Source organism: Triturus cristatus, chromosome 8 (assembly GCF_964204655.1).
Source record: "Triturus cristatus chromosome 8, aTriCri1.1, whole genome shotgun sequence".
In the NCBI taxonomy this organism is placed as follows: Eukaryota; Metazoa; Chordata; class Amphibia; order Caudata; family Salamandridae; genus Triturus; species Triturus cristatus.
This window is the reverse complement of record NC_140591.1, coordinates 1130509344-1130653522: the sequence shown is the minus strand read 5'-3', so window position 1 is coordinate 1130653522 and position 144179 is coordinate 1130509344. Positions and strand designations below refer to the sequence as shown.

Sequence of the window (144179 nt, the reverse complement as noted above, 5' to 3'; positions counted from 1 at the left end):
CCACACCTCTCTCCTCTCAGCAGAACCAGTTAATGGCACAGTTTCCCTCTCTTTTTTCACACATATACATGTTAATTTTCAATCTCAGTACTTCCCACATTTTTTCAAATGAAATCACACATTTCTATTTGTTGAAAACTTCAACCCCTTTCCAAATGTACCCTTCCCCCAACTTAACTTCTGCCTGCTACCATAGCAACAGGTCATAGAACACAGGTGTGAGCAGAGAGGTCAGAAGTTCAACAGACAATGTTTCATTTCCAAAGAACAAGAGTGCTTGACTTTTCAAACCTAACAGCAAATCCAAACTAATGTTCTTTTTTCACACTTTTTTCTGAACCAATGCAATACATGCTTTTTAAAATTTAAACATACAGCCTAGTTTTTAGTGTAGAATGCTTTGTAATAGCCAATGAGTTCTTTTTAAAAAAAAATATGTGTGCCCCCTTTTTTCAACTGTCTTTCCTTTCTTTTTGCCTTTCTACTGAAAGACACCTCCTGAGTGCATCCAGATCTCCTTTGAAGATGTTCACAGTGTGGATTGTAGGTCACAGCTATGTCTTCTGGAGTGAAAAATTTGCAGAAAAAAGAGGTATGGTGATAGACCTTGCTTTGCCAAATGTAGACATCAAATGGATTGGTCAGAGAGGGTTAAAGTGGCACCAATTAATGCCTTTGGTGAAAACCTTTCTACATCTCCCACAGCCTAACCTTATTATTGTGCACTGTGGTGGAAATGACCTAGGCACTTTAACTGGGGTAGGTCTGGAAATGCTTATTAAGGACACCTTTGTGCAATTGATGTCGCTTTTTCCACAAACTGCCTTCGTATATTCTAACATATGCCAAAGGCAAAAGTGGAACTGGTCCAACCAATTTTGTCCGCAGATTGACAAAGCAAGGAAGCACGTCAACAAATCTATTTCTGCTTTCCTCAGAGACTATGGTATGGGTTCTATATACCACAACAACTTGCGTTACAACATGCAAGACATTTATAGAGGAGATGGTGTACACTTCACTGATGAAGGCAACAGAGTCTTCCTCTTGAACTTTAGACTCTGCATCGGTACTTACTTGTAGGTGCCAAAAAACAAACAATAAACACAAGGGCTCTTTTTAGAGCCACCTTATATCTAAACACTTAAATGCGATTTTTTTTTGATTTTTTTATTAAAGTTTTTTTTCGGGTGCGCGCTGGGTGCGCGCACTCGGCGATATTTTTTAACAAAATATAAATCTTTTTTTTTTGCCCTACAAGGTCCTACTGTGACCCCCTTACAATGCCTACTGGGTCAATTTCTCCCCACTCTGCTTCCTTTTCAAGTTCTCCCCCTTTGTTTATCACCCCCTCTTTATGCGATAGACAAAATGGCGGCCGCCGCTTCCTGACTTCCACCGATTCGAATGTTTACTAAGATCTAACAACCAATCAGAATTGCGCTCGCGCACGGCAGGGTGCGCGCACCCAGCGCGCACTCTGCGCGCTTACAGATATATATATTGATTTAAATACTATTTTCTCAGGAAATACTGAACAGATTTACACCAGACCTGCACAAGGCACTTCATGGACCTTATGGCTACCTCTCTGCCAAATTTCTAGTAATTCTGTTCAGCCGTTCGGGCGGTAGCCCTGTCTAAAGGTCCTATGGAAAAATGCATGGGAAAAACGTGTTTTGGGACCCCCCTTTTATCTCAGCCCCCGCTTGACGAATCCCCCCGAGACTTTCAGGGTAGGAGCGGAGCGTAGCGCCCCACCTATTTTGAAAAATTCGCGAGGATTCGTCGACCGGCGCCAAAGTTATTCAAAACAGAATGTTGCGGATTTCCTATGGAAACGTGGTCCTAACTATAACTACCTACTGGCGACCGCCAGTAGGTAATATATATATATATATATATATATATGTGCGTGCCTACATAAGTAAATTATTGATTAAAACTACTCATTTATAATGATTTATTGTCAACAGATTAAAATGTTTATGTAAATTACTTTACTTTCAATGTTTATTAAAAAAAACAATATTTTTGCCATTTTCATTTTAAAAATAAGAGCACAATATTCTGACAACACTACCCTTGAAACTATATTTGTGTCACGCAATATTTTTGTTCTTAATATTTTGTCATACAGCCATGTAGCTGACTGCAGTGACTATGTATCATTTGTCCTCTCTTTCATGCTTTACGATCCCTGAAGCTAAGTATCAGGTAAGGAGGCAGAACCTCTTGCATGCGCGCTCAGGTGATACCATGGATTTTGAGGGACACTTTGCTGTACATTAGGAACCCAGAGGTAAACCTGTCTCCGGTGCTTAGGGAGGTGGTTCGATATGGGGAACTTTCAGGTTTAAAAATAAACTGGACCAAGTCCATAATCTTCCCCCTGATGGCATCCACCACCCCTATTGAGCTAGACTTCCCTTTGACTTGGACCACTGACCCGGTCCGGTATCTGGGCATACAAATTCATACTGACCCGGAGATAGTGTTTAAGGAGAACTATGGGAGGGCAGTCATAAAACTAGAGGAGGATGTCGATCGATGGGTACGATTGCCTATCTCGCTTCTGGGGCAGATATCGTTGATGAAAATGGTGATACTCCCGAGGTTTCTATTTTTATTTTTAAATATCCCCATGGTCCTCCCTGTACACTTTTTTAAAACCATCACCTCCATACTGACTAAACTGGAGTGGGCGGGAAAGCAGTCGAGAGTGCAGTGGAAGGTGCTCACCCTACCATACTATCTCCGTGGACTGGGAGCCCCAGATATGGACTTGTACTACAGAGTAGCAGACGTAGAGTTAAATGGCTAGACTTTCAGATGTCGGATTCCAAGCTTGCTGCCTTATATAAGACTATTATCCCATTTGTTGAAGAAATGGGGAAATCTGGTCACTTAGGCAGGGCATCTGAAATTCATATCAACTTAGTAGCAGCAATTAAGGATATTCTTTGCCCTGAGAGAAGGGTTAACTGCCCACGGACCTCGTCCCCCCAGTGGTATAATGCCTTCTGTCGGGCTACTAGGAAGGCTCTTTATAGAGCTTTGAAAACTAATAACAAGGAAGCCATTAAGATACATCGCTCTGCTTATAAAAAGGTACTTAGTGATGCAAAAAAGGAATGGGAAGTGGCCAAGTGGGAAAATCTGGGCATAGCACTTGGTAATAATAATCCCAAATTATTTTGGTCTATAGTAGCATCTGGACTTAGTGGGCACAGTCCGGCCCTCGCCCCTAATATCGCCCCTTCTGTCTGGGAAAGTCATTTCTGTGCCCTCTATGGCACCCCTGAGTGTGGAGCTACGGTTCTTAACACTATTCAAACGCAGCAGTCTCATAGTGTTAGTGGAACCGAAGAGTTTGCTCGGTCTATTGCCGTCCGCCCACATTTCTCCACAGATGAATTAATTACTTTGCGTGAGGTAGAGATCGCACTAGGAAATTTGCTCCCAAATAAGGCCCCTGGCTTGGGTAAATTGCCCGGAGATCTGTTTGGGACGCAACCAAAAATCTGGGCCCCTTATCTAGTGACTCTATTTAATGGTATCCTGCAGGGGGACGATCTGCCGCCTACCTGGCTAGGAGCTGAAATAGTGCCGATTTTAAAAAAGGGCTGTCCTCTAACCCCCTCAAATTATAGACCCATTAGCCTAATCGATACTTCACAAAAGCTGATGGGGAGGGTGATTTTGGAAAGGATCCTTGGGTGGATCGAGGAAAAAGGGGTTTTATCTACACTCCAGGCAGGATTCAGGTCTGGTATTTCTACTCTAGACCAGATATTCCGCCAGCAGGTCCTGTACTGGAAAACGGCCAAGGTGGAGGGTGGCAGCCTCTACATTGTGTTTGTGGACCTGCGGGCTGCTTTCGATCTGGTCCCACGTGAGAAACTTTGGCGAGTCCTTGCGGATATGGGCCTTCCACCCTATCTGCTAGCCATTCTCTCGAGGCTACACTTCAATAATTTTGCGCAGGTTAGGTCGGGGAGGAATGGTGAACTCACCAATCAATTTCCTGTTCTGAAAGGAGTCCGCCAAGGATGCGTTTTGGCACCCACCCTTTTTAGCCTTTATATTAATGGCCTTATTGGACACCTTAATGGTGTAATCAATAATGATGCCCCAAGATTGGCTCCAGGTAGAGTGCCCGGTCTGATGTTCGCGGACGACACACTTTTGTTGTCCAGAACATCATCGGGCATTCAAAAAACCCTTGATGGCTTTGTAGAGTTTTGCCATCTCCGGGGGTTGGAAATCAACATAGGAAAAACAAAGTTCATGATTTTCAACCCCCCCTAAGCGAACACGTCCTAACCCAGTACTCTTTGGCAGCCCCCTGGAAAGGGTTAAAACATTCATTTATTTGGGTGTTACCCTTACTGAGAAATTTGACTGGCAAAAGCAGACTGCTAGATCCACGCTTAGGCTAACCCAGCTAGCGGGGGGACTAACCAAGGTTTTTAAGGAATCTACCTTTAGGCCGGTTTCTCCTGCACTTAATATATATAGTCATCAAGCGAGAATGGCAGCGACCTACGGGGCTGAACTTTGGGGGCACAAGCAAACTCTGGATCTTAAAAGGGTGAAACAGTCTTTTGTCAGAAATCTAATTGGCCTACCGCCTAGCACGCCGTCGATCCCTCTCAGATTTGATCTTGGGTTGATCCCAATAGAGGAGATCATAAGCGCTAGACCAATTATGTACTGGAAGAGGCTGTGGTCCGTCCCAGAATTGGCTGACTATAGAGCTGAATTTCTGAAGATTTGGCCTACACTTAGATCTAAAGTGATCCCATGGATTCAGCACATTAGTGCAGTTTGCATACGGCTTGGCCTCCCCGGATTATGGGATACGCCGGAGACTAACTGTACAGGGATATCTAAGAATACACTCCTTTCTCATATGTATATGCTAAACCATCAGATGTTAATGAGATCTACATCATTAGGTAGGCTGTCATCTGAGTTCCTCCTTATAAAAACTGAGCCTAAGGCCGAGGATTTCATGGACTTAATTGAACCCCCAGCTGCCCGTAAACTGTATATCCAGTTAAGATACGGCACCCTTCCTTTAAGATCTTTTACCTCCAAATGGATTAAATCGGACATTGTAGCTTGCCCCGCATGCACCCATAATATTGAGAATATCCCACATGTTCTGTTTTTTTGTCCCGCCTATTCTGTATATAGAAAACTTTGGTTGATCCCTATTTGCAGAAATATGGGATTCTTGCATTTTACACAGGCATGTAGGATATTGACTTACGATACTCATCCTCTCATTGTGTTTGCGGTTTCTCGCTACCTGTTGTATATGTGGCGCACTAGGCAGAACCTTTTAATTCAACTGTCCTAATTGTTTTACTTATTGTTTTCTTTTAATGTTTTTTGTACTTTTTATGGTCTTTTTGACCGAAATAAAGTTATTACAACAACAACATCTACAGAGTAGCACAAAGCTCGGAGCGTTTCATTGGCAACACCAGACCTCAGACCCTCCGCACTTACACATTGAAAAGGTGGCGGTCGCCCCTTCTGACCTCCCCACTAGCCTATTCAGACCCCCAGATCATCGCACGAGAATCCTAGACTCCATAAACTCTACGGTGCACGCATGGCATGACCTGGTGAAAAGACAGGCCTGCAACATATTATACTCTCCAATGGTTTAGCTGGAATGGTGCGCTTGGCTCCCTATGAGTAGAGATCGTGCAGCGCTGAAAGCATTGCAGACTATAAATATAACTACCACGGGCGACCTCTTTCTGGAAGGGAAAGCTCGTACGTGGGCTAATGTAGTAACAGAGGGACCTGCGGTCACCACATTAGTGAAGTTCCAGTACCATAGGATGAGGCACGTCATGCGTGTGTTACTAGGCGAAGACATGGCGGAGCCCTCTGAGGTGACTCCACTCACAATTATATTGAAATCAGAATCTCCCTGCAGACTAGTGTCCAATATTTATGGGGTTGCACAGGCCCATCGTAAGAACTAATACATAAAGTCCAGATTGGAGTGGCAGAAGGTTCTGGGTATGATTATAGATGATGACACTTGGAGATACAGTTGTGGGGCAACCCGCCGAGTCTCCTTAAATGGCCAACACTGGGTAATCCATTTTAAACATTTGCAAAGAGTCTACTACACTCCGGAACGGCTTTTCCGGTATGGGCTGTGTGAGACAGTCGAGTGCGAGAGGTGTGGGGCGTGTCTTGCGGACTTCCTATATGTAGCCTAGCTATGCCCAACAATCGCCAAATACTGGGAAAAGGTATTTCAGACACTGAGCGACATTACTGAGGTGCCAATGCCCCCTGATCCGTTAGTTGCCCTGCTGGGCTACACTAAGAAAATAAAGAAGGGAATTCGAAGATTGGTTGAAATGGGAGTGTTAATTGCAAAGCGTAGAATAGCAATGCGTTGGGCGCGAGGACCTCCACCCACCATGCAGGAGTGGTCACGTGATATGTTTTACTGTAACACACAGACCTAATTGTTACTTCCCCCCAAAGTCGTCCTAAGATCTTCTGGGGATTGTACCAAACATATCTAGCTGGAAAGGTTCTCCCGGCCACAGACTCACTCCCTGATACGGACAACTCCATGTGATTGTAAATGCTATTATCCAACATGTCACTGATATATGAGGTCAACCTGTGTAACTAACCTGGCAACTGTATTGCAGTATAAGAGATATGGAACTGTACCTGCTGTGTTTGCTTGATGACATCACTGTGGCTCATGTTTGTTAGTAATTGGATTACACTACTTCTTTTATTGTATATACTCATGTGAATGCTCCAAGTATGCATATTATGTAATGGTTTATCCATGTCACCCAACTGTAAAAGCAAGACATGTCTTTATTAAAATTTATAACTCAAAAAATACAACAATAATTTAAAAAAAGTATCAGGTAAGGAGTAGAAATGGTAAGACAATAGTTTACGATATACCAAGTTCTGACTCCTAGTAAGCCCTTGAATGTTGTTAGCAGATTGTCAGTCGCACATTAGTACAGGGTGTAACATGACTGATAATGAAGGTCTAAATATGGAAATGATAGTCTGAAATTAGGTAAAAGTGGCTGCCTGTACTGTAAATTTGGATTCAATATTGCTATGTCTTTCAAGATATTCTGGCACACGTTCGGCTTAGGAATAGTACATTACCTTTAAAAATGGCTTTAGAAGTCCAGCTGGTGGAGTCATTAGCAGCACCATCCACAGGAATCAACTAATTATGTAGTGTTAGCACATCATAGCTAGGGGAAGTACCCCTAAACATTCTCCACTTAGCAAGATGTTTGGATAATTTAGATGCCTTCTGTTTTCTGATTTTATCTGATCTCTATTGGGAATTGTGTAGGGGGTATTACAGGGGCCACTTGTTCCCTGCCTGTGCCTGTCATTTAACAAACTGGTCCATTTGGGAAGGTGCAATCCTGGTTCTTTCCAAGTAAGCCAGTTCAACTAAAAACATGACAGCAGTGGTTTGTACAAGGAATTACAAGGAACAAAAAATATGTGTTCTTGTGACATGAAATTAACTTATAGCCCTAGAACAGTAAAAAAGCAGGCATAAATATGGTATGAACTGGCTGTATTGTTCATATTTAGAGGATATATAAAAGGTAACCATGTAATATGGTACCATATTTCTATCAAAGGCTTCTGGTGAGGTGACATACCATGAGGCCAAATGCTGAGGGATTTGTAAATGTGATCAGAATCCCAAGATGGTAATATCAGATCATATTACACACGTTTCCACTTATGTCTTTTTTTACATTACATGTTTATTTAGTGCAATCCTCATGAAAATGTGTTTCTTCAAATAGGGAAAATGCCAAATTTTGTTGTCAAAAGAACATCTTTTAATGAGTTTTAATTTTGTAGGTCTCAGTTAGACAGTGCATGTGCTGTCTCGAAGAGACTCTTGTATTCAATATAAGGCTTCAGCCGGGCCATAGTTTACAATTTTTGAAGCACACGCATTCTAAATCCAATTCAAGTAAAGTACACTTAAATATTGAAAAGACCAATGAAAATATTAGAGGCTTCGTTTCTTCTTTGATGATGTTTATTGCTTCCACTCCCTTTAAACAACGTGTTTCGTCATTTTGTGGTAACAAACCACACGACTTCCTCAGGGCTGGAAGTGATACAAATACCCAGTATTATAATACACGTAACTGAACATAAATTTTCCAGAAATTAATGTGTGCCCGATTTTTCACCCTGTGCAAGGTGGTCTAGAAATTAAAAAAGAAAAAAGGGGGTGCACTCTTCGTGTATTCACTAGAAAGACACCTGGAGTTCACAGTCATATAGAATAAGAGACAAGTGTTGCATACCCAATGGTTTCTGTGACTAAATCAGCACATGCTCATATTCTATCCGAGTTACAGTATTCTTCAAAAGAGAGAAAACTAGTTGTCACCATTATCGTCGTGATGCCCCTTAACTATAAGTGAAATATATCCATCCTCCAAAGATATGTACCTTAGGGTATTGGAAATATTCTAGAGCATGATCTGAAAGGGTAAAAAAAAAAGACAAAGGCATATGTAAACAGGATCATGAGGCACAAGTTTCTCAATACGACACATCTGATCCCAAATTGCAAACTCAAAATATAGTCTTACCTGCTGACTTGAGATTGTTCAGGAGATCATGTGTCCATAGTCAAATATCCTGATATTAAATATTAGTAATCCAAAATATACAAAATTGTGCCGATTTCTGTAAAAATCAGAATCCTCATGTAAATGGTAGTCCTAATATGCATAAAGTTAGACCCAATAGATCAAAAGGCCAATCGAGGCTTACTGCTATGTTGTGTGTACCGCAATCATTCGGTAGAACAGAAACTCCCTGTGGTGAAAAATCAGGTCCCTGAAGTCTTAGGAACCTGCACACCAAGAGAGTAATATTTAAGAAATATTCAACGGTTGGAGTCCCGTAATCCTAAGAGTAAGTGGGTGATTAGGATGGCGGGTGGACTTAAGTCAGCTCGCCACCCTGGCGGTAACAGGACCGCCCGCCAGCCATGTGGTGAGCCCTCCACCTCAATCATAATGTGACCGCCACCGCGGCGGTCACATAAGGCATTTCAACATTGCGACGGGTGCTGCTGGCTGCAGCACCCGCCGCAATGGTGAAATGCCATGTTGTGCATTGCCATGCCCAACATGGCAGGCACCACGCGGTTAGGTACCCCCCAAGTGCAGCCCCCCACGCCCCCGTTGGCCCGCAATGGGCTCCCAAAGTAAATCCCGCCAGCCTTTCCATGGCGGCATCGCCGCCATGGAAAGGCATTGAATGCCACACATCCTAATATAGATGGCGATGCCTGCTAGGCACCACCACCTTATTGTGGCCCAAATCCGCCCGGCCGGCAATTGGAACGATTGCCAACCGGTGGAAAAGCGGCGGACGCACTTTGCGTCAGCCGCGATACCCCCGCCATTATAATATGATGGGGGTAAATCAGGTTGCGATGGCGGGAGGATCGCCACCGCCGGGCCGGTGGTGGTGATCCGCCTGCCATCCTAATCAACCCCTAAATGTCTGATTGCCCAATAAATTAAAAAGTACCTGGAAGTAACGTTGATCGTTACCAAACAGTCACCGGGAGGCAATACGCTCCCTCTGTGTATATCAGGTCCCTGAAGTACGGGGAAACCTAAGAACCAAAGAATTCAGATAAGTACCCAAATGTATTTGACCTATTAGTTCAAAATGCTATATCAAAAGAATCAAGGTTCTTACCTGGGAGTAAATGCAGCCATACCCGGATACAAGTAAGACGGTTGACTCTCGAGCGTATTTTGAGATTTAAGTTCAAACAAATAAATAGAAAGAGGACTTGGCATTTCCGTAGTAGACATGAGCGCCATTTTAGAAAAGTATATGTGTATATGAAAAAAGAAAAATGGATTCAGTTTCTTTTGAAATTACAGGCGCCATCTCATTAGTGTGAATTCTGCATGGCAGAAGTTCACCATAATTACTAAAAGAAACTATAGTGATCAAGTACATCTGCCGCCTAATCTCTTCATTATGCAGGTGCACCTTTAGCTTATGTACACCCTGTATCCCTAGATGAAGCAAATGCCTCAATGACTAAGTGCTAATATCACTTAGTATAATGTAAACTGCCAAACATGCATAAAGCCCGCACAAAGTCATGTGCCTCAAAATAAGGCCAGTAAAATATTATCAGGTCCTGTTTATATAAATGGTAACTATATATAGACCAAATTTGACATGAAATTAAATAAATAGAAAAGGAAAAATCTGTTCTTTATAAAACAGGCATCACAATCAAGAGATCGGTTGATATAGTAACTAATGATACTAAATAAATCTGTTTGAGGGTGTAACTCGTAGCCAAATAAAATAGAAGCAATCTAAGGGCAAACAGTAGGAGGTGGCCACAATTATTGATCGCGGTCAGTAAAGTCAGTTATGGAAGTCTAGTTACCCAAAAAATACTGCAATTCATGATCAAAATTAAGGCCGTCTTCCACGGCCGTAAGACGCATGATCCACCTTGCCTCATGTCTGTGCAATTTTAGTTCTCTGTTACCACCACGTGGATCCAGCTTTACATGTTCAATGCCATAAAAGACAAACGTGTTGTTGAGACCTTGGTTCGCACAATTATGTACATGTTCAGCGATAGGATACCTTGTATCATTCTGTTTTATCGCGTGCATATGTTCGCTAATGCGGTCTTTTAATTGCCTGATCGTGCTTCCTACGTAGATTTTACCACATTTTCATGCAATCCCATATATAATATATTTTGTACAAAAGTTAATATTAGTAAGAATGGTGTATACCTTATCCATATTGTCTTTGAACTGCTTAGTTTTGTCCTGTGCCCATCTGCACACCCTGCAGTGGCCACATTTGAAGAGCCCCTCCCTTGGAAAGCTCAGTCAGCCATGGTTCCCGTTGTGTTTTGATTGGGTAACTCGGGCTCAGTATTGAACTCAGTGTTCTGCCTCTACGGTAAGTGATTTCCGGCCTGTCTGTTATGACATCCTGTGGTGTTCTGTCTGCCTTCAAAATATGCCAGTGTCTGTTTAGACTCCTGCGCAAAGTGATGCATAGATGTGTATAGTGTGTGACCATTCTAATTGATGTGGGGGGCTATTTGTCAACCATAGTTGGTTTCACAGTAGAAATACGTTTAGTTTTCAATGCCCTCTCCTTGGCTCTGAGTATATCAAATTTCGAGTAGCCCCTTTGAGTAAATCGATTTCCATATCATTAATGCATGACAAAAAGTGAGATTCTTCACTGCAATTCCGTCTTGCTCCGACCATCTCCCCAAAGGGGATTGCCTTGATCTGATGCCGGGGATGAGCACTCTTGGCATGCAGGAGGGAATTGCAGGATGTCGGTTTGCGATACATTTTACTATGTATTTGATTGTCTTTAATATATAATTCCACATTAAGGAATACTACACTAGTTGTGCTTGAGTGGGTGGAAAATCTGATATTAATGTCATTATCATTCAGATAGGTAATAAAATCTTGTAGTGTTTGTTCTGTGCCCGTTAATATCATAAAGCAGTCATCGATGAACCACCGCCAGTAGAGGATGTGTTCATTCCACTTACTGCCTGCTGAGCCCCAGATCATCACCTCCTCCAGCCAACCCATGAAAAGGTTTGCATACGCAGGTGAAAATCAAGAGCCCATGGCAACTCCTTGTATCTGTTTGTACCAATCCTCTTTAAAGAGAAAGAAATTGTTGGTCAGAATAAGTTCAGTCATGGTGAGTAACATCTATGTATGTTCCTATAGGCTAGCTGTTCTTTTTGCTAAGAAATGATATATTGCCTTCATACCCAATTCATTGCGTATACTGGTGTACAGTGACACCACATCAAGTGTCACCATAATCATCCCTGGGTCCCATGTAATGTCCCCAAGTTTGTTCAATATATGCCTTGTATCCTTGATATTTGATGGTAAATTAAGTACTATAGGCTGGAGGAAGTTGCCAACAAAATGCGACAAACATTCTGTTATGCTCCTCATCCCTGATACAATTGGCCTGCCTGGTGGGAAAGGAAGATTCTTGAGGATCTTTGGTCATGTATAAAAACACGGATACCTTGGGCGATCCACCTTAAGCGACATGTACTCATCATTATCTAGAAGGCAGCTGTCATGCCATTTCTTAAGGAACCCTTTTATAGTAGTCACTGGTTTAAAGATCGGGTTGTGGGGGATCCTCTCATAACATTGTGTGTCATGTAGCTGTGAATAAATCTCTCATTCATATTCAAGTCTATTCATAACTACTATGCTCCCCCCCTCTTCGATTATTATATCTTTATTCATCTACAGAGATTTAAGAGCGTGACGTTCTTTCGGAGTCAGATTACCCTTCCTATATCCACACGTCTGACCATGCTTAATCAGATTTCCCATTTGCTGGCTCCATTATCACTCTCATATTCTTTCTACCCATTTGTCCATGTGTTTAGCTCTCGCCGAGAGCATAGACCAATTACAACAATCTATCCACTGCTTCCATTTTAGGAACTGTTTTAGGAACTACTTTTTTCCTTGTTCAAGAGCACTTCACACTGGCGCTTGTGTTTTTACTCGCTCCGATTTTGTGAATAGGCCTGTAAAACTTGTTCTTATCTTGAGACATTTGCTGTGCATTCAAACACCAAGGTCAAATGTCAGACATTGTTTTCCAAGGGTGTCTGTTTACTTTTCTTTCTCTAACTTCAAAGTGGGAGGATTTTCTTAAATGCTGCCTGTCTCTAAGACCTCTGTTTGTCAGGCTGCATGTATATTTGGCTGTGTATATCTGAAGTCTGCGTTTAGACTTCGGACAGACTTCCCTGGATTTAATAGGCTTGCTTGCCCCTACTGAATTCTTCCTTTTCTTTAGTTTGAAACCGTCTACTTGAATGGATTAACTAACTAGGTGTCCAAACGAAGAATTCACAAATGTATGATGGTTTGGTGCAAATGATGCCTCACCAGATTAATAAAAAAAAATATTTAATGGCACAGTTTGCACTTTATTCACGTTTGCACTTTATTAGATTGCATCATGCACGTTGTCACTTTTAAAAAATGCCGAATTACATGTACCAGCATGCAATGCAAATGGAAAGAGGAAATACCTGTAACTGTAGAAATAAATGATGTCTGAAAATAATCTGATAATCATCCGGCAATCAAGGTCAAAGTAACGGACCGAAATGCGTTGGGCATGGCAATGGACTCCTTGTACTAAATAAAAAGTAAATCAGGATCCCAAATGAGTGCGTCTTCATTCACCGCTGAAGCGGGATTTGTGGATAATTGTTACCGGCTTTGTCCTGCTGGAGAAGTACGCGCCAACCCAAAGAAGAAGAGAATGGAGAAATCTACACAAGCGAACACAGGTAGCAGACGCATCATTGGCTCAAACACGAGAGGCTGTGACCGGAGGGAAGCAGACTTCGCAAGTAACCACCTAGTAGGTAATCCAACAGCAGCAACTTGAAAACTGTTTTTTATCCATGTGTAGTTAATCCGAGCGGTCAAAGGGGCTCTTTGTCACTTCAAAACACCAGATTATGAAATGAATAACTGACATAAAGTATAGATTCAACTAATAATCTAGAACGGTCAGATAAAAGATAAACGCTCATTATAAGATGTAACAGAAACATTTTATTAAAAGGAAAAATAAATAAAGGACATCATTTATGAAATTAAAAACAAGCGTTTATTGCAGAACTTGGGATCCATACGAGAAAAAAAAGCAAACGCGAGGCAATTTGGAAACATTTGTCATGGAGAGAAGAGAGGCAAAACTAAATGCAGAGTTGTCGCAGATCTTTGATGATAATCAAACTCATTCAAAACCAAGAGGAAAAACATATACAAAAGCACAGAGTGATAACAAAGAGACTTTGAGACACTGGGAAATACTGTCCAAAAAAAGAAATTGACAAATGAGGGGGAACTAATAAATCTCAAAAAATAAGTGGAAGTTAAAAGAGTCCCGCGAGGCCTACGAATTACATTAATGCCTTGTCACCAGGACACAAGTGGGGAGCTGCTACAGGAGTGGGGAAAACATATTTTCGGATCCTCAATGGGCCTGAATTTAATCCTCATAAATCACACAAAAAATAAATAACAGATATTCAGACACAGTTAAAAGAACTTGAAAATGCACTGGATAAAATTGAACTCTCGGAGGAACTCAAAAAGTTGAAAGATTAAATATCAAGAAACTTGGAAAAAATGAGGAAAGAGTTGAACATAGAACACAGTTTACATTCCAGAGAGATAAAATAGATCATGAACATTTGCTAGAAACTTTGAAGTACAAAGAATCAAGGAACAACTGGAAACAAAAAGCAGAGAATTTTCAAGCTATGAATCTCTAACTGATACAGATGCAAGTAAAAATGAGGGAGTAAGCACAACATCAATGACTAGTAACAACAAGAAAATCACTTTTTTAACCAAGATGCGTATGGCCCTTCAACAACAAAATTGGGACAGGACAACACCAATGGGACAAGGAAGAGGACGTGGCAGAGGCGCAATAGAAAAACAAGGAGAGGCCAAAGGGGACAAGGAAGGAGGAAAGTCCGTAATGCTGACCAGAGGCAGATCCAAGCAGACCAGGAAATAAGCATTGATACAAGTCAAGAACTGAATGTCATAAATCTATCAGATAGAGCTATCACTGACATTGAAAGAAATCTATTAAAAAAAAGGTCTAAACTTCTGCCCTAATGCGCATTTGGACATCACTCAAACATGTATAGACTTATATAAATATGTTGGCAAAATCAAATTGGCCAAAACATTTGCAGAAAAAACTTCAACAACAAAAGAAATAACAACAATGGAAATAAGAAGTGTATTACTGGCAGAAGATAAGTCCACTTTGGAAACACTGATCACAATGGGGGATGAACAAGTGGAACCAGAACTGGAAATCCTGGATGAACTGTTGCCCTCCTTGGGTGCTGGAATCAGTGAAAAAAAAACGAAATCATATTTTTACCCAAATTTGCCACCGGGAAATAAAATAGATATGTTTTACGAAGCAATTATTCATGACTTATACAATTGAAAAACACAAACCAAAGAGACAATTTATCCTTAAAAGAGAGAAGTGTTTTAATGCTACTACAGCAAGATGATTCCATAGAAATAAAACCTGCGGACAAGGGCGGCAACATTATAATCCAGAATAAATGGGATTACATCCAAGAAGCAAATAGACAACTGAGAGACCCCTCATGTTATGAAATACTTGATGGCAACCCCTCAAAGTATAGAGGAAATACCTTACAAAAGCATTTGAAAACAGGGTTAAATCAAGGACTTATTGATGAAGAAGAACAGAATTATTAAGTGGTTGACCAACCAACAACAGCCAAGATATATTTTTTACCGAAAAGACACAAAAATCAAGAAAATCCTCCGGGAAGACCGATAGTGTCCACTAAAGGATCAATATTTGAACCAAATTTCTAATTATATCGATTTTTTCTCGCACCACTGGTAAAAGATCTGAGCTCCTACTCACGAGACACCACAGACCTGTTACAAAAATTAGAGGGAATATCCTGGCAAGCAGAATTTAAACTGATAACAATGGATGTTGTCTCCTTATATACCAGTATAGAGCACAGAATTGGAATACAAGCTTGCAGTTTTTTCCTTGGCAAAAGAAACATTCAATTCCAACAACATAATAAAATACTAATTGAAATGATTTCGCTCTGTTTAAATAACAACATTTTCTTATTTAACAAGGAGATTTTCAAACAAGTTAAAGGTGCTGCCATGGTCTTTTTCTTTTCCCCAAATTATGCAAATCTCGTAATGGGATGATTCGAACAAAAAATTGCCTGGATATCAGAAAATGATGAGTTTATGGATAAAATCATCTTGTGCCTCAGGTTTATGGACAACCTTTTTATTATCTGGGATGGCACAGAGGAAGAATTTTCAAAATACTGAACAACCAGGTATTTCAAAATGCTAAACAACAACAAGACAAATTTAAAATTCACGTATGACATAAGCTCAAAAGAAAAAACATTTTTAGACATTGGAATATATGTGGGGGAAAATATATTGCAAACAACACTCCACAGAAAGGCAACCGCCATGAATGCAATTCTTCGTGCAGACAGTTTTCATCAAAACACCCTGAAATGGAGCATTCCTTATGGCAAATTCTTAAGACTACGAAGGAATTGTTCATCAGATGTAGAATTTGAAAAACATAGCCAAGAAGCCCAAACACGGTTCAAAAAAAGAAAATATCCCTCAAAGGTCATTGAAAAGAGTCTCCAGAGAGTAAAAACAAAGAAACGTACAGATGTTTTGCAAGATTCAAAAAAGGACAGCAAGATCCCCAAAAAATCTGATTGATAACAGCAGAGGCAAGTAAATTAACTCACATTATCAAGAAACACTGGTGTATTTTACAACTAGACCCCACACTACCAGGGATTATTGGGAACCATCTAAATATAACCTATAGACCAGCCACAAACGTTGGAGATAGACTTAAGATAGTCACTTCAAGACTAAACAGTCATCAGCATGGACAAAAATAGAAGGCTTCTGGCCATGTAGACAATGCCAAGCCTGTAAAATAGCTGTACAGAAAAAAGGAGGTGGAAATTAAGAAGGGAATGAAATGGAAAATCAGGCAACACATAACGTGTCAAAGCAAATTTGTAATTTACATTGTTGAATGTCCTTGTAAACTAAAATATAACGGCAGTACAACCTGTGAAATTAAAAAAAGAATTTTAGAACATAGAGCAAAGAAAAGCAATGCTCATGCCAATGCTATAGCAAAACATATGGAGAAAGACCACAACAGTAAATGGGAAGATCTAAAATTCTATGCTATAGAACAAGTACCCATATCGGAAAGAGGAGGAAACCGGGAAAAACTATTACTGCAAAAGGAACCCTAACATATTGCATCATTCAGAACGCTTAAACCCAGGGGTTTGAATCAAGATGAAGAGTTATATGTACATCTTTGAAGAAATAACTGAATTATCACATTGTTTTAAAGAAAGAGAAATATGGACTCACCAGAGAGCTGGAACATGACAGCGAAAAATTTTAAATTTTAAATTATTCATTAAGTAAAAATCAAAAACATTTCCAACCTGACAGCAGTGTTAATCAAAAAAGAACATGTATGTTTTGTGATGTATTCAAAGAACTAAAACAGCTCACTAAAGATTAATAAACCATCAATGGAATATGACAGTGAAAATTTTATATATATTCATTAAGTAAAAATAATTAAAAAACATTTCCAATCTGACAACAATGTTAATCAAAAGAAGAATATATATGTATTGTGATGTATTAAAGAAATAAAATAGCTCACTAGAGAGCAATAAACCATCAATGGACTACGCAACAAAACGAACAATTCAAATGAAAAAGAAAGAAATATAAAAATGTGAAAATATAATAGAATTGATGACTCATTAGATTAATTTTAAATAATATTTAATGGCACAGTTTGCACTTCATTCACGTTTGCACTTTATTAGATTGCACCATGCACGTTGTCACTTTTAAAACAACATGCCGAATTACATGTGCCTTATTACAAAAAACAGTGGACCCTAGTAGTTGGGGGATTAAGATAAGGATAAACACAAACTAAATAGTATTTATGTCCTTTGTCCAGCCGGACAGGAATTTATTTGGCGATGCACACAATCAGAAAGTAATGTCAAGGGGGCACAGCCCGTGACCTACAGTGAACAAGACAAAACAACAAATATAGGCAACAGCGAGCAAATCGGTCTGTATACTTATAATCAGTGAACAGACTTGATTATAATTTGAGTGACCATTGTACATAGCATTCACAAGCATATTCAGTACATATGATCCTATTGTGTCGACGACGTTTCGATGCCGAAAAACAAAATAAGTGACTTCATCTTCAGCGCCAGAGACGCCGCGTCCTGCGATTCTGCAACCGGCACCACTTGAGCCGTGATCTGGACGGTTTCCTTGATAAATACGCGGGATATCCTGATATCGACGCACCACTGATGGTCTTAATCTTTCTCTACCTGAACGACCTTCCCCGCTTTATGGACCAGCCTTGCATGAAAGGCAAATTGTTTATAATTCCAAGACAAACATGATTTATATATTTGTCCTGAAGATGATGCCATTTATTTTGTTTTTCGGCATCGAAACGTCGTCGACACAATAGGATCATATGTACTGAATATGCTTGTGAATGCTATGTACAATGGTCACTCAAATTATAATCAAGTCTGTTCACTGATTATAAGTATACAGACCAATTTGCTCGCTGTTGCCTATATTTGTTGTTTTGTCTTGTTCACTGAAGGTCACGGGCTGTGCCCCCTTGACATTACTTTCTGATTTTGTGCATCGCCAAATAAATTCCTGTCCGGCAGAACAAAGGACATAAATACTATTTAGTTTGTGTCTATCCTTATCTTAATCCCCCAACTACTAGTGTCCACTGTTTTTTGTAATAAGTTAACGCCCAAGGTCCCTAGTGTATTACCTTCGGGTTCCCTTGTCTCTCATAACTGAATTACATGTACCAGCATGTAATGCAAACAAGAAACAGGAAATGCCTGTAACTGTAGAAATAAATTATGTCTGAAAAGAATCTGATAATCATCCCGTTATCAAGGTCCGAGTAACGGACCGAAACACGTTGGACATGGCAATGGCCTCCTTGCACTAAATAAAAAGTAAATCAGTATCCCGAGTTAATGCTTCTTCATTTAACGCAGAAGCGGGATTTGTGGATAATTGTTACCGGCTTCGTCCTGCTGGAGAAGTACGCACCAACCCAAAGATGAAGCGCCAGTGTTCAAAACAGGGCTGAGAATGGAGATAGCAGATAATAATAATAAAGTGAAACACAAGCAGATAATAATATGGAATGAAACACAAGCAGATAATACTCAATATCCTGCAAGAAAACAGAAAGATATATACACTAAATACATCAGATGATTAACTTGGATGTGCACACAGTCACTCACACACCACAATGTCAACAATGAAAAAATAAATCACCTCACCGGCTTCAAACACTGCATCTTAGCCCACTCCAGACTGGGGGATTCACAACAGGGGTTAAGAACCTCAACAAACCAGGGTTCTGCCGAAGTAGACACGTCCATCCCCATTTCGGATTCCAATCCCAGTTTCTAAGTCAACAAACCCCAGCTTTATAATCTTAAAACACACTAGAAGGTTCCGAGAGGCGTTCCTCTGTGCCTAGGAAACTTACTTCAATTGGCCACCTTCCATGCAAGCATTCTGTAAGGAATCATGGTTGGATGCCTTTACGCACCAATTCGCTACTGAAACCACAACGCTATTTAACGATCACCTTTAACAAATGTTTTAAGCCAATAGCTCTTGCATAGGCGAGACCTATTGGCTTTGTCAATTGCGGTTTATATTTTGGTGGCTCTGTTTGGAGTTTTGATTTTTTTCCAGAACTGTCTTATAACATTAGTGTCAAACTGCCACTTTGAACTGGGAACAAATTTGGGGCATATTATCAAGGACAGCGTTAAAATTATCGCCGGTTTAGCGGCAGAAAACTGCCGCTAAAGCCGCGATAATGGGCTAGATAATATGCCCTGGGGAATTCCAATAGAGGTCCATGTTCACACCAGAACATGGACTTCTATTGGAATTCTCAAAGGGCATATTATCAAGCCCATTATCGCCGCTTTAGCGGCAGTTTTCTGCAGCTAAACCGGCGATAATTTTTAACGCCGTCCTTGATAATATGCCCCCAATTTCTTATTAATTGGTGAAATTGGTGCAGCTCTATTTTCTCAATCCCAATCCTGAGAGTTTGCTTACCAACTCAAAAGTTGATTTTGCAGTACAAGCAAAGCAATCTAAGGTGAGGGTTGTTTTGCTCCCCTGTTTCCTTCATTATTTCTGCAGAGTGTTGCTGTGTCATGGGACTTTTACTATCACTGTTGCTGTAGGATTTTGTTGATTCTTTCTCATTCTTGGCCTTCAAGATGACTGGGCAGGGTAGAGGTGACAAAAGAGTGTAATCATATTTGCCCTCTACTGGGATTTCTGATGCACAGTTTGCAAATTAACCCATTAGCATTCCACTTTGCTTCAGGAACTCTTATCCTATGGAGTCTTTAATGGTCTTCTCTGCCCCCACACCTCCCTGTAAAGATGAATTCTTCATCTTCTTGTTGAGAAGCAGATGGTTCTGCAACCTCTTTGTCAGCAGAGCCAGATACGGTGATAAAATCCAAATCAGCTGTATCTGAGCAAAGCAACTGCTCTGCTCTCTGGAAATACCTTACTGCTTCCTGTTCTATCGGACAGGCAATTCTAATATGGTGGAGGGTTACCTGAATTTTTCGGCTTAGAATGCCTTTAAAATGTGAAATCGTCCACAGACTCTGCTACAGGTGTGTGGCCTGAAGAGGAAGTCATGCCCTTATTGCTACACATTCAGGGTCCACAGACTCAAGTTTGAGACAGCGTACCCAGCACATTTTGATTAAAGTTGAGTTCACTATGAACGCCCCCCGCCCCCCAAAAAAACAGAATTGGATGCCAGTGCCAGGCCACATCTAAATGGACCTTTTTATGAGGCCAAAGTTTAGCTTTTCACTGTAAATGGCTCCCAAATGTGTTGATAGTCTGTTGACCGTCCGTTGACTTTGTTTTGAGACCACAGGCATGAAACATCTAAACTGGCACCCATGGTCTGCTATCTCACTGCCAGGATTTCTCAATATCTATTAACTCAGCTAAGTGCTATTGCACCAATTGAACTGATTTAGATAGGCACTGATCTATGGGTAATATACAGAGGTGGTGACTATACATGCAAATTATAATTTACATTACAATAAATCAGTGATTAGTATTATTGTATGTTAAATCTGCTAACCACAATGCATATGTCCAATCCTTTGTATCTCAAACACTCTTTAACACATTGATTCAATCTCTCAGTCCGACCATCCATCTGAGGATAGTAACTATTGAACAGATGGACTTTCAATTCATGTTCTTTATCCAAGGGTGACATACACAATGTTAAGGTATGTCTTATAACCCACTTTGTGCGTAAGACTAAACTGTTCCTACTTAAACATCCAATCCCTCTCTAACTATGCTTTTGAAGTTAATCACTTGATTAAATGAAACAAACTTGATATACTTTTCCTATCTGAGACATGGCAGTCAGAAAATTCCACTCTCTACATTATAAAGGCAGTCCTTGAGCGCTATAGAATCCTCACCCCAAATAAGCAATCTAATAAAGCAGGCGGAGGGACGGCAGCCATTTTTACCACAATTTAACTATATCATGCCAACCAACTTTCAAACTAATGGACTCAGATAATGTTTCTTTTTCATTTGAGGACGATTGATCACAGCATGCCAATACAACTGACCTACCTATTTCCTGGGAATATGAGCACTTTCCCACAGGACTACTATGAGTTAATTAGCTCAGCACTCTCCACTTATTTCCATTTACATATTGCTAAAGAGTTTTACTGTTGGATCGATAATATAAAAGAGGATGTAAAGGCTGCTTATTTTTATCAGTTATTATCAACCCTCAAACATGTACAATACATACAGGCTCCCATTCATGCAAAAGGCCACATCTTGGATCTACTGTGGACCGCTGACCTAAATAGCTGAGATCTTCAAATCAGTCCTTGAATTTGCTCCAACCTTTTCATCATTCAATGGACGGTTCCAATTAGGCAACCTAAACCTGGATATTTTAAGCAACAGTTAATCACTCTGCTGTGAAATATTATTTATATGGAGGAAATAACCAGCACTTTGCACAACTTTTCATACATGTCTACTCAAATGGTGGAGGCGCATTATGTGTCCTTTAGTAACTGGTTTTGTGCTGTGGTGGACGGTCACGCCCTGTTAGTCAAGAAAATGATGCACACTCATTGAAAATTAGCTCCATTGTACTCGCTTGAATTAAGAAAGGACTAAAATAAACTAGACTGTTTTGAATGAAACTGGATGATAAATTACTCAGAAGAATTTAAAGGCTTATATGAAGTGGAAATTAACTATTATAAACAACTGATTTTTTAAGCTAAACTGACCAATCACTCATACTTCAGCTAATTATTTATCATGATTCTATTGAGGCCTCTATAATCTACACACAATGCCAGTTCAACCCCCTTTTTGGGAACAGTAAATAACTGAGGAAAAGCAGGAAGCTACTGGGGCCTATAAAACCATTCGTTAGATTCTCGCCAAAGTACTGTTCACGATATTTTATTTCTCATTCAGTGAGCAGATACACTTTACCTCAAGGTATCTGTGCACTTGGTACCACATTTATTTCAGAATTGTAGCTTCTGTTTTGGCAAAGGAAACAAATCAGGTTTTTTCTTAACAAATACATTGCTAAACCCTTCATAACAAGAGGGTAGGAAAATTGTGCAGCCAATACCAGGCGATAAACCAATTACTGCATGCAGTTTAGAAGGGAAAGTCTCTCTAGATTCACATATAGTCATACAATCACCCTGACAACATTCAGAACTAAATAGTACTGTGCCTGCAACCCAATTAATACAAGGGTGATGTGAAGTCAACCAAGACATCCCGTAGATTATTTTGAATTGGTGAGCATCTATCAAAGTGAATCTTTTCATGATGACTTTCCAACAGATCAAGAAAATATTGTGCTTATGAACCTACGCATGACCTGAGGACAGAATAGATCCATCCACTACCTTGAACTCTTCAGGAAACTTTTTCTCAAATACAGGAATTTGCAAACATTAAGCAAATTGGTGCCCACATTATTCACAGAAGCTCCTGAATCTAAAGTCCTGAAACTTCCTTCTCCTGGTCTACTGACAACATAATTATCATGGGGACTATCATTTTGTCTATGACTGACAGCATAATATTCACATAATATTGACCACTTTCTTCATTCAACAGATTTGCTCATTTTTTAAGGGAAGAATCTAGTTTTCCACCGGCTGCAGCTTCCAAGTGTACAATGTTACCAACACTTGATTCTTAAAGGGTCTTGGTTTACTAATACACTCTTTTACTGGTACAATTATTGACACATTTACACCACCGCCCTGCTATACACTAGAAGAGGACAGAAAGGATCTTTTTGTAAAATATATTGTCACATGCAAAAAAAGGCAAAAATTGCAAAATAATGTTAAGCAGGTTAAAAGAGGAGGCATTACAGTATTTAACACATTTACACACCAGCCTACAGGCTGTGGAAAGGGGAAGGCTTCAAAATAATAAGTTAAGTTTCAAACCATAACTTTCTCTCATTCAGTAATATAAACAAAGGCAGAGTTTGAATCACCCCACGGTGTCTGCAGAGCGCTATGAAAACAAAACTGATGAGTCATCTTCCAAGGAGATGTGATACTCACTTCTGCCACTTCCAGATATCTAAGCAGCTCAGAGACAAACATTTCTTGCTTCCGAAACACACACACATTACAGAATCCTGCTGCTGTTGTTCGGGAGGTTTTTTCATTTTTTTTTCAAGAAGGTAAAATCATTTTATTGTGTTTAATTGTTTTACTGCATTCCTCTTCTGATTTGGATTCCTTACTTTATCAACCATTAACTCTTTATTAACATTGACAGTTTTGTTTGCTCCTGCTGCCACCCCTTTTGTGCTAGGTTTGAATTTATTTTAACAGGTTAAAATTAATTTCTAAACTGAAAGTAATATGCATTCACACAGACTTTACATGTGTTATTTACCTTTTACAGCATTATTTAAAAGACATCAGATGTCATTTAGAAAGCTTACATTATTTTGTGTGTATGTGACAGCTTCCAAGGTGGTAGTAAGTGAAGTGGCCTGTATGAACCACCAATAAAAAATGCATCAGAAGCCTCTACACTGCCAGCATATATTTGTCTTCCCCCCTATCCCTTCCCCCTGGCTCTGGTAGAAGAGTGAGGGTATTTATGTTTTCCATAATACTCCTGTGGAGGTGAATCAGGTGAGAACTGTTGCATTTACAAAATAACCACATATTTTATAATATAAACTTGGTGAATGTCTTTTCTGTGACTCTATTCATTTCTAGCTTGGGCAGGATTACCAGTAATTTAGTTTATTCTGAACAGCATTCAGGTAATCTATGATCTAATTGAACACCTAGGGGCCCATTACAATGGTGGGCGGACACTGTAACGGTAAACGGGACCGACTGCCAGAGGTGCGGCGGTCCCACTGTGCCCATTAGGATGCAACCGCAAACCTGGCAGTCGCATCCCGCATATTCAACATTGTGGCGGGCGGTGCTGTAAGCAGCACCCGTCACAATGTTGAAAATGCATGTTGTGCATTGGCATGCACAACGTGACAGGCACCGCGTGGTGCCTGCCACCTTGTGAATGCCAATGTAACAGGGTACCATGGGTACCCCCCAAGTGCTATCCCCCACCCGCCCGGGGGCCTGCAACGGGCCCCCAAAGTAAACTCCGCATGCCTTTCAATGGGGGAGTCTCCGCCATGGAAAGGCATTCCACCGCACACATCATAATATGGGTGCACCGCCACCATATTATGAACATTTTCCACCCGGTCTTTCTGTCCGCTGCGGTACCCCCCACCCTGCTAATGTGGCGGGGGTAAATGGCCGTCCGGCAGGGTATTTTGGCGGGCAGATCCGCCCGCCATGATAATAGGCCCCTTAGTCTTAGAGTTCAGCACACTTTGGGGCCGATTACGAGTCTGGCGGTCCTCGGATCGCCGCTCATGGTGCGACGGCGGTGATGGTCTTGCAACCGCCACATTACAACCCTAATGTTCAAGCCACCCTGGGACCGCCAGAGAACCGCAGTTCCCTGGCAGTTGAGCGGTGGTCAGGAGGCATCAATATGCTTGGCGGGACCTCCGTGGTCCCGCCAAGCATATTACAACTTTACTCACCACCACTGATTTCTTGGAGGTCTTTCCTCCATCTAAACTATGGTGGTGAGGAAAGTAGTGCCTCCTTATGCCTTGTGGATGCACCCAGGGGAACACATGTGCCCCCTTGTGTTCATGCACCCCCAGTTCCAGCATGGCATGTACTTCACAGTCCATGCCGTGCTGGAACTTCCTTTGACGTTCCCATTAAATAGGCACCGCCGTGGGAACGGCAAAGGGAATGCTCGCCAATTACTAAAAAAGTAATTATACGGCAGGTGGTTCTCACGCGGGTTTGGCGGTGCAGTTGCGGGGCAGTCTGCCACTGCACATCAAACTTGTGATCAGTCCCTATGTATAATGATTTACCACGTGACCCAAGACAAACTTTAATACCCTTTGTAGCACTGGATAGAATAAGAATGCCCTTCTCTGCTCTGGCAAATCATTCTCAATTACCAACCAAATTAATGTGGTAATATAACTTAACAAATCACGATGGACATATTTCAAGGCTAATAGCTCATTATTTAAAGAAAGAGTGTATGATTTTCTACCAAGCAATTTCCTCATCTGATCACAGACGGCAGAAACATTACATGGCAATGGATAATTTTTCTCAACTATTATAATCCTCCAATAAGCAGCATTGTCACCTAAATATGACAAAACAAAGCCTAATTCGGCTGATCATTGAGGAACGTCATAGGTTTGCACAAGAAATGTAATTGATGGTGATTAAAAAATAACACAACCTTCTTTTGATTTCCAGAACATTTGCTGGAGGTGCTATGGGTATGTATGATTGGAGTCAGCACAGAACACAGATATGCAAAAAAAGCTTGTATCTTGTAAGGGAGGTGGCAATGCCCATGAATCAGAGTTCTTGGAATCTGCAGGCAAAGGCACTTGACTAGCATCTTTCATCTCTGTTTTAAACATACTACCAACTTTATTTTGCTGTAATTCTATCTGTAGACGCTTCGAACTACCGGCCATTGTTTGCTGCTGTTGGGGGCTTGGACTACACGCACCAGGAGCCCGTGCGAGGTCATTGTTGCTGCCGCCCCTCCCACCACGCTATTTAGCGTTTCGCGCCACCCGCTGCGCGGGTGACGCTTCGAACTACTGGCCATTGTTTGCTGCTGTTGGGGGCTTGGACTACACGCACAAGGAGCCCATGTGAGGTCATTGTTGCTGCTGGCCCTCCCACCACGATATTTAGCGCACGCGCGCGGGCGAAGCCCGGGCTAAGGGTGGGCCCGTTTGAGCCCGTTCGAGACTGTGAGAGACTGGGCTGGGCCATCCCTCTTAGTTTTTGTGTTCCAGTGTGTTGTTGGTTCATTAGTAAGTCGTCATTCTATCAGCACTGAGGCCTATTGCATATGTATTGAGGCTAGAATGTCCATTCGTGGGGGGAAGAGAGGAGCGGGCTCCGGATCCGTTGTGGGAACACTTGATAATTTCCTGACGAGGGCTACATCGGTCCTCGACCACGAAATAGCTATTGCCGAGCGCCGTCTCTCAATCGACCCTGTCCTTGCAAAGCAATCATCCTTGGGGGGCCTGGCAAATGCACGTACACCTGTGAGGTTACCTGTTTCTACGCCCAATCCCCAGACCCATACTGCATTGAACCCCAATGGAAATTTTTCATCTACTATTCCATTATCCAATATGCCATTAAGTTCTAATGGCACGTTAATTACGTGTTTGGCCGAGGTACACGAAGATTCTTGCCATTCGCCAGAATCCATACAAGGGCCTGCTCCAAAAAGGAAAAGAGGGGATGCTCATTTGAGGGGTTAGAAGGTGGAGCCTTCTAAAGCCATTAACATTCGGAAAACGCCTACTGAGGCAGCTACTACAGTTAAAGTAACAAAGGGAACATTGCCCTCTATACCTGATATGAGCACGGAAGATTCTGCTATCGTGCCCCCACAATTAGAGCAGTCCTTTTGGTTAAAAATAGAAACCCTTCTAATTTCAGCACTTGACCCCCTATTGAAAAGACTGACATTGATTGAGAATAGACTGGAGGGTTTCGAAGGGCAGGTGAACTCAAAATTGGGAGATATTGTGGGGAAAATAGTGAGCGGTGACTGTAATGCCGACTTGGAGAAGGAAAAAGGGTTAATCATAGAGGCTTTGAATAACCCAGATGGGGTTGCACTTGTAAGGGACCCAAGTGAGTTTAGGGGCGAAACAGGGAGTAGGGCTGATGAGGTGATCTTAGGCACCTAGGGCAATAGGTATATTACCTCTAGTGATCAAGAGGGCACCCCTAATAAAGATGATAAAGCTATTAGGGGTTTCCCCAATGGGAAGGATACAAATATTCAGCCCCACCATTTAGATCTACCCCCGATTGTTCCCCCTATGTTGTGGTTTTAACTGGAGTTCCCAAATTGAAACTTGGCACTGTTGAATTGTATGACCAATTGAAAAATAAGACGATTCATTGGTTAAACACCAATAGACCTCTTCCCAGAGAAATACACTCCCATATACTATTAGTTAGAAGAGTGAATTGGGTAGGATGCAGAGCTAAAAATTCCCCGGGTGATTGTATTGTTATCAACTTTCGAACCATATGCCTAACTATGGATACCACAAACAGCACAGTGGTTTCCCTGGTAAATCGATCCGGACTACCGGTTGGACAATGGGGGAAAGTAACGATCCCATGCAAGGATTCCAACTTGGTAACAGGTTCAGTGTTCTGGACCTGGTAGATTGACTACCTCCCATTTATCCTGACCAGGATGAAACCCCTGTGGAACAAACCAAGTTATGTGAAATAGCAGGAGGGGGACTCCACCAGTACTTTGGCCTAAGAGGGGAATCAGAGAGTGATAATGGGCCAAAGCCCCCCCTAGTTAAACTTGTGGGGGAATTAGAAAGGAATGCAGTTCCATCAATAACAGCCTTAATAGACTGTCCTGCAGTAGGGCGAGTGACAGAATTTGCTCCACCAACCACTGAAACTCTAACTATAGCTGTGGGTGAGGGAAATGCCAGTCGGAGTACCCAATTGGTCCCAGGTGGCCCAAAACTTCTATCCTGGAATATTGCAGGCCTTGTGTCCAAATTAGATGAACCAGATTGGGGGGACTATATTGATTCCCACGAAATCTGTTTATTCCAGGAGACATGGGCCGTAAATCCCCAATATAGGGTAGGGTTTGTGGCGTATTGTGAGGCGGCCGCAAAGGGACCAAAAGGGAGACCCTCGGGGGGACTATGCATATGGGTAGCTTCCCATTTAGGCTATCAGATCAAATGTGTGGATACACATTCTCCCGATATAACATGCATAATTTTGACACATTGTAAATTACCCCATCTAACGATTATAAATGTCTATTCCCGCCCTGTGAACTATGGTGGGACTTCCCGGACCCTAGACCTCTTGTTTAATCTTTTGAATTCATTAGCAGGAACCACAAATTTTTTCATCGGTGGAGATTTTAACTGCCACTACAAACCTTTTGAGGGTAATATCCAATCCATAACTAGCAAGGAAGACGACACTTGGTCGATACCGGTTCCTAGCATGTATTCGACAAAGCGTTGGACTCCTCTGGTTCTTCAGTTGACTTCCTTAACCCTGACTTTCTCATTAAGGGCCTGTAATGGTCGGTTTCCGGGAGATAATCCCGGCCGACCAACCTTCAAGAGGTCAGACCGGGTAATAGTGATTGATTATATCTTGATCAGTGTAGAACTTTGGCATAGTGTGTTGAATTTTGGTATTGAAACACGTAGTGAGAGTGACCATGACCCCCTTGTTCTAACATTAAAATTTCAGATGGGGGGGCCATGATCAAAATCCTGAAATGTTTAATCCAAATAAATTTGTGGTGGTTAATGGAGGGAGGCGAATCCGATGGACAAAAATTATTCACTCGAGGGATGCACTGTCAAAATTGTACGCAACTATTATACCCCTCCTAGAACAGCCAGCCTTGAAGCGCAACACCCTCTTATCCCAAATAGCGCTAGCAATGCCGGGAGAATCCATCAAGAGATGGTGCAGGCTCTGTCTGTTTTTTTTAGTGATGTTTCTACTAACAATACATTTAAACTTCTAAGGGATAGAAAATCATGGTTTAATAAGAGTTGTCGAGAAGCAAAACAACTTTTGTTGAACTCTCTAAAAGGGGCTGATAGCAAGAATATCCGGGATGCCAGGTTCTCCTTTAAGAAAATTACAGCAAGTGCAAAGGCAGAGTGGGAAACCGAGAGATGGTTAAATATTAAGATGGCTTTGGAGCTAAAAGACAGTAGAAGTTTCTGGAATTTGGTCCATCATGGCCAAGCAGAAGGTAGGACCGTCATTGATCCCAACATCGATGAGGATACATGGCACCAGCACTTTAAGGAACTCTATTCAAGTCCCCTTACTGATGTAAGTGCGGTGAAGCCATTGGCCTGCCTTCTCATTCCCGAGCTTGTTTGTGATATTCCGCTATGTACTATGAGCGAGGTTACCTCTGCCATCGCGAAACTCCAGCCAAATAAAGTCCCTGGATTGGACAGAATTCCCGGGGATTTATATAAAAGTGAACAGGCAGTTTGAGCCCCATATTTATTAGCACTTTTTAATGAAATTTTGTGTGGCCTACCTGCACCAGCAACATGGGCTGGTGCTGAGATTATTCCAATTTTTAAAAAGGGCTCGCCGATTGAACCAGCGAACTGTCGCATTTAATTCGAGGTGCGGGACCGCCGCATGTCTGGCGGCTGCTCCCAACACTGCGGGGATGGCGGGTGGACTCAGGTCCGCCCGCCATCCTATTAGGCCCCTTAGTTACTAAATCTAATATCTGAGAAAGAGTTGTGTCAGAATCTGTGACTGAGGTTGACTGATAATATGGACTAGGTAATCTGTAAAAAAGGACTAACCATGCACTCTTCTGAATCTCACGTCTTCCTCCAATGACCACTTGAAACAATAATATAGGAGCCAGTAATACAAACGAGGAAATAAGAATTAGATAAGAGAGAAAATGGGACACTGCCGCTCTGGCTTGTCACGTCTGCTGAGCACTGATGGTTGCAGCTCGAAGTTGGTATCCAAACAAATCCAGGAAATCTGTCAGTAACCAGTTGTGGAAGACCTGCATCTAACCAGAACAGTGAGAGGAAATATCTTAGCTGTATCTCTGTGTAACCAACTCTATGTGTCCTGCTATGAAGCTTGTTATCTATGAAAGTAAAGAGTGCAAGAGACAAGTCTCAGTGTTCACAAACCCAGGGGGAATGGGGGGCGGGGGATGGGGGCCTGTCAATTAGGGGACCAGGATGTTTCTGAACCTTAAAATGTTCACCACCACCATCAACGAGCCACACCAAGCATGAGCCGGGAGCTCTTATAGTAATTATATTTCTCCAGAATCTCAAAACACTGCACAGTGGCCACATTTGACTATAAAACAAATAAAGCAGCCAAGAAGAAAGCCAACACTGGGTTTAATTTAGAATGAGCCAATATGAAAAGAGTTGGCACAGAAACAGCAATGGCAGTTTATTAATATACTAAATAATACCCCCAAAAACTGTCAAAAAACTGTAACATTGTAAAATACATATTGAATAATTTTATGATAACAATAAAATTATCTAAAATATATTAAACTATGTATAAAAACAAATGTACACATTTATTTTTAAAAATAACTTGAAATATTCAAACATAAAAAGTATATGTATGTGTAGAAATGTTAAAAATATAACTGCATTTCTGTAAAATAAAAATATTACACAAACAATGTAAAAATATTTTTTTTAAATTCAAAACGTACAACTGTATCTTAAAAAAATTCTAACATTATAAGGATGTTAACAAAATATACTGGTTTAAATCTGTTATACGTTTTGAATTAATATGATCTTAAATTAAAAAACTATATACATAATTTTTTTGTTATTATTAATAATTTAAAAATAAAACTAGCCAAAAAATTTTAACCACATCTTCATGTCTAAATACAATATATTGTTAATAAAACCTATTGTATGAAAAAATGTATTTGTCAAATTTTTATACTTAATTTATAAATCAAATTCCTTAATAAAACTATTACATAACATTGTAAAAAATATACACAACTAGCAAAATATATTTAAATAAAAATATACACCCTCCAAAAATATTTTGAACCCTATAAACAATATTACACACTTAGAAATATTAAAATATTAAACTTTTAAAAATAAAACCTAATAAATTAAATAACCAAACCCGAAACCAATTAATAAAAAATAATATATTACACTAACCTATTAAAAAAGATTATGCAAATGGCAAACAAAAAACTCTAAAACAAATTATGGACACCAAAACATAAAAGATTACTATTCCAACTCCAAACTAACTAATTCAAAATAAAGCGCTGAACATTAAAGCACAAAAAGATTCCAATTCCAATTCCAAACTAACTAAATTCAGTGAGAGTGCTGGACAATAAAACATAAAAAATGACTTTCTAACTACAAACTAGCTAAATCCATGGAAAGAGCTGGATATTAAAACATAAAAAAATACTATTCCAGACCCAAACTAACCAAAGTCAGGGAAAGTGCTGGACAATAAAACATGACAAATTACTATTCCAACTCAAAACTAACTAAATTCAGGGAAAGTGCTGGACAATAAAACATAAAAAACTACTATTCCAACTTTCAAATTAACTAAATTCAATGAAAAGTGCTGGACATTATAACATAAAAAATTACTATTCCAACTCCAAACTAACTAAATCCAGGAAATGGGCTGGACAATAAAACATAACAAATTACCATTCCAACTTCGAACTAACAACAATCATAAAAAATAACACAACCTAATCAAAAAACCATATAACTAATCAATTTCAAAATATTAAAACTAAAATAAAAATAAACATTAAACAAAAAACAATAACTATTTCGAAAACAAATTAATTAAGTAAACACTAAATACATAATAAAGTAAAATATGTACTAATACTACTCCCACCCAAATAAATATATTAAATTATCATATAGTAACCTCAAATAGTTTTTTCTTAAATATGCCAAAAATGTTTCAATAAAATACACATATTAACTTTTAAATTACAAATGAACATAAAAATAAAAATGCAGATAAACTTAAAATGCACACATTTTTTTACATTCCCAAAAATAATATTTTACATTTTTTACAATTTTGTAAATTAAAAATATCCAACATTATATAAAATTATATTGAAAATAATTTACAAATCTTTGTATTCTTTCTTTTCCCCTAATTTTTTTCATGTTAACAAATGTTTTTTAATTTTATTTCAACAAATCCAAAAATTAAACATTTTCAAATGTTATAAATTATTTATTAAATTATGAAATACACCAATTTGTTGTTTAATAAAAAAATGTAACACTTTTAAAAACAACAATTACAACTACTAAACATATCTTCCATTTATTACACATATAATAAACAATAATAAACTAAAAAAAACAATGTTTTTAATTTTCTGTAATTTTAAATAATTCTTAAATCATATAACTTAAACAAAATTTAAAAACAGATAACAACCCCACATAACCAAACAAAATACAACTACATCCCACAAAAACAACATTTTTTAAATATTTTTTAAAAAGTATTTTATTAAAAATTACAATAGTAAATACAAATTGAATTTTCTTATTCGCTTCAAACAAATATATTTGAAATTACTCCCCACCATTATCCCCTATATACCCAACATCCCACTTCTAAAAAATATAAAACAAAATTTTTAAAAAACATTATTTCCTAAAAATAAATAAAACATTAAAAAATATAAATTACAATAATAAATACAATATATATGTTTTATAAATATTCATTTCAAACAAATATATTTTCAATTACTCCCCACCCTTATCTCCTATAAACCCAACATCCCGCTCCTAAAAAATATAAATCAAAAATTAACAAATATATATATTCCTACAAATAAATAAAAACATAAAATAACTATAAATATCATCAACAAAATATACTTATACATTACACTATAAAATAAAAAAATAAAAAGCGACATTATAACAACTATGGGACCGATTCAGATTCCGGCCGCAAAAGCTACCGACTGACCCGGACCCGGACCGGAGACTGACCGACACGGACCGGCGCCGTACGACCCGTGCAGTACGATGCAACACGTGTGAATTACAACCGACATGTACGACTGAGCCGTAGGGAAAATAGTGATCCAGCCGGAAAACCAATCGCGATTTTCACCGACCGACACAAACCCGGAATGAACCCGACCGACCCGTACCCGCGATTTCCGACCCGCGCACTACGATGCAATGCGTGTAAAACAAGACCGACTCGCACGGAGAACAAGCCGCACGACCGACACGCACAGAAAACCGCGCCCACAAGTAATAGAGATCTCCGCGACCGATGCGTATGAAACACAGAAGATAGGCACCGTGAACGAGGCAGAGAAGCCCGCACGAGACAACATCAGCGTCCGTTTCCGTCAGATGAACGTCTCCTTCATGCCTACAAAACCCAAAGGAAAAAAGACAAAAAAGGACCAAACAAGCAATGACAAAGCCAATAAATATCAAATAAAAAAAACCTGGGACAAAGACACACCCACAACTCCAACTATATAAAGGACTACAATCACTACCATGATCCCCAGGAGACACAGCCAGCAGCAAACACCATTACACAGCAACCACAGACACACTCACAACTCACCCATCACACAACTCACACACCATCAGCACCTCATCCAAAAGCACACACACATACAGCCAGCAGAACCAACACCAACCCACCCTCACTTGCACCCTCACACACACATCACTCACCACCACCACCCATCAACATGCCCCCAAAGAAGAATCCAAAGTTCACAGATAGTGAGTTAGAAGTGCTGGTAGACGAGATCATCGGAGTAGAGCCACATTTGTTTGGTACATTGGTCCAAAGGACCCCCATGTCACAGAAAACCAAGATGTGGGCGAGGATTGTGGACAAGGTGAACGCTCAAGCACCAGCAAGGCGCACAAGGGACGATATCCAGAACAGGTGGTATGACGTGCGCAGGAGGTTCAAGAAACTCATCAAAAAAGATCACGCCCTGAGTCAGTGCACCGGCGGTGGCCCTCTTGCCAAACCAGTCTACTTCAGGACCTGGGAGGAGAAGGTGCGGGACATCCTACCGCCAGAGAGCATCCATGGGCTAACAGACATACCAGAGCCTGGTGAGTACACAAACAACATACCCAATATTGTGTGGCAAGGGGACAGTGAAACCATGCACCGCAAGCAAAGCCACAGTAACCAATAGATAATCATCCCAAGATGTGTATGCCAGTCAGACAAACACAAAACCTGCCATCACATAGTGACTTGGAACTGTGTCATGCCATGCACCAACCTACAAACAAATAGAGCAAGGCAGTGGCACAAAGCTAAATCAACACTGCCAGACAGTTTGCCACCACAAACACACTACCTCACAGTGCAGCTGACTGACAGGAAGGAATAGTGGGTATGCAGGTGAAGTGAGTGTGTCCAAAAGCATGATGGGGTCTGTAGTCACAGATAATGCTCCCCCTCCTGATTGGCCCATCAAGACCTCTCTGAAACATGCCCACATCACAGGGAGTGGAAAATGACTGACAAGATGGCTGACACTGGGTCCTGCTGTGGGGAGCACAAAGCCCTGATAGGGCATGTGCGCAAATCAGAAGCAGGACACCACTGACTGACATCCTGAAAGAAAACTTGCACGCCCTCCAAAGGAAGCACGTTTCATGATGGGAAGTCTGTCCGGGTGGGAAGGAGGACTGACAGCTCTGACCATACTTACCAGCATGTGGAGACCCCCCCCCCTCAACACAAACTGCACACAACTCACTGGGTAGAATGCATTGACCCACACCTCAGTGAAATATCATCAAAAGATACCCCGTACTGGGTGCTGCTGTGTGAAGCACAGGTGCTCTCTTTGGACTTGTAGCCAAACAAACATCAGGATTTCAGAGTCAGCCATCTTGCCATTGCCGTCACACCCCCTCACAGGGAAGCAGAGTCAAGAGGGAGGAAGTATGGGCATACTGGGAAGGGGGATGTAGCCGAGAGTATGATGGGAGTCGCAGTCACTGACAATCTACACCCTCCCACATGGCCCAGCAAGCATACACTGAACCATGCTCGCCTCACAGGGAGTTGGAAGGGACTGACAAGATGTCTGACACTGGGATCTGTTGTGGGGAGCACAAGGCCCTGCTGGGAAATGGGCAACAACAATCTCAAACTCTGTCCGTTACAAGCTGGAAAAAAGCAGTGTACAGGCAGGCATCTGTTCGTACAGTAGAAAATGTCATGTTTGTGAACCGTTGATGCCTGTAGAAACATAACTCACATTGTGTGTCTCTTCCAAACACAGGTGGTGCTGGGGACCCAGCACCAAATGAAGAGGATTCCCAGGCCCAGACTCTGGTGGACACTGAGCTCTCTGGTTTGACTCCGTCTCTGTCCTCTTCGGATGACCACGACCAACCTGGCCCCTCCGGTGTGAGTCATCATGCAGCACCAGCAGCTTCAACATCTGCACCCCCTGTACCCACGCCCTCAGCATCTGGACACCGAGAGGGCACCCCCGCCAACATGGACAGACCAAGGCCACTGAACACCCACAGCACAGGGACACAGGACCCCCCGGAAGCTACAGCAAACACCACCAGCAACACCACCCAAGGGGTCCCGGTGTCACCTGTGCGTCCCACCGCTGAACCTACCGATGTGGATAGGGGTGCTGGGAGGGGTGGGAGGCAGAGGGCGCACCTTGCAGAGGGGTCTGGACTGCATGATGACCCCCAACTGGCACGCATCATAGATGCGTACCAGGATAGCACCGGAGGATTTGGCCAGGTAGTGGGGATGCTCAAGGACATGCAACAGGAGCAGGCTGCCCACCATGCCCACATGGAGGCCAAGTGGGATGCCCTTACTGCGGTGCATCGGGACATACTCCAATGCCTCCGCCAGATCAACACAAACCTGTCCACACCTCCCTGTGTGGCCACAACATCTGTTGCAACACCATCTGCCAGCGCCACAGGGAGGGAGGATGACTCTGGCGGAGAGTCCCCTGCACCGCAGAGGCCTGCACCTGAGGATCCTCCCCCAGGAAGAAGAGGAGTCGTCCGAAGAAGGACATGTGAGAGGCAGATGTCCCAGCACATCCCCCAGGGCCTCTAAACCTGTTCTGGACAATGTTCTTTGTGCGCAACTCGTTCACCTTGTCCAATCACACACAACCCGCCCACATGACATGGAGGGTTCATGTTGGGCCAATGTAGCAGATGACTGTGGACTTCACTCTGGACATTTCATCTACCAGCACTTCCAACTCTAATGTGAACTTTGGATTCCAAAACCAATGTACAGCACCCACCATCCTGTGCTCTTTCCTCACACAAGTTCGAAAATAAACTCACCAGTACACCATACTTGCCTCTGTTGTGATTCCAAATTGTCATGTGTCATGGAGATGTCGATCTGCTACACAACACAGTGCATGCCAAATACTGCAACAATGTGACCAACGTCAGGTGAGTCATGGTGACGTGACACATGTGAGGGAGACAGACCACTATGGCAACACAACACATACTAACCATGGCCATGTTACTCATCACACACAATGATGTTGACCTGAAACACATAGGTATGCACAACCACAACACCTATCCACAGTCAGTGGTAACAAGTCCACAGGTGAGGTAAGCAAATGTCACTCAGATGTGGGAAGACAGACAATGCACCTAACAAAGCATAGCACAGGTTCATTACACATCAGCAACATGTTTATTCAAAAATAGTTGCAAGGCAATTGCACGTTACGGTGGACACACGGTCACAGAGTTTCGGAGAATTGTAGTCCAGGGGTGTGTGGCACACCACTTGATGTTAATTGACTACTCCCACACTGGTGTCAGATTCTGGGTGTTGGGGGTCAGTGTTGAACAAACAACAGGCAAATTACCCTGTGAAGGACAGACACAAGACACAGTCAAAAGCACAGCAAAACAGGAGAGAAATGCAATACACATGCACCAAACATGTCACAATAAACCTACACAAAAACAAGTTAGCAGTACTACCCTATTGTGGAGTACACACCACCTGAATGTACACATCACTGCATGCATCCAGTCAAGTGGCACACAGACACACTCAGACAGCAACAGAGCAGCCACAACACATTCCAGGCTAACTCCATACATTGACATAACAACCCTGGAAACTCACATTCAGGTGGAGAAGTTGTTGATGAGCTGTGGCCGGACGTCACCCTCATCCTCATCATCACTGGCATCTTGGCCCAGGCCGGGATCCTCCACAGGTACCGGAGGTTGGTCATCGTCATCCTGGATGAGAGGCACCTTCTTCCGCACTGCCATGTTGTGTAGCATGCAGCATACAAGGATTATTTTGCACACCTTTGCAGGTTCATATGGGAGGGCCTCTCTGGTCTTGTCCAGGCAGCGAAAGCGGCTTTTCAGGAGGCCGAATGTCCGCTGAATCACGCTCCTGCTCCGACCATGTGCCTCATTGCAGCGCATCTTGGCTGGTGTCACAGGGTTCCGGAGGGGTGTCAGCAACTACGGTATGTTGGGGCATCCGGAGTCACCTACACACACAAAAATGAACAAGTAGCTGAGTTTGGTAGGAGTGCGGAATACAACATTGACAAACACACACAATGATAAACAGTCAGTACACACCGACAATCCAGGCATGCTGAGCTGGTATCTGTGACATCAGCATTGCAATGCGACTACTCCTCATTATGTAGGCATCGTGCGCAGAACCAGGGAACCGTGCACACACATGTGTGATAGACATGTCTGCAAGACATACCACCAGAGCATTGATCGAGTGGAAATGTTTCCTGCTCCGGTATGCCTGCTCATGTGCCTGTGGTAGTATCAGGGCCACATGTGTCCCATCAATATATCCGATGACGTACGGCATCCTCCCCAGTGTATAAAAGGCATCCTTTATTTCAGGGAGTTCAGCTGGGCTAGGGAACTTGATGTACAGGTCAAGGAAATGCAACATCCCCTCCAAGACATCGCGTAGCACCCGACTAAACATAGTTTGCGACATACCACCTGCTGTAGCCACAGTGTACTGGAAGGTACCAGTAGCAAAGAAGTGCAGGGCTGCCATCACCTTCACCTCTGGGGTCAGTGCTGTAGGGTATGTCCGGCCAGGTAGCAGATGTGGCGCCAACTGCTCCGCCAACTCCTCAATCAGTGGCCTGGTGAAGCAGTACCGTTGGATGCAGTCGCGTTCCTGCATGGTTGCAAGGTCTGGGAACGGTCGATGGACAGCTGGTGCCCTGCAGAACAGAGATGAACAAAGGAAGATTGTCGGTTCATCCACCCATGTGGCCATGACCAGGCTCAATATCACATGATAGATCATGACATTACACAATGTACAGAGGTGTGTGCTGTTGGGCATGGACACATATGTCACCTACATGACCATCACCTCACATCTCAATTCCACATGTCCACATGAGTCCCATGTAGTGCAATGGCCAATCATCTGGCTGTGTCACCCGACCTATGTACTGCTGTGACGTTACAAACACACCACAGTGACAAGTGAGGCCTGATGTCTCCCAGGCATCACAGATCTTTGCCATGCAGATACCCAGGGTCCCTGTATTGCCACATCGACAATGCCATGGACATGGCGTATCACGTACACCCTACAAGGCAAGCATGAGTCCCACAGGTAGTGGCCACTGTTGTCCCTGCAGGCCCTACATGTATGTCTCTAAGACACACACACACACCATCAAGGTAGATGCATATACCACTTGGATGTGGAGACTGTCTCCCATTGGGCACATTTGATCAGCCACGTCTGAGACACAACATGCACACAGACTGTGGGTGCACATCAGAATTGTGGCTACAGGTCTCACTGTGATGTACATGCCATCACCCCCAGGCATCAGGGTATATGTGACATGTCCTAAACAGATCCAACATGAAACTGTGTCCGTGACTCATGCCCATTACTGTACATTTGCACATCACAGTGGATTCTGCCCCCATGAACACGTGCACAGCCTGGGAGTGGCCGAACAAAAGTGCCACCCAACAAACCAAATGTGCCCCCCCAACACACAGGGAATGCAGCCTTACATGCCATGGGACACTGTGTGGGCAATGCTATAGTGTGGTAGGTGTGCACAGGTGTCCCTGGCAAGTAATTGTGTGTTGAATCTGTCAAATTGTCACACCAATGAGGTCCGACACGGGTGACAATGCGTACGCATTGCTCGGCTCATGACCGAGCCGTGCGTATGCTTTGCCATTGACTGCAATGAGGTCCGACGCGGGTGACAATGCATACGCATTACACGGTTCATGACCGAGCCGTGCGTACGCTTTGCCATTGACTGCAATGAGGTCTGACGCGGGTGACTATCATGCATACGCGTCGGGCAGGCATGGTCCGAGACAGGCGTACGCCTTGGCCATTGAATCGTATGGAGACAGGTGCATGTGTATTTTCAAAATACACGTTGTACTGTAAGTTGACCGAGCCGGGTGCACCCATTGGCTCTGGACTGTCATGGAGACGGATGCGGATTCAAAACTTGTACGAGTTGTGCGCTGGAAATTCAGTTGGATGCCTACAACAATGTTTCAATTACTATTGTGTTATGGAGGTGAAAATTTGAACGATGCGGAAGGCGTGTACGAGTCGTACATTTCCATGGATTGGCCAGATTCATAGAATGCAACTGTGTTGGACCTATCACTTGGGACACATGGCACAGATTCTGCCTCTGCAGCACAGATATAAGACTGGCTGCCCCCCAGGGAGCTCACTTGCCTGCACTACATGCTCCTGGACCACATCCCTGCTACCACTGCTGCTGTCTCTGCATCCTCTGGCTCCTGCTATGGCACGTACTCTGGAGAGGGCCCCAGCCTTCACTGAGGAGGAGAACCAGGCCCTGCTGGAAGTGGCTCCTTCCACAGTACAGCAAGCTGTATGGGAAATCAGGGGAGCAGGTGAGTGTGCAGTCCACTGCCTTCCTAATTGTGCATGTTGTCTGACTAGCAGTACTAGCAGTGTGTACACCAGTGGCAAGCATTCTTACTGACTACTTTCATCCCTCAAAGTGTGTAGGGACATGTAATGAACAGGTGTTCTGTTGCTAAAGTACATTAGTGTAAGCTTAAACTTCCCTGGCATTGTTAACATGTCAGGCATGCAGGTTATTTGTCCTTCCCCATGGTTGCACTACCTGTGTAACTAATTTCCCTTTGTGATGATGACATGTATATACAAATGTGTGCAGCACAAATATGGGGCATGTGTGTTAATGTACTTTTAACTTTGTCATCCTCACAGGTTGATGCCCACCAGAAGCAGGAGATATGGCTGACCATCGCCCGGCAGTTCGTTCGGTGGGGGTCTACAAGCGCCGGATCCGCAACTGCCAGAAGAGGTGGCAGGACCTTCGGGGCTGGACCCGGAGGATAGCTAGAGTCCAGCTGAATCTGTCACCTCCACGCAGGAGGGGCGGACACTGGACCCTGACCCCCCACATGCTCCGGATCCTGGCAGTGGTCTTCCCGGACCTGGATAGGCAGCTGAAGGCCAGACAGCAGCAAGAAGGGGGTAAGTCCATGCCTAATCTGTGTACTATGTCTGAAATGAGAATTGCAGTCTTTTGGCCTGGTCACACTTCCACATTACGTAGGTCTTGTAGTCCAATACTCAGGTCCCTCAATTGTGTGATGCACCCTCCTCATCTGTTCCACCGGTGTGGCCCCTACAGTCTGTTGCTTGTGTCACTAGGGCACTGTGTCCCTGCAGTCAGCTATGCTTCAGCTACCGGACAGCATCTGTTCCCGTGACTCTGTTGTGTGTTTCATGGGTGGTTCAATTGTTTGCCCAATGCCTGTTATCTGACATGTGATCTGTGTGTGCCCTTGATATGTGTTCCAATTGCTGGTCTGACTCGCCACATGTGGCTGGGGTATTTCAAATAGAACCATGCAGCAGGGGACTCCAATTTGTGGGCCTCAGAAGTATTTATATCAAGTATGTCACACTTGCTTAGCCACCTGACTACTGTCCAGGGCCAAACACTGTTTCACGTAGACCTGGGCAGTCATGCCCCCTCAAGGGCATTTAGAAACACTCTGTAATCCTACTCCTGTGTATCAACTTACAGGCTGTGCTTCATGACATGTGCCTTCAGGTGTCTGCCTCTGTGTCATTATGGTGTGGCTTCCTGTTACGTAGAACTGGGGTGTCCATGATTTTGAGGGTCAGCAGGACATCTGAGATGTGACTGTGTGAGACAAGACCTGTGTGACATATAGGTGTGTGATCATCTGACAGCGCACAATGGTGTATGCAACTGTGTACTTCAGGCAGGTGGGTTACATGCACGGAAGACTGTGATGTGCTAATGTACATGGCGTTGTGTTTGCAGGGACTCATATGTCTGATTTGCATGATGTGGGGTCTTCTGGGTCCTGGATATGTTGTTTGCAGGGGATGGGCAAGTGCACTTGTCAGCTGCAGTGTTTGCTTTACCCCTGAGCTATGATTGTGACACAGTGCATACTGTTGTTGTCTGGATGCTCTGCCCCTGTGACAGGAGACAGTGTTGACTGATTTTCCAGGCATGCCAGTGCCATGGCATTTAATTTGCTATGAGTAATCCTGCATTGTGTTCATGTGTGCACCATGCACCCCATTGTGGCATTGACTATCAGGACATGAGAACATCATAGTGTGTGTTGCTGGCATGCATCACAAGCATGTGAAATGAGTCTCTGACCATCCCTTCATCCGGACACCTGTACTGAGTCAGTGGCAAGAGATGTTCTGTGTGTATAGTGACATACTCCTACATGTTCACTTGCATGTCCAACTGATGTGTGGGTTGTGCATGTCGGGACATTGCGGTATTAGCATCCAACATGCAACAGACATATGGGTGCAAGTCAAGGAAGGATATGTGTGCCATGGTTGATGTTGAGAATGACAATTGGCTTATTCTAAACAGTGTTGGCACTTTGAGCAGTGTTCAGCTGATGATGCCAGGGCTTGCCCTGTGATGTGATGTACTCACTGTGGTGTGTGCAGTCAGTGCAGGTGACTTATGTTGTTCTCTTTCTTCCTATTCCTATCCAGATACATCCACGGCCACAGGAGGGGACAGCTCCTCGGACCAAGAGGAGCCACAGAGCCTGACAGGGACAGAAGGAGAGGAGTCGGGGGGACCCAGTGGCACGGAGAGCGAGTGGAGCCACACCGAGGAGTCGTCAGCACCATCCTCCCCAGCTGAGGGCCACAGCAGCTCTGAGGATGACTCCCTTGTGGAGGCGGGTGTCTGCAGCCACCAAACCCCAGCTAGTGAGGCTGCCCCGCCACCGCCCCCACCACCACTATCACCACCCTCCCATCGGCTCCCATCCCAGAGGTCTGTGGAGGCTCCCACGTTCGGGAGCATGTCTCCTTTGTGCCAGGCACGTCACCCCCTGCCCCTGTGTCCCCTGCTGCCCTGAGTGAGGAGTCTGTGGACTTACTTAGACAGATCCATGTAGGGCAGACATCGATGCTGAGTGTCCTCCATGCACACACCACTCTGTTGACGCAACTGGTGTCGTTCATGGAGGGCATTTCATCGGGCATGTCTGCCCTACAGAGGACCAATCAGTCCGTATCCTCCTCCCTGATGGCAGTAGTGTCCCTCCTCCAACAGTCCCGCACCCCTCCTACCCCTGCACCACCCACGATTCCTAGCAGCCTACCTATCCCAAGCACACACACACCTGCACATTCTCACAAGGCCACAGACACGGGCAGCACACAAACACCCAAACCAAGGGCTAGACGTGCACACAAGCAAGCGCAGAGGACTGATACCACACTCACAGGGTATGGTTTGCAGACACACACACAGTCATCCACAACCACTCCGCAGTCCTCCGAAACCTCTCCCTCCCAGCCCCCTTCCCTTGCCTCACCTGCAACCCCATCTCCCCAGAAGCTCTTTCTCTGTGACCTTGGCCTCTTCCCCACCGACCCAGCAGATCAAGATTACAAGGGGAAGAGGAAGTCCCCACACACAGAGGGGAGTGCCCCTCACACCCGGACACCCTCCCCTAAGCGCAGTCAGACTGAGACCCCCACCCGCAAGTCCCCCCGGAGCCGGAAGAGCAAGACCCCACCGCCGCCACGCAGCTCCAAGGCAAAGTCTCCGTCTTCCATCTCCCAGGCCACCACCTCAGAGGTTGCCCCGCCACACCCTGCCCCGGGTTCCCCCACCCACAGATACACCATCCCCAAAATGTTGAGGCCCTCCCCCCCTACCACTTGCTCATCCACACCCGGTCAGACGTTAGGGCCACTGATGTGGGGACCGTGTCCCCCCCTCTGTCCTACCGACTTCACCTGCACCCCATTCCACTCACATGGATTTAGGGACTGCAGTGGAGTCCACGACCACCCCGTCTGACTTGGGCACTGCAGTGGGGACCCAATCCACTCCATCTGACCTGCCCACTGAAGTTGTGCCAGCACCCACCCCATCTGACTTGTGCCCCACAGTTGTGACTACACCCACTACTTCAGTCCACTCCACTGCAGTTGTAAGTGACTCTCCTGCATCCACCACCCCTTCACTGCTTCCTTCTGCTGCGCCCTGATCCTGTCCCTGCGGTGCCTGGCCTGCGCCCATGTATTCCCCTCCGAGGTGATGTCCCCTGTCCTTCCAGTGCAGGCAAGCAACGTGTGACAGTTGTCATTCAAGTTCCCTCCTTGTAATTTGATGATGGACTGGCCATTGGCCTTTTGTTTTGTCTGCTGAATAAAGCTTTTTTCTTTATCCTTGTGAACTTGATTTAGCTGTACATTAGGTTGATGATGTTTAGCATGTCCTTGCACCTGTATTGCTTGGTTTCCAATGTTGAATACTGAGGTGTTGATGTGAGGTACTCCATGTGGTCCATGAGATATGTATCCTATTCTAGTCGGTATCCATGTCATCCGTTGCAGCTAACTGGGTGTGTCATGATTAACAATTTGAGAACATCTCTGTGAACATTTCATTTGCATGGTCACATCTGTGGCTTGCAACCATGCACATATGATGTGCTTCCCATTGTCCAATTTGTCTATTTCCCTGACTTTGTGCGCATCTCCACTGGACCTACAGGTGTGGGCATCATTGGTATAGGAGCAACTGGGTCCTCTGTGCAACTTGCTGTACATATGTGTTGAGTATGTGCAGATGACTTAGGGGAGACTCACGTACCCAGGCTGTTGTGACCAGAGCCTTCATTGTGTGGTAACTGATGGCTGACTGACCAAGTGTTCTGCTGACATAAGTGGGGCGTGCTGTGACTATGTTTGGCACAGCTGGACTTACACAGGAGTTGGGTCCCCTCAGGCAATGTCACGGATGTGTTGTCCCGTGACATAGCCTGGGTCCATGGTGTGTGTTGTATGAGCATGTGTGTGTGTGTCCACATCCCTTTTCATACACAGGCAGTGTTCCCTTGATATAGTTCTGTTGTTGATGCTTGCTGAGTGGTACTGTGTTCATCCCACAACTTTGCCATGGGCTACCAGATGTGTGGGTGCATGACACACTACTGTTAATTGGTGTTTCATCATTGGGATTTGTCTGTTCTGAGTGGTGATGATGTGGTCAGACGCAGATGGGACACAGTCAGGGTTCCCCAAGGCACTTGTTTGTTCGCAATATCATGTAGTTGTCCCTAGGTGGTACCTTTCAGTAATTGAGACATGTGTATGTGTGTGTGACTGCTCCCACTTGTCGGGTTCAGGGCTGTAATGTTTGCAGGTGTCAGCATGTGTGCTTTGTGGTTCTCCTTGGGTTCTGCATTGCCCTGGGACTGTGGCAGGTATTCGGAAGGTTACGTGAGCTTTGATGTCATGACCATGTACTGCATACTGTGCAGTGTGTCTGTCATTCACCAGGGTTGTAAACTGTCCTTGTGTGATGAGTCTGTGCACCTTAGTTCCTCCCAACATTCCTGTGTTTGTCATGGGTGCATGTGCAATGTCACCTGTCCATGTGGGCTTCACAGATGCACATTGTTGCAGTTCAGGGTGTGTGGTATTGAGGGTGGACTGATGTAAATGTTTGTATGGATGTGCCCCTAGCTCCCGTTTGTCCATGGAAGATGGGCCATGCTGAGTGATTTGTGTTTGTGTAGGTGTGATGTACGTTTGTGGCACAGGACACATGTCTGGGTTTCCCAGTTTGTACGACATCTACCTTTGTCATTACAGTGGAGGTGTCATGCATGCTTGTGTCACCCCAATGTCTGGTCCCTGGGGGTAGTGCTGTTGTGTGTCAGTCTCTTGCTGTGTTAGTTGGTGTTCATTCCAGCTTGTGTCACATGTGTCTGTTGTGCTCCCTCTCATCTCACAATGCCTGATTGCCCACTAAGGGTGTCCCAATGATGGTTTACTTTTGTATGGCACTGTGTCCACATCTGTGTCACTGTGGTTCAGCCCCCCTCATGTGTTGTGTATTTGCCTGGGGATACTGAGACACACACACACACACACACACACACACACACATGTTGTGTCAGATGTGCAGTGTGAGTTTGCCTGTTTGTGTTTGTGCATCTGCATCAGTGCATTGTTATTGCTGTGCATTGTTATTGTTATGGGCCATTGTCTGGATGCTGTTTCTGTGATTTTCTCTGCAGTCCCTGTGAGTCATATCACATCATTGTGCACATTCATCCTGGTTGTTAGGTGCCATTGCTGGCATGGAATGGGAGTTTGTGAGCTGACACCTACAGTCTACACAGGCTGTTTTGATTGGTGTGTCTATTTTCGAGATGTGTGTGTGCTTTGTGATGGTCACTTCTGCTTTTGTGTCATTGTACACTGTATGCATTGTCAGTCCCCATGTGTGGTGCTTGTCTGCACATGGCCGAGAGTATGTTTTGTTTTCACTGCACTGTTGGCCTCACCACATCTCTGTGGTATGGGACACAACCACTAGTTTGCCCCAGAAGTGTTTAATGTGTTGGGAGCAGGGATCATACATGCTGTTTGTTATTTGCAGCTTTGACCATGATGACACTTACCTTTTGGTCACTGTGATGAGGGGGGGTTTAGACCCCATCACCACAATGCTCAACATCTGCTGCAGTTTGGACCCCACACTTAACTTTTGTTCTACATAGTGAGGGGGTGTCAGTTTTACATTGACACAGTGCTATAGTGATGCCTGCCTTGTGTAGGGCACACTCATTTGTTGGTCACACATGTGCTGTTAGTTACATTGCATGTTCCAAGTTATAATCACTGTTGTGGGCATTTGTCACAGACTACACACTGTTATCATGATATTAGGGGGAATGCACTTTGCTGACATACATAATGTTCGGGTATGATTTATGTGTGGCGCATCACCCATCCTATGGGTGGGGGTGGCAGTAGTGCTGGGCAACAGGTCCCCTATGAGTGGGGGTGGCAGGGGTGATGGGCAACATAGGCCCTAGGGGTGGGGGTGGCAGTAGTGCTGGGCAACAGGTCCCCTATGAGTGGGGGTAGCAGGGGTGATGGGCAACATAAGCCCTAGCGGTGGGGGTGGCAGTAGTGCTGGGCAACAGGTCCCCTATGAGTGGGGGTGGCAGGGGTGATGGGCTACATAAGCCCTAGGGGTGGGGGTGGCAGTAGTGCTGGGCAACAGGTCTCCTATGAGTGGGGGTGGCAGGGGTGCTGGGCAACAGGTCCCCTAGGGGTGGGGGTGGCAGTAGTGATGGGCAACAGGTCCCCTATGGGTGGGGGTGGCAGTAGTGATGGGCAACAGGTCCCCTATGAGTGGGGGTGGCAGCAGTGATGGGCACCATAAGCCCTAGGGGTGGGGGTGGCAGTAGTGCTGGGCAACAGGTCCCCTATGAGTGGGGGTGGCAGGGGTGATAGGCAACATAAACCCTAGGGGTGGGGGTGGCAGTAGTGATGGGCAACAGGTCCCCTATGGGTGGGGGTGGCAGTAGTGCTGGGCAACAGGTCCCCTATGAGTGGGGGTGGCATGGGTGATGGGCAACATAAGCCCTGGGGGGGTGGCAGTTGTTCTGGGCAACAGGTCCCCTATGAGTGGGGGTGGCATGGGTGATGGGCAACATAAGCCCTGGGGGGGTGGCAGTTGTTCTGGGCAACAGGTCCCCTATGAGTGGGGGTGGCAGGGGTGATGGGCAACATAAAGCCTAGGGGTGGGGGTGGCAGTAGTGATGGGCAACAGGCCCCTAGGGGTGGGAGTGGCAGTAGTGCTGGGCAACAGGTCCCCTATGAGTGGGGGTGGCAGGGGCGATGGGCAACAGGACCCCTATGAGTGGGGGTGGTAGTGGTGCTGGCCATACAACCCCTATGGTGGCCTGTTGTTAGTGGCCAGGATGTGGATCCCCTGTGTGTGTGTGCCATTTTGCGGGTGCGTGTCATTTGTTTGTGTGGTAGGTGTCTGACTTACCGTCTGCGCCGTAGGCGTCGGTTCCTGATCCGGTCATAGATGTAGAGTACTGGTATGACCTGCGCGATGGGATTCATGATGTGTTTGTGTCGTACACGCTGCTTTTGCTCCGTCTCGTACCCGTTGCAAGCTGGTCCGTCTCGTAGCCGTGGATTGAGTTGTGGCGCGAATCGTAGCTGATATACTTGTTTTCCAGATGCTGTGACGTGCCATATGTGGCGACCCGTCCGGCGCGTAGGAAGTACGCATCGTACTTGTCAGGGCGGAAACTGCTATGGATACTGCTTCCGGGTGACTCGGTTCAGCGTTCAGGGTTACGGCTCGGACGGAGAATGAAGCTTGAATCACAGCCTACGTGTCGGTCGTGTTTTTGGCAGTTATGCGCATCGTACTTCATCTACAGGACGGACCGGCTACGGGTACGTGTCGGTCGCACGGTAAGGCTACGGACAGCTCTTGGAGAGCTGTCCGACCCGGATCGGAATCGACCCCTATATTTTTAACATCCATATTTTCAAAATCGATGTTTCATACTTACACAAATTTCAATATTTTCAACATCGATATTACTTACCTCGACATTCTTCTTCCACAATATTCTTGACTCAATATGTTTCTACATCGATATTGTGTCTCTACACTCCTCCAGTAGGGTTCAGAGACAAATGTCTAGATACCCATGATTTTCTACTTGTTTGATACAGGTTCCGGATCTTCCACATTCTCCCAGCTTATAAAAGAAATCCCATCAGGGGGCAGATACCCCTGGTCATGACCTGGTTACCTTTGGCCTTGTGTGTAAGCAAGCGGCTAGCTTTCTAAGCCATTAAATCAGGATCCGGGTCCAGAGTTTCAGGGTAATGCTGGAGGCATATTCTCTTCAAAGTCGGTCACCAGCTAGGTGGGAATTCTTCTAGAATAAATACTGTTAGCTCCTCTTCCCTCTTGAGCTCTCTCCCCTAAGTTGAGCTTGCCGCTTGGCATGTAAAACACTTCAGATTAAGGGGCCAATTATGACGTGCCCCATAAAGGCTCCGACCGTAGCCGCATGGGAATGGGCCATTCGGTTTCCTTTCAACTGCTTCATTATGATGGAGGCTGTTGGAAAGGAAACCGGCCGGTTGTTCTGGCTAGCTTCGGACGGGCTCAGAGAGCCCATCCACCAGTCAAAATCCGTCCTGTAATCTCAAGGGTGGACCTTTCTGCCCTTGAGATTACAATGACGGTTTCCAACAAGGTTTCCATGCCGGCCTGTCCGACATGGAAACCATGTCAAGAGCATTTAACTATGGGAGCATGGATAACGCCACAGGGCTTTGTGTTACAGTTCTCCAAAATGGTGGCTCTAATCCTTGCTTAGATGGCTCTCTCTTTTTGCCCAACTCTACTTAAGGCCACCCCCATTCCTCTCTTCATAGGATCAAAGTAAAACCCTACCCCCGTGGAAACATCCCCTATAACCCATTCAGACAATATCTCCTCAAAGTCTGCAGAGTTCGTTCTTTTGAAAGGAAGGATGTAGGCATAGAACCTACTGAGAGGCAAAGGTGGCCTGGGAGCTGGATGAAGTGGTGGGAAAGCCACTGTGCTAATAAGGCTTTGATGTCTGTATGGTGGCCACATCACCTTAAAGATAATGAGATGTAAAAGGCAGCAGTTAGCTCTGAGTGACAGGAGGCTCAGCTAGAGGAAGTGGTTAAGACACCAGCTCCAGTAAAATGACCATGTTTGTACTTTTGCCATAAACGTAGACCCATTTGTTTGATTGCAACTTCAAACACATCCAACCTGATTACTGACAAAATCCTAGGAGGGGACATTTTCTAACTCTTCTAATGCAGTTACTCCTAAACAATGTTTCAGTAGAGCAAGTTTGCATTGAGGTGTACTTTAAACAACGACATGTTGAATAATACTGTTGCCAGTATAAGTAAAAGAAATTAGAAAGAAGATGTAGAGAATGCTCATAAATTCCATAATTATTAACAAGTTAATGGCGTGGCCGCTTAAAAAATTGAAGACATGATGTAACAAGTCAGTACGTTTATATCTCCAATCCACACATATAAATAAACTTCAGTTATCAGGTGTACACATCACCAAATATGCATATACCTTTAACGTACAACATTCAACAAGAATTATAATTGCATATCACTGCATGACACACTGAGCTGTAAAGACAATTAAACTGTGTGCATGTCACCATAAAATATTGCACAAGAAAGGTGAAAGAAATGGTGTGTGTATATCACAGAGTGGCACACATAGTACAGTATTGGAATTGCAGATTTGTTAAAGGGTGTGCACATCATGACGAAAGATGCAAGTGATAGTCCTTTGTCCTAGGGACCATGGTGCGATGATGTGAGCGTTCGAGTGTCATGCACTACAAAGTTCACACTCATCTGCTTCATGCAATCTGCTAATCAAAGTCCCTCTCACTGTACTCCTGCACAGCAGCAACTTCACAAAGGCCTGAAATTGGAGAGCATGTCTTAGTGCTGCAGGCAGTTTTAGATGGCGACTTCTTCCTACTCCGCCACTTGTCACCACTTGTAAAAAGAGACTGCATCTGTGGTATATAAAGATGTCTAGTACACAAAATGATAATACTATAACAGGAAAGCACCAGCAGCTATTCCAAAACTCTCCTGTTCTCTCCCAACTGCCCATTAAACTTCCCACTGTTCTGCATTCAAATATACACAGAACACCCAATCATTCACTAAATTCAACATTCCATCCAATCAAACAGATATAGAGCACACCATCTAGCACTATTTTAAATCCACGAACTGCAACACTACCCACAAACTGCAAGTATTGCTGTTCTCTTTTGAGTGTGTGATTACCAGTTCTATATAAGAATATACACAGCGTCAAGTTGTCGTGCAGTTCCTACCAATCCGTAGGAGCTGCGCCATGTTTGGACAACATAAACTAAGGGCTTGGTGTCAAGACTGATTCCGGACACCCCGGCAGGATATGTTGGCCTATAGACCAGCTAGCTCACAGTGTCACCTAAGCCCCCCTAGCCTACCAGGGAGCTAATTGTTTTCTGGCAACCACTGAACATGACAACTCTGACCTCTCCGGGATCGTGTAAACAGTACAGAACCTTCCGCTAAGTCACTCGTGCTCACTTATTCTCAGAGAACTATACAGAGAATACACAGTGGGACGTTTTCAATGATATTTATTGAACCAGTATTATTCTTGCATACAATACGTGTGCTGCAAAGATTAGCAGACAGAAGCAGATAAACATGATTACAAGCACCAAAAGCATACATAGTAAATATAGTTCTACCATGGTGCTAAACAATGTATATATGCAGGCATATACAAAAGACAGTAATCTAGCATACTCCTACTATGCGGACCCTACTCTAAGTATACATAGAGTGTGTGCAGGTGTAGAGCCAAGAATCCCCCAAGGGACGATCCAATCCCATTACCTGATGGGATAGAGTGAAGTACCCAGTCTTGGTCACGAACTGGACACCCCTCACAAGATGTCAGACCACTGCGTGGTGATTTCTCAGCATGCAAAGACCCTTGGTGTCAGCAGAAGTACCTTCTCTCTTAATCTATCAGGATGCTCATCTTTTATAAAAGAAAACAGATTTGCGATTTACGCATAGATTATGATGTTATGGATATGGAGATAGCCATGTCGCCCCATTGATGAAGATAGTGTGACATTTGTACCTTGTACATAATGTTCAGGGCGTTGTGATCATATTGTGCGAAGCTAGATGTAAAAACAAGTTTAGTTTCTGAAAAACAAATCCAACATTGTCGTGCGTGCAAATGTGTGCAAAAGGTCACAGCTGGAAATGTTATTTGTGAGGACAATGTAAGATATAAACTCCTTCACTACGTGGGCCTAACTCGGTAATATAACAAGGTGTTTCTAAGCACTAATATGTTAGGGATATACAATATTGAAAAAACAACCAATATCATGCACTCCACATTTGGTGATGGACATCATTCCCAGGACTGTACCCAAACCTAGCAAACCTATAAACTTTCAAAATCCGATGCTAAAAACACACAGATCTGTAGAGCTCTTCTTGGCTGTGCATGTGCCCTCAATGAAAATAATAATTTCAAGTTTCAGATACTTGCAATTTACCATCACCTTTGTGCTCTCATCCATGATATCTGAATATGCCAGGAAAGTGGTGAAGGGAGAAGCCCTTTGATGTGAGCCTGAGTGGCATCCTTAAGACACAAAAACTATATGCATTTTGGATTTGGGTATTGCTAGTACCTAGAGCGAAGCACACTGGCATGAGAGATTGAATGATCTTTATTGCAAAGATTTATTAAAATCATAGCTAAATATCCAGGCAACATGAGTCCACAAGTACGATTCATCTGAGTTAAAATAATGACATTAAAGAGGAAGAATGCTCAGTATTAATATTCATTATATCAATTAATTAAGTTTGACAGAGGGCAAAAGTGCAATCATAGCATCACATACGTACTATGCCACCAAATAATTGTCATAGATAAACTTGATTATACGACAAAAGGACGAAAAATTGAATCATACAATCAGATACATAAAAATCATTTTAAAAGCTCTCACAAATAGCATTAATTAAATCAGCTGGATAAGACTGAGGACAAAAAGTGCATATGTGCCTTCACATACATAACATACCTTAGAAAATAGTTCCGCATGGGCAAAAATAATTATATGAAATAAAGAACTAAAGTGCAATTGTGCAATCAAATACATACAATTCATTAAAAGGTCAACACGGATAGATTAATATAAAAATTCAAGTTTAAAAATAAAGGCAGTACCTGCTCACACACATTCAATTCTTTACAAATAAGGGTCCGATTCCGATCTGGGTCGGAAAGCGCTCCGACCGAGCAGGATCCGGAGTGCTTTCCGACCGAGCCGGAGTCCTGCAGTCCGACCGAGCGAGTACGATGTGGCCGTATGCTGCCGGACTCGGTTCGGTCGGACTCCCATAGAAGTCAATGGGAGCCGGTCGTACGACGCGTACATGGGCTCCCATTGACTGAATGGGTACGTCTCGCACAAGGGCGCCCCCTACAGTGGGTACGTGTCGGTGCCATCCGCACCGTACATGCCTGTGTTGGGGAGACCCTTGGCCCCCCCCTGTGTCCGAGTCGTAGGGCTGCGAGTGACAGGGGGTCCAACGTGGACCCCCAAAGGCAACTTCCCGGACGTTTTGCGAGCAGGACACTCCGGCTCGCACCAGCTGTCCGACGCGTGCATCGTACTGGCTCGGTTATAAATCGCATCCATTGCACACCACGGTTAGCTTACGGCCGAGACGTACGGAGCGGTTCGGACCCGGAAACGACTCGGTCGGTGAACTTCATGTAGCTCGCATCGTACTTGCTAACTTGTACAGCTGTACGAGTCGGGTGGAAAACACGCGTACGGCTTGTAGTTTTTCCGGCCGGATCGCGTTCGGTGCTCTTCCGACCCGGATCGGAATCGGCCCCATAATGTCATACATTTTGTTGGAAATTGGGTATCTGGCTGGTAGAGGTATGCACCCTGTCCATACAGAAACCACAATCCTAATCAGGGCAAGTCAGATACACACCCTAAATTAACCTGTGCTCATCTTCTAGTAGCTTAGCACAGAGCAGTCAGGCTTAACTTAAGAGACAATGTGTAAAGTGTTTGTGCAACTCTTAAAACAGTAAAACAGTGAAAACACCACACAAAAATAATCCACACCAGGTTAGAACAATAGAGCTTAATTTAATGAACAAAACAAAACAAAACAACAAAACATAAAGCGCCAACCGAAGCTATATGTTTGTGCTCCACTGGGTCAAATTTGAAAGTTTGGGCAGACTGTGACAGAGTGCTGGTCAGATACAGGGACCAACCTTGTCACACTGAGAAAATACTTTGGATGGAGAGAGGTGTTGACTTCGCAGACCTAATGTGGGGAGTAGAGAAGGCAATGCGTCAGCGTTGATCCCTTTGGACGCAGGCGATGCTTTGGTTCCAATCCACACAGTCGGAGATGCGTCTTCATTGAACCCTTCTCAATGAAGGTGATGTGTTGTCGTCGATCCGTGCACCCAGCAATAAGATGTCCTTGGGGGCATCAGCAATGCCTAAGCATCGAAGGGAGATGCGTCGGTTTCGACCAGCGCAACAACGGCGGTGTGGATTTTGCTGAAGACAGATAGAAAACCCACTTCCAAGGGCCCAGGACTAGATTGGCACCACTTGGTAGGGCAGGACTCACAGTTGACAGAGTCCAGAGGCTGTAGCAGTGTTGTTGGAAGTCTTTGATGTCCCTGAGACTTGCTGAACAGGAGGCAAGCCAGCAAGCCCCTGGAGTCACTTTGGTTCTGGGGAAGTAGAAATGCAGGTCCAGCCCTTCTCATTCCCCCCAGCCAAGAAGGGCGCAGAGCCCAGCAGAGTGACAGTCTTTCAGCAGCACAGCCTGGCAGAATGTCCTCAGGTCCAGAACTGCACTGAGTATGTGGTGTCAGAGATCCAGTACTTATACCCAGTTATGCATTTGAAGTGGGAGAGACTTCAAAGAGAGGCCTACTCTACCTGCCCTGGCTCCAGACTCACTATAGGGGGGGGAGGGGAGTCATGCGGCTCTTTGCGTTGAAACAAGCACTGCCCATTCAGGTGCAAGCGTCAGCTTGTTCCCCCAACCCTACCCAAAATGACCCATCAGAATGTTATTGGCCCATCAGGATGTAAATGACCCATCAGGCACACCTATGCTCCCTTTGTGTGTGGCTGTCTAGCGGGAATCTACAAAGCTCAGCTGTCACCAACCTCAGACTTGTTTTCAGGACAGGCAGAAGGCACAGAATGGTTAAAGTAAGAAAATGTCAACTTTCTAAAAGTGGTATTTTCAGACTTGCAACTTAAAATCCAACTTTAACATAAGTTGTGGTTTTAAATTGTGAGTCCAGAGACACAAAACTCAAAGTGTGGATATTTTCCCAATTGGGAATTACACTTTTAAAGTGTAATAAGGTAATCCCAATGTTAACCTATCAGGGAGATAGGCCTTGCAGTAGTGAAAAATAGTTTAAGAGTTTTTTACTACCTACACATATAAAACTTAAAAGTACATGTCCAACTTTTTAAATACACTGCACCCTGCCCTTGGAGCTGACTAGTGCCTACCTTAGGGTTGACTTATATGTATTAAAAAGCAAGGTTTGGGCCTGGTGAGAGGGTTAACTTATTGAAGAAGTTGAAGCCTCGTCAAGTCACACAACCCAGGATGCACAGCTAAATAAATGTAGACAATCCAATAAAGTCAACCAATATCTTCTTTTTTATCCAATCTTATTACTGCAGGAATCCAAGCTTTGACCATCCTGGGTTGTGGGACATGACGAGGCTCCAACTTCTTCAATGAGACATTCACACGCAAGAACAGAGCACATTCCAGGGTGGTACGCCCCATATACTGCCTTGAGCATTGCACAATACAGTTTAGCGTGCATTCTACCACTTTGCTTTGATAAGAGGGTTAACTTGCCAAGTCAACAGGTCAATTTAAAACTGCACACATAGGCTCTACAATGGCAGGCCTGAGCCATGTTTGCAGGGCTACTGAAGTGGGTAGCATAATCAGTACTGCAGACCCACTAGTAGAATTTAATTTACAGGCCTTGGGCACATGTAGCGCACTTTAGTAGGGACTTATAGGTAAACTGAATGTGCCAATTGTGAATAAGCCAATGTTACCATGTTTTAAGGAAAGAGCACATACACGTTAGCACTGGTTAGCAGCGGTAGAGTCCTATAGTCATCAAGAATGAAGTCAGCAAAACAAGAAGTCAGAAGGCAAAAGAAGTCAGGGGAAACCACGCCAACGATTCTAGGTCTAACACGTGTTCCCCTAGCTGAAAGTGAGAAGAGCTATTCAACCCCTTGGGAGTACTTTTCACTAAACTGGAAGCACCTTGTGAGACATGAGCATTGGAATGGTCTGTTCCTGGACAGTGTTCAACCGTAAAGTGTATTCCCTGTAGGGAGATGGACCACCTCAACAGTTTGGGATTCTCACCCTCATCTACATTAGCCATCTGAGGGGCCTGTGGCCTATCTGAACGTGGAAGTGAGTACCAATCAGGTATGTCCTTAGCTTCTTCAGTGCCCAGACCACAGCAAAGACTTCCCTTTCTATTGTGCTACACCTCTGTTCCCTGGCGAGTAGCCTCCTGCTGATGAAGGCTAGAGGCTGATCCAGGCCCTCTTCATTTAGCCGTGAGAGCAAGGCCCCTACACCGTGCTCCGAGGCATCTGTTTGGATAATGAATTATTTGGAGAAGTCAGTGACCTTGAGCATGGGTACTGTGTACATTGCCTCCTTCAAGGTGTCAAAAGCTTTCTGGGATGCCTCTGTCAAGATCACCTGGCATGGCTGCTTCCTGGAAGTCAGCTTTGTCATGGGGGCAACAATGGTGCCATCCCCTTGATGAATTTCCTGTAATAGCCAGTGAGGCCTAAGAAGGATCTAATTTCTGTCTAGGTCTTTGGGGTTCCCAAGCCAGAATGGTTTGAGTTTTTTCCGGAGGGGCTGGAACTTGTCACCACCCACTTGGTGACCCAGGTAGACCACTGAACCCTGCCCTATCTGGCACTTACTGGCCTTGATAGTCAGGCCTGCCCTTTGTACAGAGCCTAAAGCACTTCTCTCAGGTGGCTCATGTGGTCCTCCCAGCTAGAGCTGTAGACTGCAATGACATCCAGGTAGGCAGCACTGAAGTTCTCCAACCCAGCCAGGACGTGGTTGACCAACCTCTGGAAGATGGCAGGGGCGTTCTTCAACTAAAAGGGCATGACCCGGAACTGGAAGTGCCCATCTGGTGTAGAGAATGCAGACCTCTCTCTAGCCCCCGCGCTCAAGGCAATCTGCCAGTACCCAGACGTTAAGTCAAACATGCTGAGAAACTTTGGGGCTCCAAGCCAATCTATGAGCTCATCAGCTCTGGGGATGACGTGTGTGTCAGTTTTGGTGACCGCATGAGCCCATGGTAGCCCACACAGAACCTAAGTTCAGATGTGACACAGGGAGTGGCAGCCTTGGGCCAATTCCACTGGACTGTTCTAATGGTTGTTTGAGGTCTGAAGTACCACTATCACCAGCATCTTGGAGACCTCCTCCTAGATGCTGGCTCTCACCTTCTCAGACAACCTGTAAATTGTGTTCTTCGCAGGTGTGCTGTCTCCAGTGTCAATATCATGGATGTACCATGTAGTGCAGGGGTCTCCAACCTTTTCTGTAGTGAGAGCTACTTCTGATCCGTGAAAATCGTCGTGAGCTACTAATGGCCAAGCACCTCGCTCATTGTTTTTTAGAGACAGCCCCACGCCCAGTTTCATTGACTTTAAGCCTAATTTCTTCGGAGCCCATGCTGTGGTTTGAACAAAAGGGGCCACACTCCCTATTTTGAAGCTACAGACAGCTACAGGTTAAGCCACCTGAAGCAAAAGCTTGTCTTGCATGGCAGATTTCCTGGAAAGTGTAACCAGCTGCTGCAGGATACAAGCCTATGACCTCCTTTTGTGATCCTCGATCAACTTGTTCACTCACTACAAAAGCTAAACCTCAACATATATTCCTTACCAAATGTTATTTTTTGAAGTCTAGCTTAGATGTGCAGTCACTAGTTTTCCAAAAAGACACTCATTGTATTATGAATAACCTCAATTATTTCTCCTTCACCACATACTCCTTTTTTTATACAGTTTTAAAATGCCCCATCCTGGTTCAGATTTAAATAATTCTTAACTCATTTGATTCATTATGGGGCTTTATTCTCTCTTTATGTAGAATACATATTTTTCAACTTAATACATGGCCCAATCAAGTGCAAGCTTCACTGACTTTGTGAAATAAATAACATTTCAACAGTCACAGATGCCCTAGTCTCGGGGCCAATGGGAAGGTTTCCAGTTCTTCATGTGGCTATTCTGTCTCGGCAGGTACGTACCCTCCCGTAGCTTACTTTGTAAACAGGATAACTTCTGAGATAGAGGCTATTTATTTGGGGGAAAAAAATTTCAAATGCTGCTTTATTTCAATCATTAAATGTAGTCATTAATAAAGCAGAGTTTCACACCATTGCTTTTTAGACAGCATTTAATGTGCAAATAAAATTGGCAACACGCAGATGCACCACTGACCAGTGCCTTAATCTGTCACTATTAATCAGCAAATATACTGTGGCAAAGGATGGGTGTTTAAGGATGGCATTCATGGATTTATCCTCAGCTTTTGACCTGGTTAACAGGTCAAAGCTGTGGACCATCCTGTTGAAAAAATGTCTTGATCCTCTCCTAGTGTACTTTCTGGCAGATCTTCATCAAGATCTTTCTGCCTCGGTCAGAATTTCACGGGATGGTAAATGCACAAGTTCCTTTCGATCTGCCCGTGGTGTTCGGCAAGGGTGTATTTTGGCACCTGTTCTCTTTACTTTATATATTAATGATATTGATAGATCCCTTTTAACAGCTACTCTGGATATTCCGCGTGTAGGAAACTGTTCCATCCCGGTTCTCCTATACGCGGATGACGCAGTCCTTATAGCACGCACCGCGGTTGGTCTCCAGCGGCTATTAGATGCATTTGGGGCCTATATGCAGTCGCTGGACCTAGTTGTGAACAATAGCAAGTCCCATATCCTGTCAATCGGTAGCAAAAAAAGAAATCCTCACCCCTTTTATTGTAACGGTCAAGAGGTAACCTCGGTCACCTCCTTTACCTATTTAGGGGTAGTCTTTGATGAGAAGTTTTCTTGGATTCCGCAGCAGAAAATTAAAAGGAATTCTAATACACGCTCCGTTTCAGGATTAATGGGGTTTGCCAAATGCTTGGGGGCCAGACCAATTAAGAGCATATTGAAAATATATAGCGCAAAGTGCGTAGCAATTGCGACCTATGGCTCCTTTATATGGGGCTTCAAAGATCAACCAGGCATCCAAATAGCCGAAAACACATTTTTACGTAGCCTTTTATCAGTCCCACAATCAACGCCAGTCTTTTCTATACATCAGGAACTAGGGATTGGTTACATTTCAGACACTTTAAGCCTAGCTCCGTTGCTTTGCTGGCTAAGTGACTGTGCTCAGCTAGATAACTCTAATAAAATTAAGTGGTTGACCTATGTTAAAAGCGGGCTAACTAAATTGGGGCGGCCTGAGTTATTTGAAGCCCCTGAAAAGATACGGAAAGAGGATGTTCTGTGGGTGAAATTTAACTATAAGAACTTGTTGTCTGCAGAACGGGAGGAACAAGAGCTGCAGAAACCTCTAGTAAGGGCTCATTTCTTAACGAAAACAAACAACTGTATTGAACCCTACTTGATAACCGTTAATATTCCTTACCATCGTTGGCTTTTAACTAGGTTTCGTTTTAACTTAGTTCCTTTTTTATTAGGTGATTTCCAGGAGTGGTGTAATCCTGAGTATTCAACCCCCTGTAAGTGTGACAATTTCTCTACTCAGAATACCCTTCATTTTATGATATTTTGTCCTTTCTATTCCACTTTTCGGAAAAAGTATTTAATTCCAATCCTGAAAGGCAAGGGTTTTCTGCAGGTCAGACCAGCTTTACTTTACCTCCTGTCATTAAGTTCACCATGGGATATTTTCAATATTGCTTGCTTATTGGTCGCAGCTATTCGGTCCAAAAAGGGAAAAAATAGACTCCCGAATTCTGATTGTCTAGATTTTTAAATGTTATATTGTATATATAGTTCTGCGTATCTGTAAGCTTGACCAAGGGATCTTTTTAGAAATATAATAATGTATTGTGTTTTTGATAGATCATCCCAAACTTTTGAGCCCGGCCTTTTTTGCACACAGTTCCCTCCTTGATGCACTTTTGCTCGTGGGGTTACCTTTGGCATACCCCACGATCGCCATGAGCGATATGTTTGCACTTTACTCGGTTAGCGTCTTTTGCATTATGCACTTTGCACTTAATGTATCTTGGGTAAAGTGACATGAAATTTTGTATCCCAATTTATTTGCATTTCGCACTTTTATACATGCCCAGAAAAGCATCCACCTTACATAATGAACCCTAGAAAAAGGCTTGTATGTTTTTATCCTAAAACTTTTATTTTAATCTGTTTAGTAATTCACAATGAGCTGGTTGATGATAATTTGTATTTTTTAAAATTTTTAATTGTTATATATATTGATCGAATTGTTAACTTTTATGACATTAAGTTGTCGAATAAAGTATTTGATTGATTGATTGAACTAGAATACTCCAGATATGTCCATGATCTGGAACCCAGACAAACTGCTGTAGTGTTTGGTGTTGATTACCACATGCGCAAGGAACAGAGATGGCATGGGCAAAGTGGGATCTGGAGCAGAGCCCCACCCTTTCAGGGGTCCTGATAGAGCCAGAACTGTCCTGCAGGGAGCATTGCCCGAATGACCTTTAATAATTTTTAAACAGATTGCTTTAAATATCATTTTCTTTCATTTATTTTGAATGTGGGTAATGCGTGAGAGTGTTAGACATTTTGCATAGATATTCTGTGTGAATATTTAATGCAATATCCATAAAAAAGTTTATTTTAGAAACAAACAGGATATCACATTAGAAATGGGATGGCATCACAGATTATTTGCAGTAATGTTAGCGAGCTGCTGCTGTGTTAAAATATCGGAAACACACATCACTATCCCTGAATACAGAATATATTATAAACACATTTATAATTTGGACGAGTGTGACCGGGCTCCGTCAGTGACCTGGCTACAGACGGTATGAAAGAGTTGACACTGGATCATAAATTTATAGCTGTGCTGAAGAGTGGAACAATTTACATTCCTTTTAGGAGTGCAAACGGGGAGAGCTTTGTTTGTATTGTGCCTTATGTAAAGGAAACTGAAACTCACCCTGCTTCATCTGATTTATAGCCCAGAGCTGTAAAGCGGGAGAAAAAGATATTTCCAGTCTTTTGCGTCCATGGCATACAAGCGGCTGAGTATAAAAGGCGGACATCACAACTCCAGTCTGGAGAACAGAGGATTAAGATTTTACTGGCCAGGCCAGTGCTTACCGATTATCTGCTGCTATTGTGTCAGGCAGGAAGTGCGGGTTCAAAGCAGTTCAATACTGCTTGTGCCATCTCCATGCTAGCAGGCTTTCAGGGACCTGCTGCTCCACTTCGGCCCACCTGCTGCTTGCTTCGGCACACGATCAAGACCTCGGTGCCAGGCTGTGAAAGCCAAGTGATGTGCAGAGGCACTTCAGCAACAGCGTCATCATCTTTGGCCTGCCCCGCCCACGCTAGGCTGTTAGGCCAATCGGAGCAGCTGGTTTTGGTGAGGGCAGGCAACAGCTATGAAAAAAGGCCTAAAAACAATAAATGAGAATAACAGCTACAAAATTGAGATGCAAGGCACGAGCTGCTCACGGGTGTTGGGCGAGCTACCGGTAGCTCGCGATCGACCTGTTGGAGACCCCTGATGTAGTGTGTCCTAGGGAAAGGGAGAACAAAGAAGTGAACTGCACCAGCAACTGGCGGTAGTCTCTCTGTTGGTCTAGGGTCAGTGTAAGGGAGAGGATGACACCCTCCACTGACCCACAGAAGGTTGTGGGGAGGTTCACTCTCTTCTTCCATCCCATCATTCGTAACGAGGAGCATGGTAAGGTCAGACCCCTCAAATTGGGGCTTGAGGTGATTAACATGCAGGACCCTTAAAGGATCCCTAGGAATCTTGAGGTCCACCAAGTAGGTGACATCACTCTTGCGTTCCTTCACCTCATAAGCACCAGACCAGTGGTCTTGTAGGGATCTGGGATTCACAAGATCCATCACCCTCACTTTTTGGCCAGGCTGAAACTCAACTAGAGTGGCATTCTGGTCGTGCCAGCATTTCATGACCTCCTGGCTAGCTTCCAGGTTTTCCTAGACTAGTTTCTGGAAGCGGGCTGTGTGGTTGCAAAGGATCAGCATGTAGATGAGCACTTCCTGGGGGCTTTCCCAAGAGCTAGACAGCACTCCTTCACCAAACTGTGAGGCCCTCTCACTGGGTGCCCATACAGAAGTTCAAAGGGGCTGACGTGAACCCTCTTCTGTGATACATTCCTGTATGCAAACAAAAGATATGGCAGTAGGACATCCCACTTATACCTCATGGTTTCTGGTAGACCCATAATGATGCCTCTTAGGGTTCAGTTGAACCTTTCAACCAATCCATTTGTTTGAGGTTGGAGAACTTGTAGGTTACCCCACACTCCTTCCACATGGCCTTCATATAATTAGACATAAATTTGGTACACCGGTCTGATGCAACCTCCATGGGGTAACTGACATAGGTAAAGATCCCAATTAGTTCCCTGCCATGGCAGGTGCAGTCACCATCCTCAGAGGGATGGGTCCTGGGTACCGGGTGCCATGGTCCACCAAGACCAGAACAAATCTGTTGTCTATGGCTGTCTTGGGGTCCAGAGGCCAAATGATTTTGAAGTCTACCCTTTCAAAGTGGGTGCCAATGATAGGAAAAGGTTGCAGAGGGGCCTTGCACTCCCCCCCTGACTTACCACTCAGGTAATACGGGACCTACAAAACTCATCCGAGGCCTTCCTCATTTGAGAGCCAATAAAAGTTGGTAGTAAGCCTCTCAAAGGTCTTGTCGTGCCCTAAATGACCTTCCAAGTGTACATTATGAGCCAGCTCCAGTAAGGATGGCCCTGTAGCACTGGGGGACCAGCAACACACTGGTTGCACCAGGCTCAGGAGCATTAGGCTCAGTATACAGGAGAGCATTCTCCCAGTAAATCAGGTGTTTGACAGAGGTGCCACCAGCTACCTGGGTCCCAGCCTGCTGCCGAAGACCCAAAAGAGTAGGGCACTCCCTATGTGCCTTGAAGTACTCCCTGGCGGGACCCCCATAGGGCTGCCAGTTGTACAGCTCAGACAGGTTCCCCAGTTCGTCCTGTAGTTACCGGGAGATACCCCACAGGTTCAGCCTCCTCCCAGACTGTGGGAGTTTCAGGAGCAGGTTTTCCTCATCCCTTGCCCTTCCTCTTTTTGACAGGCACCTGGGCCATACTTCCAGGCGCTTGTGACTACCCTCTCAGGCTGCCATGAATCGTGTGGTCAGGCGCACCAACTGAGGCAACCCTAACATCTCCATGTGGGACCTGAGCTCCACCTCCTTCGAGGTGGTATGCTCCGGGTCATTGCCAAGCAGACAATCCACAGGCATGCATAGACTCACAGCTACACTTAAGGAACTTGAGACCCCCCCACCCCCTTTGAAAGGGAACCAGAGCTACTGGGTAGTGGCTCTCATGGGTGCCAGCTGCAATACCTTAGTGGAACACATTAGGGACTACCTGCTTTGAAGACAGCAGATGACACCTGATGGTTGTCATGCTGGCTAATGTGTCTCTCAGAGCCTCCACCCTCTGCCCTTTGATGGTGACCCACTGCCTGTACTTCCTAGTCAGGCAAGTGGGTTCTCTGCACCACCTCTCCTTCACCCAGGGACACTGGGATAACCTCTACTCTAGTCCCCAAACTATCTGGGTCATTCTCCTCCCAAACAATACACAAGCCAACCCCAGTGACTGCCCACCGGTGGGGGGATGTGCCTACTTGGGACACTTTGCATCTCACTTGAAGATCCCATTGTGTTGACAATCAAAGCACTTTCCTGCAGACCTACTGCCAGGGAACCATTTATTCTACTTCTCAGTAGGGGTATGGGAATCCTGACCGAGAGGACTATTTTGGGGCCCTTTAGAAAACTGCTTGCTTTTATTTTTATACCCCGCACCTTCTGGTGAGTACCCTATCCACCCTTAGGGTAATTTCCACCCCCTCCCCCCAAGATACCTTCTTATGGACCCTGGTGCTCAGCCAGCAGTCCGCCTCCTTAGCAAACTTTCTGGGGTCAGTGAGCTTATTATCAATCAAGTGTTTGTACAGATCTGGAAAACAATTACTGAACATGTGCTCTCTAGCAAATAGATCATACAGCCCTTTGTAATCATTCACCTCACTGCCCTTCACCCAACTAACCAGTGTCATGCAAAAGGAATCCACAAAATCCACCCGGGACTGTTGGGGCAGTTTCTAGCTGTTCCTGAACTTGAGCCTTTACCTCTGTGGGGTCAGACCATACTTCCTGATAAGGGTTTCCTTCATGGGGGGATACCTCATCCTGTCCACCTGCTCTATGGCCAGGAGGGTGTCCCTCCCCTCCCTAGGGATATGCATCTACAGACTAGCCCCCCCAAAACCACTCAGGGATCTTGTGCATATGCAGGCCAAACTCATAGGCCTCAAACTAATTATCAATGTCGTACCCCCCCACAAAGTCAGGTACCAGTTCCTTAGGTGCGTGGACCCTCTTGTTTTCAGAGGGCATGGAAGAAACACTGCCACTATCACTGCTGGCCTCTGCATGCCTGACCTTGAGGGCCAGCTCCTTAAGGCTCCTCTCATGAGCCAAACTCTCCAAAGCATTTCTCTCCTCCAGTTTATTTTGCTCTGCCTCCATTTTTAATTTGGCAAGCTCCAATTTTAGCTTTCTCTCCTCCCTCCTGTCCTCCAGCTCCTCTGGGGACATATCTCTGGATGACACACTGCTGAATGCCTGTGGTGGAATCTCTAATCCTGATAGGATGTTGCCCTCTTCCCCACAGGCAGCAGTCTAAGACCCTCCTCTGGGTCCTGGTCCAAATCCTCCTCCTCCTCCTCTGGGGTCACATTCAGTGCAGTATGGGCTTCTGACCAGGCCCTCTGCCTTTCGCAGCTCCACCTTCCTGGTGAAGCTCTTTACAGGAAGCCCAAAATCCATGCAGAAATCCCTGAGCTGAGCCACAGGGTCCATATCACTGTCTGGTTGACAGAGGTATGCACCCTGGCTATGCAGGAACCACAACAGGGTAAGTCAGATACACACCTTAAATTAACCTGTGCTCACACTCTGGCAGCTTTGCACAGAGCAGTAAGGCTTAACTGAAGAGGCACTGTGTAAAGTATCTGTGCACTTAATACAGTAAAACTGTGAAAACTCCGCACCTGGTTAGAAAAGTAAAGCTTATTTTAATGAATACAACCAGACCACAATGACAAAAAACTAATTAGTAGAACCGGAGTTATGAATTTTTAAATATCTTGAAATATAGTGCTTGGAAACATAAAGTGCCAATCTGGGCTATCTAGTCACGTTCAACCGGGTCAAATCTGAAAAGTTCGGCCGAGCCCAATGGGGCATGGGTCGGATACAGGGCCCAACCTTATCCCGCTGAGACAGTACGTTGGATGGTGGGATGCAGACGTTGAAGACCCGATGCAGGGAGCAGAGAAGGCGATTTGTTGTCATTGATCCCTTCGGATGCAATTGATGCATCAGTTCCGATCCACGCATTCGGAGATGCGTTTTTGAACACTTCTCGAGAAAAGGCGATGCGTCATCGAGTCCCGCAGCTGAAAATGTGATGCCTTCATCCTCAGTGGTGGCAGCAATGAGTCAGCGTCGAGGGGATATGCATCGGTTCCATGAAAGCGTGGATTTTGCAGAAGACAGACAACAAACCCACTTCTAAGGGCCCAGGACTAGATTGGTATTTCTTGGCAGGGCTGGACTCACAGTTGGCAGAGCCCAGTGACCGTAGCTGGGTTGCTGAAAGTCTTTGATATCCCTGAGACTTCAGTACAGGAGGCAAGCCTTTGGAGTCACTTTGGTTCTGGGGATGTAGAGATGCAGGTCCAGTCCTTCTCACTCCTAGGCAAGGAGGGCAGCAGGTAAGGCACATTAAAGAAGGAGTCCAGCAAAGTCCAGCAGAGTGGCTGTCTTTCAGCAGCAACACCTGGCAGAATGTCCTCAGGTCCAGAAGTGTACTGAGTTGGTGTCAGATGTCCATTACTTATACCTAGTTGTGCCTTTGAAGTGAGAGAGACTTCAAAGTGAGGCCTTTGAAATGCACACATTCCCTGCTCTTCCTGCCCTGTCTCCAGACTCACTACAGGGGAGTATGAAACTCTTTGTCTGGGGACAGGCACAGCCCATTCAGGTTTAAGTGTCAGCTCCTCCTTTCCATCCAGCCCAGGATGACCCATCAGGATGTTAATTGGCCCATCAGGATGTGGATGGCCCATCGGGCACACCCAAACTCCCTTTGTGTGCGGCTATCTAGAAGGACTGCACAAAGCCCAGCTGTTACCCACCCAAGATGTGTATTCAGAGACAGGCAGAAGGCACATAATGGTTAAAGTAAGAAAATGTCTTCTTTCAAAAAGGGGCATTTTTCAGACTTGCAAATTAAAATCCACCTTTACCATAACTTGTGATTTTAAATTGTGAGTCCAGAGACACCAAACTCGGGATATCCATCTATACGTAATAGGGGATTATACTTATAAAGTGTAATAAGGTAATTCCAATGTTAACCTACGAGAGAAATAGGCCTTGCAGTAGTGAAAAATAGTTTAAGAGTTTTTCACTACCTGGACATATAAAACTTAAAAGTACATGTCCAACATTTTAAATACACTACACCCTATCTTTGGGGCTATCTAGGGCCTATCTTAGGGGTGACTTATATGTATTAAAAAGGAAGGTTTGGGCCTGGAAATAGGGTTAACTTGGCAGGTCGACATGGCAGTTTAGAACTGCACACACACAGGCTCTGCAATGGCAGACCTGAGCCATGTTTGAAGGGCTGCTGAATTGAGTGGCACACTCTGTGCAAGTCTGGCTGAACAGAAAAAGTTTTTTTATAGCCACAAAGTCCGCCTACTACTCAGAGCAAATTAAAATAGCCAATGAAACCCTTTTTCAAACCATAAAAATATTGACAGTACCCACAACTATCAACTCTGCAGCTAATAGCCAAAAGTATTGTGACTCCTTAGCTAGCTTTTTGCAAGAGAAGGTCGCAACCGTCTTTAATAAGTTTACCGCCTGCAATACGATCATCCATGAAACTAAGCAGTCCTCAGATTCAGTTTATGGGAGCACAGGTCTCAGTATTTTTGAGGCCTCCACAGCAGAACAACTGAGGAAGGTTATCCCCCAAATCAAATCTGGCTCCTCTCATGATCCTTGTCCACCAAAAAAAGTGCACATGGTAACTGAGCCAGTGGCATTTTATCTGACAGACAGTTTCTCTGCAATGTTCAAGGTTGTGGTCTTTCCCTCCCACTGGAAATCAGCCTCAGTCCTTCTGCTCCTAAAAAAAGCCAATCTCAATGCGCTTTATCTGAATAACTATCATCCCATTTCTAGGCTTCCCTATCCTGCGAAGTTAGTGAAGAAAGTGTTGAACGAGCAGCTTACCTCCTTTATCAACAAGAACAATTTCTTTGATGACACCATGCTCAGAATTAGGCAAGACCATAGTACCGAATCTGCGCTGGTGGTGGCAACAGAGGGAATTAGGGCAAATTTGGACAGGGGAGGGAACACAGCCCTTGTCCTACTGGATCTTTCGGCAGCCTTCGATATGGTCGACTATGCTTTTCAGGTTTACCATATGCAGAGTCTGGAGATAGAGTATCATGAGTCCTTTCTCTCCAACAGGCAACAAGTGGTGGCGGTTGGAGAGTTCACTTCTAGACCTTAGTCTTCGCCCTGTGGATTTCCACAGGGTTCATCATTGAGCTCCATGATGTATAACCTGTACGTTACCCTGCTGGCCACGCTAATAAAATCTTTTGGTCAATCTCTGGCATCCTACCAGGTGACACGCAAATTATTGTCACTTTCCAAAGATGAGGCCAATTCCGGGTATACTTTTAGAAATTGGTTGAGTGCTGTTGGCAAATGGATGGATGGTAATTGCTTGAAAATAAACTCATCCAAGACGAAGGTCATATTATTTGGGAATAATCCATCTTTCTAGTCACTGGTCTGGTAGCCATCCGAACTAGGCTCACTTCCCACCCTGGTCTCAAAAGTCAAAAATTTGCAGGTAACTTTTGATAACGATCTGAATTATAAAGAACAAGTCAACAAGGTCACCTCTGCTTCCTATCACTTTCTTAGAATGATTAAGAAAATCGAGAAATATCTACTATTTGAACTGTTAAAGACAGTGGTTATATCCCTTGTACTGACAAGACTTGATTACTGCAATAACCTCTATCTAAATCTCCAGATGGGTCCAACAAACACGCTTCAGACCCTTCAAAACACGGCTGCACGCTTCTTCCAGAGATCCCTACATTTCAGTCATTGAAAGTGGCCATCAGTAAACTCCACTGGCTGCCTGTTAGGCAACGCATTGTTTTTAAAGCTTTGTGTGTGGTGTACAAGACCCTTCATGGGCATGGTCTTTGTATTTCCAGAATAACTTGAGGTGGTACGTGTCCAGTAAGACCCTTCAGTCCAGTTTTGCCAAACATTTGGTGGTGCCAGCCTTCAGACGGACCACCTAGGGCGGCAGAAGTTTCTTCATGTCTGCAGCCCTAATCTGGAATAGCCTGCCTTTGGAACTAATAAAAGCTCCCACTCTCTCTGCTTTTAGTAAGTCCTTGAAAACATTGCTTTTCATACAGAAATAGGAGATCAGTGCAGTCTTCTCTTGTGTCACTCAGCGCCAAGAAGCCTCCGGGCATTTGTTCATGCTCAATAAATTCTCTCATTCATTCATAAGCCAATGTTACCATGTTTTAGGTAAAAAGCACATGCACTAAAGCCAAAAATGAAGTCAGCAAAACAGGAGGTCATAAGGCAAAACAGTCAGGGGTCACCAAGCCAAGGATGCCAGGTCTAACAAATGTAAGGAAGCGAGATGTTAACTGTCCTGATTCACCCATGAGACAGGTCTCTACTGCCATCTGACAAGTTCTAATGAATAAGCATCTAAATATTTGTCTCAACTAATATTTCCGAGGTATAAGGAGGAGACGGCAAATGCAGATAACCAAACTCAGTGACTCCGATTTTGCTCCACACAAACAGCAGGAACTGTCTGAGCATAGCATACCAAAATGCTCTTAAGGAAATCAGTCCGAAACAATATATCATAAATGCTATTTTCTGTCACAGTGACCAGGGCTGCTAAAGATAATGTGGAAACTATCTGCTGCTCATATAATGTGGGTAGCAACTTAATATGCGATCTCTTTGACTTGAAATCTTCAGTATCTTGCCAAATTGTTTCTGTTCAGCCTGTATATTTACTAAATTAGGAAATAATTATCAGGGAGCTTATTCATCCTGAAGCCACTTGTTTTTAATTATTTTATAGACCATTCCAAATAAATTTACTAGGTTGTACCTTTATTCAGCATGGTCCAAAGATGGAACTTCAAAGTATCTGCATCTGCTCTTTTTAATTTATGACAATAGGGAAAACATCTGGCTTGAATAAGATTTATACATCTAGTTAAGTTGAACTCTTATGTCAGTTGTGCTTATGAGGGGGGAAGGTGGGAGTCTGGATGCTTGTCGATATTACTTACAGTGTATTATCTCAAGCCTGTCCCCCGATTTATCTTTAAACACAATCATGCCATTCAAGATTGTTGGCATTAGTTTGCAGTCCATTAATTTACACAGTTGACTTGTGTCAGGACATAAGGCATTTTATTTAGGAGACAGCAAAATTGATGCTTAGAAAGAAGGCTGCATTTCTAATTGATGCCTTGAGCAGTGTTCCACATCCCCTTTTCTCAAACCACACCCCTAGATACTTGTAGCAAAACAATTTCTCAATTAGTTAATTAGCGATCAGTTTCTACAAAAACGTTGTGTTGATTTTAATGTCATTGCTCATCCAGTATTTTGTAAGATGATCTAATTGCCTTTGGAGGCCCAGTCTGGATAAATCCAACAAAATAGTATTGTCAGTATACTGCAAAATGTTTATCTTCTCTTCTGATAACTTAGGCGGGGAGGCTGTTTTTGGGAGAGGGGCTTTATAGAGTTCCTGCCTGCTGGAGGCCCCGGAGCCCCGTTTAAATGCGGCATTGGGAGCCTCTGAGCGCCGGAATCCGTTGCTGTGTCAGGAACCTGCATCGAAGCCCGCACAAGATGGCGGCCACACGGCGGTGAGCCCTACGTCTGCTCCAGGCTTTGGATCTCCTTTGACCCCCGGAGCTGCCGCGTGTGCTGAGTGCGGGCTCACACAGCCGTGGGCGCCGCGGGGACCCCGGAGCTACCTGGCGTACTGAGGTTGGCAGCCCGAGTGGTGCGGGTGCAGCGAATTGCTGCCGCGGAGGGCCGGCCCGGGAGCGGCCTGGAGGGGACGGCCGGCGGCGGTGAGAGGCGCAGAGAATCCACTTCCTGCATCCCGGTGCTGCCTCTGAGGCCGGGATTGCCCGCGCTGCATTGCTAACAACGGATCTTCGGGAGCCGCCTGTGCCGTCTCACCCTGCTCTGCGGTCCCGGGTGCTCTGCACTACTCTGGCGCTGGTGAGTGCCCGTCGCGTGGAGGGCTGAGGGCGGCCTGACGGGACCTGGGCATCACCATCTTCTGCTACATCTGGGCCCACCCGGCTGATTACCTACGCTTGACAGCTTTGCCCGAGCCAGCGCCTGCCCCTTGTGTTGTGGTGTGGGGGTTCTGTGGTCCGCGTGCGCTGCGGGACCTGAACTGAGGGGCTGCACCAGCTGTCCCGTGTGGCGCTCTTGGAAGCCAACCTGTCTCAGCGTTGTCCCTTGACTGGGACCCCACGAGGGGTATTGGCAGCACGGGGAGGACCTTGGAGCGGCGGTCACCAGGTCGGGTGGCGGTGTCTTGCTTCCCTGAGCCCATCGCCTTACTCCTTCAGGCCCTGCTTGGGGTTGGCCACTTTCTACGCATCCTGGGAGGGGGGCCCTTCGGCTGCACGTGTTGGGCAGTGGGCGCCTCTACCCTCGCCTTTCTTCTTCTGGAGTTTTCTGTCAGCATCTGCCCCGGTCCGGGCTCCCGCTGATTCCCCGGAGGGGCAAACCTCCTGTGGCCTGGCGGCTTGTGGAGTCCTTAGATGCCAACCATCCTCCTTGCTAGTGAGTGGGGCGCGGGCCTGGGGGTTTGGCTGCATCATCGAGCAGCGGGCTGAGGGGTTGGTACTGGAACCTCCTCCTCTTGCCCTCCCGGGTACCCCAGGTCCTGTGTGGCTCCCCCGGGCTCCCCGGAGGGGCCCTGGGGAGTTATGCTGGCGCTGCAGACACGAGAGCCCTCTCCTCCTCAGGGATCTGTCCCCACAGCACCGTCAACGACAACTGGGCGCAGCATATGGGAAGCGCCGGCCCTGGAGTTCCTACCCTCCCTGCCGGAGGTGCCTCCCGCCGGCTATAATCTTCTCCGTTGCCTCGGCGACACATGGGGGCGCAGGTACGCCACACCTCACGATCGACTGCCTGGCGTTCCCTGGACATGGGGTCGGGCTAGCCCACGCACGGAGCCCCCCCATGGGTTGATGATCTGCTGAACACTCCCCCCTCCACCGGGAGGCTTCGCGCCGCATCCCCCAGTGCCCTTTCTGGCGAGCACGTCACCCTCTTTGGTCCTGCGGACTAGGCTGTGGGGCGCTTGGCTCGGCAGCGGGTCCTGGTCCCCCGTGCTGCACGCCTTCCCGGGTCGCTCTCTGGCTCCACTCGCTGGCCCTTCGGACTGGTGTAGATTCTTGGGCCTTGCGTGGGGCGTTTAGGGTTCCGGGTCCATCGGCCTGGTCCCCGGACTCTTGGCAGAGGTGGGATTACCTGGTGGCAATAGGGAGGGACAAGGGCCTCAAGCCCACGCCGGCCCCCACCCAGACGAAGACGGACTGGTTTACCACCTCCGACCCGGATCCCCCGGGGCAGGCGGCCGGGGCTCCCTCCCCGCCCCAGGACAGGGACCTGAACACAATCCATCAGTGCCTCACAGGCGTCCATCGAGGGGAAGATTGGAGAAATCAAGGTGGACGTCTCCCTCCTCTGACAAGATCTCCGCAATGCCACCGAGCGACTCACGGAGGCCGAATCCCGCATATCCACAGCAGAGGACGACATCTCGCAATTGAAGGAACAGGTAGCTCACCTCTGCACCCACACCAAGGAACTCCACCGGCGCGCTGAAGACGCTGAAAATCGCGCACGTTGCAATAATCTCCGCCTGGTGGGATTTCCTGATGGGTTGAGTCGAATCCGGTGGCTGCCTTTGTCGAGGCTTGGTTTACATCATGGATGCCCAGGGACGCTCTCTCTCCCTGGTTCGTGGTTGAGAGAGCCCACCGTTCTCTTGCTCCCAGGCCACCCCCAGGAGCTCCATCTCGCCCCATCATACTGAAAGTCCTTAATTTTAAAGACCAGGATGCCATTCTGCGGGCGGCGCGGGCCCATGGTCCCCTCAGGTTCCAGAACCATACCGTTATGGTATTCCCGGACTACACCAGGGAGGTGCAAGATCTCCGTCGTTCTTACACGGACGTTAAAAAGAAACTGCGTTCCCTGGGCCTCCAGTACCAGCTTCAGTTCCCTGAGCGCCTCTGAGTCATCTTCCAAAACAAAGCCCAATTTTTCGACACGCCCCAGGCGGCATGGACATGGACCCTTCCCCGGGCTCTCAACCCGTAGGGCAGCGGTTGGTCGGGGCGCCGGCGGCGCACGCAATCTCGCAGGGGGCGCCGGTCCCGGTGGGCAGTATCCGGGTCCCTGGACGTGGCGGCCCGCGGACCCCGCGACTCGTCCAGCCATTCGGGCTCACCACACCGCATCAGGCATCGATCCGTCGCCGAGCTGCCGGGGACATCCTCGTTGCCGATCCGGGAGGGTTCCGCTGGGATTGACTCAGACCTCTCCCTGCACTCCTACGCTCAGGTTTTATTGAGCTAGGTCTGCTACTTCTTGGTCACTAGGTGGGATTCTCTTCTGACGAAGATCTTGAACATTGACAGAGTTTCACGCTCACCTTTTAGATCCATTGGCCGAATCACGGCTCATCCGTCCATATGGAGGGGTCCTCCAGGCAACCAACCCGAGCGTTTTAGTTTGGTTACTGTTACAATGGGGGGTCGACAGATGCTTCCGTTCCTGAAGTGTAGGGAGGGGGGATGGGGGGAAAGTTTGGTTTTGGTTTTTCGTTATGCTGGTGTTGCTTTTATTGTTTTCTCGTTTCAGGGGCCAGGTGAGATCTTCCTGCATGTGCTCATCCATGCGGAGGCAGGCTCCCACGCGCGCTCCCATGTCCTAGTAGGGAGGTACGACCCAGACCCACGTTCCACCCGCCATGACCGACACAAATATTCCTAGGGCATCTCCTCACATTTTATCGTGGAATGTTAATGGTCTATTGGACCGAGTTAAGCGCACGGCAGTCTTGCGCTTCACGCAGCGCCTTAACGTGGACGTCCTCTTACTTCAAGGAACGCACCTGATGGGTAACTGTTGCCCCTTCCTGGCACGCTACGGGTATGATAGAGTGTGGCATTCCGGCTTCTCCAGGGGTTCCCGAGGGGTGGCTATTCTCCTAAAACGTACTCTGCCATTTGTACTCACACAAGTCTTTCACGACCCTCAGGGCTCATCGGTGACCCTTTGCGGCTTGTTGGTCGGCTCTCCCCTCAACCTTATGTCTATCTACTCCCCCCCTCACTGCTGGCAGCTACCCTTAAACACATCGCGGCTCTTCTGAATGATTTGCCCCTGGGACCCACCGTCATTGGGGATGACTTTGATGCGGTCTCTTTCCCGGCCGTTGATGCGACGGACCCTCCCTCCACCACTAGAAGCAGGCGAAGCAGCTACGGAGCTGGTCCGAGTCTTTGGGCTTATGTGATGCGTGGCGCGTCTGGCACCCCCGTGCCGCCCAGTTCACCCACACCTCGGCAGTGCACCATACACAGGCACGCATAGACGCGATTTTTGTCCCCTCAGTTGACTGTTCCGGGATTGTAGATGTACAGATCCTTCCTAGGGGGATCTCTGATCACTCCCCGGTGCTTCTTAGTAAAGGGGCTCCCCCCCCTCTGCCCGCCAAACGTGGAGACTGAACGCTTGGTTCCTCCAGGACAGAGAATTCAAAAAGGTGGTGGGGATGGAACTCAAACAGTACTTTCTTACCAACGATGGCTCAGTGGCCTCTCCGGGTACCTTATGGGAGGCGGGGAAGGCTACCATTCGGGGTGTTGCAAAGGGTCATCTTAGGAGTCAGAGACAGGCGCAGCTGCAGGAAATTACCCTGCGGGAGGCGTAGGCGCTCCGCCTTGAGCAATCCCCTTCCCTGTCCGACGACGCGCCCCAGGCCCGACAACTCGCCCATCTTCGGGCCGAGATCAGGCAGTTATCCCTAGATGCCGCTAAGCTCCTTTGGAGACCGTCAGTGGCAAGAGTATATGGATGGGGGGGATAAAAATGGCACGACTCTGTATCGCCTAGCTACATATCCCAGAGCCAATCGCATCATCCCAGAGGTGGTGGACGATGAGGGTGCAGTGCAAAGCGCTCCACTGGTGATGGCCCGCGTCTTTGTCCGCTATTACCAACGACTTTACGCCACACGGACCCCTGGCATATCCCTCTCAGCCTTCCTCGGCTGAATCCCATCGCTCATAAGGACCTGGAACGCCCCATTTCTTGGGAAGAAATTGACACAGCAATCTCCCTCGACTCGTCGGGTAAGAGCCCGGGCCCAGATGGCCTTCCTCAAGAATATTACGCGCTGTATCGTGAGACTCTCGTACCCCACTTGGCCTATCTATTTGAAGAAGCTCTGGAGAACGGTTCCTTTCCCCCCGAGACGGACACGGAGATCAAGTTGTACGCCGCCATACTCGCTCAGCGACTGAAACCCTATCTATCCCTACTGGTGCACCCTGACCAATGTGGCTTTATGCCCATGCGCGGGACCAGGCACTGTCTTCGGAGGCTACAGCTGGCCCTGGCCCACCGGCACTTCCTTACACCATACCGTGCACTCCTTTTTATAGACTTCGAAAAAGCCTTTGACTCAGTGGACTGGGCGTACCTAATGGACGTGCTGGTCGAGATGTGGTTTGGACCCCACTTTAGGGCTCTGGTCCGCGTTCTTTACGCCCACCCCGAGCACGTGTGTTGGTTAATGGGGTGCTATCTGAGGCCTTCCCTATTACCAGGGGGACAAGGCAGGGCTGCCCTCTTTTGCCCCTGCTCTTTGCCCTGGCAATGGAGCCTCTGGCCTCTCGGGTGCGGGCTGACGACTGCATCAACGGCTGGGAATGGCCCAACACAGAAGCGGACAAGATAGCCCTATACGCCGACGATGTCCTGGTCTTTCTGGCCGAACCTGCTGTATCGGGCCGCGGTGCCTTCGGATCTTGCAGTCCTTTGAGCAAGCATCCGGTCTCTGGCTGAACCCCGGAAAGTCGGTACTGGTCCCACTACACCTATCGAGGGACTGCTACGATTGGCAATCCACCATTCCGCTCCGGCGTCAATCGGTCAAATGCTTGGGGATTTGGGTCACCCTTCTTCCCGAATTGGGTTGGTCTCTCAACGTAGCCCCATTGGTAAAGAAGGCTAAGGAGGATCTTCAAAAATGGAAGACGCTTCCCCTGAATCCCCTGGGGAGGGTCGCCCTGTTCAAAATGATGATCCTCCCCAGATTCCTCTACGTCCTTCAAAACACCCCTTTCTGCTTCCCCAGAACCTGGTTCAGGGAGTTGAACAGTCTCGCTACTAAATTCCTTTAGAGTGGGGGGCGAGCGCGCTTGGCCTTGACCACCTGCCGGATCCCCTCCTTTGATGGGGGTATGGGGATGACACATCTGTACCTTTACTTTTTGGCAGCGCATCTCCTATTAATCCACGATTGATTTAATGGGGGCTGGGCCAACCCAGCATATCGGCTCGATCTGAGCGAACTGGGCCTACCCAAAATTCAATCCATGATGTATGGGGGAACCACTCTATCTCAGTTGCCAGACGCGATGCGTTCCGTGTTGCTGGCCTGGCGGGCGGCCCTACACCACACTCGCTGGACACGTTGGCTGACCCAATGCACACCCCTCTGGCAGGGAACTTGGCTCCGCGAGGTTAGGCTGCAGGGGTTTAACTCGCGGGACCTTATCGGAGTCTCGCAACTCTGGGATGTTTGGGCCAACGGCCACCTGCATTCATTTCAAGAACTCCAGACCCGTTACTCCCTTCACCCATCCCAAGTCTATAAATATCTGCAGCTGTGGCACGCCCTCTGCACGCATCTTCCAGAAGAGACCAGGCTTCCGGAGTACAGCCCTTCTGAGGCGCAAACCATGTTGGGCGACTTGGGCAAAGGGGGCATCTCCCGCATTTACCGCACTCGCATCAATAATACTCCCACTTCGCTGGACAAGTTGCGGGACCAATGGGTGGATTGGGTGGGCCCTCTTGATGAGGCAGATTGGCGTGACGCCCTTATGGCACCAAAGACGATCACAGCATCCACCAAGCTTAGGTTGATCCAGCTTTACTATCTACACGCCGCCTACCTCACGCCCTCGCGCCTTCATCGTGCGGGCCTGTGCCCAAATGCGTCCTGCGCTAGGTGTGGCTACGCTCCAGCTGATTTTTTCCACGTTGTCTGGACGTGCCCTCGCCTGGCGCGATTCTGGGGATCCATTGAGGAGGAGCTCACGGAGGTTTTGGGATGGACGGTTCCCCACGACCCACGTCACTCCTTACTGGGGATCACAGACGGGCTGGATGGGACCAGGAATGAAAAGATATTCTTTAACACGGCCATGATTGTAGCCAAGTGTGACATTGCGGCGCGTAGAAATGCCGCGAACCTCCTGACCCTGGGAGATTGCGTGGGGGGTGGACTAGTGCGCGAACCAAGAAAAAACCCTGTATGCAGCAAGAAAAAAATTTGTTTATCAAAAAAAATATATAAATTAAAAAGAAGAGGAGGCAATAAGCAACCTTGCTCTTGTTTCTAAATGTTTTCCATGAGATAACACATTTGGGCGTATGTCTTATCTTAACCTATGTGTTTGAATATAGACCAATGATAGCCTTCAACAAGAGTTGGGGAATGGCCCAATCATTAGGTTTTGCCTAGAGCTTACTCCTGTTGACATTGCCTAAGTCTGTGGAGTAATCAATAAAGGATGCACAAAGCAAGCTCTCTACTAGCAAGGGTATTTTCCACGAGAGTTGCAAGTGCAAGTAAATTTTTCTCAATAGCCCACTTAGCTCTTTTAAAAGTAAGTTTGCATATACTTTGCAATTGAAATCCGATAATGCAATAAGATGAAAGTTCTAAAGCGATTTATTTGACCCCTGTTTATGTATACGGACTAATAGCGAGCCTCTCCAGAAATCTGAAATAATGTCATTAGCAAAGCATGCATTATAGAGAGGGCATAACATTGCCAGCCACTGAACCATCATTGATTTAAAAAAGGAGGCTAGAATGACATCAGGGCCCGGAGCCCCATTGTTGCAAGTAGATTAAATAGCTGTTTCCATATCCATCTGCACGAAAACATCCTCCTTCACTTCCCCATTATCATCAGGCAAATCTAAATAGAATTATACATTGGGACTCTGCTGTCACAGTATAGCTTTGAAATATTATCCATCTAAGGAGTTGGATCAACATTTGTAGTGGATGGCTTTTTCTTTATATCAATATATGAACTAAAGATTAACTAGATTTTCCTGGAATCCTTCTCTTTAACAGTGTCTGGCATGTACATCAGCTGTTTTTCATCCTTATTTATCTTTATATCCCAAAGCTTTTTCCTGTAAGTGCAGCGGATACAATTTAACTTTCAGTGCTAGGGCTCTATTATCATATCTACCTGTCAATTGCATCAAGGACTGGTTCAACAACTCTCTTAGTTCACAATCCGTCTCCAAGTGACCCTTTCTAAGACAAGTTTTATTTACTGCCCTTGATCTTTCTAACATTTTTATAGAGACTATTACTTCCATAGTGCAATAAGGCAATTTGGCAATAAATGTGGACATATCCTCTTTGGCTTTTAAGAACCTTTGTATACTTCCTTGTAATCCTTTTGATGTTTCCTCTGAATGGTCAGAATATTCAGCTTGCCATTTAAGTTTATTTATCTGCTCCATATCTGTCAATGGAAGAAATATTTGTTGTGGTATGTAATACTCAATATCCGAAGTTAACATAATCATGTGGATAAAGTGATCACTTGCTAGGGTGGGAACAATAACGTAGTCTTTAAAAAGCTTAAAATCTTTAAATCATCACCCACGTTTAGTCCAAAATAGCTGTTCTCTGCGAAGCAATGTGTGAATATCCTGCTGGTCTATCTGATTTAAACCGCCTGTTCAGCGATCACAGACCAATATTCTTTAAATTCTTGTCTAAAATGCTCCCTCTGTTGTCTGTCTTAAGATCATGAACATTTGCCACAGGAACATTTCAGTACATATCATCTATATCATGCAATTTTGCACAAACTCGTCATTTCTTCAGAATGAGTTAAAGCCACCAGAGATAGCTCACAATGTATTTGGATTTTTGCTCATGATCTCTTCAATATCACTGGTCAGATTTCTTATGGTGAAATGTTTCTTATCCCTTCTCGGGTTAACATAAATGTTACATATGATCAAGTGCTTCTGGCAAATGTTTAATTTTGCACTTGACCAATTTGGCTGCAGAATTAGAAGATCATTCAAATTGATCAAAAGTTCGACTACCCCCACCTTAAATGAATTATGGATATAAGTGGTGACCCCTCCTTATGGGTGGCCACCACATTTTAATGGTATTGCAGGGGAAGCATGTTCTGTGATTTGATCTAAAAGTAATGATTCCACTGGCATGAGAGGTAGATCCCTCAGGCTTTTGGGTGCCAAGCCTGTCCTTTCCTCTAGCTGAGATGGATTGTATCACATAATGATTTTAAGAACACCCTGAGTTAATTTTCACTCTGTTAGTATGGGCAGGTTGTAGTGTTCGTTGTCTTGAGACTGTTAATTGTTGAACATGCGCAGTCCAGAGGTGTTTTTCTAGCGTGAGGAGGTCTGTCCTGGCCAATGTTGCACTTTACAAATAAATTAATCAAATGAATCAATTGTCATAACAGCAGTGGGTCAGGGTGGGAAATGATCATCTGGCACATCGAGAAGCAGCCAAGCACTGGGATATATTTTTTTATAAGTTTATTAGTGCATTGTTTAACTATTGCTATAGTGCAATCCAAAAAGTATAATGCTCACAGTCTCAAAGTTTGAGTCCTTCTCCCTTTCTCTCTTCTACAGGAAATTGGCCAATCATCCATTCCTTCGAGTCCTTGGGGTCTGTGCGTGGCCTGATGGTGTGTCCAACAGTTCCCGGCTCCCTTTCCAGTGTTTAGTTCAAAAGCCCTCAGAGAATCAGCCGGTAAGAAGAGAATAGAGAAATTGTTGTGATGTACTTATTACCCAATGCACTCTCCCTACAGTGGTTCTCTGCCTGGCTGCTCAGCCTATGATGAGGTCATATAGAATGTTCAGTGGGTTTGGATTGAAGGGAGAATCAGTTGGTGTGGAAGGGCTGAGCAGCGGGGAGGCTGCTCCTGGTGGCGCACTTTTATGGATCAGAATATCTTCCTGTAACCTAGAACCTGTGATGTAACTTAAGGAATAAATCTACTACCTTTACTTACAAGACTTGCCTGCGCATCATTCTTCGTTTTAACACTGGCGACGACTTGAAAGGAGCTACCTTTAATGGACTTGTATACCCAAGAAACTGAAGAAGCGCATTTAAAAGAAGCAAGCTGGCAGTCCAGAAGCCCCACCAGTGACCAAAAGATCGGTCGGTCCCATCGTGGATGTGCCAGCGCTTGCTGAACTTAGGTAGACTAACAGAAGTTCCTGACATTCCTCACCACCTGTGAACGGTCAGCCCTAGCCTGGGCCTGGTAGTTCCTGTTGTAACTTGGATGAGTGTCTGTGTCCTGTTTTGCTGCATGGGGCAGGTGCCCCTGTAAAAGAAGTTAGACAAGAGCTGGATCGAGTTCCAACTTGCAAATGTGTTTGTACTACCAGTGCCCCTGCTGTTGTCCTAATGGAGAAGAGCCATGAGTGAGTAGTGCGAACCGACAACCCTGCTGAGCTGTCACGCTGTTTTGAAGATACAGAGGCTGGTGTTGCCTCTGAACTTGTGTCCTGTGTGAAGGTGGAATCGTCCCAAGATTAATGTGCTGAGTAGAGAATACTGTGGACCCTGAATTTTCGCAATCCACGTTAAGGTAAAGGAGCGACTAGCTCTGAGAAATGCGGTACCACGTGTGAGCCTAAGTACTTCCCCAGAGAAACTGGCGCAACGACTTGTGTCTGGACTGGCATCTTTTGAGGGCATTTGCACAAGTTTGGGAAAACAGAGACTGTGGCTGTGTGTTGTCCAGTGGGCGAGTACACTTTGTTTTGCTGTTTTGGATCTGCTGGATGCTTGCTGCTGCACCATGGCAGTTGATTGCTGCCATTCAAACAACTCACGAGCCCCACCGCGTGCACACTCTCAATGCGCGCAGCCTTACCTAACTTGTGATGCCTTTATGCTGCTTTCATGACGTGTGCTTCCTCTCAGGCTCACGGCTATTCTGGACGTTTTGGAGCATGGTGAAGCTGGGAGCCACCCGGCACGGCGTCAACTGCGTGCCGCCATCTTGTGGTTGGCTAATGCCACAAGTGTTGCATCCGCATCCTGGTGTTATGACAGTGCGAGCCTGCCAATTTCACACGCGCATCGTGCTGTTTGGAGGTTGGAGTCTCCTCGCTGGTGGGAGTACTTTGGATTGTTTGCCTGGGAGCTAAAAGAAGAGTACACTGCTATCCATCCTTTTTCAGCATGTACCAGAGGGATGAAAGATCGAGTGAGAAATCACTTGCTGAAGGGAAGTTCGTAATGTCTTATAAGACTCTCATACCATTTGCTGTTATCTGAAGAGAAGTTCATAAGGTTTTATAAGACTCTCATACTATTTGCTGTTATTTTAACATTTTCTTAGTTTAACTAAAGGGGTGTAACTTTACTCAGATGTTTCTATCTTTTGTGAGGAGTTGTGCTCCTTTTTCTAGTCCCTTGCGTTAGTGGGAATGTTTTCGGTTTTAAGTATAACCTGAACTTGTTTGGGGTTTATGGACTTGTTTGGGTTTAGAGATACCCATAATATGTTTTCCTTGGGTTTAAAGATACCCATAATATGTTTGACTTTGGTTTAAGGATACCCATAATCTGATTGTCTTGGGTTTAAGGATACCCATAGTATGTTGCGTGAGTGTTATGACTGTACGCTAGATTTTCTGTATTCCATGTTTTGCCCAGTGTGTTTTGAGCTTAAGGATACCCATGGTATGTTGTGAGAGTGTCTTGAGTTTAAGGATACCTTGGATTTGCCTTGGGTTTAAAAATATCCATAGTGTGTCTTGAGTGTGTTGTTTGGGTTAAATATACCCTGGATTTACTTTGGATTTAAAAATACCCTGGATTTGCCTTGGGTTTAAAAATACTCATAGAGTGTCTTGAGTGTTTTTGGGGGTTTAAAGTTACCCTGGATTTAATTTGGGTTTAAAGATACCCTGGATTTACTTTGGGTTTATAGTTCCCCATATTTGTTTTTAGAGTGTTTTGGGTTTATAATTTCCCTGTCTTATTCCTCTTATTTGAGGTAGACCTCTTCTGCCGTTAGTTGTGCAGTTGAGGGTTGTAGATCCCTGTTCTGCTGCAGTCTTGTGCTTTAGTTGGTGGCGCAATGGTTACTCCGTGTGGTGTGGTGGTATTGTACCCGCTGTTTGCATCCTCTGTTTTTAGGAATGTAACTCTTTATCTTGCATTCTTTGTTGTCCATCATCATTATCAGGGTGAAGGATATGTTATAGGTTGTCGTTAATGCATCCTCCTTTGCTGACGTGTGTTGTATTACTTTCAGTCCTTTTTGAATGTATATGATCATTGTAGCTGGGGGGGTGATGTATAATTATTTTGTTGTTAATGCATCCTCCTTTTCTGAGATGTATGTTTTATCATCTTAACACATTTTGAATGTTTTCGATCATTATAAGGGGGAAGATGTGTTGTGATGTACTTATTACCCAATGCACTCTCCCTACAGTGGTTCTCTGCCTGGCTGCTCAGCCTATGATGAGGTCATATAGAATGTTCAGTTGGTTTGGATTGAAGGGAGAATCAGTTGGTGTGGAAGGGCTGAGCAGCGGGGAGGCTGCTCCTGGTGGGGCACTTTTATGGATCAGAACATCTTCCTGTAACCTAGAACCTGTGATGTAACTTAAGGAATAAATCTACTACCTTTACTTACAAGACGTGCCTGTGCATCATTCTTCGTTTTAACACAGAGAAATCAATAACAAAAAACAAACCTTAGTAAGCTTACACCCCTTATAGCCTTTCTAGGGTATGTCTGTCAGTGTTTCCCCTGTCCGCTTCCTTCCATATGCAAATGAACCCTCTAATGCTTTACATCTTTATGTAAGGACATTTTTTTCTCTATTTGGTGAATGGTTTGTTCATCTTTTCCTCCCCTTTGCAAAGCTTCCACTGCCGTCCCCTCACCCAGGGCTTAAGTGGTTCTGGTCCCTCTGGGTCTCAGACCCGGGATTAATGAAGAACTGACATTGAAACTAGTCCTTATCTGGCCATGTATTCATGTCCTTAACCTGAGGGGCATGAACACCCATAGATATTTTTAACAATGAATGTTAACTATGTTTAGGTAATCCATGTCAACATTTTGGTTTCTGTTTATATTTCATGTTTTATTTAATATTGTATTCCCTGTGATAGCTATTTCCAGGATTTCGTGTTTGTGTTTTATTTTTATTTTAGTGTAATACACTTGTACAGTGCATGCTTTGAATAGTCTCCTCCATGTGTTTATAATGGGCCATGACTGAGTGCTCTAGAGTTGAGGCTGAAGGCAGTGCAAGTTTCTCACAGTGTCTGTCAGTGGGTCAATAAGGTGTTCAGAATACATGGTCTTCCAATTCAGGCCTCTCTACACAGCGCACAAAGTAATGGTAACATTTTCCAGTTTCAATTGTGATTCTGTGCAGGCGTGTGTGTGTGTGCGCATCGCGTGTGTGTGTGTGAAGGGGGCATACAGTTGTCAAAATATTTTCAAGGCTACAGTAAAAGAAAATGCAGAGCTCATAGGTGAGTGTGTTTAAGGGGTGGTAAAGTGGAGGTGATGCAAGGATGTGCATTCAGGAGACAGTGAAAAGAGGGTGCTGAAGAGGAAAGATGAGATGCATGCTATGCAGATAAAGGAGATGACTGTCTAACATAGAGTTAACCTAACAGGAGTGACTAAGACACTCTACATGACTACCCTCTTCCTCAGGCCTCAGTAATGTTTAATTCAAAGTCTCACAATTTCAGAATTGACACATTTTCAATATTAATTATTTAAAACAAAATCATTGTTGTTACTCCTTTATCTTAAACATCTAACAGCCCATGACAGCCAATAGTAATGGGAGGTCCTAGGTGTGTGTCAGTTGTTGCATTTAATATGTGGATGCAATAACAGAAAGCACAGCGAGAAACCAAAATACTGGTTAGGTAGCACACTGTGGGAATCGCTGAAATTTAGTTTACATGTTTAAGCCACACCCTTTATTACATAGGCCACACTCTTTTATTGACCCCCACTTTTTTTCATTCTACTTAAATACCTGCCCTTACCCACTCAGTACCTTGTCCTTAGACCCACTTGACTTGACTACGACCTGTTCTCGAGCCCTGGCATGGCCGGGTACTTCTCTGGGAAGGTTTGGAAGCCAGCATTTCTTTCTCCATTCCTTCTCTTCCTCCTTGCTAACTTTGCCCGTCTGGGACCCTCTGCTTGATTGGGTATTTGCTGGTGAGTCCACGTCTCCCTGCTTGCTTGAGGACTGATGTGGTGTTGTGTTCTTCATCCTTTCCGTGCTGATGCCTCCAGATCCTCTGAATCTCCTTCTGTTTTGATGTCCTCCTTGCTGTCCTTGGCATCCTGCAACAATTCTGATAGTCTGTCTTTTGTTTCCATCCTCCCATCCCTAGATTTTCTTCTCTTTTTACCTTTACTCTTTCCAGTCCTTCTTTCCTACATTCTCCTCACAGGTAGGTAAAATAAAGTAGAGACAATTTGATGAGTAAACCAGCAATGATAAATATTATGTTGTTTAGAGATTCTGATTGCTAAGGCTATCATTTGAAACCTTTACATTTCTGCAGCAGCTAAAGTAACCATGGCCCCTCTCAGGAATACAAAAACACAAGTTTAGATGAGTCTGTTCACATAGACTGTTTTAGTAGCCATCATGCAGAAAACAGTCTCACTTCCCAGAAGACTTTCGAAATCATTAGGTAGAAAATGTTCAGCCTCAACAAACATGTCTCTCTAATTCTGCAATGGAGAACAGTTGGTAGGTAAAAGGTTGAAGCACTCTTCTTGAGTTGAAGGGGAATAGGTGTTGAGGTACAGAACCATTAGTACTGGGCCCAAGTCAATCACCTTTTATAATCTCTTTGATTAAGCAGTGGGGCGACACTCCTCTGCCTTAGTGGAGGAGCCGCCCCTGCTTTTATATCTCTTTCAATATGTTGATTAATGATAAAGTAACACTCTTCACTACTTAATAAACATGAATAAACATCATCCATATTAGTATCAGTTCTAGTTTGTGCAACCTCTCTCAAACACTTTCCATACTTAATTTCATTATCACCACCACTAATGAATTAATTCTACAATGTCACATTAAAATCAGTCAGACATGGGGAAAGAAACTCCTCATAATTAAAGATAGAAATAAAACATTACAAGAAAGGAATAAGAAAGCTCTTTGTGGATATAAGTGGCTATATCACCACCTGATGTAGGAAGGAAAGTACATATGTAACAACTACTAACTTTATTTGAAAAGTTTTATATAGCGCTGGCTAAACCCAGAGGTATCAGAGTGCTTTACATGGGGAGGTACAATTGCAATAAAACATAGTTACACAGTTACAACAGTTTCAGGTACGTGGTTACTGGAGATACAAGAGTTACAAAGGGATGGCTGAGGTATGGGGAGGGAAAGGCTGGCAGGGGAGAGAGATTCGGTGAAGAGAGGGAGGGAATAGAAGAGGAAGATAAGGAGTGAGGGAGGACAGAGGAGAGGGCGGGGGTAGGAAAACACAAGGGGGCGACAAGAGAAGAAACAGTGTCTGACGATCGGATGGGTAGGTGATGGCCAAGGGGGGAACCAGACCCAACTCCTCAATATCTGCGTAGGGCAACTCCACCGGTCATCAGCTCAAGGTTGCTCGGTCGCCGAAGTACATCAGAGGGTTAAAATATCAGTCTGGAGGAGATTATCAAAAGGTTTCAAGGAGAGCGCCTTTAACGGTGTGAGGTGCTGGGTTCCCAGCGATAATGGGAACATTCCCAGACCTCCGCTATTTGAAGAATCCCTTAACACTGTGGACTCTCAGAGGTTGTGTCTGAGACTCCAGGGAATGAATGCTAGGATCCCTCCCCAACAAGGGGAGAAGGAGTTCTTTGGTAAGGGGCACATTCAAGAAGGCCAATTAAGGCCTTTTCCCGCTATGTGTGAATCCCTTAACACTGTGGACTCTCTCAGAGGAGAATCTGAGACTCCGGGGCAAAAATGCTGGATCCCTCCCCAACAAGGGGAAAGGGAGTGTTTTGGCAAGGGGCACAAACATGGAGGCCATTTAAGGACAGTTGGGCCTTAGGGGAGGACTAAGACAGCAGACAGGGGGAAATGAGAGTAGGTACGCTAGTAAAGACGCCTACTGCCCTAGAGCAGCTAACTATGAAGGTAGAAGGGAAAAACCATGAAAATAAAATAAGCAGTCTGCCGAACTAAACGTAGCTTAATCAAAGTCAATAACCTTCATGGTCTAAAATGGGAGGGCTAGCAGAAAGAAGTGAGTTAAGGGTGAAAGAGCGTAGAGAGAATAAGGGAAGGGAAGATGTGGACCGGGGGAAAGTTCAGTTGCCATTTTAATGTCAGGCCGGTACTGGCAGTCTTCACAGGGATGTTCAAACAAAGGATAGATGCAGTGTTGCACAGTACGAACCATGGTGTTAAAGCATGCGAATAAACGGGCGTGTAGAACATGACATAAAAAGAGTCGGGAGGAACAGCGGTATCGGCAATATTCTTGGACGATGCGTGGATCAGTGGAGAGGAGAGAAGATCAAAGGTAGTCCATGTTAGAGTCTCTGGAACGTTCTGAGTCGATCTCAGTATCAGAAAGTGCCTGTGTGGGCCTGGGCGTGCGACGTCTATCGAATGATAGTTTGGGCTGTTGTTTGTCAAGTTTGCCCATGTTGTTTGATGCATCTATATTTTGCACCCTGGGGAGAATGAGTGCGGGAGTTAATCTTTGTATATTGGGCTAATTAAGGGTCCCGATGAGTGATGCCCTGGTGCCACCCTTCCGATCCAATCAGTCTGTATCACTGGGGTTGCAGTGGTATAATGGGGGTTGTCATTAGCCGTGCGTAGCAATGAGGAAATTGCCGGGAGCTGGCTCCATCTGTGAGATCTGGTGATTAGGTATTTTGTTTTCGGGCTCATATGGGTACTTTGCTTCTCCTCAGTGGTACAGTGCCCTGATGTTTGCCCACTTTTTGTGCAGGTATTATTCGTCTATTCAGGCAGCCTCCTGGGATCGTGGGTGTGCAGTTTGTGCATTGGAGCAGACGGGCAGTTACGGTGGGGACTCAGTAGGATGTCACCAGGTATTAGCGCTATTTCAAATAGGTGTCACAGCAGCGCGGGTGTTCAGTGCGTGCGGTCATGCGTCTTCCCGCGTATATTTACAATATTGTGCCCCACACTCAGTCTATATGGTGTCCATAGCGTGTCGAGGGGTATGGAAGTTATTGCCAATTCGCGGTGGCATACTTACGGCACTGCAGGGGTTCAACGGCTCTCAGTGCGGCTGTGATGGGCAGCGTCTCTATAAAGTTTTACTTATCTCCGCGCAGCCATTTGCTTTTGCCCGGGCGCGCGGGGTCACGCCACAGGGGTACACACGATAATCGGCGATGTGGCACAAAGGTGGATCGCCGCAGTTATTTTTTGTGAAAGCTCCGCTTTCCTTCGCGCATATTTACTTCTCGCATAAATAGCAGTCAGGATCTTGCCTGCGTGTGATATCTCCGATGTTCGGTCAGGGAATACTGGCGGGCGCCTTCTTAGTTCGCATTTCAGCTTCCGTGTCCACCAGCTTCAAAGTTGTTTTTTGGCTAATAATAGCACGAAAACATAGTCCATTTCAGCATACATCGCCAGCGTCAGCATTCCGATGTCCCATTAGGTACACTTGGCAAGTTTTCAGTGCCTTCTGCAACTACAACTCTACAACTACCGCTGCTGCGGGAAGGTCAAGGCCTCTTCAGCGAGGTGGCATACTGCCGCTGCTGCGGTCGGTTTATTAACTTTCATAATTACAATTTATTCTTTAAGCCTATTAGTATATACATTATCTCTACAACTACTAACTAAATGTTTGTCATATAAAGGTGTTATTTGCTTAGCTTCTTTATCTCTAAACCTAAAGGAGTCAGTAAGCACACCAATAGGCCACCTAATACCAATAACATCAATGCACCATCCCTGCAGTCTTACAACATCTGCAAGTTCCCATCTTCATGTTAGAGACCTAAAACAAACATTTTATAGCAACATTAATTTCTTCTTTCAATCTATAATAAAAGTTATTATTCACTTCTCAGTTCTTATAAAGGGAACACATTCAAAACCAGCTTCATTGAAAATTATGAGTCCCTTGTGTTTTTTTCAGGCTTTAATTTTCAGTTATTTCAGTCTCTTGTTCAAACTTCTCCTGTCTGAATATTGTGATTTTCATCAAAATCTGTATTTCAAAGTTCTTTTTTCATCCTCAGAGTAGCTTCTCTTCTGAATCGGTCTCTAGATCTGATCCTTTTACAAAAACATTATGGCAGTTATTCGTTTGGAAATATTCATCTTCATCAGAATCTTCCTCTAACACTGTAGCTAGGTACACCCACTCTGGTGAGGCATATTTCCGATTGGGAATTCTCTTTCTAACTGATCTCTCAGCAACTGGCGACTCACTCTCATCAGATTCCCAATTCAAATATCTCTTTTAATCTCTCTCTGGTTCAGTGTTTTCTTCTGCAATGTCTTTTTCTGGGTATTTCTCTAGTAGCAGTCCTTCAAACTCTTTCTTTCGCAGGACTGTGGTTCAAACTTGAATTTGCACTTAACTCAGGTTCTCTCTCATTCACTTTTCAAATAGGAAATTTTCTTTTTTCAGAAAGGGTTTTTTTAACTCTTATTTTTAATTGCAACTTGTGACTGTTTTGATAAGACACTTCCTCTTCTGGTTGCCACTCATGCTTTGTGATTTTGCATTGCAACAGTTCTATATTCTGATCACTTTGTAACTGGACCGTTAAAGTTTCATGCTCTTCATCTAAACTATTGTTCACCTGAAACTGTTCTCTTCAGCTTTTTGTTTGGTTTTCACCAGTTACAGAACAATCTTTAATCCTCCTCTGGATACATGCTGCAAACCTTAATTTGGCTGTGACCCTGTTCAACAGACTGTGTACTTGAATCATACAGGTTTGCCTTATCCACTGTTTCATCTCCTATCACTCTCTTTGTGTGACCACCATGGATCCATTGAGGCACTCTGGCTCACTTGACTGTGATGTTGGTGGTCAGGATCACCTGGAATGGACCACTCCAGCTCTCATCTAGGCAGCCTCTGAGGACATGTTTATGAATAAAGACGAAATAACTTGCATTCAGACCATGGCAAGGTGAACCCCTATAGTCTTCTGCTTTCACCTGATAAGAGACACAGATTATTATCCAGTACAATTATTATCCAGTATTATGTCATCCATTATAGAAACTAATGTAACTAAAGGTACATGTACACGTCTCACAGCTCTCCCCATGGTCACTTCATGTGGTGATAGACCAGTCTTTCTCTTTGGAGTACTTCAAATTTTACACACGAGGAAGTGCTTCTGGCCACTTTAATCCTGCTGAAGCAAAACCTTTTGCCCGTTTATTTTTTAGAGTGCCATTAGTTCACTTCCCTATACCTGAGGATTGTGGTTTACAGTGGAATCTCTGCTTGATTTTAAAAGCTGCACAGATAATCTGTAACACTTATTTTCTGAAGTGTGTGCCATGATCAGTCTCAATAGAAGTTGGGAGGCTGAACCTTGGTATCAACTCCCTTAAAATTAATTTGGCAACTGTAAGGCTATCTTCTAACCGATTGGGAGATGCTTTGACCCATTTTGAGTACAGACAAACTACTACCAAGATATACTTTAGGCTGCTGCAATGCGGCAGCTGAATAAAGACTGCCTATAATCTCGTAAATTGGCTTTTGATTTGACAATGTGAATCATGATGGTAAGTCTTCTTACTCTGTTTAAGTGACAAGTTAAATAGTGATTACATACATCTTCAGCAACATGTTGAAATCCTGTATTGTCCCACTATTTTTTAAACAACTTAACAAAACAATCTCTTCCTGCATGAGTTTGATTATGCAAATATTTACATAAGGGTTCCAACAGTCAAGCTTGGCAGAATATATTTTTGCTTTGCATTTACATACATAACTCGATAATTCTTTGTATAGTCTAATTTCTCCCATTTCATTTTCTCATTTTCTGGATCACTTTCTGGCTAGTATCTTAACTCACTCAAAGGCGTCTGCATGGAGTGAAATAAAAACAGATTATACTATTTGAGCCTTTTTCACCTGTAAAATGTACACTTTTTTATTTCCTTGACAAACTGACTCTTCCTGCAAGGCGCAATACTGCACCATCTGATCCGCATATTTGTTTCCAAAGGTAACTAAATCCTTGCCAGCCACTTTACAACTGCCACTTTCTTTTTTTCTATTGCATTTAAAAAATCCAATATGTACATCCTGTTTTTTAATAGACAACACAAAGACATCATGAATATCAGAACCATACTGGCTATCAGCATAAATCGTTACATCCAAATTCTCTGACAAGCAGCAAGTTCTTGTTAAGGCAATCAACTCTGCTACTTGTGCTGATATCACATCTGGTAAGGAAGATGCCTTTAATGTCTCTGTAATAGAGCACACTGCATTAGCGGCCTTCAATCCTCCATATTGGTCTCTCAGACAAGAACCAACAAAAATACCCATCAAATCTGAAACTTTTAATGCAATTTCTTTTATGTCTCGTCTTTGTTTTGTACATAGTTCAGTCACTTCAATACAATTGTGCTCCATTTAGTCATTAATTTCATTATCTCTGTCCTCACTTTTGTCTCAAATCGGTAGCAGTGTCGCTGGATTCAAAACATTGTGTCACCGAATGGGAATATTATCTGCTCTGAGAACGACCTGCTCATATCATGTAAACCTGCTGTTAAGTGTTGCGTTTTTGCTTTTGTCAAAACAATTTTCACAACTGGGGCCACCCATTCTCCCTTACCTTCCAATGGAATGACGTCTCCCACTCTGTCCGTGCGATAGAAGAGGCAAACTCCGTTCTGCCCTTGGAGGAGCATGCAGGTATGAAAGCGACAGCGCCAAAAGTTAACAGACCAACCTCTACCAAGAGATACAGACAATGGACCCGGAAGGCTGCGAAGAACTCAGCGCACAGACCTAGACAGTGAGCGGCAGGGAACAGTTGGTCTTCCTTCACCAGTTACAATCCCAGGCTACCGTTACACATTGCATGGCAACCCAGATGACACCCCCCTGAGAAAAGTTATTTTGCGCTAACTTTCTACTCTCAAGCCCTCAACAGGCCCCTAACTGGATCCTCATGGTTTAAATCTCTTTAGTTTTTTTTTACCAACAAGGTGCAATAAGCGTCCCACCTACATCCACTGGCAGGTGGGGTAACTAGATCCTTAGAGGTGCCTGAACAGACTGAGCATTATACCTGCTGCAGTGGGTCGTAGCGGAGCCCCAACCGTCTAGAGATGCTAAATGACCCTCTACAGTGACAACTGTCTGGTTATGTACACACTACTGCCTACAGTCTATTCTGCTGTTCGGTACTTGGTTCCCTGTTGCTTGTTTGCCCCCCTTTTCCTGTTCTTCCTCACCTGCTGACACTGCAGACAAAGAGCATGAGCCTGGTCTTGGCACTGCCACTGGCTTCCCCGTATCTGGACACTCCTACACCCTGAGCACACACTGCAAGATCTCTACTCACGATTACCATGCTCAATAGTCTTAGCTTAAACATCCGTGGTCTTAATGTCCCCGTTAAGAGAGTGGCGACACTGATAATGCTCCGGGACGGTGGTGCAGACATATGCCTCCTCCAGGAGACTCATCTCCTCAAAAAAGATTGCCCACGCCTTAGGTCCAAATCATTCGCTCGCTAATATCACTCCTCTTGCCCTAAGAAATCTGCTGGTGAAGAAATCTTACTGGCCAACAAATTTCTGGGTCAGGTCCTACACACAGTCTCTGAGATACCCGTGTGACTTCTGGTCGTACAAATTCAGCTGGCAGGCTTCACTCTTGTCATTGCATCGATATACACCCCCATCGAACAAACAGAAATATTCCTGTTGCACGCACTCGCACTGGTAGTATCGACATCAGCTACACACCTTTTATTAGGGGGGACTGCAACTTGGTTCTTCATTCTACCCTGGATCGATCAGGACAGACAGGTGCTTTCTCTGCCGAGGGACTGTGGTGGTTCTCTGAGATGGGCCTGACGGATGTCTGGAGGACACAGAACTCCTTTGAACGCAACTTCACTCACTACTCTGCAGCGTGTCAATCTTACGTGCGATTAGACTGTTATCTGGTCTCCTCCTCTGTACAAGCTTATGTCCAGGCTGGCTATCGGCGTATCTGCCCTTTTGGATTATTCCCCTATTATTATCTCATTTCAACACCAGCACTCCTGCCCCTATAAACAAATGTGTCGACTACCAGTGCTATACTACAACATCAGTCCAGGTCGAGACACAGGAGCAAATTGGTATTTTCCTCCAAACAAGTGATACAGCTGACGTCTCCCCCTCCCTACTGCGGGAGAACCTCAAATCAGTCCTCCGGTGTTCCCTCATTGCCATATCTGCAAGGTTCAACACCCTCCAGCAAGACAAGTGCTTGAAGCTTGAAAGCTGGCTGAAGGATCTGGAGGCCTGTCCTAAACAGACCGGGGTGCACTCTATTTGGAAACAATTTTCCACTGCATACAAGGAGCTAAAAGCTCTTGACTATGACAAAGCCAAATATGCATGGTAGAGAGTGAGACAAAAGTACTACACCGGTGGTAATAAATCCAGTTGTCTTTGCGCATGCAAACTCCGGGTCAAATGCCACGTTTGTTGCAGATTCTTCTCCAGAATGGGTTGCAGGCCCAGACGGACGAAGCCATTGCCCAGAAAATGTAACATTTCTACTCAAATCTCTACTCCTCCAAGCAGTGAGAGAAGAAAGCTATAGCTCAGTACCTCTCTGAGGCACCCACTACACCGCTCCCTTACCAGGATACCGCTCACGTTGAGGACATCAAGTTGGCAGAGATCATCTCTTATATCTCTTGCCTAAAGGTCCTGAAAGCTCCAGGCCCTGATGGCTTCACCCCAGCTATCTAAAAGACTTTCTGCCCACAGCCGGCCCCCTTCTTCTCTGCCTATTTAATTCTGTTGGAAACCTACCACCTACCATGTGCAACACGTAGATCCCTAAGTTAGGGAAAGACCCTATTTGCCTTCTGAATGTTGATGCTAAACTGTTCACGGAAGTCCTGGCCCACTGGCTGAACCCATTTATGCAAGGACTAGTAGACCCTGATCAGAAGGGCCTAATTCTGGAGAGAATCTGCAATAACACCTAACACATTCTACACCTTACTGATGCGGCCTCCTGCTCTCATAGGCCTGCACTACTGGTTTCTTTAGATGCAGAGAAGGCGTTTGATAGAGTACATTGGCCTTTCCTGCAAACAACATTAGAAATATTTGGTCTGGATCCCCGATTTCGCAGCAAAATATCGAGCATTATATATGCCCCACTGCCCGAGGACGGGTTTAATGGCCTTCTTTTGCGACCCTTTCGGGCTCTCTCGGGCACGCAACAGGGATGCCCGTTATCATCCCTCCTTTTTGCTCTATATATGGAGCCCTTGGCTGAAAGAATTAGAGTGAACCAGCAGAATGCTGGGATCACTATGGGAGGGTGGGAAGACAAACTGGCCCTCTACGCTGATGATGTATTGGTCTCATAATCAGATCCCCTAACCTCAGTAGTCCCGGGCCTTTTTCCCGAATTTCGCCTCTTCGGGAATGCTTTGAGCTTTAAAATAAATGTTCAGAAGTATCAGATACTTAACTTATCCACCCCAGCCAACAACCGCCTCACTTTGCAGTGTATGTTTCTGCATACCTGGGTGCCCCATTCTATCCCATATTTGGGTCTCATACTGTGCTCAGTATCTAAAACAGCGGATTGCAACTATAAAACTTTGATAGCAACAGCCTGCTCTGACCTACAGGTTTGGCGCACCAGGGGCCTCTCCTGGCTGGGCCTTCTAGCAGATATAAAAATGACTTGCCTACCGAAAATTTCTTATGTCATGCAGACCCTCCCAGCTCAACCTCCGCACCTTCTCCTTTCCAATTTACAATGCATGATCAAGTCTTTCATATGAGAGGACAAGCCACTCATATAGGCCGGAACCAAGCCTGCCTCCTGCAGACGGGCGGCTGTCTTGGCATACCACACCTTACCACTCACTAGCTCACCACCCCGTTGCACTACATGCTGGAATGGCACAGGCCTGCCTCAGAGAAACATTGGTCCTTCATAGAGCAAGCGATCGCTGGGATACACATATTCAAGATTCCATGGTTGCAAAACATCATCGACAATGGGGCGTCTACTCCTCGCCGGTGCTCAGGAACTCTTTGTAGGCCTAGAACAGGGCTTCTATCTCTCAAGACCAAACCACACCGTTATCACCTCTTACACCAGTGATTGGCAATTCCGACTTACCTCAGGCCGCAAAAAGCGATGGTTTTTTTTGTGTGGCAGGAAACCAACTGTTAACGCATTGGCGACTTCTTTCACCCAATGGGCTTGATGCCCTCTGACCAGCTCCAACTAGAGTATGGGATACCAGAAACAGAACAGTGGCACTATATTCACAGCTGCATTGGGTCGCTAAGCCCTCCATTTAGCCTCACGTTGCTAGAACCCTTACCAGTTTTGAAAAATGGCTCATCACTAAACCAGACGACAAGTGACTGCTATTCAAACTCTACAAAATGTTGATCCGGGCTCACTCCCTGCCAAGCTGGTGGTGCAACTCAGATGGGAAACACAGTTAAAATGTACCCTAACAGAAATAGAAAGGCGGACATTTACTGCAGGGCTCGTATCTCCATGACTGGTGCAGTGGCTAAGGAGGTAATGCTCAAAACGATAAACTACTGGTATTATATCCCAGAACGCCTAGCGAGGTGGAAACCTGCTGTGTCCCCTGCGTGCTGGTATAATTGTGGGATCACAGGCAAGCTGACAAACTTGCTCTGGCTCTGCCCTGAACTCAAATATTACTGGGATGTGGTGCTGGCCTACATTAACAACATAGTCGGCACGGGCCTACCCCAGCTCCCTAGCTATATCCTTCTTAGCTTCCCCAATGCTCTCACATACCCCCTCCGTTCTCCTAGCGGCAAGGCTATAACTAGCACTGTGTGCAGCTAGGCAGGTACTCACAGCCCAATGGAGTATGGACTACGCACAGGAACATATAGACTGGCTACATAAACTGTGGGACACTCTGAACACCTCCTCCACTATAAACAACTAGCAGCAACAATTTGAGAAGCAATGGGGCCCCTACGTGAACTTTCTTGCCAATAAATTTAGAGAACTCTCTTGTCTGAAATATCTAGGAGTGCTGCGCCTCACAGACCTAGATTTGTGCACAGAGGTGTACACAGACTCACAGACCACAGGTGACCGCCTTGGCTTCTGCTCCTCTACCAAGCTTGTGAGCGAACAGGGCATTTTTCTTGTTATCTCCCCCTAATTTCTCCCTCCCACATTTCCATTATCCCCCCTCCTTCCTTCTCACCCTCCCTACCTTAGCCAGCCTTGATAGCTCCAGCGGATGTAGATTGAAGTATGTGTTACCCTAGTTTAAAAAGATTTGAACTATAAAAACATGTCTCATGCCAACCATTGTAGCCTGTGTGCAGATTTAAACTGCCAATTTGACTTGGCCAAATAAACCTTTTGCCCGTCCTACACCTCCCTTTTTAATACATATCACCCCTATGGTAGGCCCAAACAGTCCATAGGGCAGGGTCCATTTAAATTCAAAGGATAAGACGTGGTTGTAAGTTTTAAATGTCCTGGTAGTGAAAACCTCCCAAATTTGTTTTTGACTAGTGTGAGGTCTACCTCTTCCATAGGATAACATTAGGTTACCTTATTACATTTAATAAGTGCTAAATTTAGATTAGAAGCAGGTAAAAATGTCCTGTGTGGACTCAAATTAATTGTAATTTAAAATCCTCTTTAATGGTAGAGTCAGATATTAGATTACAATTTTGAGAATGCAACTTTTAGAAAGTTTACTTTTTCTGCCATCAACCTTCTGTGACCTTCCGGGAGCTCCCAGCTGTCTGAGCCGATGAATTCCTCCTCCATCAGGAATGTGAATTGTGCCAAGACAGTGAACAATCGGACCTGGTTGGTGTTGCTGGAAGAGCAAAAAGGCTACCTCAGCATACTCACAAAGAAATTAATAGCAAGCTTTTGTCTGGGCAGGTAGGAAGGAAATTCCAGAACCATCTGCAGGGGGAAACTCCATAAGTTTCTTCCACTTCTAAGCTAGCAACAGGTATAAATAGCGGACCCTCAGACCAACTCTTCAGTTCACCTACACCTGGGGAGGACAACAGAAGGAGCACTCTAGGAGACTGCTCTTCTGCTTGAGCCTATCTTGTTTTTCAGAGGATTGCCCTGCTGCTTGAGGCCTGCCTTGCTGCTTGAAGGAAAACAGAGGTCTCTCTACTTGAACCTAGGACTAACAGAGAGACTCAAAATTTCAGTTGCCTGAGCTACAGGGACACGACAAGCTCCAGAGGCCTCCCTGCACTTGTCCAGCTGACCTGCTACAACTTGACCTGCCTGGACATGCAACTGGATCTGCTAGAGTGAGTATCTGATCCCCATGAAGTGCCTCCCCAGGTCCTGGACCCTTAGCTGGCATCAGTGGAGTTCCTCTTGTGAAACCCTGAAGGTTTTAACTCTGCACACCGGACTTTGCAAAGGTACGTTTTTCAGCTGGAGTAACCTGGTTCCTGTATCCGGCCCACACTCCATCATGGTCCGCCTGAACTTGTGACTTGGTCCCAGTCTAGCTCGACCAGATACTCACTGTTAGCGCTTTCTGCTTCGTGGCACTATTTTTACTTAAACCTTTAAAATTGCATATCTCCGGTTCTACTGATTTACTCTATTTTTCAAAATTGGTGTGGCATATTTCTTGTGTTGTGTTTTTACTTTATTACTTTTTGTGTGCTGCATAAATTCTTTATACAGTGCCTCTAAGTTAAGACTGACTGATTTTGTGCCACGCTACCTGAGGGTTAGCCACGGGCTAATTTAGTGACTTTTGTGGTTCACCTTGACAAGGTTTGTGATTGTTGACTGGTGGTCTTTGCCTAGACTAGACCAATTTTTAAAAGCTAAATTCTAAAAAAAATATTGAAGGGATTTACATCAAACCAAGCAAACGCACTTCCAAAACATGCCAAGTGTGATGTAATTATGTTCAGCAATTGTTTCTGTATCGAAGAGCAAAGAATCGTATGGTAATTAAAATAGAAATGTCACGTTTGGGATTAACACTGTAACTTGGTCTTGGCTTGACCGATATGTATGAAAATCCCCATGTGCAAGTACATTTTTTGGGAACATTTTGTGCAGATTCATTGCAGGGCACCAAAGTTATTAAGGAAACAGAACATGCTTTCTGAATAAAACTCTTACTTTTGCCATCTATATTTATATACAGTTCACCAAAACAAAAATAAAGCTTAAAGTGATGTTATAGTTAGGTGAAAATATCAGTAATGTCATGTTTTACATCCAAAAAAGAACCACTGACATGTACCAGTTATAGTTTACTGAGGTAACTATGACTTGTGCCCCCACAATGTCCTGCTTATGATCTCACACATCACTCATGACATGTACAATGACATCATTATCTTGACAATTATATCTATCTCAAGGAACAAGCAAACCTCGAGTACAGGTATTGGCACCTGCTTCACCCCCAACTATACTAATTTGTTCATGGGCTGGTGGGAGGAGCAGGTGGTCATGACAACTACCAATGAACACTACATAAGTCTCATTGTGTTGTGGACAAGATATATAGATCAGTTTCTAATTTGAGATGGTAAACAGGAACTAGGAAAGGAGTTTATCATTTAGAGAGGAATGACTTCAACCTAGCCTTCACACACACACACACAAAATATATCGCACGTAAATATATTTTTTAAGACATCCATGTAAAAGTAGGGAAGAGAACCTTTGAGACAACACTGTTTCAGAAAGAGGCAGCTGTCAATTGTGTTTTGCACGTGAGAAACCAGTGCCCTGCTAAACTTAAGTGGAACATCCCTTATTGGAAACTGGTCAGGGCAAAAAGGGCAAAGAGAAATTGCAGAAACCAACAGGCATATGAAATGGATGAGGATGGTATATGCGACCGTTTCAAACAGGGATCACACTCACACAGAGTGCTCAAACAGGCAGCTAATAAGATGAAAGGCCGAATGAGCAACTCAATCCTGTTTACCACTATTGAGAAAATTAAGGGCACTGGTGATCATATAAAGTTTATCAGGTCCGCAAGCATACGCAGGTTTCTGAACATACATTGAAATATATTCGAAGAGGACTAAGTGAACAGTCTGAAACTGAGCACCAACATATCTATAACATATACAAAATACTAATCCTTTGGGGACTTGTTAGTATATAATGGTTTGAAACCAAGAGCTGGATGGACTCCATAAAAAGTGCCTGCAAAATGTAGGAGGTGCAAGGCATGTAAGACTAGCAAACATTTCCGAAAATAAAGAAAGACACTGGGTAAAGTGATAACGATAAGGAAATATTTCCCATGCACATCAGATCACTCCATGTATGTGTTAACCTGCCCCTGCTCACTGTCCAATATTGGAAGCACCATTGTCCCAGGTAAGAAACTGGTACTTGAGCATCTAAAATTGGCACAACATCAGGACCCTACATGGCCTGTGGTAAGCCATTTTGCTGAGAAACGTGAGTCTAATGCAGATTTCTTATCATTCTTTGTCATAGAAAGGGTTCCCCAGCAGAAGAGGTGACAGGATCAAGCAGCTGAGGGAAATTGAATGCAGATCCATCATTGAATATGGAAGCAAGCACCCAGGGAAGCCTGAATATAGAGGAAGAACTGGCCACATACATGGTGTGATCTTAGGCCCTTGACCAACTCCTATTACTGTATTCCATGTATTTGTACCTTTACTCCTTTGAGTTTCATGTTTTATGACATGGTTATATGACAAACTGATTCTGATGGACACCACTCCTTGTGCAGTCCATACCCCATGAAAGAGAGGATATCCTGCCGTGTGAATACCACTCTTAGTAATTTTGTTCAGTAGGGTGTATTTTCAATGGAGAATCATTATATAATTAGAAGTACGATTGGGATCATTTGTCCTATATTTTGGCAAGAGTGATCACAAGATTAAATTGATCTCTTCATGGGTGTGCGAATCCACATTGAGAGTACTACTTGAACCCAATGCATGTTGCTATTAAGCATACAATTACTGTTCCACTATTGGGCTAGTACTCTAAGGGCAACCTATCCAATCTTGATTGGAGATGTACTGATGCTTATCACGAATATGAGTAGCATGAATTTAATGCTGACTTTGTGGGGCTCAACACTGTCACGTCTCACTATGATATGAGTTTTAAAACATATGTATGTTATACGTACATAATTACAGCTTTGGATTAACAAATGGATTGGATACTCTCCCAATTATTATTTCTTAAGTTACACGATTTTCTTTGACATATTCACTTTATGATACTTTATGCGGGGATCATTACTTGTGATTCACTTATCATGGCTGCTCACTACAGTGCTGGTTTATGATTATGTTGAAAACTATTATGTGATGCCACATGGCAGCTCCTCGGAAAACAGGCTATGTTTATATTCCAGCATGTCTTTTCTCTGGGTTTATGATTAGTTTTTCAGTTATGTTAATTGATCGATTGGTTGTGCAAAGGTGCGCAATACCCATTAGGCTGAGAGAGATTTAGCCCCCGCCCGCAAACCCTCCCTGGAGTAGTTTGAGCCTGTGAGTCAGGATGCCAAGTACCATTAGTGTATGACGCTGCTCTGACCTCTCCTCTAAAGCTTGTTTATGGCACAACAAGTTTTCATTGTCTCCCTGTTCTCCCTGCAGCTCCTGATCTTCCTGCCTAATTGGAAAATCTGCATTAGAGAAAACACCAAAGTAAGGTGTTAGGTGCACCCCTTTCAATAAACAACCAACTATACCCAGTCTATTCGAGCCCCTCTGTTCACCTCACTAGTAACCTACATGAGGCTGCGAAGCCCTTACTCTCATTTAATTTCCTTTAATTTATCTCAAAGAAACAGACGGGAGATGCATGGAATTACTTCCCTGAATGCACAAGGCTAAACTTGATAACCAATCATGTACTAGGCTTACCACTAACCTTGATTTCCGGAAGTACTGTGCAACTTACTGTAAAGCGCATTAATGCCTCGTAAGGGGTAGTTAGCGCGATATAAATGCACTTGCAACACAATATAATACAATGCATTTATTATATCAAGAAACTGTGTTAATTAACAACTGTCTTATTGCGCTACCAGGAATATGCCTCAAAGAGTCCCACATTGCAGAGGGAAACTGCAAATATGGGTCTTTTCAGGAGTCCACAGTGACAAAACAGCGACAAAACACATTTGCCTGTGGCTCCATTTGCATTAACTGAATGATAAGTAAAGTTAAGTAGGGCTTAGTATGCAGCTATCCTTCTCAAAATATGTCCTTTGTTTAGAATGAATCTTCCTTAGTTTGTCCAATTGTACGCTCATTATATTAAATGTACATTTATTTAGGCTCAGTTCCAATCTGCCAGATAGTTAACGAAGTGCACTTCCTAACAGTTTCTTTATACAGTGCCATATCATATACACTGGATAATAACCATATCTACTAAAGTTGTTTCCTTAATGTCTTTGTAGAGTACTATGATATATATATATATATATATATATATAAGCGATAGTATCCCTGCACCTCCACAGCAATGGCGAACAGAGACGCGGACCCAGCGAAATTAGGTTAGATGGAGTTTATTGTTCTTAAACCTCGAACCTGACGCGTTTCGGGCTACGAAAGCCCTTGCTCACAAGTCAGTTTGAAGCATGCTCATTATTATTTTTAAATAATTCACAGTGATTAGAGTGCTTACATCACATGACGTGTAAACATAGAAGAAACACTGCAAAACGTAAATGTTGTCTTTAGTCTGTTTTCTGGCATGGACTGCTTAAATGCTTGAATGCTTATATTAGAGTCAATTCATTATATAACATAATCATACAGTACTAATGATGTATATAAATAGTTCTAAAACCTATAAAATATACTAAGAATATAGAGTTTTTATAAAATGTCTATATACAAAAACCTTATGTAATGATTGTATATATAGTGTTTTAAACCAAAGAATTTGTAAAATCAATGCAACAATTCAATTGGTTAGAACTGAGTTTCTCTTTAGATAATATCCTCATGACTCCATGTTTTACATAACAGCTTCAATGCTATATATTTGCTGCTCATTCAACTTGTCTGTCAACAGATCAATCGTGGCAGAGTCACCTATACGGATAGAAAGTGCTAAAAAACTGATCCAAAGTGGATCATCATAAAGTGCTTAGTGCAAATAAGAATGTGCAAAATACATAATCAATAATATGTGTAAGCTACCCTAAAAACATCAAGGTAAAAGACAGTTAAAACCCACATTCAACAAAGTTAAAATCCGGGCTAAAATCTGACTAAAACCAATTGATGCTTCCAGTAATACATACGAAGTGGAAAAAACAATCACATTTGGCTATATTGAAAGAACTATACATTATCTAAAAAAGATAAATACCGACATTGTACACATTTAGATAACTCAGTCCCTAAATAATTAAATAATTAAATAAGGAACTAAACAACTCACAGTGTACTTAAAATCAGTTGTCAAGACACCTATGGCTATCGTAAGACCCAATGTTAGTTACAGAAAGTGGTACATCTCATCTGTATTGTTTAATCCATTGGGAGTCTTACTATCTAATTCTATAATCATTTTAGATTCCAGTTGCCTTAATCTTTTCTCCGTATTGCCTCCACGTCGTGACTTGGGTACATTCGCCACTACAAAGTATTTTAGACAGTTTAAATCATTGTTGTGCACCAACTTAAAATGCCTAGCCACTGGGTAAGATGAATCATTGTTGACTATGGCACGTAAGTGTTGTAGGATTCTGACGTGCACCTGCAGCTTCGTACTTCCCACATATCTGAGACCACAGGTGCACGTCAGAACATACACTGCAAATTCTGTTTTGCAGTTGAATCTACCCAAAATTTTAGTAGTGTGGGGGCTAAAAGGAGTAGAGTATGTGTCGGTATTTACTCCAAATCTACATGCTCTACATGAAGAACACTTAACAAACCCTTGCTTGGGTTGTAACCAATGCTTTGCAGCCGCAAGTTCTGGAAATGGTTTCGCGATCTGAGTTTTCATGGAAGGGCCCTTCCTATGAGTGATCGTAGGTCGTGAAGGTAACATGGGGGCTAGAACCCCATCAGTCAGAATGATTTGCCAGTTTAGTTTGACAATTGACCTGATCTGTCTTTCTTGTCTATTGTACGTTGTTCTACTGAGTTGTCTTTGATCACTCAAGCCAAGCGAGTGGCAGGGACGTGCTACGGGCTGCTCCGGTCAGTCCGAAAAATCCTGCCGCTCCTTCCTGATAATTCTAGGAGACTTTTGATCCAGGGATTGGTGCTCTCGAGGCTGGATTATAGCAATGCCCTCTTCCTGGCGGCACCTGAATCGACTTTGAATGTTCTTCAAAGAGCACAGAATGCAGCTGCGCGGATGCTCACTGGTACAGCCAAAAGCTCTTCAGCTCGGCCTGCCTTGGCTACCAATTAGATCACGCATCAAATTCAAATCCCTCTGCATGGTGTTTAAGGCTCTACAAGGATCCGGCCCCCCCATTCTTAGAGATTTGATCCGCCCCTATAAACCCCCTCGTGCCCTTCGCTCTGAAGCTGGGAACCCAGAGCAAAAAAGGTGAAAACGGGTGGACGTCGTTTTTCCATTAATGCGGGTATACTTTGGAATACCTTACCAACGGCTCTGCGTAACGAACCCAACCTGACAAAATTCCGTAAAACACTGAAGACCCTTCTTTTCCATCTGTAGGTTCCTTCTGATGTTCTGGGATAGTGGCTCAGTGTATTACTCAGCGCTGGGACGCTCAAGGGCAGCCATGCGCTTTAGAAATCTGTTTTCATTTCATTCATTTCATTTCATTTCTTTCATTTCATTCACGTTGTGATCAGTCTCGGAGCGTTATTCGAAGTGTCAGTGGCCACCAATTGGTTATTAGGGGATAGAAGTGTTGTTCTGAGTATTGCTTCCACTTTACAAACTGCTTCATTGAGGATTTTTTCATTATATCCTCTAATGCGAAATCTGACTAATGCTTCTTGTTTACAGGTTTCGTAGTCTTCAGGAGTGCTACAGATGCGTTTTAGGCGTGTAAGCTCACCTAGGGGTATGCTTCTGATGGTATGGTGGGGATGTGCGCTGCTGGCGTGTAAAGTGGTGTTCCCTGCTGTTGTTTTCCTATGTAGGGAAGTGGCCAGCTGGTTATTTTTGACGTACATTTTTACATCTAAAAAATCAATTTGCGTCTTACTCAAATGTGATGTAAACTTAAGATGATAGCTGTTACAGTTAATTTTGTCAATAAAATTCTTTGCGCTTTCTTCATCCCCTTTCCAAATGATAAAAACATCGTCAATATACCGCCACCACTGAATCACATGGGTACGGTATTCATCTTGAAATGAGCATTTGAGGACCTGCTCCTCCCACCAACCTACATGCAAGCATGCGTAGCTGGGGGAAAAGCAGGCCCCCATAGCTACGCCTCTCTTCTGTATAAACACTTCATTACCAAATACAAAAAAGTTATTAAACAAACACCAAGATGCAAGATCTACTAACATTTTGTTGTGATTATACATTTCTAATGGTCTTTTTCCCAAAAAGTGTGCCAGGGCATTTAGGCCTATTTTATGTTCGATACTGGTATAGAGCGACTCTATATCCAACGAAATGAGCAATAAATCTTCTGCCCATTGAATGTTTGTCAGCTTATTTAATAAGGCCCCAGTGTCTCTAATGTACGTTGGGAGTTCTTTAACTAGATCTTGTAGGAAGAAATCCACATACTGCGTAATGTGTTCTCCCATACTACCAATAGCTGCAATAATAGGTCTTCCTGGCACTGGTTTAGTAAGTTTGTGGACTTTAGGAATGAAGTATAGTCTCGGTAGAATTGGGTGTTCCACAAATAGAAAATTAAATTCATCCGCAGAGATGCATCCATCTCTTTTCCATTGTAGCAATTTACTCTTTAACCCATTCCTTGCTGTGTTATATGTTTTAATGTCAACTTTTCCATAGCATGTTTCATCATCCAGATGTCTTTGTGCTTCTATTTTATAGTCCTTTTGTGGCCAAAGAACAACGTTGCCTCCTTTGTCCGATTTCGTAACCAATATCTCATGATTAGATTCAAGTTTTTTCACCAGCTCACAGTACTTAATTTCCTGGTAACTTTTATGTCGTTTTTTATGTTTAGTGCGGTAGTGTAATTTTTTAATGTCCTCTACTACCACCTCGTGAAAAATATCGATAGCGTCTTTCGGCATCATTGGGATAAATCTTGATTTTGGTTTGAAGGGGCTTATACCTGCACCACTTTGTCTGATATTTGCAGCAGATAGGCGCTCCTGTGTATTCAACAGATCTGTGTTTTCCTGGGTCGTATCTGACCTATTCTCAAACAAATGATGTAACGTAAGCAAAGCTGGGGCATCTTTAGCCTGTAATCCCTTGTGTTCTCTGTGAGTGTTGTCCTCTGTTGGAGTCTCTTTCAAGCCTTCTTTGATGGCAAAAATCTTTTTTAATTTTAATTTCCGAATGAAGCAGAATAAATCAATCCTTGTGCGCGTGTAATTGAAATCACTGAGCGGACAGAATGAGAGTCCCAGTGATAACAGTTGTTTTTCGGCTTGGGTAAGGGTGAGGGTGGACAGATTGATGACCGTTTTATCATCTACATCTATTTTTTGCGCCAATAGGTTTTTTTCGGCTTTTTTGTTGTTGTGGCTTTTCCGCCTCTCCCTCCTTCGAATGTTGTTATTTTTTCGCCTTCTCTCCTTATTGGCTGTCGTGGTCGTAGTGTTTGGCGTCTGTCCAACGCTAAAAAATCTACCTCTTCTCCCAGATTGAGCACTCTGCTCTGTGCTTCTTCCTCCATGTTGCTTCCTCTTTCAGATGAGTTTTCGCTGGTGAGGGACTCATCATCTGTTAATGTTGTCTGTTCATTGGCGATAGCATGGGAACTGGAGCTGGCATTCTGTTCGGGCAATTTGGTTCCTTTGTTACTGATCTTATTACGTTTGGCTGTCTCGTATTTCCGGGCAAAGGTATAGATGCGTCCCTGCTCATAATCCGCTTGATCCCTCGCGAATTTGAATGCTTTGCGTGCTTTAATTTTTTCTTCTTGTTTCTTTAGACGTTCCTTTATTTCTGCCCTTGTTTTAGCAATAAGATCATTAGGTTCCATTTTCTTTAAGCTCTCATTGATTTGATCAATTTCACGTAGCAGTGCCTCTCTATCAATGTCAGCATATTTAATCAGTATTTTTACCAGATTTGCTGATGCTTGTAGATTACTTTCGCCCCACTCCCTTAGCATATTCGGATTGGGGCACTCATAACTGGGTGCCAAAAGAATTCTGAGTCCCCTAGGAACTCTTCCTGCTTCAATGTACTTTGATAAAGATTTTTGCTCCCACCACTTCGTAATTTCTGCTTTCATGCATTTTTCTAATTTCTTTAACAGAACCTTCAGGTCCCCGTTAATTCCTGTGTTGTCTTCCGCGGAGGGAACGCTACCAGTCTTCGTTTTAGATGTTTTACTGAATAGCTCTTCCGCCGCCGCTTCTCTTTCACGCACAGCTTCAGCTGACATGACGAGGTTTTTATAGTTAAGTGTAATCTCCTTCTCAGTTTGTTGTCACAATTGTAACCACTGATGCACCTTCTTTCCCTCCCCACCGGTATTGATTCACCAAGCTGCACACCACTCACCGCTTTGGATATTGTTACGATCGGTAGTCCGTTGTATTGCTTGACAAACCGGTCAATCCTCCGTTCAGCTGGTGAAGTGTTTGGCTCGGTGATACCAGGGGCTGACCGTTACAAGTTCCTTTCTCGAACTTCACGTCTTCACATCGGTTTTCTTCACGGCCGCCAACTTGAAAGGGAGTGGGTTCGCTTACAGAAGAAAGCCGACTTCCGTGACTCGATATAGAAAAGCGATAGTATCCCTGCACCTCCACAGCAATGGCGAACAGAGACGCGGACCCAGCGAAATTAGGTTAGATGGAGTTTATTGTTCTTAAACCTCGAACCTGACGCGTTTCGGGCTACGAAAGCCCTTGCTCACAAGTCAGTTTGAAGCATGCTCATCATTATTTTTAAATAATTCACAGTGATTAGAGTGCTGACATCACATGACGTGTAAACATAGAAGAAACACTGCAAAACGTAAATGTTGTCTTTAGTCTGTTTTCTGACATGGACTGCTTAAATGCTTGAATGCTTATATTAGAGTCAATTCATTATATAACATAATCATACAGTACTAATGATGTATATAAATAGTTCTAAAACCTATAAAATATACTAATAAATATATATATATATATATATATTTTTTTTTTCTTTCAATGTGGCTTAATCCGGATCGCTCAACAGCGGGTGTGGGTGTTGGGCCAAGCCAATAGCCAGGAATAATGTTCAAAACAAAAGACGCCCGCACTCTGGAACCTTGTAAGAATTTATTTCGTGAACAGAGCCCAGTCTGTCACACCAACGCGTTTCAGCCTTTTCGGCCTTGCTCACGGTAGGTGGTATTACTTCCTGTATCTGTTATATATCATTTCCTGTGTGTACAAGGTTTGCAATAACCCCATGGAATTCTGGGATTTGTAGTCCTAATTATCATTAAACAGAAAACCCAATGACAGTGAAAAACAAATAATAGGTATAGATTTGTTTTACAAAAACGACGCACTCATGTCAAACACATTGGCAAATTAACTGGTATAAGTGACCAATTTGCAATTCAATTTAAATGATAAGCTGGTTTTAGTGACCAGATTTAGACATAAAAAAATTAAGACTACTTAGATGTATAGTACATTTACCATGAGTATATACTAATATGTGTCAAGGGGGGTTCTGAATAGATAAGATGAAAACGTGCATTCCAAAGCAGTAATTGAAGAGTACAGTTCTAAGAGCGATAGCTCATAAAATTAAGTTCTTAAATGTTCACTAGTTTCTGTGAATGCAAAGTTATTTCAAATGTTCATGAAGATGATCAAAATATCCAATTGTGTGTGTTGGTGGATACGTATCAGAGATGGACATAAAGTTCTTCGTCCAGATTCATCCCTCTCGGGTTTTTAGTTCGCAGTCTGATGATGTACTTCGATTCAAGTTGTCGCAGTTTTCTTTGTCGATCACCCATCCTTTCATGACTTTTTATTGTGTCAATGGCAAAGAATGACATGTTTCTCCAATTTCCTTCCTGGCAATTTAGTATGTGTTTGGCAGTTGCATAGCTTAGGTCTTTATCTTTTACTGCTCTGATGTGCTCTAAGATACGCTTTTTGAGCATGCAGATGGTACTGCCAATGTACATTATGCCACAATCGCATTGGATCACGTATATTACGAATTTGGTTGTACATGTAATTTTGTGATCAATGTGAATGATGTTTCCTTCTGGATCCGTGATTGTTTTCATGTTTTTCCCAATTTTACAGGCTTTGCAGTTGTTGCATTTCCTAAAGCCGATCTGTTGTGTTGCAAGCCAGTTTTGTCCTTCATTTTTCTTAGTTTGGAAATGACTTTGCGTGGTGAGATCTCTGATGTAGCCACTAGAATTATGCAGCAGTGGAGCACCAAATTATGCAGTAGTGTTGACTAAATTATGCAGCAAGAAAATGCTAATTATGTGGCACAATGTAGCATATTTTGGGGTATTATTACTTAAATATTTTGTAATTATTGCACATGGTAATACTATCTGGGCAAGGATTTCACCTCATTAGTACCAGTTTAACAACCAAATACAGAAATAAGCAACTGAATGATTAGCTGTTTACCTCTGTGAAGGTGTTTTTTGTTAAAATCTGCAGATTATGTTGCAGATGATGGATTATGTGGCAAATGCAGCAAATCCATTATTATGTGAAGAAAGCCGAGGCCGCAGTGCAGAATTGCATAACTCCAGTGGCGCTGGCGCTTTAGTAGCATTTTTATATAACACTTGTCTACCTCTATTGGTGTATTTTAGAGCTGCGTGTGAGGTTCAGAGGCTTGTCCCAAACATGCGGTTGTAAACATATGGCTGTGCTTAAACATGTCATGAAGCACAAAGATATGGGAAAGAGCTACATTTGCCTACACTTACCCTACCATACTTACCATCATTATTTGTTATGGTGACGCAGGTGTGAACTTGTAGCTTGGGTTAAGAAAGGGCATGACTCCATGAAAATTACCAGACAGGGTGTTCTGGCTGAGAGCATTCTATCTTAGAATGTTAGTAGTTGGTTTTGAACTTACTGTGTCAGTTGCTGCCAAGATGAACTTTTCTGCCGGTTGCTACACGGCACCTGTGTGTGGAATAAACCTTTTTAAGCAACAGATTTGATTCGTCCAGTGTCCTGCTTACTACAGAATTGTTGGGGACTGGCAAGTCTGAGAGGTACTGTATTTAATCTATACTTTATCAAGCGGCTCCGGCGGAAAAGAGTACATCGTCACTGACACGCACTTGACATATTGTGCAACGCATTGTTTATGGCATCGCACTAAGCAGTCTGCGTGCCAGTTATTCTTATTACGCAAACGTAAGCGCCATTTTCAATCAATCAATCAAGCATTTGTATAGCGCGCTACTCACCCGGAGGGTCTCAAGGCGCTTGAGGAGGGGGGGCCTGCTAGTGCGCGAACAGCCAGGTCTTGAGTTGCTTCCTGAAGGCGAGGTGGTCTTGGGTCAGGCGGAGGTGGGTGGGGAGGGAGTTCCACGTCTTGGCGGCCAGGTAGGAGAAGGATCTTCCTCCCATTGTGGCTCTTCGGATGCGGGGGACGGCGGCGAGGGCGTGGCTGGTCGATCGGAGCTGGCGGGTGGGAGTGTAGAGGTTGAGGCGGTCGTTGAGGTATCTTGGGCCTTGGTTGTGGAGAGCTTTGTGTGCGTGGGTGAGGAGTCGGAACGTGATTCTTTTGTTGACAGGGAGCCAGTGCAGGTTTCTTAGGAGTGCGGAGATGTGGCTGTGTCGGGGGATGTCCAGGATGAGTCGTGCTGAGGCGTTCTGAATCCGCTGGAGTCTTTTCTGGAGTTTGGCAGTGGTTCCGGCGTAGAGGGAGTTGCCGTAGTCCAGTCGGCTGGTGACGAGGGCCTGGGTGACCGTCTTCCTGGTTTCAGTGGGGATCCACCGGAAGATCTTCCGTAGCATGCGTAGGATGTTGAAGCATGACGAGGAGACGGCGTTGACTTGTCTGGTCATGGAGAGGGAGGAGTCCAGGATGAAGCCCAGGTTACGTGCGTGGTCCGTTGGTTTGGGTGCGCTGCCCAGGGCAGGGGGCCACCAGGAGTCGTCCCAGGCGGAGGGCGAAGATCCCAGGATGAGGACTTCCGTCTTATCTGAGTTCAGTTTCAGGCGGCTGTTCCTCATCCACTCGGCAACGTCTTTCATCCCTTCGTGTAGGTTGGTTCTGGCGGTGGCGGGGTCGTTGGTGAGGGAGAGGATCAGCTGGGTGTCGTCGGCGTAGGAGATGATGTTGAGGTTGTGTTGGCGTGCGATGGCCGCAAGGGGGTTCATGTAGATGTTGAACAGCGTGGGGCTGAGTGATGATCCTTGTGGTACGCCGCAGATGACTTCGGTGGCTCCTGATCTGAACGGGGGGAGGCGGACTCTCTGTGTCCTTCCGGCGAGGAAGGAGACGATCCATTCCAGTGCCTTCTCTTGGATTCCGACGTTGCTGAGGCGTTGCACTAGGGTGCGGTGGCAGACAGTGTCGAACGCCGCGGAGAGGTCCAGGAGGATGAGGGCCGCTGTTTCGCCGTTGTCGAGCAGGGCTCGGATGTCGTCAGTGGCTGCGATGAGGGCGGTCTCGGTACTGTGGTTCGCCCGGAAGCCGGACTGCGAGGGGTCGAGGGATCCATTCGTCTCGAGGAAGGCGGCCAGCTGTCTGTTGACGGTCTTCTCGATGACTTTGGCAGGAAACGGGAGCAGCGAGATGGGGCGGTAGTTCTTGAGGTCGGTGGGGTCGGCTGATGGTTTCTTTAGGAGGGCGCTGAGTTCGGCATGCTTCCAGCTCTCCCGGAAGGTTGCGATGTCGCAGGAGGCGTTGATGATGTCCCGGAGATGGGGTGCGATGACGGAGTCGGCCTTGTTGAAGACGTGATGAGGGCAGGGGTCGGTTGGAGATCCGGAGTGGATGGAGTTCATCGTGCGTATGGTCTCTTCGGTGTTGACCGGGGTCCAGGCGCGGAGGGTGGTGGTGGGGGGCGCTGGTGCAGTCGTAGGGTGCCTCGGCTGTGTGCTGAAGCTGTTGTGTATGTCTGCGATCTTGTTGTGGAAGTACGAGGCGAGTGAGTTGCAGAGGTCTTGCGATGGGGTGATGTCGTTGTTTCCGGCGCTGGGGTTGGAGAGCTCTTTGACGATGTTGAAGAGTTCCTTGCTGTTGTGGGCGTTATTGTCCAGTCGTTCCTTGAATGCTGTTTTCTTGGTGGTGTGGATCAGTTGGTGGGGTTTTCGAGTGGCGAGCTTGAGGGTGGTCATGTTGTCTGGTGTCGGGTCTCTGCGCCAGGCTTTCTCGAGGGCTCGGCAGTTCTTCTTGGAGCTCTTGAGTTCGTCGGTGAACCAGGATGCTTTCTTGCTGCCGGGTCTGCTGGGAGGGGTCCTCAGTGGGGCGAGGTCGTCTGCGCAGTTGCTGATCCACCTCGAGAGGTTGATGGCGGCATGGTTGGGGTTCGCAGAGCTGGCGGGAGGGTTCTGGCTCAGGGATGCAGCGAGCTGGTCGGCTGAGATCTTGTTCCAGCTTCTGCGTGGAGCCTGTTGCTGCTGGTGGTGGATCGTGTTCCTTCTGAAGCTGAAGTGGACGCAGCTGTGGTCCGTCCAGTGGAGTCCGGTGGCGTGGCTGAAGGAGATGTCCTTGCTGGAGGAGAAGACGGGGTCAAGCGTGTGGCCGGCGTAGTGGGTGGGGGTGGTCACCAGCTGCTTGAGTCCGAGGTTGGCGAGGTTGTCCAGCAGGGTGGTGGTGTTGCGGTCATTGTTGTTCTCCAGGTGGAAGTTGAGGTCCCCGAGGAGGATGTAGTCGGCGGAGGGGAGGGCGTGCGGGCTGATGAAGTCGGCGATGTCTTCGCTGAATTGTGTGCGGGGGCCCGGGGGTCTGTAGATGAGGGTGCCTCTGAGGGTGGTCTTGGGGTCGGTGTGGATCTGGAAGTGCAGGTGTTCGGCGGCTGTGAGGGTGTCGTCGGTGTTGGTCGTGATGCGGATGGTGTTCTTGTGGGCGATGGCGATGCCTCCTCCTGTCTGGTTGACGCGGTCCCTCCGGGTGATCTTGTAGCGTTCCGGGATGGCGATGTCGGGCGCTGAGGAGGCGTTCAGCCATGTTTCCGTGAGGAAGGCGACGTCTGGAGATTTCGAGTCGAGGAGGTTCCAGAGCTCCACGGCGTGTCTGTGGACGGAGCGGGTGTTGAGCAGGATGCACTTGAGGTGGTTGCTGCTGGGGGTCGGCTTGGCGGGTGCAGTGCAGGTCCGGATGACGGAGAACTTGCAGGAGTGGCAGGTGAAGGGTCCGTGGGTGCGTCTCGGGGTGGCTCGGTAGCAGCCGGGGGTTCGGCCGGTGTTGAGGGTGGTGGGGTCGTAAGTCCGGCGGGTAGGCTGGCATCCTCGGGGGCCAGGGGTTCTCGCGCTGGGCGCGATCCAGGCACGGACGGGCGCAGATGGGCTTGCCTTTGGCGCGCCTTTGGCGCACAATCGGCGCGCCCGCTGCGCGTCAACACTGCGCGTGCATGGGGGCGTCATAAGAAGGGAGCAGGGAGGGAGGGTCCGCTGGGTGGCGGGAGCGTGGGAGCCAATCGGCTGGCGGGGGGGCGGGGCCGCAGGGAGGCAGCGGCGGGAAAATTGAGTGCGGGCTGGCGGGCGGCTCAGCGGCGGCTGGGGCGCCTGCAAGGAAATGAAGTCGGCGTCAAAAGAAGTCAGCGGCAAAACCAGGAACAGCGGTGAGCAGGAGGCAAGAGGAGCGTGGGGGCGACCAGGCCTAGGAAGGCGCACATCCTACATATTGGCACATCCTACATATTGCGTCCAATGAAAGTAGACATACTCATTGACGGCCATTTTAGTGGTTGTAGCAAGTGTTTTTCTACGTGGGACGTAGCGGCCATTTTGTGATCCTTTTTCAAACTTTTTCAAGTTGGAGTTTATGTTACTTTGCTATACAGTGATGCGCACACTTTGTTCATTGAATCCAAGCGTACGACAAATTACAGTGACACGCACACTTTCGTTCCAGCGTGTTGAAGCACAGTTTGGAGCACAAAAGGCCCAGCGCTACATTACAGCGACACGCACACTTTTCTCAATGTAATCTACTTGTGTGTGTCAAAGTACAGTGACAGGTACACTCAATTGTAAGTTTTACATGCGTGTCAAAGCACAGTGATACGCACACTTATTTTAAAACGTACACGTTTGGTTCACGTGATTTACTCGTGTGCTAAAGTACAGTGACATGCACACTTTATTTCCTAGGGTTTTAGTTCGCGTGTTAAAGCACGGTTGTACGCACACTTTCTGTTCTTGAGGTTTTTTTTAATGCACATTTTATTTACAGTCCATGTACTCTACTGGTGCGTAAAGCAAGTATATACACATTTTTGCTTGTGTGTCATAAATACTGTATAAAACTTTTGGTATTTATTTTACGTTTCTAATAACAGCAAGTGTTCCTTTCTTCGGTGTACTTATATTTTTCTGTGTTTTTACAGTTCATAGTTTGTTCTTTGCAAGCATTTATTATAGTATATAATTTTGAAAATGCAATCTGTATCTGCACCTCCACCTTTTCTAGAGTCAGCAGGCAATCCACCAATTCCGTGGAAAAATTGGTATGACGCTTTTGTAACTTATATTGGTGCCATTGGTACATCGCACTATAGAGCTGAAAAGAAAAAAATATCTTCTGCTGCATTCGTTAGGCTTTAAGGGAAGGTCTGTGTTCAAACATTTGCCTCCCTTGGTACGTGCACAAGATGAGGAAGAACTTGATGAATACACAGAAGCTGTCAAGAAATGGGAACTACGCTTTGATGTTCAGCCCAGCCTTGTAGTGATCAGACATAAGTTTTTCAAGCGTGAACAAAGACCCGGTGAGGATGTTGACACTTTCATCTCTGCATTGCGGAAATTGAGTGCAGACTGTCAGTTTGAAGCTTTTACAGAACAATTGATTAGAGACCAATACATTTGAAAATGCTCAGGTAAGAATATTCAGCAGAAGTTGCTATCAGTGGGGAATCCCACTCTTGAAGATACTATACGTACTGCAAAGAGCATTGAGCTTTCTAAAGTTTCTGTAAAGGAATTGGATGAAAAAGTTACAACTAATGAAACTGTAACGGTAGTTCGTACAAAAGATAATAAGAACAAATTTGGGAAACAAAACAATATTTGTTACCGCTGCGGCAATCTTTCACATTTCAAGTCTGGTCGACCTTGTCCTGCAAAAAATGTGGTTTGCAGTGTGTGTGGCAAGTTAGGACACTTCGCTAAGATTTGTCTAAGTGGGAAGCGTGGTGATTTTTCAATTCCTGATGTTAAACAAGTCTCTTCTTCTGTTGCAAATGTATCAATAGCAGAGCGTTGTGATGAAAGTTGCAGTAGCATACAAGATGACCTGAAAGACATGGTTGTTGTAGTTGGTGATAGGCATGTCACTGAGGGTGACATTTCTGAGTGTGTAGACCCTTATATAGATGTTGATATTGGAGGGAAGAGTGTGTGCTTATTAGTTGATTCAGGAGCAAGAATAACGATGATAACCCAATAACTATTTGGTGAAGTCTGGGGCACTCGTACTTTGATGACACCAGACAGGTACCTCGTTTCATATGAAGGAAGGAGAATTTAATTGGCTGGGTACTTTGAAGATATTCTGGAGTTCAGAGGTAGAAGAATACACGGAAAGGTATATGTGGCCATCAAAGGACTGTCAATTCTTGGACGGTTTCATCAAGGTTTGTTCAAAATGGTACTTCGTCCTGGCACCAAAGATCAGGTTTCTATTGTTCGCCCTGATGATTTTGTTGACCATGTTTCTGAGCGTTATCCCTCTGTTTTTGGCAAGGAACTAGGCGAGATTAAAGGATTCTCTCATGTAATTAGAGTCAAGGATGGTGACATACCTGTGAAGCACAGGTTACCATTCAGTTTCAGGGACCAATTGGAGCAGGAGCTTAATGGTTTGTGTGAGAAAAGTATTATAGAACCTATTGAATCATCGCTTTGGTTATCTCCTTTGGTGGTCGCAAAGAAAAAAATGGAGAACTTCGTGTTTGTGTTGACTTGCGCAGCCACAATAAGAACATTTGGGTAGATTCACATCCTCTTCCAAAGATTTCTGATATGTTGTCTATGATCTCTGGTTCTAAATGGTTTAGTAAGCTGGATCTGGCATCAGCATATCATCAGATTGTTTTGGATCCTGCTTCAAGACATCTCACTGCGTTTGTGTCGCCTATCGGTTCTTTTCAGTACTGTTGTATGCCCTTTGGGCTGGCCTCTGCGGCTGCAGTTTTTCAGAGAATTATGTCTTGCATGCTCAAAGGCATTAAAGGAGTGGTCGTATTGCAAGATGATGTTTTGATACATGGTGATTCTAGTGAATCTCATGACGAGACCCTGTATTGTGTCCTTGATGTGTTGCAGGATAGTGGGGTCGTTCTTAAGAAAGAGAAGTGTGTGTTGAAAGTCCAAAAAGTTGAGTACTTGGAGCATGTTCTATCTGAGCATGGTGTTGAACCCAGACCTGGTTTGGTCAAGGCTATTGTTGACAGCACAGCTCGTATAGACAAAGTTGGTCTCAAGTCATTCATTGGACTCTGTGAGTTTTATTCTCGGTTTGTTCCGGACTATGCTGCTAGGGTTCAGCCACTTACCAATATGCTCAAGAAGAGGGTTTCTTTTGCGTGGGATGACCATTGTCAGGGTGGGTTTGAGTGGCTCAAGGCCCAGTTAGTTTGTCCGAAAATTCTAAGACCTTTTGATCCTGATGTGATGTGCACTATCACTGTTGATGCCAGTGGACTCGGTTTGGGTGCAACTCTCACAAAATGCGTCAATGGGACAGAGAACACTTTGGGCTATACTTCCAGGGTTTGGTGTGGTGCTGAACTTAACTTTGCTGTAATAGAGAGAGAGCTTTTGGCTTGTTGGTGGGCCGTCAGAAAGTTCAATCCCTACATCTGGGGGAAGACATTTCCAACTACGCACCAATCACAGTCCTCTAGTCTCGATTCTTTCAGGTGAAAAGCTTAAAGAACACACACCTAGAATAGCTTGTTTGTCCACTAAGTTGTTGCAGTATGACTTTGAAGTATCGTATATTCCAGGTAACAAGAATGGGAGAGCTGATTACTTTTCAAGATTTCCTGTTGAAGATGATGGCGAAGTTGATGAAGATGATGAGGATGACTATTTTGTTGAGAGTTTGGTCCTGAATGACGTGTGCAGTCAGTGAAAAAGAATGGAGGGACGAACTTTCAAAAGAAAATTTACTCTCTCAAGTTGTCAAATTTGTCAAAGACGGTTGGCCAAGAGAAAAAAGTGTGTCTTTCTCTTTACAAACCTTTGTAAAGGTTTCTATGGAGCTTTCTGTGGAGGATGGTTTGTTGGTCCAGGGTGACAGGTTTGTTCCCCCAGATGTGCTGAGAGCAAGATTAATAGAAGGAGCACGAGGGGCATTTAGGCAAGACGCTCACCAAAAGAAGGTTACGAGAATATTTTTGGTGGCCTCAGATGGACAAAGATGTTGATTTGTACGTGAGCAAATGTGTGGTGTGTTCCAGTGCTGAAATGAGTTTCAACCTCAGAACCCCTCCTCTTCAACCCATTGAGTTACCTGCCAGACCATGGGAGAAGATTGGTATTGACCTTGTTGGTCCTTTCATTGTTCTCCCTGCTTCTTTGAGGTTTGAGATTGTGGCCATTGATTATTATTCCAAATGGCCTGAGATTCTTTCATTAGTGAGCCTAACTCGAAGAGTGAGATTGATTTCCTGAAAGACATTTTTCTACGTGACTGTTTTGCCTCTACCATTGTGAGTGACAATGGTGTGCAATATGTCAGCCAGGAATTTGATTTTTTTTTAAGCAAGGTGGTATAGCTCATTCCAGGAGCTTTCTTTATCACCCACAAACTAATGGTTTAGTGGAGCGCATGAATAGGGTGCTTAACAACTGTGTGCAATGGGCTTTGGCAGGGAAGTGCAACGTCCAGAATGCAGTTAGATCCATGCTTTGGTTCTATCGCACCACACCCCACTCTTCTACCAAAGTGTCTCCCTATGAACTTTTACGTGGAAGGAAACCTTGTTCTAAAGTTTGTCCCGGGTGGATGTCAAAGTGGGTAAAGATGGACTCCGTCATCGATATGGATGACGTTGTGGGAGAAAATGTTTCCCAAGCTCAAACCAGACAAAAATGTATTTTGATCTCAGGAAAAAATCTGTTCCCCACTCCTTTTCTGTTGGTGATGTGTTACGTGTGCAGATTCCTGTTCACAACAAAAAAAGGAAACTTAAAGTTCACTGATCCTTTGGTTATAGACAAAAGTTAATGGTAATGCTGTCAGAGTTAATAACAAACAATGGTGGAATGTGTCTAGAGTTGTAAGAAATTCTGGAAGTCATGTTAGTAATGATTTACATTTCGAACTACATGACGAAGATGATATTTCTCCTTCTGGAGTCTCTTTTCTGTCCTGCTTATGCAGGAGCAATAGGCAACGTTCTGTTCCTGCCAGATATCGTTACGTTTTTCTTCTCTTTCTACTTTTTATTTTTTTCCATGTTTTTTTCCCCTAGTTTTGCTTTCTTCTTTCTTTTTGTTTGTTATGAGGAGGAGGATAATGTAGTGGTCTCTCTCATGCTTATTTGCCTAATCTGCTCGTGCCAGGGTGTCCTGGCTGAGAGCTTTCTATCTTAGAATGTTAGTAGTTGGTTTTGAACTTACTGTGTCAGTTGTTGCCGAGATGAACTTTTCTGCTGGTTGCTGCACGGCACCTGTGTGTGAAATAAACCTTTTTAAGCAACAGATTTGATTTGTCCAGTGTCCTGCTTACTACAAACATCTTTGCATGACTCTTTACATATGATTCGGATATGTGTGGAAGAATATGTACACTTGAGAGGAACTGTGATTCAGAACTAGAGGCTCCCTGACTACACCTTTATGCCAGACTGTGCACTGAGTATGGAACAAAAATCCTGTAGGAAGCCTTTAAAGGAGAAGAACCCTGTCTGTTGTTGAAGGGGGTTGTTGGACTACATCTTAAAGAAAAAGATCCTGCCCTGAATGAGCTTAACAGCCTAGCTGCATGAGGCCCTGTTGAAGATGTAGTTGTGAAGTCTGTGCAGCTGCAAGACACAACATTGCGAAGGTGTTGTACAGGGAAAACACCTACCTCGGTCTGTAACACTCAGGGCCCAGGGGAAACATTTTCACCCGTTTCACTGTTTGATGAGCCCATTTTGTCCTTGACCTTGGTAGCACTACCGAGAAACTACAGCCTGTCCCTGCTTTGACAGACACTCTCTGTTCCACCTCCTGAACTGGAAAAATCTGAGAGGTAACTTGGCGAGGTCATGCTGAATCCTTAACTGCATACAGCATCTAAATCAGTTGCATAGATAATATTGATTTCAACTTCAAGTCCCTGTCTCCAGCTCTTTCACTAAGGTCTTTCCAAGTCAGAGCCAAGCCACCAGTACTGAAGGCGTCCTCCACCATTGAGAAAATCCTACAGTGACTCGTGGCTTCAAAGACACAGGACTGAAATTTGACAGTTCCAAAATAAAATCCCCACTAATGCACTTATATATTTTTGCTGAATGTGGATACAAAGGAGCCCAATGTTTACCCTGAGTGAAGACTTAATTGAGCATGTAATGCTAGTATGTGGCTAGGCCTTGACAACAACTTTTTTCCATCCATGGCCAAAAGAACCAGCAAAGTAACAACTGCAGACAATGATATTTTGACCAGAATGCCATAGTAAAAGGGTGTCATGGTAGGATTTCAAGAACAGTTTTTTACGAGCTTGTTTTTGTTCAAAATGCACTCTGAACAGGACGGATTTCAGTTTACCAATGCTCTATATCCATTGATGAATTTTGGTAATCATGCTGGAGAAGCAAAGGTGAGAATGGCGATGTTTTGGCACCTTCATACATGTAGTGAGCAGGGTGCAGGTGTGCTTCTTGAACACTTGAGGTGATGAAGATTTATTTATTGTATTTATAAAGCGCTAACTGCCACCAAAAATGGTATCCTGGTGCTACCATACAAGGAGCTATCTAGCTGAGAGTGCACATGACAACTTCCAACAGCAGAATGGAATTACTTCGGAAGAGCCAGGTCTTCAGAGCCTTTCTAAATTTCAGCAACTCCGATGAGGACCTCAGTAAGTGCGGATGCTCATTCCATATCTGAGTTGCTTTACCTGAGAAAGACCGTCCCCTTGTCTAGACTTTTGGTACGTACAAGTGCAGACAAGGTTTGCAGTGCTTGATCGGAGAGATCTTGGAGGATTATATCTTCTGAATCTAGATTGCAGCTTCTGAGGGCCATTTTTCATTGTAGAGCCTTGAAAACAATACACATAGCCTTAAACGTGATCTTTTGCTTCAGAGGAAGTCAGAGTAATTCCTTAAGGGCATCACTGGCTGAGGACCTATGAGGTCTATTCAGTACCAGTTTAGCCACAGCTACTTGTACTCTGTACAGTCGCTTGACCAGGTATTCAGGTGCTCAAAGTAAGAGTGTTACAATAATCTAGTCTGCTAAGTATGGTACTCCTCACCACCATAGTTCTAGGTTTGGGGGGGGGGGGGAGCAACAGGTTGAGCAGCTTCCAAAGCCCACATAGAAATGCAAAACAAGTGTCTGCCACTTTAGTCATGCGGTTCTCCAGGGTCAATATATTGTCAAACACAATCCTAAGGGTATCGACTGTGTCCGAAGGCAGTCGAGCCCTTCTGATGGTGCAAGAAATTGTGGGGAAGTGTTATAGGGATTCTACGTGGAGCACAGCAGAGGAACTCGGTTTTATCCCCATTAAGTTTCAATGAGTTGGCTTTCAGCCACTCACAAATTTCTGTCATGGCTTCCTGGAAGTCGGTTATTGTCCCCTCCTGATTACTGGCAAGAGAAAGAATAAATTGCAATTTGTCCACACAGTTGACCACTTTTAGGCCATGTTATTGATATGGCTCATAAATACATTGAACTGAACAGGACTTAGAGCCGATCCCTGTGGCACTCCCCGATGCACGTTTTTGTATTCAGAGCAATAGGGTGACAGAGCAACGGCTGGGCACCGATCTGTTAAGTATGATTCCATCCATTTCAGGACTGTGCCCCACCCCCCACTCCAATTGCAGCTAGCCTGTCCAGGAGGATTGAATGGCAGACCATATCAAAAGCAGCCGTTACATCGAGCATTATCAGGACTGTCGGCTGGCCACCATCTATCCTTATCCGCAGCTTGCCCCGAGCAGGGATGAGGACTTACTTGGTACCCTGGCCTAGTCCGAATCCGAACTGCTCTTCCTCAAGGAGAGACAATTCCAGGAAGTGAGATAGCCTTCTGCTCACATATCACTCGATTTTCACTGGGAAATGAATGAGCGATATGGGTCTATAGTTGCTTAGAATCAGTGGATCTGCTAAAGATTTTTTTTAGAGAGTGTAACTATAGCCTTCTTTTATGCAGATGGTACAGTCCCTGACTTCAGTGATTGATTACAAAACTGCAGAGCAGGGGGGCCCAACTCATCTTCAAACTCTACAGTCTGGGAGGTAGGGGATCTAATGGAAATCCCGTGTTTGTAGATCTGGCAGTGAGCAGAGGACATTCCATTGGGATGGGTTCGATAATATCGTACCTCTGGGCCTGACATTCCATTACTTCTTCTCTGTTCAAGGCCAAGGTGTATGGGGTTTGAATAGTGACACCCATTTCTTCCAATATCCTGTTAATTTTCTTACCAAAGTTGTCAGGTTATCGCAGAGCTCCTTCGATGGAGTGACCGCCTGTTTAGTTTAGCTCCTGAAGGATATTGAAGACCTTCCTCGTGCCATTAGAGGCAACATGAATTTCATTAGCGAAGTATTCTGCCTCGGCTTTGCTGACCTCTCTCTCGCAGTTGTATAGAGAAATCTTTAGGCATTTCTTATTGGCTTCGAGGTATCCCCTCCGCCATTTCCTTTCCAGCTGTCTGAATGCTAATTTATGAACACAGTGGTCCCGGAAAAGGACAATAATAGTGAAAAAAATAAATATAGACTTAGAATCAGTTCTATATTGTGCTGTCCAGCTGGACAGAATCAATTTAATATTTTCGAATACTTAGCAACCAATAACGTGGGGACACAATCCTGCATCCAGCAAGGTATCCATATAACAGAACAAAGGCTCAGGCAGAACTAAATGCTTGAGCATAATACATTACTTTAAGCAAGCATAGATTTCCGGAGACACCATTCCACATGAGCAATGATAAGTATAGTTGCGTTTACGGTGTCAAAAGAGTCAACGATGTTTCGATCCCATGAGAACAATTGTGGGATCATCATCAGGACATTGAAATACATGCCTGAATGAATGCCATCTGATAATCTTAAAAAGGCAGGGGTTTGTGGGGAGGACGGGCTTGCCAGTGCGTCGATCCGGAGAGGTGCAAGAAACATCAATGAGTTGCAAGCGGAATAACTGTAACTGAAGATCCGATGGAGGTGGGAAATACATGTCTGAATGAATGCCATCTGATAATTTTAAAAAGACAGTCCACGCCTCGATCCGGAGAGGTGCAAGCAACTGCTATCGCGGTACAGCCTCTGTGTGGACCACTATAACGTGTGCGCTCGGACACGCTATCGCCGTCCACAGAGAGGCTTTCACATTCTTGTGCCCTGCACCACCTACGGTTCATCAACCGCTTTTCCATGCGGGCAACCCATTGTAGTTGCCCCACCTCCATCGGTTTTCCAATTACAGTTATTCCGCTTGCAACTCATTGCACTTACTTGCACCTCTCCGGATCGACGCACTGGCAAGCCCGTCCTCCCCACAAACACCTGCCTTTTTAAGATCAATTTATCTAGGTTTCACGAATCCCCTGTTCATACACTGCGCTTTTGACTTCTATAGATTTCTCTAAGACTAGACTGGTGCAGAGGTAAAAAATAGGCAGCCTATCTATTCTATTAGGTTTATGCCAGGCTCTTCCTATTTTTAACGACAGAGAAGCCTGTTTGCAGAGGTAGGGCTCCTTTCCCATTATTTGAAATGAGCTGAGAGCATGACCTATCCATCATAGTGGCACAATATCATGTACTGAGATCCGACCGTTATGAACAAGAATGAGGTTTAGGGTGTGTCGTGCCTGATGGGTGGGGCCACACACGTTGTTGAAGGGCTAAGATCTCACACGACCTCAGCAGTTCCTGAAAAGAGGGTGAGGGGTCCGCTTCTGCCCAAAGATTAAAGTCCCCTAAGATGCAACTTCAGCTGCATTCCTACAAAATCATGAGAGTGAAAGTGCATTACACGTACACATCTGAGAAAGGAACAATGCAGCTGCAATATTGCTGATCGGTACCTGAAAAGACAAAGTAGTATCATGCCAAACTGATTTATACAGGAAATCTTGAATAACTTTCCTGACTAAACGAGCTAATGTGGAACTGAAACCAACTGTGCCAGATCAATACTAGATTGTTTACAAAAAACCAAATGAGTGATGTTAAAAGCTAAAGCACAAGGGTGTCTTCTACAGAAACCGTGGAGAAGTGTGGCTCAATGGTTAGAGCGGCAGACCCTGATGCAGAGGTCTGGCCTGGGACCAGGGTTCAATTCCAGCCTCGGCGGCTCTTGGATTCAATTTCCCCTGACCTGATCATTCTCGCCTCGGTGCCTATTCTAATCATGGGTCCCACTGTGCAACTCTGGGCAATAGCTTGCTTAATCTCCACAACGGCCCCCACAGCGCTAGGATGCCTGGCTTCACCTTGGGGGGTGCCCAGGAGTGGACATCTCACAGGAAAATCAGGAAGGGTTCCACAGCGGTATGAATACAGCGCTACGAGACCTCTGGGTAGAAGTGCGCTATATAAGTACAAATACATTTACATTTTACATATGTGAGGGACCTCCAAGTTGACCCACCTCATATTTTTCAGAAATCCTAAATACTGTTTTATGTTGTATGTTGTTTTAATTATTAGGCCTAAGGAATCCCAGCAAATTTATTCCACCCACGAGTCATAAGGTTCTCGACGTCTTTGAAAAAATTGTTTTAAAGGAAGTCCAAGACACATTTGAACAACCTCGTTCCAAAAATTCCAACCTAAATCAAAAAGAAAGACAAACTTTAGAACAATTGTCCAAAAACAAAGAGATAACCATTCGACAAGCCGATAAGGGCGGAGCCCTTGTGATCATGGATACTGATTTCTACAACACCAACGTTAATCAACACGTTAATGACACCAATATTTACTCAAGCCATGACAGGGATCCCACCACCGAATTCAAGAACATTTTGAATCTAATAGTAAATGCAGCCATCTCTCAAGGAACCATTGGTATCAAAGAGAAAGAATACTTGATCAAATCCAACCCGGCAACTCCCTACATCTACATGATTCCAAAAGTTCACAAAAATGCCAATTTCCCACCATTTCGCCCAATTGTCTCCACCATAAACTCTATCCACGAACCAGTGGGAAAGTTTTTAGACAAGCATTTTCAACCACTAGTCCGAAATATGAGTACCTACATTAAAGATACCACCCACTTTCTCAATTTATTGGAATCCAACAGACAATCATTTACCGCAGACATGATAATGTGTACCATCGACGTGAAATCTTTGTATACGTCTATACCCCACGACTTGGGCTTACAAGCGGTGGAATATTACTTGACCACAAGCGACCATGAGGAAATGTTTAAAGTATTCCTAATGGAACTATTACACTTCACGCTATACCACAGTTATTTCAAATGGGAAGACCAATATTTCATCCAATCATCAGGAACATCTATGGGAAATTGTGCCGCACCGGCATATGCCAATCTTTTCATGTACAAATTCGAACAAGAGCATATTTTATCCAATCCAAATTGGCACAGACATATCATCATGTATGGAAGGTACATTGACGACATTTTTGTATTGTGGAATGGCTCAGAAACCCTTCTGTTAACAGCTATCGAAAAATTGAATCAGGTCGACGACAGAATTGGCTTTACGCATAATATCAACAAAAGGGAAATACCATTCCTAGATGTCTTGGTCATTAACAATGAAGGTAACCTTGAAACTAAAGTATTCACCAAACCGACTGATAAAAACAATTTTTTACATTTTTCAAGTTTTCATCAGCCTTCACTAAAACAGCATCTACCATTTTCACAATTACTACGCCTTAAAATAATTTCTTCCAATACAGATTATTACAATCAATCCAAAATCACTACCATTCAGAAATTCAGACAAAGAGGATATCCTGAAACCATCTTAAACCAAGCACAGGAAAGAGTCCGGAAACTTGAACGCAAACAGTTATTGACAACTCAACTCAAAAATGAATCACAAAGACCAGTATTCATTTCTAAATTCTCCACCAGAAGTTTCAGTATTAAGAAAATCATTTTGAAACACTGGCCACTACTTACGCAAGAAGAAGATTTCAGAGGAATATTTCACAACATCCCTAGATTTGCGTACAATCGTACTCGTAATCTCAAGGAATTGCTCAGACCCAAAGAGGTAGTTACCACAGTTAAGCATCAAGGAACTATTCCGTGTCACAATTGTAGTAATTGCAACGCCATAATTAAGGGCAGTGAAATATTGCACCCCACACAAGGAACAAAAATAAAACTACGAGTATCAGGCACATGCGATAGCAGCAACGTGATGTGATATACTTACTGAAATGCCCGTGTGGTCTACCTTACGTGGGGAAAACACAAAGAAAACTAAAAACCAGGATTATTGAACATAAAAGCAACATTAGACTAAAGAACACTAAATCCACGGTTGCTTTACATTTCACTGAGCATCATCATAATCCCAGTCAATTACGTTTCTGTATACTAGAACAGGTACCTATCCTCTCTGGAAGAGACAATTCTCAACACCTTCTGAGAAGAGCAATATTTTGGATGACGCATCTGAATACGCTTCAACCGAAAGGTTTAAATGAACGTTTCGAATTACATTGTTTTTTGTAAAGTAACTATGACTTCATGCATACCGTTTTGTATAACGGAAACATCCATCACTGCCACTGGTTAGATTGACACAAATGTTACAGGTTCCAAAACACAAGCATTTTTTCTCACTCGATGCCGTTTTTTTTTTTTTTCACGCTCCATCAATCACATTTTGACCACATTATATTAGCGTTGTTCTGATACTATGGAATTTGACAACAGTGTACAGATCAAATTATCAACGTATCTACCGTTAACGTTTTCCGTATTTTATTCATAGGCCATTTAAGGATAAGGGACGTCATCATCGTTCCGCAGTACCTTCGTAGATTTTCAAATACTCATTATACCCTCCTGGTGTTGTAGATGTTCACACATCCACACACAGGAGATGCATTCACCATTTCTTCTTTTTTTCATTACTCAAAACTTTATTGAATTGACACACAGGCATCTTCATTCTTTGAGAACAATTCTGGAAATATATTACCGTTAAATTTTAACGCATGTAAAAGGTCAACACGATGACCATTACAGTTTTAGTCAACACATGTTTCCGCTAACTATACTATTGTTCAGACAGACATTTTTACATTCACGACGCACAGCCTTTTTTTACTTTTCATTATCATGTGACGAGTGACTCATGGTACCGCGAATATACAAGGAAGTAAACACTTCCTGATTCCTAACGCACGACTTTACAATGCCACTCGACTGACATCCCATTGCGGTAAGACTTCAAACAACCGTCTTCACGGTTTGTACAGCTTCTTAGAACTTTAGTTGTACTCTGTTTACTAATTAGTATCGTTTACCTTTTTACTAGACAATCTCTTTCAACACTTATGGTTTGCCACGACAGACTGACAGAAATTGACGTTTATCTTTTGACAGGTCAGTTTGATCCCCCGTTTTTGATTTACCCGGTAGTTTTGTTACCATCCTCAACACCCAAGCGCGTTCTTTAAGCTCGCATTAATCACGTTTAAACAGGAGTTTTGTCCCATCCTCGAAATTCATGTCGTTACAGTCGCGATTCACGTTTTCTGTTTGAAATAGTTCCCGCACAAACACACAAGTCCGCCATTACCTTAATGCATGAATTTTACACCTTCATAGTCCGGTACTCTTCCGCTCACAAACTAGTGTACTTCTTTTTAATATCTAATTGGGTGCTAGCTCAATATGTTTTGACTATTTTCATGAAATTTGTGTTGTATCTGGTTACTTGAACATAATGTTTTATGCTTTCAGAAATGTAAGTCACCTGAAGAAGGGTTCGCCCGAAATGCATAGGGCTGAAATAATTTGAACTTGATTATGAACTTGTCGAAAACCAACATGGGTTATACTATGCTAGAAATAGTATGAATGTTAAAGAAATTGCTTACAATTTGAATTAAAGAACATTTTGCGAAAGAACTTATTATTAACTGGATCACCATTATTTGAATTTTGACAACAACGGAGTGCTGTGTAAAGGACGTTACTCCTACGGGAGACAACGCATTCATTCTTATAGTCTTCACCTCCTGGCTCAGGAGGTCATTTACCAGGCACCCTAAATAAATCCAACAGCATCTACCATATACACAAGGAGTGCGACGTTCCACAATCCAATTGGAGTTTCACATTATGTTGTAGCCTACCATACTAGTCTCTAGGCTTCCAACTAGTTAATTCTGTATAAAGAGCAATGAATTATAAAGATTTTCATTTTATGACATCATTACAGTGAGATATTGGTTGAAATGTTAGCACTAAGATCAAAATACATTACATTGATTTGGTCAGTTATGGTTATCTGTAATACCATAGCTCTCTCAAATTCACAACTCATGTTCTTAAGGCAAGATCTGCTGGATTCGACAATCTAGGCTTGTGCATTAACCATAATTGGCACGTCTTGAAATAGAAAATGCCTGGAAGTTATTTATTATCTTGCAGTACTTGTTTTCTGCTCCGAAGAGCCAGTACTCTCTGAAATTCAATGGAGTTCCGAATTTGGATTGCTGTGTTTATTAATTCCTCTCACATTGCTGTTCCTGCTTGCTTCAAGGCAACAGAAACTAGTGCACCTGCAACTGTTTTCCATACACTATAAATACTCATGGTTGCTCACAACATTTTTTTCAATTATATTTCTGGTTTAAACCTATCACTTTTGCTATTAGTCACTTTCATGCATTTATCATTCTTTCATCTCTTAGGCTATTGCTGCATATTTTTAATCTTATTCCATGACTCCTACACCTCATAAAATAAAATGTGAATAACAGGTATTTGTTGTTAGCTACCTCAATAGTACTAATTTGATTGATCTTAGAAGGATAAAAGTCTAGTCAGGCCTACTGGAATTCAAACTTTTTACCATGTGGACAAACATGGATTCCTGAAGGGAATGCATGCATCCACCCAACCTCACACAATAATTAAATTGAAGTGCACTTATTATGCCATCTGAAAAACTTCCAATGATATAACTTGAAGCAGAGAACAAGCAATGTTGACAAATAGCTTTTTAGAGTGTATTACTATTTAATATTCTACAGGTATAAATGTTTATGGGTGTGATGCAAGTCTTGGCATTGATTCTGTGTTATTGTGGCACCTTAGGTCATCACACTTCATGCTCAGTTCCTGTGCTCCCTGAATGTCTGTGCAGTCAACATCGGTGGCGTGGCGGACAACTCCCACACCACCAAACTCCTAATCAGGCCTTTAGAGTATTCAGGTTCGGGTACTCTATCACAAATTTGACAGAGTACTGTCCCACCACACCCTTGGTCCGCCCGCCGTATTTAGAGACAGGAGTACCTCAAGTATTCAGTCAATGGACCCTCCATTGGCTCCATCGATGGAATACTTCCTCCAATGCCTCAGCAGGGTAGAACCCGAAATTCCACACCTTACCAGGTCTAATGGCTTAATGTGTCAATAAGAATGCTTCTAAGATTCTCTGAGGGAGAACCCTGAACATTGTTAAGTCTTCTTATGTTGAGATATTGGCTGCATTTCTTTGAGAACAATGACACCCCATATCCTGGTGTATTGTACCAGAAAAGTGGAGGGAGCACCCACAAGATACTTTGAATCTGCTCTGAAAATGGCTCCACCCCTACTTTTCTAAATGTTAGCCCCCCCCCGAAGTTTGGGTCTAGTTGCATCCCTTGTTGTGGATAATTTGAGAAAAGCGCCTTAGTCCAAAATGAGTTACATATAATCTCCACAGAATCACCCTAGCTTGGAGTGTGTCCATTTTTTCTTTTACACAGCTATATTCTGCATTTTAGGACGGGGGGTACCCGTCTGCCCAGGTACCAGTTCAGGGTGGTTTAGCCCTTAACTACCACAGACACATGATAAAAAATACTAATTTCAACAGCAAACTCTAGGGGTTAAGCAGGCGGATAAACAGTGCAACATTTTGCATTAGTTGTTATTATTGTAAATAAGCTTGGCGAAATTTCAATTAGACTGGCATACTCTCCAGCAATTTTGATCATTTTGCGTTATACTTGTTATGCAAAATTCCCAAAATGATGCTATTACGCCACGTCAAGAAATTATGTGCCATTCACAGCAAAAATTAAGTGTGGGAACCGCACAAATTACCAGGATATGCGAGGTTGCTGTTTGCAGTGCTTGTGTTTGTTTTTTTCCCTTAAAACAAAAAATGTGTCCTTGAACCCAAAATGGACAAGAGGACTCATCTAGTGCTAAAGTAGAGCACCACATTGTGGTTTCACATCTTGGAAGGCGTAATGGGTGCCCAAAACGAAATAAGTCTGCTACCATGTCAGCACAATGGTAGCATACCAGTGCACTGCTTAAATGATGATGTTGCTTTCAACCTAGTGAGGTCAATTCTTTATATTAGAACAAGATTTATTAATAACATAGAAAAAGCTCTCTGTAACCAGTTCTAAAAATGGCTCACATTCTGAATACGATTTGAGTTTTACACTGGAATGTATAATTCACAACCACCAACTCCAACTAGCATTCAGGGCCTCATTTACGAAGCAATGCGTGTGTAAATGTGACTTGCATGTGCCAATATATCAATTTATAAGTGCAAGATACTCATAAAAGGTGACCTGGCACGGAAACAACCTGTTAATCACATACTATTACCTAGTGATAGTATAGTTACACATGAATATATCCTACTCAAGGTGTGGGAGGGAGTTCCAAGTTGGGTTTGCCTCGTAAGTTTGAAAACACCCTAAAAGTCCTGTAGAGACCCATTCCCGTCCTAGATATTGTAGAAGATTTAGCCCTGCCAATGGGAGGAGTAAATAACGTCTTAGGATGGAAAGGGGAAAAAAACACATTCGAAACTGATGTGGGTGTAAAGGAAGTAGGTTTTGGACGGTAAAACAAATCTAGGAGAGAAAAACAGTATACTGTATAAACGCTACAGCATTTCTCCGTGGAGACTGTACAACACATACAATTATGTAGGAAGAAATGCCTCTGCACTGCTGAAAAAGGGAATCCACAGAGGTTTTCTTGGAGTATGTCTAGAAACATGGGCTGGTGCAGCTTTCCAGGCATACTTCTGGAGTTTTGTGAATGCGGCCGTAATTCTTCAATAAGCATACATGCAGTTTATTCAACCGCGGAACTGAAAATAGTACCAGTGGCGGCTGCCACCGAGTCGCATGGGTGGGGCGAAGGGAGAATAGAAAAATAAATAAAAAGGTTACTTACCTTGCTGCCAGCCGCCGCCTCGCCTCTGGTTTCTTCTGTTCCTGCTTGAAGCAGGACGCACACACAGGCTTCCCTAAAGCTGTGTAATACAGCCTGGTGGGGAACATGCAAAGTGCGCATGACTGTTTGGCCCGCCCAAGACGGCCGGCCAAACCGTCATGTGCAATTAAGTGCCCCAACCACTCTTCCCCTGCTGGCTGTGACAACAGCTTAGCCCCGCCCGCACCTTCAACCTGCCTGACACTGGAAAAATAAAATAATAATAACATCGTGTTATCATTTTATTTTTTCCTTTTTCCACTGCTCAAAGAACAGTGGGCGGTGCTCATCCGCCTTAGCGAAGGAGCCGTCACTGAATAATACTATTGCAGGAGTTGTGAAGCTGTACTGAGGCTACGTGAACAACTGTGTGTTCTCTTTCAGCATTATTTAGCCCAACAGATAAAAGTGAAGGAGGTTCATGACTCAAAGAGAATAAATCGTACAAATTCCCCATATTTAAATAAAATAGGATTTATTTATTTTATAAATAATGTGCATTTTCAAAGCAGGACCATATGTCTGTAACAATATCATCAAGATGAGAGTCCAAAAATGAAAATAGCTATAGGAAATATATTCAAGCAATTAACATTTTCATCATGCCAACATTTCTCAAAGGACAGTTTAGCAATAGGCAAAAACGCAGTAAACCAAATTTACACGATTTTTGTTGCTAACAAAATAAGGAATGTAGCAAACAGTTTCCGCTCCATTTTCCACAGGAAGAGATGGGTATGAATGTCTGGCACAGTCTGTTGGCTCCATTCTGTGTTCCGTAAGCCGCAAACATGGTGAAAAGTCAGTTTGCCCCACTTTTGTACTTTGCAAAATCTTCTACAATATACCCCAGTGCTATAGAGAAATACTTACTGTCATAAACACGTTGTGCAAATAATACAATTAAATGCCAGGTGCTTTATTCAAGTATACATTACAAAAGAAAAATCACAATTTGTTCACACGAGAACCAAAGTAAAAAAAAAAATCATGAAATTCCCTGAAAGTACAGTACATTCAGACATACATTCATATGTCTTTTCATGAGGTAATCTAGTCATTTAATTGGGACTGTGATGTGATTCACAGTTTTAAAATACACTCATTAGATTCTGTGCAATATTACAATTATAATCACAGCCAGGTTAAAGAAAAACGTTGGTACATGACAAAAGCCGCCACTGACGAATACTACATCTGTGAGAATGATTGTGATTGTATATTGTCAACTGATATGCAGATAAAAAGTTGTGTGTGATAGGAAATATAGTTCTTGCATCACACTACTATCCTATCTCAGGGCCATTTTTTCTCACCAATATGGCATACATATATGTATGTACAACATGTACATAGGAAGATATCTTAATTTACCTTTCATAATAGTGGGCGTTTTTAGATGTGGTGCACACCACAGTATTATGAAAATGCACATTTATGTGTTTTTAAGGAACATTTAAGAAAAGGAAAAACAAGCTTGTGTTATATTATATATATATGTTATTGCACTTATGCCACTATTTCGCCACTGGATTCCACTGTATTTTTAAAAGAGCACAGATGTTAATACAACTTCTATTACTATATCTGAATTCATAAAAAACACCAACAATCGTATTTCTACAATTAAGTAAAAATAAGTGCACCCTGCGCCTTGTCTTGCATCGGGATATCATATTTCACTGTAGTGGAATTATACACATTATGCAAAATGAAACATGTCATTGAGACGTGTGCATTCTCAAGAGAGAAAAGCTTTATGGGTAGGACCAGTTTTTCCTTTGTGTGGCACTTTTATAATTACAATTTGAATCGTTCGTCTGAGGTGCATTTATACTTTTTAGACATTTCTGTGTCGATTCATCAAGCAGACAATAACTACAGTGACGCTGTTGCTGGCCCTCTAATTTGTATTCAAAGTGCCAGTCACTGTTTTTGACAGACAACTGCATCTTTATGGTTCTCCTGTAAATTTGGCATCAATGAGACCTAAACTCATGAGCCACTGGGTCACAAATTTGCTACGGTATCTCATGTCAGTGCAAAACCTTGGAAACTTACTTTGCAGTTAAATTTCCTGGCAATTTGGAAGGTGCTGCGAGTTGAAGTTTAGCTTTAACGTTTACACGCACAAAAACTGTTTTAAACCCTCAAAATATACAAATATAAACAAATTAAATATTGTCAACGCCATACCCGTTTTAAAAATGAAACCTAACATTGCAGAGCAAACGCAGGAGCAGCAGACATTACATAAGTACATGAAGCTCTACATTAGATGTCCAAACACAGTCACCCCCATCTGTCAAAATAGGTATCTAAGTTAGAAATTGAAGGCTCATATCCCAAACCACAGGGGAACCGAAATCTAACGTGACACAGACCCCAGATTTATTCCACAGACGAGGATATGGGATTGTACTTAATTCTTTAAGATCTACAAAGAATCACATCACAGGCTTGCCCCCTTAAATCTCAGCTTGTTAGCGGCTATCTCTAGTTTCCCTTCTACACTCTCCTATCTCTTAAGTTATCCCAGGCACGACATGCACAAAATACTGCCTTAAGGTTTTTCTGCACCAGAACACTACATTGATTCTGATTGGGCAGGTGTACCTATCTCACTCAAACAAGCTTTCAAAAGATGAGACCATCCTGTAATTCACTGTCATGATGTCCTCACTTTGACTGAAATAGACCGAGAGAATACAGAACTATGTTGCAGCAGGTGGCCTTCCGGCTCATCCCTCCACCAGCCAGCCCCTCCTGCCTCCAACTGCAGTCCCGTACAGCACCCACCTGTCTCTTCTCCATAGAGCCTTCTTCCCTCACTCACAACAGATCCAGGCCTTGCCGTGATCCCTGGGTTCTGGAAGCCTCGATCCCACTTTAGGTGCATGACTGATATTTTCTGTGGCCTAGTGCCGCTTACTTTTATGTTTGACCTGTGTGTCAGAAGTCTGAATCCTGGCAAAACAAACTCAGTCGTTTTTTCTTCTTAGGTTGATAAAATGAGCAACATTAAATTTGTAAAGGTAACACCTGTTTGCAAAACTTAGAAATGTCCAAAACTGTGGCATCAGGTGCTATATTAAAATATTTGTTATTATTGTGAAGAGCAAAGCTGCTCCTTTTAAGGTCTTACATGTGCTGCATACGGTCTCGCTTGCGAGAGATATTGTATTTAACAAGGGGATTGCTTAACATTCATTAGCTCCATTTTCCCTCTTTTTGCTGCCTTCTAATTGGCCAGCTGGCAGGCTTCACTTCCTCTTCTTTCCGCAGGAGCATGAACCAAGTACTAACTGCTTCAGCTTTATTGCTGTCCTTTTGCTGATCGCGCTGTGACTGAGGTAATGCTTTTATGTTTTCTTCTTCCCAGTTGTCCTTCTTGAACCTTTTGCCATTTGTAGCCATGTTTTACTATGCCACAAGCACTTCAAATAAGTACTTTTCTACTTTGAAATGGATGTCTATTGTCACAACAGATGTTATCTGCTTTTATGGTGACAACTGTATTTTCACTAAGATAGGGACATGGGCAGAATTTCTTTCTTTATGTGATAGGAGTTTTTGCCAAATATATATATTTTTTCTTCAAGCAAGAGGAGATTCACAGATTTGCTCTGAGTAACGTGAGTTTTGCGCCGAGACCTAACAAGCACTAGCAAACCAAATGAAACTATTGGATGTGTCATTTCCTTTTGTTCATACCTCACAGCATGGACTTTGCCTACTTTAACAATGATTTGTAGCCAAGCTGTATGGCAGCTGGCTGCTGTTCAGCAAGGCTAAAAATAATATTTTAAAAAAGTTTAAAAATGAATATGATGCATCAAGCGCTAAAGTGCTTTTTTTTTAAGTACATTAGCCTTGGCTGGGTCATAGCACTTTGCTAAATTAGTTTTAGCCACACTGCAAAGCATCCAAACTGCTGTAAAGCCCGGCTGCAAAACGTAAGCAAAGCCAATAGCTGTCATAGGCGAGACCTATTGGCTTTGCCAGTGCTTGTTTTAAACCGTGCTGACCCTGCATTGGTCCTGACATCTGAATCCCATCCTCATGAAGTCAAGCTGTAGTACTGCAGGACAGCCAGTCTGTGCAAATCATGCTTCAAGCAGCAGCACTATTTTCTGTAAATGTCGTAGTGTTCCACTTACCTCAGAGTATTCAAACATGGCCGTTAATTTTGTAACATCATTGGGCTAATAAAGACTTACTGTTGTGATAGATGGGCTCAATCTAAAACAACAAGAAACAGACTGCAAAAAAGCAGACTCAAAAATATCTACTGTCAAAATATCTACCATACATAAATATCGCCGTACAAAAATGTCGACCTGTATTAAATTCCTAAACTTGGACAAACTTGCATCTCTTCTTTGTATTACGGGGTTAATTTACAAGTATAGCCCCATTCTACCACTCTCAGAGTCAAGCAGCTGAAAGAGGGGTTTAGGCAGGTTCTAAAATTTTTGTAGAGAGTGATATATTTTTTTAGAGAGTGATATTTTAGCAATAGATCTTTTTAGTCTATTTTTATAATTTATGTTTTTGCATGCTGCAGACTGGTATTTGCATGCTAAAAAAAAGGTGTGAGCTTTGATCGAGTCATGCCTGGCTTGGATCTGGCTCAGCTAGAGGTGGACGAGCCAACACATTAACAAGGAGAGCAAACCCGAGCCAGGGGTCTGGCTGGGATCTCAGAGCCTGTGGACGAGCCGAAGCCTGAAAATGTGTTGTGTAAATCATACAACAAACCATGTATAATGTAATAGTCTCTTCAAATCTCCAAAAAGTGTCTTTCTTTAAGAGCCATATGCTTTGACATCAATAGGGCACATTATAGCACTGCACTGAGAAGTATTTATTAAACATGATAATTTTCTACAACTGGTAGTCTGAACTCACATATTTAAAGGTGCTTTCATGCGCGATAATGAAGAAAAAAAGATTTTGGTGAAATGAAATATTTGCCTGAGATCACACAATGTAAGTAGGGAAGCTGCGATTTATCCACGTTTTTTGGTTTCACTCTGTACAAATCAGCCTGTAAATGGGTATCTATTTGGCTTTCAGAATCACATAATGTTGAGTCGATGCCGAGACTCTAACCTGGTTCCTGGGTTCTATAGTCGACAGCTCTGACCCTAGCGTCACATCCTGGGTAGAGCGAGGGTGGAAGCCTGAAGCCATATGAAATCGCGGCACGTTATGGGCTTGAAGCTCCAACAGGACTTTGAGCTGAGCCAGAGCTAGCCTTCAGGCTCGAGCCTGGCTGGAGCTTTTGGTGACTCGCCCGCCTCTAGGCTCAGCCCTTGAGTAACCAGAGAGGGAACAAGAGTGGGATTTCTGAGAAGACATATAAAAAAAAAACATTTGATTTTTAACATTTGTTTGGAGTTCGAACAGTCACTCTTTTTGATTGTTATATCTGTATAAAACGAGCACACTGCAAAGTGGCTCAAGTGTCGACTCTTGGAGCCAAGTCTCAAATTGGTGTCTTCATCTCCAGTTGTGAATGGCTGGACCTTCCCTGGAACTGAATGCCCACTAGCATGGGTGGACAAATGTGCCAGGTCAGAGTCCTGAGAGGGATACCAGGACATTTCACTTTCTTGTCCTTTGCAGAGTTTGCAAGTTTCTCTTTCTTAGGCATAAGTAGCTCATCCACACAAGAATGTTTTCTTTTCATTTGGGTATTTGTAGTGCCGAATTTTTAAAGCCATAAACAAGACTAGAAGTATTACAGGGTGGGGAGGGTGAAGCCTGTACTGCGTGAGATACTTCTACGTGGAACTGTTAAACTTGATCGCTCTTGGAATGAAGTGAGAGACATGCACTCTATGCACCTGCCCTCCTGTGCATTCAGCACACTTAGCACCAGTCGGCAGACAGCTGAGCACCCAATATTTTTCCTCGGGGGATTTAAGATGGAGTGGACAGGATCACCAAGTAAACATCTCAATGTTTCATGGGAAAGGGTTAGCCTTAGTGGAGCAAGAAGAATACACCACTTTAAAATATAAAGGTGGTAGTGGGGCATTTTTAAGCTGAATTGGATCGAAGCATTGTGGAAACAGCTTAGCGAAAAGGAATCAACAAAACTGAGTTTCTTGGACAGCAAAAGGGAGTTTTTGGGTTCAATCGCAGAGCTTTTTAGGACCAGTCAGTTTGGATATAATGTTGTTCAGTGTGAGTAAGAGGGATTGTAAGTAGATAGATCTGTGTTGTTTGGTGGCTAATGTTGATCAGGGATCTAGATGTGAGCCTTGCACGAAGGATCCAGGCATATAAATTATGAGAGCCCATTGTGGCTGACCAACAGCTCGTAAATTAATTGACAGTATTTTTCCCACCAGCACTTCTGTCTCCAATTGCCTCACTGTAAGGATTTATTTGTCTGAGTTGTGTCTTGGATAAAAAATGATGTGTTAAATCAAAGACAGCACAGCTGGACACTGCCACGCTTTCCTTTCAGACTCAGTAGCTCAAGAGAGGCATCAAAGATGCGGAACGTGTTTTATTTTACATGTTGATGAAGAGTTAAATCACTTTATGAAAGTCAAGCTCTGTATATTTGTAAGGTTTGTAGCTTTAGATTTATAATTCCACCAATGATGCCCATTTACGTACCACACACTACAAACTGAATTGCATTTGGTACTTAAAATAAGGTGCTAATTAGTACCCAACTCAATGGTACTCATTTTATCAACTCTAGAATACTGAAAAAGTATGGAAAACATTCTAGGATTCAAACGAATGCCTAAGCAAGTAACACACAGTGATTTGTAGCGGCCACTTAACCCAACGAGCTCTCTTATCAGAACTGAACTTGTGACCTGCAGGTTACACAAAGATCTATGCAACTAATGGATTAACTTTGTGAGTCATTTTACTAGCATACAACCTTATGACTTGCAGGTGACAAAAAACAGCTCTGCGTGCTAATGTAAAACGATTCAGACCTCTGACCAACAGATTACATACTCCAATCTGTAGCCGGTGCTTTAACAATCTGGGATTCTTAGCCGTACTATAATCTGAAACTTACTCGTTACAGACAAACATCTGCAACAGATGCCTTGACGTTCAAAGGCATCCAGAAATGTTACATGTTTGCGAGCAATAAAGTAAGTTGGAAGACTTTACTGTTGCTTCTCTCTTTATGAATTTCTTTTCAGTCAGAGTGTGTACGAATAATTCATCAAGACTGACTGGCCATATACTGTCAGTGAATTTACCATTCAGGACTCTGTCATTCCTTGATTGCGCATCCTTTCTGCCACCGGTATCCCAATCTGAGGGTTCCCCCCACTGCGTTTTTTCCATTTCTAGCTCTGTGCATCAGATGGTGTGCCTCAGCACATCTGCGCCTTGTATTCACTTCTTAGCTCTTCATGCCTTAAATCGTAGTTACCACCTACCATAAAATAATCTAAACTTTTTTTTAACTCTATCCCCATCTGTTTGCACTAACCCTGAGGCATCAATCCTATAACAGACCCTAGTGACATCTGCGAATAGGAGTACCAGACTTAGGAATGATCCTCGTGACAACCCCATGTGCCACCTCCTGTTGCTCCAGTCACCAGAACAGTTTGCCACCCATCGCTAGACTACTTCTTAACTCAGTACACCACAACAGAAATCATGCCAATGCTGTTCATCTTGATGGCAATTCTTACCTATTGAGCAGACTCAATGACTCAAGAAACCATGGCAACTCGCACCCTATGTGATTCTGGGGTATGGATCACTCCACTCAAACACCTTCGATACCACTCCAAAAACATTGCATCCCCATCCCGTACAAAGCCTGGTGCTTGAGGAGGGCTCTGGAGACTGTGTTTTGACAGGCCCCACTGATGGGAACCACTGCATGGCAAGGGTCAGGTTTCATCATGTGTCATAGGTTTAGAAGACATCAATACCCGGACAGCCATGTTAGGTTTAACTTTTCCAGTACTAAAATAGATGCCTCGCCAGGTGCAACTTTCACCCACGGTGTTAGCTTTCAGGTGCCAAAAGCTCTAAATAATCCCACCACATCATAAAGCAAAGTGCATATCATTTTTGAGGCTACGACGTACTTCATTTAGTGTAATCGCATAAGTTCAATGTAAACATCATAGTGCACGGAAGATGCTGTTCTTAGGACAGTTCTATATTCAGTGCAAGGGGTGGGCCTGCTCCTTGTCTCTGTGAATGTCCACACACAGCTCAGACAGACAAGTGCTTCTCCCCTTCTCTGTGCTGTAAGAAGGGACAGAAAGCCAGCATTAGAAAACAAGGCTTTAAAACCATTCCCTTTACCTTATCTCCCAGAGAGTCTCAATGGGTGTTATCTTTACAGCTCTAGAATCAAATCATAAAACCTGATAACAATGTTTGCTCCAAACTATTTGTGGGTTTAACCGATTATGATGATGTTTGCTTTGCTCCTTCGTCTTTGCATAATTAGTATGATCCTGCATGGCTGGTATTTGCTGTGGCATTGCATCTCCTCTATGACAGCCGATGTTATTTTATGTGACCCTGTATTCCCCTTTGAGTTTACAGCAGGTATTTTCTGTAGCCCTTTATCCACCTTATTTGAACGGTAAAGTTTTCTGCTGCTTTACATCCCCTCTGTGCACAGCTACTATGTCCTATAGGCTTGGTTCCACTTATGTGAATGACTGATATATATATCCCCTTTTAATGCACAGCTGCTGATTTCAGCAGACTAGTACCCACTGTAGTGAACTGTGCTCTGGCTACTAGAACAGGTGCACAACTGCCTGGCTCATCTACTGATTTGGTGACACTGCAAGGGCAAACTAGAGGCATAGGTTTAACAAATACAAAAGCAGACAGACCCTCGCATTACAGTTGGATTTCTATACGAAACACTATATAGTTATGCAGTTCTCAGCCTCTTAAAAATAGAATAGCTGTCTGGAGTGCCAAGTGCTTTCATCCTGACCATAAGAGAAAAAAAATGTAGATTGCTTTGAAGCTGACGTCGTTTGGAGGAGTATACTTCTGATAATTATGATCAAAAGGTAAAGTGACACTTCCAACCTAATCTGTAACCTCCCCACGCATAGCGCTTCAAAGTGGGCATCAGTTAGCACCAGCATTATACACAAAAGCTCGGTGATAACTAGAAAGACTGCATGAGTGCTTAACTCTTAAAACAATTGTGCTTTAAGAGACGTGTGGTGTTCTAAATGATAGCATTCTGTGTTCTGGAATGCGATAACAAGAGATTTGAATGGAGGGGAGAAGTACCGAGCTTTTTGTACGCTACAAAATAAGATATTGAGGGACAACATCTAAAATGAAAGGATGAGGTAGAGAGGCCTGTAATTCGCGCTTTAGCTTGATGGCCAACTGAGATCATGGGGCGTGGAGACCGTATGGGGTCTGGCTAAAAGTGACAAGTTTGGGTTACAATTGGGGACCATTGAGGAAATGTATTCCCCTCTACTACTTCCCGTGAGGCGATCCCAGCGGTGGACGTGCGCAGACGCCTGCCTACCACAAACGTACCAGCTTCCGTTGGTTGCCCAGGCAGAAGGTGCAGATGGGCCTGGGGGCGGCAGGGCCGACGCTCGCGCCCCCGGGGGCCGGCCGGTACTGCAGGCAGGGCTGCCCATCCAGGCAGTCCTCTCCCAGCAGCAGGATGTTGGCGAGGTGCGCTATGTAACTGGAGGCCAGGCGCAGGGTTTCTATTTTGGAGAGCTTGCGGTCGGCGGGCTCGGTGGGGATGAGCGTCCGGAGCGCCGTGAAGGCCGTGTTTACGCTGTGAGTGCGGTCCCGCTCCCTGGCGTTGGCCGCCTGGCGCTGCTTGCTGACGCCCGTCAGGCGGTTCTTCCTCTTCCGCTTCCCCTTGCCGTCACTCGGGCTGCTGCCGCTGTTGGACTTTTCCGAGCTGTCGCTGCCGCTCTCGAGGTCTTCGATGTCCGACGCGTAACTGCTGCTCTCCCCGAACTGGCTGCTGGCTGTAGACTTCATCCCCCCGCGCAGGCCGCCTGTCCCACCGCCGGCCCGGCTGCCCCATCACTTTTATGCACTGCAGGGAAACAGCACCTGTTAGGAACGGGCAACCCTACTTGAGCCACTGACACCTCAGCAGGCCATTTTTTGAATGGTTGCCCCTTTTAGATTCAGCATGTGGTCGCTCCGTAAGGCAAGAAAGGTGGAGCTGGGACGGTCAACTGTGGCCGCTAGGGCTGCACTCTGGCTGAAGTGCACCTGTTGTCGTTGTCATGATGAGGGCAACAACCACAGCAATAACCTTTGAGAGCAGCCGGTGCACTTGAAGGCCTAACGGGCCGTCGCCCAGACCTAACGCTCAGAATGCAGCTCTCACTAAATGTTTATACAAAAGTTCCCTCTAAAATAGGGGGGGAAGCCGGTTTCTAAAATGACCTGCCCCATTCTATAAATAGACAGGTTATCCAAATGACACTGAGCCTGATGGGAGAGATGCAAATAGGATGTAGTATGGGAACTAAAAAAAGAACACTTTCCAAAATCATATTTACAGCCAAGCCAAAAACAACAGAGGTTCAGAGCATGGTGCTTGATACCAAGCACTTTGACAAAGACCTTTGATATAATGGCATGTTTTATTCTGAAATGAGCGCACACTGCGAATTTGGTACCACAAAAATAGAAGCCAGAAATGTTTTTTAATATACTCAAAAAGTAAAAACCTTCAGTTTCCGCTTACAGGTCCAAGTTAGACACCTGTTCATTTTTTTTGTCTCTAATGTTGAGTTCACCCTCATGTTACTAGGAAAGCGTGGGCTTCGAGGTTTAAATATTACCACTATATATTTGGGTTATTATTCTGGGGTTGTGTCTACTCTCTGCTAAGTGAGATCACAACACCCGAGGCTGCTGTCTAGGACCAAGTGCCTATTGTCTCAGAACTCTTACTGGTTTCTTAGCCAAAAGACAGCTGTGCAAATGGACCTTTCCATACGCCTGCCTTGAAAGTGGGATTGACTGCGACTCTTGCGATTTCCATGTGCCACACAAACTTAATTTATTATTAATCCATAGCATTAAAAAAGTGTCAGTCTGTAAGAAAGTGCTTTTTTTGTATGATGACTTCCTCAGATGTTTGAACTGATGATGCTGGTTTTATGACTCTGAATTGGATTGGACCCTGCCTATCAGGCCTTTGTGTGTGTGTTGTGCCCCTAAAAGTGTATTTGTAATTGGTTAATCCATGATTGTCATATTTAACTTATCTATACGTTCCTAGTATATGACAAAAGGTACCCAGGGCTGGTAAGTTAATTGTCACCAGTGGACTGCAGCATGTATTGTGCCACTACTGCTGTGACAAAGTAAAAACATGGCAGCCTAGTCGGACAGCTTTTAATCTGCCAACTCGACATGGCAAAATAATCCTTTTGCAAGTCCAAACCTTATTTCTAATATTAATAAGTCCCTCCTAAGGCAGGCCTTAGTAGCCCACAAGGTGGGCTGCCAGATATTAGCATGCATTGGCAAAGCCAATCGGTCTCAGCAATGTGAGAGCTATGGGCTTTGTCAATGTCAATATTTTTAGCCATGTTACATCACCACAGTTGCATTGAGGGGGTTCCAACTCTTACCTGCACCGTATTGTGAGTGGCACCCAAGGCTAAGGTGGTTAGAAGACTGCTGGCGGTTAGGACATTTCCCCTGACGAGAACCACAGAGTTCCCTGCATGAACTACACGTCGCTTCCTGTGCCCCCTCAAGAGGGTGAGCATAAACGAACGAAGACCTTAAAATATAAAATTTTCTGATAAAGCAGGAAGTGAATTGCTCACTCGCGGTAGGATGCTAGCTTAGATCCACACTGCTCTGCAACCTTGGTCACTTTCTTGTTTCTTTTTTCAAGTGACGTTGTTTGATGCGCAACAAAGGCAGCAAATGTTTACGTAGCAAAGAAGTTTGCATCTTGTAAACCATGAGTTCCAATATTATTTATTCAAATATTATTTAATTAAATTTATCAGGATGATCGTTAATAAAACGAGAGCCTGCATTGTGCTCTCAAATATTTCAAATCATGTTCCGAGCGAAAGCTCCTTGGTGATTTTTTCACAATACTTCAAAGAGGAGCCTTAAACGCTAGACTGAGTAAACGGTGTTACCCTCAAATGTAAGCGGCCATATTGGGTGTAAATAAGATAAAATCACATCCAATTAGAAGAACAACTGCGAACCAAAGTAGTAGATGAACCCAATGAATTTCTATTGAAGAAAGAACCTCCCAAATCCACCACTATAAGGGCATCTCTTTATAAATTGCACCACTTATGACCCTGCCCAGACTCGTATTTTTCAAATGAGATGAGCAGTCTAATTTTTGGGGAGAATCTATGCATTCCACTCTTTGTGCTTATTCTTCGTATGAAAGACAAAGCTGCTGATCAGTTGCCTCTGCAAATGTTTCTACAGAATTGATGGTCGTGAAGATGGTCCTAGCAGAGCTAAATGCAGAGGAGGGCTAGGTGTGTGTGCTCTCATTCCTCATAAAACTGTAGGGAGCTGAACACGCTGCACAGGGTCCGAGAACTACATTTGTTTTCCGGCTGTGGAGCGGGCAGGAACAAGCAGAAGGAGGGTTAGGGGCCAAGTCTGGCGCCCTCGGAAAACAGCAAATGTGACGATATAAGGACAAGATTTACAGGGCTGTTTACAGAAACGGCACTAGGAGTGAGCAATCGTGTGAAGTGGTCAAATCAATTAAAAAAGTAGTTCTAAAACAGTTGCTTTACTGGGAGCTGTGGATGGATAATAGTAATTGCTCCCTGCTCTCGGGGAGGGCTAAACACAGGAAGAGATATGGCGCATGAAAGCTGTGGACAAATGGAGAGAAATAATAGGAGAGTGAGGATGGAGACAGCAATTGGGAAGCCTATGGACGGGCTAAAGCTCACTAAGTATATGCAACATGTCTCTTTGAGACAGCACATGCTCTGTCTAGAGGAGAGACCTAAAAAGGACATGTTGAGTATAATCTTTACATGTCCTGACAGTGAAAACTCAAAATTGTCGTATTCACTGTGGTCCCATTGGCTAACTTGCAGTGTCTCTATCCCTCACACTAAGTGCTACCTTACATTTGGGATCACCAAACATAGTACTTTAAGGTATCAAATTATTTGTTACTTTAAACCTGACTTATTGATGAAGTATGATGTAAAGTAACTTTAATGCAAAGGTGCCTTTAGAAAGTCACTAATTTCTTGCCCCAAACATCTAGTAGCCCTTTCTGGTTGAATACAGCAGTTGTCATGTGAGACAGCCTGCTGCCCTCCTGCTAAGACGTGTGAAGTGGTATAAAGAAGGCAAAGAGGTTCTGCTGGAGGAAGGAGGTGTAACCTGCCAGGACGGCCCGGGGCGGTGGCGACAGATGGCCCAGCTTCAAAGGGGTACTGCCCCTGAGAGGCAAATGTAAGTCATACCTTATCTTGCCCACATGTGTGTAGGTAGACAGTTTTGCATCTCTTCTAGAGGGGGAAACCAGTTGCAGAACCAGTTTTCCAGGAGTTGTAGCTCATTATGCTGGACACACCTCAGAAGTGTGTCCTTGGCTCTGTCCAGGATCGGACTAGCCTATAGGGCAGTCAGTCAGTGCCTGATGGGCTGATCTCACAGGTTAGTGTGTGTGGTACAGTTTCTTTTTTTGTTGTTTGTGGGCCTGTTTTATGGTCTGCTGGGTCAGTTTTAATGTTGGTTATCTGATATTAAACACACATTGCCTGCAGCAAGCTGTAATCCATGAGGTATTCCAAACCTTGCAAAACACTTCTACAGCATATCTTTACAAGTTCAAAAGTGGTCCAAATTGCAAACATAGGCCACTTTTTTAGCTATCTGATTTATTAATTGGGGGCGGGGGCACCTTTTAGCTATGTGAGTTGCTAATGGGGCCACTTTTATTTTGGTGCCTGGGTCTGTTTTTCTGTCCCAGTCTAACCCTGGCTCTATCCCAGGGAAGAAGAGTCCAGGCATCTTGGATTTGGAAAGAAAGATGCACTGTGGGATTGTTTAGTGCCAACCCCACAGGAAATTATGTAAAAGTGGTTAGGGTTGCCCCATGAAAATTGTAGTCTCATTGGCTAGTGAGTCCTCCTCACCCACAAACTTGAAATTGGCATAAATGTGCTTCCATCTTCAGAACACTGCTGGTCTCAGAAAGAAAAGAAGGAGGACTGCATGTGTTGGACCTGTGGACCTCAGAAAGGAAGGATTCACCAAAGAAAACTGCACCTACTATGGCAAGACATGACTTCGGGAAGAGAAGGGCTGCTCCTGCTTTTGAACTTGTGGAGAGAGACCCAAGGCTGGACCTGCTCCCACTCATGCCAAGAACCAATGAGTTAACTCCAAGGGCTAGTAGGCTAGCCTCCCATGAAGCTTCAGGGACACAAAGATAAAAAAAGTCCTGCACACACCAAGTGCCCAGCTGACCAGTAGCCACATAACTTGCCTTGGACTCCACTGGTGTCACCAAGAGATCAAGTCCTCTTCTCCAAGAGGTCCTTCACAGGTCCTAGACCATTGGATAGATCCAGAGTGTACTCTTTCTCGCCACAGATCTGCAAGCCAAAAGATAACTGTTTTTAAACACTGAGTCCAAGGCTCATAAACTACTGCTACTTTCTGGTTCATTGGTAGCCTTGAATTCCATTGAGATCCAAGGCTTCACCGGACCCTAGGACTTAGTCAATCTGTCAACATCAAGCCAAAAGACAGACTCTAGCTGCAGAGGACCAAGTGTCCCCACAGTTGACAAGAAAAAGAACCAGAAAAAAGTGTCCGGGACCAACGTGGTGCCTACATCCAACCCAGACTTCTATCACAGTCGGCCTGAAACTTTGACTTTGCCCTCACATTTGAGGTTCATAGACTACTGCTAAGAGTGAAAAGCAGTGATTTTAATACTTTATTAAAACTTTTCCAAACTGTTTGAAATGGAAAGCAGTTCATTATGAAAACCTTTCAAAAATTCATAACTCGGGGGAGGAGCCTAGCGCGCAACCAAGATGGCCGCGTAGGTGCGAGGCTCCCGAGGACCTCCGCAACCTCCTACGTTTATCCTGAATTCATCCTGCCTCGGTTGAGGGGACTGTGTTGGTGAGCCTGAGCTAAGGTGGTACCCGTTTCCCGTTCTCAAATCGGACCTCGGGTGCCGGAGTGAGCACCGATTGAAGTTTGCGGCCTTCTTCTCGCCGGACCCCGGATTTGCGCTGGGGGGTGACCCAGTGGCAAAGTGAACAACAACGGCGGGCCGGGCCTGGCGAGTCGAGTACCCCGCACTTTCACTTTCGCACCCCCTTGCCGTCTCTGCAAGTGAGATCGCGGAGCTCTTTGTGTTGGTGTGGCCTCGCTGGGAGACCCTGCCTGCCTGCCGGCTGTGACCCACCCCGCCGATCTGGCGTGGCCACCCCGGAGCTCGTGGCCCTGATTGCCTGCCCTCTACGGCGTTGCTGGTGCGATTGTGAGACCTGTGGCGATGGCCACGAAACACGATGGAGATCGGTCAAAGACCAAGTCGACCCGGCGTGGCACCGTCCATCAGGCCAACATCATGGACCGCTATACCCTCCAGAAGGGATCTCCCGACGGACCGCACAAGTCCCCTGAGGGCCCTTCTGATGCCCCGGACTTGCCCACGGATCTGACTCTGCAAGACGTCATGGGCGCCATTGCCGAGATGAAGGCCTCGGTGGGCCAGCGGTTCGACACCCTGGCACATAAGATCGACGCGGTCCTCGTGGGTTGGCCTGGTGAGGGCTGATCTTTCCAAGACCAACGACCGGGTTGATTCTTTGGCCCAAACCGC

General features: G+C 44.4%; 1 protein-coding gene across 3 annotated transcripts; it reads right to left on the bottom strand.

The window, feature by feature from the left end:
• Positions 1–30052: 30052 nt before the first annotated feature.
• LOC146805500 (transcription factor 15-like) lies at positions 30053–138560 on the bottom strand. 3 transcript variants are annotated; one of them, XR_014967849.1, is made up of 3 exons: positions 137870–138542; positions 136021–136588; positions 30053–30149 (listed from the first exon to the last, which is right to left on the bottom strand). XR_014967849.1 is itself a non-coding variant. In XM_085622769.1 (2 exons), the coding sequence occupies exons 1-2, from the start codon at positions 138332–138334 to the stop codon at positions 136556–136558; spliced, it is 498 nt and encodes a 165-aa protein (XP_085478895.1). In that variant the 5' UTR covers positions 138335–138560; the 3' UTR covers positions 128789–136555. The 3 variants fall into 3 exon arrangements, 1 of the variants encoding a protein (XP_085478895.1); XR_014967848.1 differs by lacking the exon at positions 30053–30149 and adding an exon at positions 116297–116348; XM_085622769.1 differs by lacking the exon at positions 30053–30149 and having other exon boundaries at positions 128789–136588; positions 137870–138560.
• Between the last annotated feature and the right edge of the window lie 5619 nt (positions 138561–144179).

Coding starts and splice junctions, on each gene's coding strand:
- LOC146805500 (XM_085622769.1), bottom strand. CDS start 138,334: ATGAAGTCTACAGCCAGCAGCCAGTTCGGGGAGAGCAGCAGTTACGCG. Junction 136,589..137,869: donor TGGGCAACCAACGGAAGCTG/GTACGTTTGTGG, acceptor CCCTTCTTACAG/CACAGAGAAGGGGAGAAGCA.